General features: G+C 33.2%; 2 protein-coding genes across 4 annotated transcripts; one reads left to right on the top strand and one right to left on the bottom strand.

Annotated features, from left to right (window-relative positions):
* The first annotated feature begins 20,785 nt into the window (after window positions 1-20,785).
* Window positions 20,786-47,215, top strand: LOC145255749 (CDK-activating kinase assembly factor MAT1-like). 2 transcript variants are annotated; one of them, XM_080114394.1, is made up of 8 exons: window positions 20,793-20,977; window positions 26,943-27,095; window positions 36,151-36,224; window positions 37,986-38,089; window positions 39,282-39,422; window positions 40,586-40,714; window positions 42,331-42,455; window positions 46,971-47,215. In XM_080114394.1, the coding sequence occupies exons 1-8, from the start codon at window positions 20,889-20,891 to the stop codon at window positions 47,080-47,082; spliced, it is 927 nt and encodes a 308-aa protein (XP_079970520.1). In that variant the 5' UTR covers window positions 20,793-20,888; the 3' UTR covers window positions 47,083-47,215. The 2 variants fall into 2 exon arrangements, with proteins under 2 accessions (XP_079970521.1, XP_079970520.1); XM_080114395.1 differs by lacking the exon at window positions 26,943-27,095 and having other exon boundaries at window positions 20,786-20,977.
* Window positions 47,163-97,775, bottom strand: LOC145255748 (uncharacterized). 2 transcript variants are annotated; one of them, XR_013863899.1, is made up of 10 exons: window positions 96,615-97,775; window positions 90,998-91,114; window positions 86,870-86,914; window positions 79,554-79,683; window positions 76,964-77,064; window positions 76,455-76,504; window positions 73,207-73,378; window positions 70,968-71,106; window positions 47,861-47,958; window positions 47,163-47,389 (listed from the first exon to the last, which is right to left on the bottom strand). XR_013863899.1 is itself a non-coding variant. In XM_080114393.1 (9 exons), the coding sequence occupies exons 1-9, from the start codon at window positions 97,600-97,602 to the stop codon at window positions 47,183-47,185; spliced, it is 1,875 nt and encodes a 624-aa protein (XP_079970519.1). In that variant the 5' UTR covers window positions 97,603-97,775; the 3' UTR covers window positions 47,163-47,182. The 2 variants fall into 2 exon arrangements, 1 of the variants encoding a protein (XP_079970519.1); XM_080114393.1 differs by lacking the exon at window positions 73,207-73,378.
* Between the last annotated feature and the right edge of the window lie 9,307 nt (window positions 97,776-107,082).

The following is a 107,082-nucleotide window of genomic DNA, read 5'->3' as shown; positions in this document are numbered from 1 at the left end:
ATGAACACATTTGCACTCTGTTGTCTCTATTCTTGCAGTTTCTTCATACAGACATCTGCAGCACTTGTGAATGTGTTAACATAAGAGTGTTCAGTTCTTGATTGCCCATTACAGGAAGCACTTTATGCTTTTGCTTTATAGTATGGCAATTAACGGTATCACTCCTTTGAGTGTGCTAAACTCCTCCTCTGTATATAGCAGCAACCAACCATTATTCATCTTGGTCTGAAACTAATCCTTATATTCTCCCCCACCTCTTAACTCTTTTGATACTGCATATTTAGAGGTTCTATTCTCTAGCTTTGCCAACACATAAACCACTTCCAGCTACAATCTACATTCCCTGTGGCTCAGCAAATTGCAATATAAAATCAACTTCATTGATATTGAAAGCTACACACATGGGCCTTCTCCAAACTTCATGTTTCTTGTATGCATAATATAAACCCTGCTGAGTACCTTAATAGTATCAATGTCAAGCAACAGGTCAGAATCCATGGTTTTTCCTTGTTTTACAAGTACATCAATTATGGTTGTGTTATCAGTTATGCAAACTTTGATAGTGCTGCTTCACTTGTACCTCCAATTATCATCATATTTTGCTTTGACCAAATCTGATCCAAATTTTGCACTCAAAATAAAATGTAATCAACCCAAATCGAAAAGAGCTTAGCATGACATGCCTCAATGTAAACAATGAAAGTGCACTGAATTATTCTGTTTGGAAAACAAACTGATGCTGATGTCTTGTCCTCAACCTTGTTTACCAAGCAATTTCTGGTTGGGTGACCTGTTTTGTCACATTGATAGCAACACCTGCAAGTGGTCTACCCCTTTCACCTGCGGTCTCTGCCAAACTGGTTGTGACCTTTGCATGTGTAGCATGTGATGAGTAATGGACCCACATCTGGCAATGGTTGAGTGATCTGGGCAGGCTGCACAGCACCAACAACATGCTCCTCTAATACATCTTCATCCTATATTAGAACCCGAGCTCAGGCCAACAGACAGATCAGCCACCTTGGAGGAGAACTATAGAAGCTTTTTAATAGGGTTGGGAAGCCTTTATCACACTCCTGGCAATCTTCCAAAAAGGACCAATAGTCCATGTAAATCCTCTAAATATATATCAATGCTCTTTCCTGGACACAACACGCGTGCTTCAGCTTTTTAATATGCAGTGAATCTATCCACAGCATAAGCTGTGATTAGCACTTCCTTACTTTTTTTTTACAAACCACTTATCAAGGCACAGAGACTATCCGAGGATAAGGGTTAAAGCGTGTCGCGTGGTCAAAAGGGCAATATCATAGTAATCATTAGAAGTGTAAATTTGGTAAATTGGATTACTTAAGCGGAACGGCTCATCAAGAATTTGTTTACATTGGTCTTGAAGATGACCATATTGTAGTCAGCTAGAAAGCAGGTAAACGGAAGAGAGTTCCACAGGTGTGCAATTCTTAGAAAGAAGCTTTGTTTATGGAATCTACATTTAGGTTTAGGCACAGATGAAGAATGGGGGAAATTATTGATAGTATTTTCAGCCAAATGAGTGTTTATCATGAATGTTTGGCGAGAGGGGACCATAGATTGGAGCTCAGATGAGCACTTGCCATGAAAATAATGATAAAACAGACAAGTTTGCAACGACTCTTCTGAGAAAGAAGTTGCAGGGAAGAGAAAAGGGCATCCCCCACTAGGCTATGAAGTCTATTCTGCCAAGGCAGGATAAGGTCTTCATAGCAGTTCCTGCCCAGATGTGACAGCAATACTCCATCCTTGGACGTACCTGGCTCTTATATAAGTAGAGAATTGCATCAGCAGGTAAATATCTACTGGATCGATAGAAGGAGCCCATCATTTTTCCAACGACCTTGGCAATGGATTTGATGTACATATTCCATTTTAGATCAGGAATAAAGGTTAAGCCCAGAAACTTGTCAAAACATGGAGCCCCCCCCCCCAAGACGAGAGCCATTCATTTCAATTGATGCCAGATGGGGATCAAAACGTTGATGATGCAAAGATAGAAGCTTGGTTTTAGATGCATTAAAAGTAACCAGCCACTTTTTTTCCCCATTATACCACATGCTTAAGATCAGAGGAGAGAGAATCAGAGAGAACTTGGTTGTTTATGGCCATTGGTGTGCTGCCATAGATGGTAGTATCATCAGCAAAAATGTCTATGAATGATCTAAGGATGTGATTTGGAAGATCATTAATAGAGATCAGGAAGAGGACCCAGGATGAACCCCTGAGGGACTCCAACATTAATACTGTGAGCTTCTGATTTCTGCCCATCAACCACTACTCTTATGAACCTATCAGAGAGAAATGATTTAATAATTGAGAAGACATTTCCAGCTATACCACTTCTGGCCATATTCTATTTCTCAGCCTTCATCAGTGGTTGGTAAACTACAAATGGTTCCTCAGTTACAAGAGGGATGGCATGATTAAACCATTTCACCCCTAATAGATTACTCCAATTCCAGCTTTTTCATCTATTTGTTCAAATCTCCAGTCTCATCAAATCCAAGAATAATTTTTAGGTGAATCTGGCTGTCCATTTCAGCCAAAATAGCTTCTGATTAGTCAACAAATTTTTACTGGATTTTTCATCACATTCTCCTAATAATTCCACTTATAATTGTTGACTAGTTGTCTATTGGCACATACGTTTACCCTTAACTGCAATTGTTTCTCATCCCACTGTTTTCATATTCTGTCTTTTAAGCAAATGTATCTCCTTGCATGCACATTATGAATAAACATATAATTCTGATTCTTACAAATGTCTGCCAGACACCACGGACGTTTTAAACTGGATAAGTGCAAGACCAGTGACCTAGTCAGAGATTCTATGGAAAAGGAAGTTAAGGATGCAACATTAGTGCAGGGCTATTCCCTAAGCAGAATATGAACTCAACACTAGTTATTATTACCATTTACATTACTGATACATCATGCTTAGCTCTTTTCAACATTAAATGCTCATATTCTATTTTGAATGCAAAGTTATGTTCGCCTTATTCAAAACAAGACTTGATGATAACCATATTAACTATAGCAATGCAGTACAACATTTTTAGTTGATGTAGGAATAAGAAGATCTGACCAGAATGAACCAGAGTTCCTCAAAGATGGCTCAAGAACATGAAGAAAAAGACACAATCCATGCAGCTGGTGTGTGCCTTTATTATGGTGAATCTGATCCCTGAAATTCATTGACATAGTAAGCACCCTAAGGTCAGGTGGATATTTGTGTAGGATCGAAAGTGTCAGTAAAGCTGGTTATTCAGAATTGTGAAGAGCATCAATCTGTAGACGCAGCTCCGGTTCATTGACTGAAGTATGGAAGCATCTTAGCATTGACATCATGCATTATGACACTTTTTACGACTGACCAGTTGCAGCTCCATGCAGTGGGTAGCCATTATTATGACAAGACACTGCACATGTGATCTGGCAGTTAGAGTCGGTGCTTTTTGAACACCCCCACTTCTCACTAGACAAGTTCCTAATTGACAATAACACTGCCTTCTGCAATCAGCAATTCAGATTATTTATGAACGAATAGGGTAACTGATTTTGACGGATTTGTGTGTTCTGGCCATGTGAAAGATATTGTAGAGATGTGTCATCAAACAGTAAAATAGATTGCTATGCTAAAGAGTTGTTCTGTGATGGAAACTGTATATTGGTATGACACCACCAAGAATGACATGTACACTTTGTCCACACCTACCAATCTGTTACATTCATACCAGGTTTGCATGAAAGTGATTGCTGTTATCCTCACACCAGACAATTAAAAGATTTCAATTTGGTACAAAAATGGAAATGCAGTCTTGGTGAAGAATCCACATGAATTATGCACATTGAAATTTAGAACAGGTTGCATTATTGAGATAAACAGTTTACAGATGCTGGTCATTGATGGTATGCCTCAGTACATGGGAGAGACGTTTGGTCACAACTCAGGCAATGATGATTGCACCTAGTCAAGAGCAATGAATGGCAAGAATCCGATTCCAGTGTAAATAGTAGTGGCACACTATCTGGGAACGAGGGAGAAGTGGAACCAATCTTTATTGAGTTCTCTCATTCTACGACATCTGATTCAGACCCTAGTCAGTCTAATGATTTGGGAGGAGGAAATGACTGTGCCATCATGGAGAAGCATTACGATAAAGCAATTAATCTTTCACTGCCATCTGTGTGATCCTGTTTAAAGGAAGTGTGATGAGAGATTCACACTTACCGAGTCTAAAGTGCTTGTGATGTGTGGCCAAAGGTAAAAAGTGTATCTTCAGTGTTGTGTGTTTTTGTAAATTTCAGAAATTTGCATGCATGAACACTTACCTCATTTTAAAAGGCGAGATACAATGACAGTGAGATCAGTGGTTGATCTGTATAGGTGAAAAGGAGATATGTGCTGTTTGGAGACTGTTTTGGCAGTTTTGTTGTGGTATTTCATGAATGAGAGTTCCTCCCTAGTTTTAGATCATCGTTGAGACTTTACTGTGCTACAAAAGACTTTAGTTCCTTTCATATATACATAAATATGTTGTGCTTAGTTATCTTGTTTTCTATTCTTTTTCTTCAAAGAACCATTTTATACTTTATATTTTCTGTTGCATAATGATTTTTACTTTTTTGCTTGAACTTCAAATGAAAGGCGCCATGTCTATTTCTCTATTTTTTCATGAAGATTCTGTTTCAGTTACATTTTATTAGCAAACCGATCACCTCTAAATTACTATTGTTTGGATTATTGAACTACTGCTCTAATCTTTCATGTTATTCTCACAATGTTTCAACCGATGTAATCTCCGACCTTACACATGTAATAGTAAGTAATAATAAGTAATATAACATGACAAAAATAAGTTTAAGGCTTTGTGGTTTAAATGCACAAATGCATTAATTTGCAAACGAATGATTTAGCTATATTAAGAAGAACGAATTGAGGAGAAAAGCAAGTCGAGTGTTTGGCAGTGCAGAGAATACGTCGGAATTAAAAAGTTGTGCTAATAACGTAAATGCCATGGGAGTGCTTGTCAAGTTCTATTTAAATTACAAGCTATTTTGGCAAGAAAAGTAAAGTTGATGCAACTATGTCAAGAATCAAAATCGTTATGTTGTGAAGAAGTTTTAGTTATGAGATAAGAATCGGATTTTTTATAGTTGGCATCAACATGTTTTGGAAAACTGTTTTTATAATTAAAGAAGTTGTCATATTAGTGAGAATTTTAAATAAGGATTCGAAAGCCAAATTTGTAAATTGTCGTCATCATGTTACGGAAAATTTAAAATAATGTTTCGAGAGTTAGACTTTTTGAGAAATGGTATTGTCATGTAATGGAGAAGATTAAATTATGATTTGAGAGTTGGTCTTTTTGATAAATGCCGTCATCATTTTATGGAGAAGATAATTATGATTCGAATGGGACTTTTTTAACTTTCTCTTTTGGTATTTGAAAGTCAGCAATAATTTGGAAGACTAGTTATGTTTAGCCATATATGGAGAGTTAGTTGTGTCTGGCTATGTCTGGAGGGTTGGCTGTGTCTGGCCATGTATTGATGGCTAATTTAGTCTGGCTGTGTATCGAGAGCTAGTTTAGTCTGACCGTGTTTAAAAGGCTAATTTAGTCTTGCCGTGTTTGAAGGGCTAGTTTAGGCTGTCTGTGTAGTAAGAGCTAGTTTAGTCTGCCCATGTAGTGAGGGTTAGTTTAGTCTGGCTGTGTAGTGAGAGTTAGTGAAGTCTGGCCATATATTAAGCACTAGAGGTGTAAGTGCCGATCTGGGCAGAGGTCTATATGATGTGGAATGATCTTTAAAGATCATAAAGGCGTGTGCTTTAAAAATACAAATGCATTAATTTGCATATGATTGAATTATCTGTGTTAATGAAAACGAATTGGGGAGAAGAGCAATTGAGTGTTCGGCAGCAAAGACAACACATTGGAGTTAAGATGATGTGCTAATAACGTAAATATCGTGGGAGTGCTTGTCGAGTTATATTTAAATTGCAGGCTCCTAAAAATGTATGCCGGAATTGTCCACAACGCATGTAAGTGCTAAGTAATAAATTCTAAGTGACAGTCTTCTGGAAATTGAAGGTTCAATCGTCAGTACAGGTAATACTAATAATATGATAAACATTTTACTTTAAAATTCTACCTGGTCATGTCCGATGGAATGAGAGCAAGCTATCTCCATGGATTAAATAAAGTGTTTATTCCAAAATTTTGTATAGATTCCAGAGTTGTATGAGGTGCACCTAAAAAAGGCCAGAGGTTATATCAGCTGAATTATTGTGACTATAACATCCAAAATGATATCACTATTCAAATAATCCAAACTGGCAGAACCTGTAGAAATTCCACAGGGGTCTCATTCATCTTTATATATACATTCGTATTCCTGTCAGTTTGTTTGTTTGTTCACAATTTGATTAATATATACAGAAGAACAGTTACTTTACTCTTTCATTTATTTCTATATATAGTATGATTTTTCAAAATATACAATTAAGAGGCCACCTGATTTGCATATTGCATTAAGGAAAATCGATTTTACTAAATAGCGGTATGTTAGTTAATGTTTCTAGCGAGAGAATTGTTTTAAGTGTTCTATTTAAAATTGTCATTTAATAAAGTTTAAATAACAATTTAATTGATAATATATCTAATTTAATTTATTTGGAATTATTTCCGACATCAACATTTTTAAAGACGTAGAGTTATCTCCACCTAGAAACTTCCAAACATAATAAACTCTTCATCAAGTAAAATAATTTGGTAATCTCAATAAGTTTCTAGCTTGAAAAAATAATTCCGTGTAGACAAAAAAATGTTTTTTTTTTTTTTGTTTTTTTTTAAATATTCACTCCCCCCCCCCCCCAAAAAAAAACATTTACTAATAAACTGAAAAAATTTAATTTGTTTTTAATATTCTTGAAACGGCTATACAGAAACTTTGACCGCTTCAAATTCAAACTTTAACCACACTTTTAGAAACAAAAAAAAGAAGCCCCCCCCCCTCAACTCCAAAAAAGCAAATCAGAAAAGCCCCTCTCCCTAAAAAAAAGCAAATCGAAAATTTCTGAAAAAAATAAAAAACCAGTGAAAAAAGTACCTTTACAAAAAATTTTAAAAAATAAAGAAGCATATTACGCATGCGTTTGGCTATATTTTTTTTTTTCGGTCGTTCGGGCACTCGCTGATATTTTTATTGAAACAAAAGTTGTTTTGATTTATTTTGGGGGGGGGGCGGGGGGGGTCTTTTTAACGCACGGACAATAAAAAGTGCCCAATATCCGGAGAATAGTTTCTTCTCTTTGTATCCCTTCTGCCGAAATAGGGTGTTACATTCTTTTTATTTTGGACGATTACATTTACATGTTTTTATTTGGGAAATTGTTGCCCATGATGAAAATGATTAATATCCTTAGGTGTGGTCAAACGGAACTTCATGTCAACCCAGGCAATGTAGGGTACCTATGCTAGTATGTAGTATATTGATGTTAGCATTTTGTAGATGTTCAGTGTAAATGAAGACGCTCTGATATTATTGTAGCTTTTTTTAAAACTGCAAAAGTATTTATCTAAACTAGCACGAACGCCCAGCAAAGCCCGGTTGCAAAGTATGCTTAAATTTGATATTTATTTGATATTTTAATTCTTGTAAATTTCATATATATTATTATAGAGTTAATGTTCTATCAATTTTTATATATTATAAAGTTGCGATTTCAAAAATAAAAAAATACATTCATATGACTTGGGTACATTAGATTGAATAAAAACCGAAATAAAAACTTACGATATATATATATATATATATATATATATATATATATATATATATATATATATATATATATATATATATATATATATATATATATATATTCAAGCAAATATTATTAAATACAACGGAGACTTTTTTTCTTTTAATTCTTTTTTTTAATTTTTCAATTTTTCGTATTGTCTTTTTTGTTTCAAAATCAAAAATATTAATAAAGGATCCATACATGTTGCTGTTACGAGCGCTTTCGATTCGTCCATGAATCATCATCAGGTGTTATATATATATATATAACTTGAGTTCCTTCAGCCATAATCGAAACCGAAACCAAAACTAATAAAGAATTCTTGATAAAATTATTTAAAAAAAATTAAATGACTTAAGTGCCATCAGCTATAATTGAAACCGAAACCAAAACTTATGAAGAATTCTTGGTAAAATTATTTATGACAAGAAATGGAAGTACATAACAAATAAACGACCTCGATGTAAGCGTGACACAGAAAATAATGCACACTATCATATTAATATATAAATTATCCAAATTATAAATCCTGATCTAAATAATTCTGAAACATCTCTAAATCAAGCATATCCTCCCACAAATAAAAAATAATTTTTGATGTTTGAAAGCCAGATTAGTTCAAATAATAAATCTAGAAAAATCATAAAATTTTATCTTTTTTCCATTTTGAAAAAAAAAACAAACAAAACAGCTTATTATTTTTTAAATAGTTCCATCTTTACAGTTACTATACTTTTAGAAATAAAAATTTGATAATAAAAGGTAGCATCATTTGATTTTAATTTAAAATTAAAACTTTTACTTATTACAGAAATATAATGAACGTTTTATACTGCCATAGTTTTAATACAAACACAAGCATGATGATATCAGTAATGGTTAAGTAAAATTTCAAATAAAATTTTAAAAAAATACTCATTCTTTTTTTAAATGCATACAGATTTTAAGAGCCTATAAATCTTGGAGTACCCACGCCAAACAGACAATTTAGAAAATAAAAAAAAGATGCACTCTTTTTAGATTATTAGCCCTACGTGTGTAATAGAGTGCGGCTGCACATGTGGCAGTTATATGCAAATACCAAGCTGTGTGCGAAATGACATCATAGTAAAGAAAAAGAAAAAGACTGTAAAAAGGAGAGAGAGAGCACATTAGAGAAGACGATCACATTAGAGATCTGAGTGACATCACAGTAACAAGAAGTCACGTGTGGTGGGAGAATGAGGAATAGAGGTCTTTTCTTAAAACCTGAAACAGGAGTCAAAGTTCTTTTCTATGTTTTGTCTACTTTGCGACTGAGTCTACAATGTGTTGGTTCTCGGAAACGTCACACATATACCAAGTTATAAAGAACATTTTTTTCTCTTTTGAGCAAAAGAACATTCTTTGCACTTTGCAACAAATCATAAACATTTATGATTTGCATTAAAGAGTTATTTACTCCATTGTTGCAATTGCCATTTGATTAAAATGTATTCTCATATCCTGCAATGAAGTATCTCTTGTTTTAAAGTCTAAGCAGAAGGTAATGTAGTAGTTGCATGGCAGATCTATTTTGTTTATATGTATGTGCAATATCTTGTGTTATATAGAGTTGTGATTTGGCCTGGCACATATGCAATGATGAGTGAACTGATAGATACAACTTGGTCAGCATGAGGACATTTCTGTGCAGATGCAAGAATTCAATTCCTATGCAGAAAGTTGGTTAAAAAGATGATTCATTTCCTGAATGGACTTCTATCATGACAAAACACACTAACTTATTTTCTAGAAGTGGTCAGGCAAGATGGAAGTCCAGGATACAACATTCTGTTAGCAACAAAAGTCAGCCTATGATGAGACGCCCAAAATGAAAATGTGTAAACTCGTTTCTGTACATGTAGCTTGACGCATACACTCGCCTGAATTAATAAAAACAAATAGAATCATTCTAAGCCAATCAGAAGCCAACAAGACATACAACTTAGTAACTGTTCCATTATCGTCTACTCATTTAAAACCAATTGATTCATCAAAATATTAACTTTTCTCATTGAAGTTTCTTTCTAATATGAAGACAAATGAACATTGCATTTTATTAATAACTTTTAATTAAATATAATTTGCATGCTTAAGCAGAAAGTTTTGATTATGATTTTCAGACCTGTGTAACACACCTCTTAATTATCGACTCTGACTTCTTCAATATCTCAGTTTGTTTTACAAGGATTCTAAAAATATTGAAAAACATTTTATGTTTTTCCTGTTGTTGTAAACTTCCATTTTAAACATATATAAAATATCACTTGTTAATTTATGTCTCTGAATACGTTATTTTGCTTGTGTTTATCATATGACATGTCTCTCGCTTTCTCACATTTAATTATAAACCATAAAACCGTTTTCATTGAAAATATTTCTATGAGAGTAACTCATTCCAAAAATATTTTGCTCAAATCAAAACCCCTAAAAGTAACTCTCCAAAACTGGTGATCCCTTAAATTGCTACCAAACAATTCTCTTTATCTTCCAGGTTTCCCTTTGAATAAAATTGATTTATACTTTAGTGAAGATGCTGGTGTTTTCTTTAGAAGATGATCATCCTTAAATTATTCAATATTCAATTCTAGTCAGATATTTCCAGACATGGCTAATTTTTCCAAGTGACTTTCTTCATCCTGACATTCTTCCAACCAATCATTACTAAAGTATAATCAGCATTTCTTAGTTTTGCATGTTTTTTGTCATTTTAATAATTTCTGTAAAGAAAATTGTTTTCTGATTGCTCATAATATAAAAAACAAAATCTTGTAGCATGATCCCTGGCTTTGGTAAAGGCCATTTTGGATGACAATGGTGTCTTTGTGTATTGCCAGAACTATAACGACATTAAATATAAATTGAGACATGAAAGCTATTTTATAGCAAAGGGAGAAAATGATATATATATATATATATATATATATATATATATATATATATATATATATATATATATATATATATATATATATAAATATATATATATATATATATATATACAATATATATATATATATACAATATATATATATATATATATATATATATATATATGCATAATATAAAATAGAAATAAACAAAACATTGAGAGAAGAGAAGGGTCACCAATTAGCAAGTGCTAACTAAAACATAAACAAAGTTTTATAAATGCAAAAATCGATAAGACGAAATTTTATAACCAACATTTTTATACTTATAATATATATATATATATATATATATATATATATATATATATATATACTTCCAAGGATGGAATACTGCTGCCATATCTGGGCAGGAGCTGCTAAAAACAGCCTATCTTGCCTTGACAGAGTACAAAATAGACTTCGTGGCTTAGTGGAGGATGCCCTTTTCTCTACCCTGCAACCTCTCTCCCACAGAAGAGACGTTGCGAGCCTATCCTTGTTTTATAGTTATTTCCATGGCAGGTGCTCGTCTGAACTCCAATCTTTCACGAAAAACACCCGTCTAGCTGAATCCACTGTGAAAAATTTCTCCCACTCTTTGTCTGTGCCTAAATCAAAACGTGGATTCCATGAACAAAGCTTCTTTCTTAGAACTGCACGCCTGTGGAACTCTGTTCCGTCTGCCTGCTTCCCACCTGACTACAACCTGGATGTCTTCAAGTCCAACGTTAACAAATTTCTAATGAACCACCCCCTTAACTAAACACTTCATCAAATCTCCACACTAACGTACTGTACTTGCAATAACCCTTATCCCTGAGTGGCTTCCGGGCCTTGATAAGTGGTGATCACCATGTAAAATATATATATATATATATATATATATATATATATATATGATTGTTGAGATGGATTAAATCCGACGATATGAAATAAAATGGAGGTGAAAGGACCTGGATACTCAACGTTTCGCCATCCCTCTTGAAGAAGCCCGCATAAATCGGGCGAAACGTTGAGTATCCAGGTCCTTTCACCTCCATTTTATTTCATATATATATATATATAAATGGAAATGTATAAAAAAGAATACGAAAAGTATAAAAGCTTATAACTTTTCTTTATTCGTTTTCAATTGGTGACGTGCAGGAATACAAAATAATATTATGAAAAAAAATTAAAAAACTTTTTGGACAGGTACATATTTTCGACCGATCCTTCAGTCTTCATCGGGGTAGTGAAAGTATGAGCATACACGGGGAAAAGGGGAATGGAAAAGGAAGGAAGGAGGAGGAGAAGGAGGAGAAGGAGAAGGAGGTATAGCCAATGAGGAGATGCCTCCTCAGTTTTAAATATATGATGATTGCAACGTCTTGTCAGACGAGTGCCACTCCCTCAGGCACTGAAAGTTCATGAGCCCGAAAATGACATAGTCTTGCCAGTGAATTCACATGCTCAAGCAGACATGACACTAAAGACGGTCATTGTTATACATACATATATATACACGCACGCACACATACATATGTACACATATCACACACATATATACATGCGTACATACACAATACACAATACTCACACCTACATATACATACACACACATGCAAACATAAACAAGACGGTTATTGGTATACATACATATAAATATATACATGCATACATACATACATACATACATACATACATGTCTATAAGCATACGCTCATATATACCCAATACACAAACATACATATACATACCCACATTCATACATACACATATACATACATATACATCCACATATACAAATACATACACTTACACATACATATACGTACATATATGCACATATGTATACATACACTTACCTACAAATATATACACATATAAGTACGCACATACACACATGCACACAGTACATATGTACGAGCCTTTTTCAAGTCTCACACAAAACACACATTCATATTTCAAGCTGTCATATACATACGCGCACACAAACATACGCGCCCACGTCCACACATGTACACATATTCATGTTCGCGTACATACACTCACATTCACGTATATATACACACACGCTTACGTATACACATGACTCACACACGCGAACACGAACACACACATGGACGACGTCACTTCCGCTTTCTAGGGAAATACACATGCGCAAAAGACACTCCAGAAGCGAGTATAAAACATGGAGACAAGTTGTTTCTAATCCTCTTTTTAGGACCAACTCTCAACTAGAGAGGTTGGGCGAACAAGCCGCCGCCGTTTCGGCGCGCGCGCACCTCACGCCCACTTCCTACTATGTATGGGGCACGAGCTAATGACTGTATGTATACATTCTCCCTCTTTCTCTCTCCATCTACTACTGGCCACTAAGAACACCTTCGCGTAGCTGACTACTAACTGATGACAACTCTAATATCCTCTTCCTTGCCTACACGCTGGATTCTCATTTCCACTACAACACTCACTTCAATTCCCACGCGCGAACAAACAATAATGACCCAAACTTGAGATGAAAACACATTTCCTGTTCTTGCTACAACACCAGTCCTGCAACGGACATTGGTTACATAGGCGCGGACATTTTATTACTAAAATGTTCATTTCTTTCAACAGCAAATAAACGACGTTTATCTTATCCATTACTTGAGTCTTTCTTTCCTTCAATTCTCATTCGTTTCATTATTCTTTTGTAACGGGATTGGGGTATTTATATATCCTAGTCCCCTACAAATTTGGTGACCCCTTTATTTAAATGAAATGGATGAGGTTGAACGAAGCACTCATACACACACAGACTCTTTCTCTACAAAGATAAACTTTCCCTCTTCACCACTTAACGAGAGACGCACGCCAAGGTATAAACTTTCTTTCTCACCAGCTAACAGCGAAAGACGCACGCAAAACTAACCACGTGTGGTACCCTTTTCTTTTACTTGTTTCTTTCACCAAAGACATTCCTGTTCGTTTAATTCAATTTAACACGTCGTTCGTTTCTTCCTCGAGACAATTCATTTTCCCTCGGAACGCGAGAGGAGCACGCATTTCCTCCTATGCCACAAGTCCACAACAAACTGGCGCCTGACTGACGTGGAACGAGCAGGCATGGCGACCCTACCGTTTTGAGATTAATTGTTTTGAGCGAGACGCGCGTTTTATTTGATAAAGAAAAAAACGAACTTCTCAACAAAGAAAACCAAGCAAACCACTACCCACAGGAATAACTACTACCAACTACAATGACGAACCCTCGTCAGACTCGGCAAAAAAAAAAAAAAAAAAAAAAAAACGAACACGAAGCTGTCGACTTTCATATCGAATTTAAAAACAAATTCGAGCTTTACAAACATTTTCACGGTTTCCTGACATTACCCTGCAACAAACGCGAGGAGCAAAATCACATAGGCCTATGCAATTCCCTCCCGCACAAGCAGACGCAACAACAAAGAAACAGCCCATCCCTATCAACACATAGGAAGAAGTTGAATCAACAATACGAGTTGAGATGCACGACGCACGCGGATAAACTCAAAACTTGGAAGTTTCGTTGACAGCCGGCAACCACGAACGACTACACAACAAACGCCCATACAGACAATGTACACACACTACCGCAGACGCACTTGCGAAGACAACAGTAACCAGACCCCGTTCAACAAGAACGAACGCGCGACTAGCGCCCGTCCAAACGATGCACACATTACCGCAGAATCACATGCAAAGATACCGTCAACTGGGCACACACACGACACCGTCAACACAAAACAAAAATTTTCCTTCCAAACGGAACAATTCACTTCTCTGTCCAAGCAACTCTTTGCACATGTCAACACACAACAGAAACCAAACCAACAAATGTCAGCCAAAAAAAGAGTAAATGCATTTTCCACGCGTAAGTAAATACTTTTTTTTTACGAACTCACTCCGTTTTTGACATTCCGTTCCTTTTTGACGTTTTTTTCAAACAACCACACCAACAGCAAAAAAAAAAACAGGACAAAAAAAATCAACTGCCGAAAACATTACTCACAAAAAATATATATATATATATATATATACATAAATATATATACATTGCATGTATTTTTTTTTCCTAGGAAGGGGAGTATTTGTACGAGCCTTTTTCAAGTCTCACACAAAACACACATTCATATTTCAAGCTGTCATATACATACGCGCACACAAACATACGTGCCCACGTCCACACATGTACACATATTCACGTTCGCGTACATACACTCACATTCACGTATATATACACACACGCTTACGTATACACATGACTCACACACGCGAACACGAACACACACATGGACGACGTCACTTCCGCTTTCTAGGGAAATACACATGCGCAAAAGACACTCCAGAAGCGAGTATAAAACATGGAGACAAGTTGTTTCTAATCCTCTTTTTAGGACCAACTCTCAACTAGAGAGGTTGGGCGAACAAGCCGCTGCCGTTTCGGCGCGCGCGCACGTGCACCTCACGCCCACTTCCTACTATGTATGGGGCACGAGCTAATGACTGTATGTATACATTCTCCCTCTTTCTCTCTCCATCTACTACTGGCCACTAAGAACACCTTCGCGTAGCTGACTACTAACTGATGACAACTCTAATATCCTCTTCCTTGCCTACACGCTGGATTCTCATTTCCACTACAACACTCACTTCAATTCCTACGCGCGAACAAACAATAATGACCCAAACTTGAGATGAAAACACATTTCCTGTTCTTGCTACAACACCAGTCCTGCAACGGACATTGGTTACATAGGCGCGGACATTTTATTACTAAAATGTTCATTTCTTTCAACAGCAAATAAACGACGTTTATCTTATCCATTACTTGAGTCTTTCTTTCCTTCAATTCTCATTCGTTTCATTATTCTTTTGTAACGGGATTGGGGTATTTATATATCCTAGTCCCCTACACATATACACATATAAACGAAAAATTAAAAATTAAACAGTAAATAAAAATGAAGAAACGCACCTTTAACTGTCCAATCTTTTGAATTCTAACGATATTATTTATTCCAAGAGAGAATAAGAATTCAAATGATATAAGACGTTATGAGGAGAAACTCATGTTTGCCCTATGAACCTTTACTGATTAAAAATAACTTTATATATATATCTATAATATAAAGCTGAATGTCTGTGTGTGCATGTGTGTGTCTGGTCACGAATAGGCTCCTATGGTTGACTATTTTAAAAAACTGATTACATATAATGATAGAAGATGTATCGAGACACAGGAATGGGTATGTTTGATCTGGCAGAACAGTGGTTCATTATAATTGTGGGGTCTGCGTTCGCGCCTGGTCCACAAAGTATGGAAATAAAAAATTAAAAAAAAACGTTTACAAGTGTTTTTGATATAGATGTACATAAGAATACTTTGATAAGTATCTTTTAACTTAAATAGGGATGGTATAATAAAATTGTGGGGTCTGTGTTCGCGCCTGGCCTTCATAGAATGGAAATAGGCACAAACTTTAATAAAGACTTTTTATATCTATCTGCGTAAGTATACTTTGATAATTATGTTTCAGTTTGAAGAAATATGGTATAATAAAATTATGGGGTGTTCGTTCGCGCCTGACCTCCATAGAATGGAAATATGTCACAAAGTTTAACAAGGTTTTTTTTAATATAGATCCACAGAATATTGTGATAAGTGTTTCAGTGTGAACAGGTATGGTATAATAAATTATGGGGTTTATCTATTTTATTTTTACTTTCATCATATTGTGCTTTGGTTTTGATACCCCCAAATTCGAAGCTATCTCATTACAACCCTTCCTTTTCATAACCTATCATACTTTCATAAATCAAAGTCCATTTTCTGTAAGCTGTTTTTGAACCCAGTCAACGACGGGTACTTTTGCTAGTATATATATATATATATATATATATATATATATATATATATATATATAAAGAAAGCTGAGTAAGTAGTTACAAATCAAAATGTTCATAGTATGAATATGCATGTGTAATATATATATATATATATATATATATATATATATATATATATATATATATATATATATATATATATAAGTATTTGGTAGCGTGGAATTGTGTATGTATGTTGGTTTATTTGGATTCTTCAGTACACGGCTGGCTGGTAGTGTCTTGAAAAAACTGATTTTGTTGATCAGGTCTTATATGAGTTCTTAAATTCATACTGGCTTATTATTTTCACATAGATGTGTTACTTTTGGGATTTTAAACGATTTTCATTGGTTGAAAATATTTTTGTGAAACTTACTTTAGGATGTGAGGATAAAATAAAATCCAAATGAAGTGGAGACAGAAAGATGGTAAAAAATTAGAGCCACTTGCTTTTTAGCATTCGTTTGAATCACTTTTTAATTTAATGACCATAATCTTTAGAATCCATGAAATAGTGTGATATTTATATAGCACTAACGCACAACTGTTCTTCTTGAATTCATTCATGTTTTTTAAAATTAATATTGAATGATGTTGACGCCACTTTGGTTTGTTATCTACATGATGAATCTGCTTTGACATGATATCTACACTTTGTATTGCCATCAATACGATACGAGAGCAAGAGAAAACATTTCTCCAAATTTGTTTTGAAAGAATGGTCAGCTATCGTGCCAGGAACCCCAACCCTAATCTTTAATCCCGACCCAGCCCCTAACGTTCAAAGAAGATAACATGACATTTCAGTCATTATTCAACGAGAAGTCGCTGAAGTCTCAGTAATCTATTCTGACAAACGGAGAGCTTATGCTAATTTAAACCAACTCAATTTTCATTATTTTTTCCATGAATCATCATCAAAATGTTGTCGACCCTGACATCATGGCTTGATGTGAAGTTCATATAAAAAAGAGAGAGAGAGAGAGAGAGGCATATGGTGTAAATGTTATTTTCCTTGTAGATGTCAAATCAAATAAAAATAAAATTCAGTTTCAATATAAATCATATTAATGCATTTTTTCTTTTCTTTTTAAATGCAACTTCAATTCTTTCTTTTTTTTAAAAATATCTTTTTAAATAAATATGATTCATTATCGACATATTTTTATAAATAAATATAATTCATTATCGACATATTTTTTTTAAATAACTGTAGAAGACTAGGATATATAAATCCTAATCCCGTTACAAAAGAAAATAATAAAACGAAAGGAATGAAGGAAACAAAAACTCAATTGATGGATAAAATAAATGTGTCGTTTATTTACTGTTGAAAAGTGAATGTTTTAGGGTTAACACGCGTTCATGTCCGTGTTCAGGTGTAACCATTGTTTGTTGCGGGACTGGTGGTGTAGAAAGAAAAGGTAATGTGTGTTCATCTCACGTTCAGGTCACTATTGTTTGTTTGCGCATGGAAAGAGAAGTGAGCAATGTAGTGAAAATGTGAATGACAGTCCAGCGTGTAGACAAAGAAAAGGATAGAGGGTTGACATTAGTAAAGCTGTGTGCCATGTTAGCAGTCAGCTACGCAAAGGTATTCTTAGGCACAAGTTGTATATATATAGAGAGAAAGATGAGAATGTCAATCCAGTTCATTATCAACATATTTTTTTTAAATAACTATAATTCATTATCGACATATTTTTTTAAATAACTATAATTCATTATCAACATATTTTTTTAAATAACTATAATTCATTATCAACATGTTTTTTTAAATAACTATAATTCATTATCAACATATTTTTTTAAATAACTATAATTCATTATCAACATATTTTTTTAAATAACTATAATTCATTATCAACATGTTTTTTTAAATAACTATAATTCATTGTTGACATATTTTTTAAATAACTATAACTCATTATCGGCATTTTTTTAAATAACTATAATTCATTATCGACATATTTTTTTAAATAACTATAATTCATTATTGACATATTTTTTTTAAATAATCAGAGAATATGTGCCCCCTACAACATCAGGATGGTATTCAAGAGCGAGTCACACTCAGACGACACCTGGTACGAGTGAAGTCCTGCATGGAGGAGAACATGACCAAGAACTGCATATACTCTTCCCATGCAGTTGCAGAAAGGTTTACAAGGGTGAAACATGCCGCCCCCTTAAAGTAAGAACACCGAAAAGCGGTAAGTAAAGGGGAGACGGAAAAATCGGGTATAGCCAACCATGTCTGGATGGAGAGGGGGGACCATAGCCCCCTATGGGATGAAGTAAAAATAATAAACAGAGAGACCCACTGGAAAGTGAGAAAACTTAAACAGCTCACATGCTCGGACATAACAACCTACAAATGCAATTTGGACACCTCTAATAGAGAGAGAAAACCTTGAATAACAACATAGGTTTAGCATTAACAAAAACTAACTAAGAATTGTCTTAGTCACATATGGCCGAGTGGTCCCCGACGTTGTATCAAAGTTTACAGTTACCCAAAGCTGCTGAGTTCAATCTTAACGAAGGCAGTGAAAAGAAACATTCAAAACAGAGAATCAGCAACTATGTCCCAGAGCCTAGCTAGAGTTGGAACATGGTACCCCCGTAATAATAATAAAGGGTTGTGTTAGAGACTCCTAACAAACAGTTCCCCAGCTCGATACAAAACAACTGATGAAGGCTGGAGGGCAAAACGGCCGAAACATTGTGATTATAACAACCAAGATGAGGAAGTCAGTCCGACAATCTCAATAAAATATTTTTTTAAATAACTAAAATTCATTATCGACATATTTTTTTAAATAACTATAATTCATTATTGACATATTTTTTTTTAAATAACTAGAATTCATCGACATATTTTTTAAAATAACTATAATTCATTATCGACAGCCTGACGAGTATGACACCCAATTCTATGTTACTTCATGAAAATCACGACCATGTTCTAGTTCGTTCAAAAAAGAAAAGTGAGATTTTACTTTTTTTTTTTAATTACGTGTAAACACCGTAGAAAGCTTAGTAGAAAATTTTGGATATAGTTAACATAAAATGATAACCCCCTTCCCAAACAGATAGTGCTTAAACGACATGTAAACATTTTCTGGTATGAGTTAAAATGAAAACTGAGGTGTCTGTTGAAACCCGAACTTAGGGTTGGTAGTAGGGTTAAAGGATGGCATTTTTTTCTTGCCGCTAAGTTTTATAAACCATTTCTTAAAAATTGTGGACTTTTAACATTTGTCATGCGCATGCGTTAGAGATTTTGATTTCATTGTGCATGCCTTTTGTGGTTATAGTTAAGAAGATAATCCGACGGTGATAAGTAAGATATGGTATCTTCTGATTAATGATTACCTTCCTGTCATGAAGTCCCCCTTTCCTCATGCTAGAATGGCTTTCTTGCCCGATTGAATATGTCTAATTATTCAGCAAGGACAGTAGAAACAGGAAATTAAAAAGAGCAGACAATTTTGACTATCACCGCCTTTGTTTTTGTCCTTAAAACGCTAGCCCGTTAGAAACGTCTGGCTCGGAAATCGGTGATAATTTTACATCAAATTGGTTATCTTTACGATTGCTGTTTCCATTAGCTTCTTCCGGTTACTCCTTCGTTTATAATTGATTTTTTTTACGGTCTTTTTGTGATTAAATTCTTAGGTGAAAGTACAGAATAAGTAAAGGAACCCCCTCCATCTGTTAAGAAGGACTTTTCTAAATAAAAACGTTATTATTTAGAGAAAAAAACAAAAACAAAAAAAAAAAACAAACAAACTTAATATAGAGAAGGCAACCGGAAATGAAGTGGGAACAGTAATCGTAAAGATAACTTAAATTTCTTTGCGAAACAGATCTCCAATATTTGACTTTTACGTCCAAGGAAAGAACATAAAATCTCATTTTTCGAGGATAGGGGCGAATAAATTAGTATAGGGACTTCATATACACATTAACCAATTCTTTTCCCAGCTAAACTGTAAAATTCAAATAAATTCGCCCTTTATTTCGTTAAACACGATTAATTTAACACATTTTCAGATAAACAAACATTGAAATTGTGCGGGGGTGGAAATGCGATGCGGATATCCATGGATACGAACATTTCACCACCACATCGTTGCTAGCTTTGTTAGCTTGAAATTGATAACAAGATAATCACGTTTTTCATTTTTGTTTCGAAAGAAAAAACATTAAATAAAATGGATGAACAAGGTTGTCCACGATGTAAGACCACTAAATACCGAAATCCATCATTAAAACTGATGGTCAATGTTTGTGGGCATTCATTGTAAGTATCGGGCATCTTATTAAACGTGATTTTATAAGTCAGAAATCAAATGTACTTATCTTTAAAAAAACTTTTTTTTTTTTCGAAAAATAAACTTTTATGTTTCGGATTTTTATATTTTTAATAATGAGGATTAATGTGTTATGTGGACTATTATTATAATCTTGGGTGTTTTATTCATGTTTCAACCGATGTAACCTCCGACCTTCTTCAAGTGTCTGGGAACCTTCTGTATAAAATTGAAACTAAAGCATTTATTTCATCTACGATTGTAGATTGTTTTCGTCCTGTCAGTCATGATTGAATAGAATTGTTGATTATTTCAGGAATATCTTATTCTTAATAATTTTTTTCTTGAACCTTCAACCTCCATATAAGACTGTTACGCTCCTCCTAGCCACGTGTCATTGGTTGAAGAAATGAAAACAATCTATCGGGATTTAATTAAACGGTTCACTTGAAATCTCATACAGGTAGGTACGTGAAAGAAAAATTCAAAGTTAACATATCTCAAAATGAAACAGCTCAGCAGAAAGAGTATGCAGAGAGCATTCTAATGATACTTGAACCACCTCTGTAGGACAAATAATAAGAAAGTTACAACAATTCTAAAGCTGAAATTTGAGGCTAATTTTTGACAATAGAATCAATGGATTTCCTTAACAAAGTTGTGACCGATATCAAGATTTTTCACAGTTATTTTGTCATAACTTTCTTATTTCTTGTCCGATTTCAAAAAGACAAATATCACTGGAGAGCTTATTGAATGGAGAACAAGAAAAATATATTTTGAAAGTTTATTAATGAATTATTTACAAGATTAAGAGGTGAAGGGGGATGCTGGGGCGGAAGATGTAGTCAATTACTTAAGGCAATATTATCCCCGCATATGAAGTCTGCTGCTAATGCTGATTTTTTATGTCAAAATAAACTGCAGAAACACCAATAAATATAATTTTTTTTTTTACATTTCTCATAAACTTTTAGCATATAAATTAAAATTTCGGGTTTGTATTACTACTGTACACATATATTCGAAAAAGTTGTCAAAAAAACAAATATATAACAAATAAATGTTATCAAAGGCAAGATAAGTTACTTTTCTACCTAACTGGATATATTTTTCGTGTTTTTATTCAGCTCGAATACAGTGTTTATCGATGTATTGGAAAATTCAAAATGGCGCCCGACACTCTCTTTAACACGGTAAGTTCAAGAAAAGATGTTATAAATAATAAACTAGACAAAATACTGTTAGAAATTCGCTCATTATATGTTACCGTGATATAAGTTGGCATATATTCGGTGTTTTTTTAATAGTATTTTGTCTAGTTTATTATTTATAACACCTTTTCCCAAACTTACCGTGTTTAAGAGAGAGTGGCCGCCATTTTAAATTTTCCAATACAACGGTAAACACTGCATGTTTTTCGAGCTGAATAAACATGTTACATTGAATAAAAGCAAAAAATGTATCCAGTTTTGTAGAAAAGTAACTTATCTTGCCTTTGATAATATTTATTTGTTATATATTTGTTTTTGACAACTTTTTCGAATGTGTACAGTAATACAAACCCAAAATTTCTTTTAAATTATTAAAACTTTTAGAATTTAAAGTTTGCAAAATGTGCATAATAAAAAATATATTCATAAAAGTTTTATTTTTTAATTTTAAAAATAACTCTTGTATTTGTTTTAATTGTAAATTTGTTTATTAGTTTATTATAGAAAAAAAAGCAAAGTAACAAAATGGAAGAAAAAAAAAAGCAGCTCGATAAAATGATAAAATAGAAAAAAATACATTTTGCCGGGGAGAAATGTTTTGGTTAAAAGAAAAATAATTTAAATCCTAAAAGTTCATTATGCTGAAATAAATTTTAATAATTTAAAAGAATTTTTTTAGCCAGCCGTAGTTTGGCGTCATTGCCGTTGTTGGAAAATATTTGTAAACAAAGTGCGTAGGTTAACGATATGGCGTTAGTGAAATTTTGAAAATTTTCGTAACGGCTTCACATTTTAGGTAAACTCAAAACCAATGAAGGTAAAGTCATATAGGCTTCATATTTCGCACAAATAAGGTTTAATATCTATATTAACGAATATATATAGTTTCAAAACTATTATAACTTACCTTCAGGTCTAATAATAATGATTTAAATGACACAAAACTTCACTTCAAAATTTTTTACACTTCTACTGAACGTATGGAAATAATTCAAATACCAGCATGTAGCGAAACATGTGTGCTACCTCATAAGTATCCCTGCGGTGTAGTTAAACCCCCGGATATAGGTGGTAGGGGCAAATTTATGACACATACCTCAGTGCACAGAATTACGGCTTACTCAAGTTACCAATGCCACTTAACCCTCGCAAAAGCCTTGGCATTTTCACATACCTAATACAGGTTCTCCAGTTTGGAAAACATATACACGAAGAAGGTCGGATATCATCTCGGTCGGAATGTTGTATAACAATCAAAATTAGGATAGTAGCCCAATACTCCAAACTTTGTTTGATGTTTTTAACAGTGTAAAATAAAAATACAAATTTATCTGCTTCAGTATTTAATATTATCATCATATTCGGTTTATAGTTTGTTTTACATCCTGGCATCTGTTAAGACGGCTTTTAGAAATGGACCTCCAAACTAACCTATCTCTCACCAGGTCTATCCCTCTTTATTAACTCCATTCTTATCACTTTCTCTAATTTTTTTCCTTGGCTTTCCTGAACCTGTTACCTCAAATGTTCTATTCTTTCAATGTGACCATACTAACAAAGTCTCCTGTTCTGCGCACATCATCCTGTACAGTCTGAGTTTAATCTTCTCTTGCGGACATAAGATCTAAGCCATTCTTTAAGACTCACATTACACATCGATTATATGATTTATACGATTCATATATCATTTTTGGTTCTAGTGCACTTATTGATCCGCACGCTATTTTTAAATAGTATTTTCAAGTTTAATTAAAGTTTTATGATATCTGTTTTTTATTAAATTGTAAGGTTTAAGTACAGAATAGGTACAAAATACCCTCCCTCCCCATGTTAAGAATGGCTTTCTAAATAATATTATTTAAGCACGGATCAATAAGTGCACTCATTTTCTCTCCATGCAACACATATTCTCAACCCTCATTGATCAGGTTTCACTTCCATACATTATTATACATGCCTGATAGATTATTCCATTGCTTAACAGAGATAATGCTCTCCTGGCAGTAGTTCTCTGAACTTCATCCAATTATGTTAGCAGCAGCTCTATCATGTGCTCCAATGGTATCACCAAGGCAACAAAAATTCTCAGCAACTTCAATAGTGTCACCATCCAAATATACTTTCTCCACATCTGTTCTCATCTGTCACCATTGTCTTACACTTTTTGTATACAAACTGATTATCATGCAACTTACCGATAATTTGACTGCATTTAGTTGCACAAGACCTCTTTCCTGGATTTCTTTTTAGTAAAAAAAAAAAACCCAAAATAAACAAACAAACAAACAAAAAAATAACGCGTAAAAAACGACAACAAAAATAAAACAAACAAACAAAACAAAACAACAGTTATATCAAGTTTCATCATATATGTAAAACACTGAAATAAAAACTCTACCAGAAATGTAGTTGCCATCTTTATAAACAAATTGGGGAAAAAGCCAAAGGGCACATGACTTAAATTCATAATTTTTTTTTTTTAGATAAAGGACAAAGAACCATTATTATTATTATTCTTGGTGCTTATGCATCTATGTTACCGCACTATTTTTTAACTAGGATTTTCGAGTTAAATTCAATTTTTACGATATTTTTGATTATGCAGAAAATGAAAGTACAGAATAGTTACAAAACACTCCCCTCTCCATGTTTAGAATTAAATAATAACGTTATTATTTCAGTGTGGGAACATTGATGCATTATTTTTTGTTAAGAGTAAGAAAAACAATATTATATAACACCATTTTTATTGGTTGAAATGAACTCCAAGTTGTAAAACAATTTTTGATATTATTTTTCTATTATATTATCTTATTAATATTAACTTGGAAAATGATGTAAATAATATATTATACATTTATTAATTTCAATTTACTTGACAATAGCTCTGTTTGACCTGAAAGTTCTTTCATTAAGTTGATTTAATTCCTGAAATACTTTCGGTATAAAATTTTGACATAACCAGCATTATCTTCAAAGTTCTGTTATTACCTGTCCATTTATACTCTACTTTAGCATTTTCATTTGATTTTCTAAATCTTTTATGTATATATATGAGGGCATTCCAAAAATAATGCCTCCTATTTTTTTTCTGCCCAAATGGATCAGTAGGGAATGCAAATTGCATTGTTATCATCACTGAACTCATGCATTAATAACCTGAAATTTTAATCTCTTTGTTGACTGTGTTAGACTCTAAGGAAGCAATTCCTGAAATGAACGTATGTCAGAAGAGTCACTGAATTTCTGGAAAAAATGCATTGAGAATGGTGATGACTATGTAAAAAAAAAAATAGATTCTGGAGCATATAAGGCCGCTCTTTTAATGTTACTTTTGAGTTAAAAAAAAAAAAAAGGCTTTACTTTTGGAACTACTCTTGTATATATATAACTAGCATTTCAGCCCAGCGTTGCCCGGGTGTTTGGAGGTGTGTGTTGAGCAAAAAAAAAAAAAAAGGTGGTAGTAGGAAGGCAGGCTTGAACCCGAACCGTGAAGGAGGAAAAGAACGGGAAAAACATGACGTCTTTGCTGTTACGACCACCGCCAAACCGGAAGTGACGTAGGTTTAAATTAAGACTAGACAATTGAAAAGAGGGGATGACTTTCGAAAATATCGGCGAAAAAAGCAACCCCTTCCTGTTGAAAAGTGCCCAATTGAGGGTGAAGAAATTAATGTTTTTAGGCAATTTTTCGGTATTTGTCATCTGAAGGGTCGAGCTTCAAAATGATGCTGATCTTGTGAAAATCCACTGCCTCTGTCAAAAGTTTTAAGCAGACATGCAAACATACATACATACATTTATATATAGGTAGCTCAAATTTTCGACCCAAACCGATTAAAAAGCTTGTCCTATCTAAAATTTCAAATGTTTAGACCGGAAATTGTCTGAGTAATTTGGTAGAGACTGCAGAGGTCAAATTTTTTAAAACTTTGACCCCTATTATGATCCCTTAACATTTATTGTTTTAGGCTCAAATCAAGTTATTAAGTTAGATCCATGTCCAAGGAACCTATATCTAAAATTTCAAGTGTTTATACCCAAAATTGGCGGAGGAGTTTGGTAGAGTTCTCAAAGGTGAAATCATTGAACTTTGACCCCTTAACAGCCAAATTTCTGGCCGAAAACAGATTACAAAGATTTTCCCAAATCTCAGTACTCTGTATATCAAATTTCGAGTCTGTAGACTGAAAATTGAGTTATTGCATAAGGAAATGTACACAGACACGCAGACAGACAAACACGTTCACTTTTATAGATATATAGATTATATGGTGTTCAATTAAATATACGTGTATATATATATGTATATATATATATATATATATATATATATATATAATTTAATGGTGTTCTAATTTACTAATTATAATTATTGGTTCTGATATTGTATTTTATTCTATACTAGGTCTACTCAATAGGCCATTGTTGCCCAACATCTTGCTTATCAGTGTTTTTCTCTGTCTATAATTTTTACTTTGTTGCACAAGGTTAGATGGTCTCCAATAGTATTCTGAATAATCCAAATAATCAATTTTTATTAAAAAGTTTTGAAACCTAAAATTCTTTCTCGTTAATACAATTCATGATTTTATGAAATTATCCCCGTTTAATTTTTTTTTTTTTTTTTTTCTTATTTGAACATGTTACAATTCTAACGATGAAAGTTATTTGAAGAAAGATACATTTCCAACAAATGCTTATTTTGTTTAGTTTTAACATAAATATTTTTTAATGGCAGATGTGAGAGCTGCGTGGATTTGTTATTCATTCGTGGCTCAAATGCTTGTCCAGAATGTGGCACAGCATTGCGAAGAAACAATTTCCGACTTCAGTTATTTGAAGATGCCTCTGTCGAGAAAGAAGTTGATATCAGAAAGAAAATTTTGAAAGAGTAAGTTGCATTGCTTTCAGTAATTATTGCATTTTTATATTCACAAATTGTATGCAGCTACTATTCGCTTAAAAACAGTTGCATGTTGGAGATTATAAGAGTTGCATAACTAATGATTTATCGTTTCCTCTTTTTTTGCATAAAATTTTATTATTATTATAACATTTTATTTACTTAAATGTTATTTTTACATGGATATTTGCTTTTCTCTTTTGTGTGTCTTTTGTAGTTCATTAATTCCTTAATTCTTTTTTGTTTACTCAAAAGTAACAATTATTCATTTTTCGCCCTTCTCGTCCACATGATGATCCATCGTCAGTTGGGCTAGACAATGACAACACTTTTTAACATGCATATAAAAGAAAAAACGTTCATTGAATGTTTAATATTAAGTTCCTTATTATTATTATAGAGTTAATTATTTGAAAACCTAGATATGTCAGGGATAGGAAAGAGAAGAAAGACAAGACAAAGGAGAGGTTTTAACAGAAAATAAAGTTAAAAATCTTGTAAAAAGAAGGCAAAACAAAAATTAATAAATTAAAGCAGTTATAACAAAGAATAAATTAATTTTAAAAATGTTTAAGTAAAAAAATCACTCATGGCATCAAGTACAGGAATTGTAATTTAAATTTATGACTTGAATTGTGATTCAAATTTATGACTTGAATTGTGATTCAAATTTATGACTTGGTAAAAATATATTTTCTTAAAATAAATCAATATTTTTATTAAATTAAATCTTTATCAGTGTTTTGACTTTGTTATTACATCCTAAATTGTAAGGTAAATTAAAAACTACACATCTAACAATCATATAGAATGATGTCATTTGAAAAGCGAATTTGGGAAACTAAAAATGTACATAAGTTCAACTTGTATGAATTTTGCCCCTATATATATATATATATATACATATATACAAATATTATGTAGCCAATAATGTTTGTATTCTATTCATTCATCGAGCACTTTTTGATAAACACAGGAGTTTCAGTGGACTTACATTACATCTAGGAAACTAAAACTATGCAACAATTATATATATATATATATATATATATATATATATATATATATATACTAGCATGGGTGCCCGGCATTGCCTGAGTGTTTGGAGGTGTGTGTTGAACAAAAAAAAAAAAAGTGGTAGTAGGAAGGCAGGCTCGAACCCATACCATGAAAAAGGAAAAGAACGGGAAAAAAATGTGACATCTTTGCTGTTACAACCACCGCCAAACCGGAAGTGACATAGGTTTTAATTAAGGCTAGACAATCGAAAAGAGGAGATAACTTTTGAAAATATCAGTGAAAAAAGTGACCCCTCCCTGTAGAAAAGTGCCCAGTTGAGTGTAAAGAAATTAATGCTTTTAGCCAATTTTTCGTTATTTGTTGTCTGAAGGGTCGAGCTTCAAAACGATACTGATCTTGTAAAAATCCGTCGCCTCTGTCAAAATGAAAGGGCCAAAAAATAGCAGGAGAAGGGAAAATATTACGGAGTTAGAAAGAGAAACTGAAAGGGATAAATAATGAACAGGAGTGTGTCAAACAAGTGTCAATAGAGGGCAGCAGTAAAATAAATTGCACGTGCTAAAGCAGCCATACATCGCCTAGAAGTTCCGTTGTGTCCAGCTACTGTGGTAGTGGTAGATAGAGCAAAGATACGTCCAGTTTAAAAGAAGGTGGATACATATGTCCAATAAATTTAAGATAAGATCTTTTATATAAATGAAATGAATAATGACTATTATTCATAATTAGTAGGATAGATAATTATTATATTTACTATTATTACTAATAGGATAAAAGATAAATAACTATTATTATTATTATTACTAACTAGCCTGACTGCCTGGCGTTGCGCAGGTGTTTGGAGGTGTATTGAGCAAAAAAAATAAATAAATAAAGAAGTGGTAGTAGGAAGGCAGGCTCGAACCTGTACCGCAAAGGAGGAAAAGAATGTGAAAAAAAAAAAGTGACGTCTTTGCCGTTGCATGCATTGCCAAACTGGAAGTGGCAAAGGTTTAAATTAAGGCTAGTCAATCGAAAAGAGGGTATGACTTTTGAAAATATCGGTGAAAAAAGCGACCCCTCCCTGTAGAAAAGTGACCAGTTGAGGGTGAAGGAATTAATGTTTTTAGCCAATTTTTTTATATTTGTCATCTGAAGGGTCAAGCTTCAAAACATACCAATCTTGTGAAAATCCGTTGCCTCTGTTAAAAGTTTTAGGCAGACATACAAGCAAACATACATATATACATACATTTAAACAGACGTGAGATTTATATTATAGACTAGCGTGGGTGCCCGGTGTTGCTCGGGTGTTTGTAGGTGTAAAAAAAAAAAAAGTGGTAGTAAGCTGGAAGGCTCAAACCCGTGACACGAAGGCGTAAAAGAAAGTGAAAGAAGACCTGACATCTTACTGCTATGCCATCATGACATGATTGGTAGTGTAAAGTGTTCAAATTAATCGTAGTCAATCAAAAAGATGACTTGCAGAAATGGCATTGCTTTTAAACCTCTCACGAAGTACGTTTTTAATGTGGGGGGGGGGGGGAAGCAGCTAGGCCAAAAATGGGAGCACTCTGGCAGTGTCAAAATAAATAGTAATTGTCTCATTATGAAGAGTTTCATCTATATTGACTAAGGCCCAATAGCAGAACAGATACTACCCGGACGAAGGCCAGGAGCTGGCAGTTGCGTTCGATGAGTTTCACTTTATTAATACGGAAAAGACAAACAGTTGACACAACAAGACAGCGGGAATTTTTTAAAACTCGATTAAAAAAAAAAAGATAGAGACAATATCCATTTGCGAATCTGAGATATTACGATCTAGGAAGTATAAGAAAACTTCTCCCGGAAGCAAACTGACGTGAGAACCCCAACACAAAGTTCCTTTCATGGACATACACAAACATGCACGCCCATTTTGCGTTTTATATATTAGACTAGCCTGGGTGCCTAGTGTTGCCCAGGTGTTTGTAGGTGTGTATTGAGCAAAAAAAGAAAAAACCCATGACGTGAAAGCGAAAAAGAAAGTGGAGGTGTGTGTAAGGGTGTTGGTTGAGCAAAAAAAGAAAAGAAGGAAAATTGAGAGTGTAAAAAAAAAAAAAACAGGAGTATTAAGCAGGCCAGAGAAAAAGCGTGAAAAAAAAAAAACTGTCTTACCAATGTGCCTACCGTGATTGTGACGTCACAAGGGGTCAAAATAACGCCTTTTCTGTGACGTCGTGGGCGCAAGGGTTGCACAAAATCTCAGCAAAAAAAAAACGACCTTCCCTGTAGAAAACTGCCTGGTTGAGGGTGAAGGAATGAATGTTTTTGGCTAATTTTTCGATATTTGCTGTTCGAATGTAGGAAGGACTACTAATCGTTGAGAATGCCAACAGCCCCAAATGTGAAAAAATGAAGAAAGCTCTAATTAAAGAAATGAAGGGAATTAATTTAAACATTGAAATTAAATCTAACTTAAAAATTGTAAATTTCCTAGATGTTACTTTAAACCTAGCAAAAAATTCATACAAACCATATGCGAAAAACGGTTCAAATTAATCATATATTCAACCATCCATAGCACATCATTAACCACATCCTCAAATCCATAAAAAACAGAATCAGTATCAACTCTTCCACACGGGAAATCTTTAATAAGCACAAAACCTTCTACCAAGCAGCCTTAAAAAACAGTGTATATACCAATACCACTATCAACTACATTGAACCAAACCCCCTAAATAATAATAATAATAATAATAGAGACAGAACTAGGAAAATAAATATTTTAAAACTAATCAATAAAATCGTGTAATTAATTTTTTAACATTTTGAGAATGTGTTCAATTTCACTTTTACATAACATTCTGATGTGCTAAGAATATATTTACAAAATGAAACCAAATTTTTATGATTTTTTGTATCTTTTTTTGATGATATGGACAAACTTATGTCAGATTATATTCACCTTATGAATTGATTAATTCAATTTTTGTGAGTGAGGCATAAAAAATGAAAATTTAGGCCATAGTTGAAATTATGCACATATAATGCTATTAAATAATCTATTTCTAAACATTTCGTTTTAACATCTAATTTCTTTATTATTATCTCTTAAACATCTTCAAAAACTTTTTTACAATTTTGTATTTAAAACTGTTTTCATTGAAACCTACGTCCATTTTTTTCATTGAAACCTGTTTAAACGTCTTTTTATTTAATTGAAAAGTTGCAAAATGCAAAGTTTCATCCTGATTAGATAAACAGTTTTTTTGTTGCATAACTTTAGGAATCGTTCATATAATATGGAGTATTAAAACCAAGATAAAACTTTGGCCCATCCTCACATATTGAGATAGATAGATGCAATTTCACAACTGTTCTTGTGTATTTTAAGAATTGTGTGTTTTTTTAAATAAATTTAATTTATTAGAAAAAGAGGCAATATTTTTTTTCACATGTAAACTTAGATTTTGTTGCTGTTCCACTCTTTATTGAATTTTTTAAAAAATTTCATTGTTTTTTGTCTTCAGAACAAATGTAGAAAAATGTTAAATATTCTTTTGAAAACATTGGCCAGTGTTTACAAGTTCTATGAATATAACTGAACACAAATTTGAAAAAAAACAAAACGAAGAGACTTTATTCTTGAACATACAAACACAACAAAAAGAAAAAATATGGTTGACCTATCGAGTCACAAGCAGACGAGAAGCGCAAATAACTTAAACATATTTTGGGTTATTGTTCCTGTCCATTAACTATATCAATAATGGATGCTTCTTCGTTATAATAGCAAAATTCTAAAATCGAAATATTGAGTTTCAAGTAAAACCAATTGTATTTACTTAATTGTCATGTTGTAGTAATGAACATATCCAAAAATTATTAAAAAAACAATAAGATAGAAAATTAATTATTAATGAAAACAGTTTTCAAAAACAATTAGCGAAAATTGAATTTTGCTAAATTAGCTTAAGATTTTCAAAGTTTTCAGAAAATAATTACCTCCCTTGTCACAATTCACATTCTCCAGTTGGTTATAGTCAGCTAACATACTTTCTAACTTCCAGTGTTGTGCTACTGGAAATGGCAACAAGGCAAATCAGTTCCTTCACTTTTTTTCTCTAATGCCTAAATCTCCCTTGTGAATGCACTCTTTTTTTATTACGTTTTTCCGATCTTTCTTTTTTTATTTAATAATCATTAAAAGGTTTTTCAGTCTTATTGTAATTAAGAATTATTGAAATTATTTTTATTTTTTTGATTATTGAAAACACTTTTGTGCTCTTTTTTTTGAAGACTTATTGAAGACAGTTTTTAAAATATTTTTTTTTTAACTATTTTGGGTATTTCATATGTATTGGATACAATTTTTATGATGTTTGAAATTTTGTCATTTTGATTTCAGTTATTTCATTTTTATACTTACATAAACATATTTATTATATAGATTCAAATAAAAAACCTCTTTTAAAAATAAAAAAAACTTAATTTTTATAATTTCATAAATATATTTTTTATAAAATGTCAAAGAAAATAAAAATTTATTTTTTTAATTTTGTTATTAAAAATGCAAGTAAAGACTAATTGGGTTATTTTTATCTTTTTATAATTTTGTTAATTTTTATTTTTTTTATAATTTTGTTAATTTTTATTTTTTTTATAATTTTGTTAATTTTTATTTTTTTATGATTTTGTTAATTTTTATCTTTTTATAATTTTGTTAATTTTTATTCTTTTTATAATTTTGTTAATTTTTATTTTTTTATAATTTTGTTAATTTTTATTTTTTATAATTTTGTTAATTTTTATTTTTTTATAATTTTGTTAATTTTTATCTTTTTATAATTTTGTTAATTTTTATTTTTTTATAATTTTGTTAATTTTTATTGTATACTTTTCAATAATGTCTTTTCTTATATTTTATTTCAATAAATCGCTTCACAATAGAAATACTGATGAATAATAAAAGTGAAGGAACTGATTTGCCTTGTTATCGCTCTTGGTAGCGCTGCGCTGGAAGTTAGAAGTATGTTAGCTGACAATTACCCTCCAGTTTCTTTTTTTAGCAAAACTCAATTTTTGTTAATTTTCTTCAAAAACTATTTCATTAATAATTGATTTTCTATGTTATTGTTTCTCATAAGTTTTGGATATGTTCATTATTGCGACAGGGCAATTAGTTTTATTTGAAATTCAAAATATTGAATTTTGCAATTATAACGAAGAAGCGTTGACTAATGTAATACTGATGCAAATTAATTTCTTCTGCAAAAACTTGTAAAATGCGTAAATTGAATGACAAAAAATTTGTTGTCTTTAGAAGTTTGGAGATGAAGATTGATAATTCATTTGGATTATTTGGACTACTATAATCTCCTACTGTTTTCTGGTGAAACAAGAGCAGTCTACTCTTGGAGATTAAATAAAGAATACATAAGTTCGGTACAGATTCTCAAGACGCACTTGGTGATGGTCAGGATTTATATCAGCTGAAACATTGTGAGAATATAAAAAGAGTAGCATGAATAATCCAAAACTTTATTTACTCTGAGAACCATTTTAGCACAATATGACGAGTTAAGATTTATTTATTCTGAACAGCTTTTTGAATATGTGGCACTAAAAAGCCATTTGTAACATTTAAATAAGGAATTGTTTCAATTCCGCTAGATGGCCCATAATTTTTCTATTGACAGAAGCAACAGTCTATGAGAGACTTGCTTCTGTCAATAGACACAGTATAAGTAATTGACTCAATAGGTAGTGATATCTCTCTCTCTGCAGTAGTGACAGTGACAAGGATGTTGATCATTTCTTTTTTTCTCATTGCTGTTGAAAGTAAAGAAAGCAATTAAAAGGAACAACAAATAATTCTAGTATTTACTGTTTACAATAATTTACAGTGAGCACGTCTAGATGAACTGCATCCTCAGATGAAGTACTGTTGTCATGCCTGGATAGGTACTGCTCAGAGTTCTCTTTCCTGTTTTGACATAGTACAAAAATCCATTTCACAATTTAATGGGGATGATCTTGTCTCTACAGCCTTTTCTACACAAAAGAATGTTTGCTAGTCTTTCTATTGTATCCTTGTATTTATAGTAGATGCTCAGATGCACTTCAATCACTGATACCCTCCTATAAAACATTTACAAGAACTAGTCTAGCTATAATCACAACAAAGAACTTTCTCTTTCTCTCTCCTTACCAAAAAATCAACAAAACTTCCATGAAAAAAGTTTCTTTCTCCTCTGTGAAACAAGTACCATGAGTCTATTTCTCAAGTAACTACAACATGATTATCTTGAAGTGTAATATGAAATGAAGAAACTTTTACATAATAATGATGAGCCATCGTCTTGGATAATCAAATCCTCTTACGTAATCTTCAGCTCATTCACCCATTGTTTTTGATCGTCTTGTGGAGGCGAGTAAAAGCGATTAATACAACTAACAATCTCTTTAACTCTTATACTTGAGTGGCCCACATATCTTAATAAGTGATGATGCATCAGTAAAAAAAAATCTTTAAACCAAAACCGTGTGTGTGTGTGTGCATGTGTGTGTGTGTGTGCGTGAGGGAGGGGGGGGGGTGAGATTGGCATCTCCAAAAAAACGCCTGTTTGCTTGAATGTCATACACCAAAGAGAAGAAATAGATTTCATTTCTTTGCCGTGACATAGCTTCCGGTACATATTTACTTTTTAATGCTTTAAACACTTTTCTACAACCACCATTAATGAAAATGTTTAGAGAATCCAACAAGTATAGATTTATAATTACAGCAATTTCTTCCCTTCTACCATTAAATATACTACACTAATAAATTTTTCGGGCATTTGTTATTGTTAAGTTATTAACTTTTTCTCAAATAAAGATAGTAAATCAAATGTTTATATCATACTAGTATACATTTTACATAAAAAATAGCATAAAAAATTATGCTTCGTCTCTGTTTGCACTAATGTTCATATAAAATAATATTTCAGTAAGTGAAATTAAAAAATAAGAGACAATATATCTCAAACTAAAAAAATTTAAAGAAAGAAAAAATATTTGTGTGAACACTAGCTGTGCATAATTTTCTTTCCGTGGGTTTTGTATATTATGTGCATATATTTTCAGTACTTACTTTCAACAAGCTGTTTAAAGCTGATTTCAGAGTTAAATGTATTTGATGTCGATTTCACAATTTCTAGGGATTTAAAAAAAAAATATTTTTTCACTTTTTTGTTTCGTTTTACTTCAATTGAATTTCTAAAAATCTAGAGGCCTCTTTTCTGAACTAACACTTGATCTCTATTTGAGATACAAAGATTTTTTAATATTTCATTAATGCTCTCCCTTACATCTCAAACAGTGAGTTAGTAAAAAAATTAGGAACATAATTTTTCTCTCTCCAAGGACCATTTAAGTATGTTATAATATGTCTTTCTTTTGGTCTCTTGGTCTTACTGGATTCCAGGTTAATAATTCATCTAGTCTTGTGGAATAACCAGCTTCATGCTGTTACATGAGATAACATCATTTGGAGAAAGTGCACCATTCCTCATAAAAGCCAATGTGGGTAAGCTATACCAAGGAGATACCACAAATACTATTCTGAATTTTAGTCAGCATTTACTCAATACCTAATCCAATCAGCATCCAAGGATAGTTTCTAGTAGACATTCGTTCTCTCATCTCTCAAATAGGCATTCAAGTTCTCTTCGATATATATGTAATTGTATATATGCTAATAAAATATATTTTGTTTAGTAATCATGTTTTTACTGAATTCCGTAAACAATTTTTATGGTATTCATTGTGAAGTGATTTGTGAAATGCAAAAATAAAATGGTTAAAAACGATTCTATAGGGATCAACAATATTGAATTGTTACAAGGGAGATAATTTTTGAATACGAAAGAGTTCTCTCCCTTCAAATATAAAGATATTGAAAAGTGTTAGGCGACTTATATATATCCACCTAACAGTATTAAAATAGCAGAGGACTTTTTTTTTTTTGCTTAAAATATTTGATTGTAAACTAATAAAATTATTTTCTTTCAAGTTTCAACCGAAGAGAAACAGATTTCGATACATTAACAGATTACAACGACTATTTGGAAATGGTTGAAACAATTGGTAAGTTTATGCCATCTTGATTGTCTTCTCAAATTATATAAAATAACTCGTAGAATACTCGTCTCAGTTTTAAAGTTTAATGTTTTTTCTTTATATTTATATTATGGGTATGGTATGGTTTCAGTGGCATCCACCTAAATGATAATAAATAACATGTCCATGTTGTTGCCCAAAATTCATATTTCAAAATTCATAATGATCCATTCATTAGTTTAGAGGATTGTCTTGTACATTATATATATATATATATATATATATATATATATATATATATATATATATATATGAATGAAGAATAGTTTAATGTGACCCGTTATACAATAAGAAAATGAAAAAGCTAATAACAAGTTAGTTTTTTTTTTTTTTAACATATACAAACTTTTTGAAGTTCCTCACATATCCACAATTGAGTATAGTACAAAATTATTTTTACTTTTCCAAATAGAAAAGTGTTTTTTAATGTCAGTGTGACAAATAAATTCAATTTTATTTGTATAGAAGATTTGTACATAAGTTATCACTTATCATCAAAAAAATGAAATCGTCCAATTAACAAAGATGATGACTGGTGATTAATCTGATGGTGCTAAGACAAAAAATTCTGACTTATTTTAAAATGAATTATTCCAAAATTAAATTATGTTACCTGTTGACTAAAGCTATACAATTTGAAAAAGTACATTCATTTTCTTGACTTGAAGAATATTTAGATGACGATTATCTTTGCGATAGAAGACGATATTGTTTTAAAAAGAATTAAATTTCTACAATTTTAAATAAATAAAAAAAAATAAACTTCTTTATTTGATTTTTTTTATTCAAGAATATATAGCTGTTAATGACAATTATTTTTATCAAAGATGGTTACCTTTTTCTTAATACTATTGACTCTGGCAGACATTTATTATTTCCAAAAGTAGAAAACACCATGGAATTTTCATGAGATCTTACTGGTATATATTTATTGTTAAAGTACCTGGCTTTACTGAGTTGCAAGTTTGTAAAAATAAATATAGGATTTAAATACCATTAAAATCTTGCAGGTTTTTATGGTGGTAGGTGGGATGAAGAGTACACACATAAGTCATTTATTTGAGTGAGAATACTTCTATGATAATTATTTAAATCATTTGTCTCTTATCATTCACTCTTTATTTACATTAATCGCCTTTTATGACACAATCTAGTGTGCACAGTGACAAACAAACAAGATTCACAGAGGTTTATTAGTATATAAATTGATTTTTGTTTGGAAAGGTTTTTCATGATGTTATGGGTACTTCTGAATTTACTGACTGGTGGTTTCCATAAAGTTTCTTGATTGTGCTTGGCCACTGATGGGAATAACCGAAAGTGATTGATCACGAAACGTTAAACCGCTACGAGAAAATTATAATGATAAACAGGAAAAACATGGAAATACAATAAATAAAATTACAAACATGTATCTAGTCCTAACCCCTAACTCGGAACCTAAACCTGAAGCTACACAATTAAAATTAATTTTATATTTCTTCTAATTTATAAAAAGTAGCTTTCATAGATTCATATCAGCTAAAAACAGAGCACATTTATTAAAAATTGAGGAATGCTTGACTGACATTTTCTGGTTATTTCCATCAGCTGCCGAGCGATCCCGTAAACTTTGTAGAAACCGTGCGTCAGTAAATACAGAAGCACCATGTTATGTAATCGAATGCATTGTAATAATGTTAAATCACAATTAAAGAAACTTGTTTCTTTTTTATGTTTTTCTTCCAGTGTATAATCTTAGTAATGATATAGATGTTGAATCAACAAAGAAAAAAATTGAAAACTACCGCAAAGATAATAAGGATCTAATTATGAAAAATAGATCTAAAGTGGTGAGTTTTTTTTGTTCGTTTTATCTTATTAATTGAGGTAACTTTTGTTATCATCATTATTAACATTTTTTGATCATTCCTGGAGAAGGTGTAAGATACTATGTCACCCCCTTGACCACTGCCGACCACAACGCTTGTGTGCCGTGGTTTTCTTTTCCATTATCTTCTTGCTCTCATCCTGGTCATATTGTTTTAGCACAAGTACTGGTTTACAAAAACATACAAAAAAGCAACAAAAACTGATAAGAGAAAGCAAAAACTTTGATACATTGCGTATAAATCAGTTGTACTCTGAGTGCATGTGATCTCATCAGCATAGAAAAATGATGCTCAAATGTTGATACCTATCGAGGCATCTTTGTTATTTGGTTGATCAGTTCATCTCCTCTACTAAAGATCTGTCTAATCTAGTCTGAGATACAAACTGTCGCAAACTGCCATAAACTAACTCTGACTTTTAAATATATAAACTTACAAATCCTAAACATTTCGTTTTTGTCCAAATGCAAAATAACTCACCCTCTTTACTACTCCCAGATGACTTCCACTCCTGTTTCTGATCGCCTTTGTGTGTGTTGGTAAATCATTTTATCCTATTGCCTGTGATCCTGGCTAGGAAGAAGATACAGTCTATAATATCATACTGCCCCCCTCCCCTTTAATTCCCCCTTTCTTTTGTCCCTGGCTAGGAATGATCACTTATGATCCAGTTAGTGGAGAAACCGTCACAACAGCTAAGCTTTTGGCCTTCTTCAGGGCCTATTCTGTCACTCTAAATGTCCATCTGTTGTCTGTAGATCTTGAAAGTTGACCTGCTCCTCTATGTTTAGCTATTCGCCTGGTAATGATGATGTTGATATTTATATCTGATTTTAATAAATGTATATGTATAAGAGATTAATTCATTGAGTTTTTCTAAATTTCAGTTTCTTCCAGCTATATTAGAAGCGAAACTTGAATGACGATTGAATAGACAACAACAACAACAACAAAAAAACAAAAAAACAAGTAATATAGCGTCATGAGTATAGTAAAAAAAAAAAACAGAAATATTTTTCATTCACTCCCGAGCAACGTCGGATGTTCCTGCTAGTTATTAAATAAACTTCTGAGCAGTTTCTATTGTAAAAACTAGATTTTTTAAAAATTTCTTTATGTATTCAAATTTTGATTGCAGTATTTCTACTTTTAGAGTCATGATGAAGAATATCTAAGTCGTCTTCTTGAAGAGGAAACTCACAATGCCGAACAACGTCTGCAAGAAACTTTAGAGGAAGAACGGAAAGTGAAGAATTTAAAAAAGAAAAACAAAGAATTACTTTTAGATGAACTTGTGAGTGAAATTTGTCCCATTTTGAATTTTTATTTCAAATTTCAAACGATTTGCAGAAAAAAAAACAAAAAAAAATACTGATTTCTCAATAAATTTTTTTTTTTACTAATTGTTAGGATAATAGAACTAGCGATCGAAGGGAGCTAATTCCTTTTCTGTTTAATGCAGAGTTACCTCCCTCCGTTTATCATTGTTAATGCTAGTTCTTGTGTGGAGCAATACAGACACTGGCAAGCGCCATAATAGAGAAGACTTTGAATCCAAGTAAATGTAAATAAATATTACTTCTGTCTGTGAAAGTCCTGACACATAAACTGAGATAATATTGGACTAAATCTGATGTAATCTGTTTCATTCTATGTGTTGCATCCTTGTAAATAAATGTCAAATGTTAGTCGCATGCATATTTGTCTTCGGGCTTAATCTTATGCAAAGCATTAATAGATATGATATGCTGACACCCCCATTCATAACAACTACTGAATTATCACATTTTCTTTTCAGTAAAACAATTTTATAGCCTTGGTGGGCAATCACCTAGGCATGGTATATTGATAAAAGCACTGATCCTCATCACCTCATTAAGTTGACGTCAAGAAAGAAAATTTTGCCCAGTTAACAAAATGACTTCTAAATAAACCTGACCAGAGATAAGTTTAGAAGTTGATTTATAAAACCTATCCAAAACATGCAAGCATGTAAAACTGATGTTAAACCAAATATGGCTATGGCATACCAAGACTTAAAGCTGCTTGAGGATAAGAGTTAATGAAATGGATTGATTCTCAGTTAAATGATGAAGAATTTTACGGGAGGATAAAAAAATAAATGAATAGAAAGAACAAAACTTTACATATGATGACTGTTTATGACAAGTATTTATTGACATTGCATTTTAAGATGACTATGTTGTAATCTGTAGGGAAGCAGTATTATGATAATTAAATTTGATCCAGAGTCCAATATTAATCAAGCAAGGTTTCCAAAATTTCAATTTCTTAAGATCACTTAAGCATAAGTCTTCTAGAATTAAAATCTTAGGATTATTAAAAATAAGGATTCTAGAGCCACACATGAGAGTGTGTGCGTTTAAGTGTTTGTATAAAATGCTTTCATAATGTGTGTATATGTGCGTGTTTATAAAATGATTTTCTTTCTTTCAGATGTGTTCAGATCTTCCTGCTCACATGATTCTTGCGACCCATAAAGAATTGACACAATCCATTTCCAAAGATTCACAAACCTCTACTACAAAAGCACCAGCAACTAAGTTTTCGACAGGAATCAAAATTGTAAGCCACTTTCTCCTGATTTTTAATTTTCTACAATTGTTGGTGTCGACAAGTTTTGTTTAGAGGAACTATTTCATTCGTATTGATTTCTTGTGTTTATTATAGTTTGATTATTTATTTTCCATCTTTTCTCTTTTAACTTAATACATACAGTATTGTGACACACTTCTCTCATTTGTAATTATTTCATACACATCATTATGATTTGACTGACGATTATCTAAAACCCATACCTTGGCTGAGCAACTGACACTATGCAAATTGATTCATTGATATCTGGTTCAAATTTGTTGTTGCAGTGTAGAGTTCAAATCAAAGGTTCGCAAACTACTTTTCTTATAAAAAGAAAGGCAATCAATTCAGACAAACATCAAAATCACAAAACATTAAGCTTATTGAGTCGCACTTGCTAATCATTTTACAGGTGATTGATTACTTGATAAATGGAAAGAGAGACAGAGAAAGAGGGAATCTATTGAAAGTTAGCTTTTCAGATTATGATTTTAAAAGTTCACATTTGTTTCTTGAACGCTTTAACAAATACTGGACAAAGTCTTTTTCCTAGAATTCTGTCTGTGATTTCTCTTATAGATTTCCATTTTCACTTTATTTAATTTCCAGTCCTACTAACTATTTTAAACTCCTATCTGATAAACTTCCTATCTCCTGAATTAACTGCCAACATTTTCATCAGCCAGTTAACTTACTCGCTTTGAATATGTAACATTAAATGTTCATTAAAATATAAATATATGACAAGTTTTTATATTGGTACAGCTTTTGAACCAGCTTCTTCTGGCCATTTATGTAAACAGCCAGAAGATGCTGAAAGCCAGTTAAAACATTCGAGAAACAGATGACAAATGGACTTGTAAATTAATTCTCAACATTCTTGGCAGGCAATAATTAAAGAAGGAAAATGATTAAACTGAAAATAAATTTTGTAGCTGTACTTCTAACCCTAACCTAATCCAGTTGGTTTTTGCTTCAAAAGCTGCTCACTTCTAAAAATCAGTAAAAGTCATTGTTGCATTGATTATGTTAAAAATCAACACAATTTATTGTGAAAAAAAGTTACATTTTTTTCTTACTTTCATGGAAAATACTAAAGAAAATTCATTTATTTTCTTTGTCAGAAAATAAATCAATTGTCATAACAAAACAAATGTATAGTCTTTTTCTTTATTTTTTCAGCCTTGATTTGATTTTACCAGCAGTTAGTTTTGATTTGGCCTTTTCTGATTGTCTATTTCAAAGTCAGAAAAGCTTGTTTTGTCTAATTCAAAAGCAATTTTTGTTCATTTAAAGTCATAAAACCACAAAAATGCAAATTATACATGTACAAAAACACCTGGATAGGATTTCTTTACGTATTATTTAGTTTGCTTTTTGAATTCTGCAAATACTTTATTATATAACTGTTCTTTAATGTCTTATTTACTGGTATCTGTCCTTCCATAATATCATAGGGGGTTGGATTGAGTACATTTTAGTATAGAATTTGTAGGTTGCATCAAAATCGTTATTTTTCTTAACAAGAATTGAGCATTTGTTTGATCTTGTATGACTAAATATAATAAATGGTTTTATTTTAAAGATTTTTTTTATCGTTACAGGGTCACCAACAAGAATTTTTACCGTTCCCTAAAGAAGAAACGGCTCCTCTTTATGTATTTGAACCAATTATAATAGATATGTGTGGTCCTGCCATGATTTCTGAGGAAACACTTACAAAAGAAGGGTAAGTTCAAATTAAGTTTCTTCTTCTTCATTGCTATTTGATCGACTTGTGTCTTTCATCGTTCTGGAACTCCATACTTTCATTTCTCTTCTTGCCTAATTCTTGATTTTGGCATCCATTGTTTGTCTAGTGGTGACATGGCTGAAACTGTCAGGAAGCTGAAACCAAATTATTAAGAGACTCTTTTTCTTTATTAGAAAAGAAAAAAACATGAACACCAAAATTTTGGGGTAAAACAGATATTTGTTTATTGGGGTCTTGCAACATAGGCTACTTTCTCTCTCTGCAGATCTACTATCAGACCATGTATGGAGTACTGTTGTCATATTTGGTTGAAGAATCTGTGTCGCATTTGAAGGTTCTTGATGAATTGCAGAAACACATCTGTAATTTGATTGACCCCCCCCCCACTTTCTTCTTCACTGCAACCTCTCTCTCACAGACATCATATTGCAGTCTTTTCTACAGATACTATTATGACATGTATTCCTCGGAATTGTCTGATCTATTCCCTGCTTTCTTTGTTCCAACACATTTGACTTGTTGGCCTAGTGGTCTTCATCAATACCTCATTGTAATACAGCTTCCTATTCCAGTAGCTTTTTTTCAAGGACTGCAAGGTTGTGGAACTCTTTTCCTGCTCACTGTTTTCCTTCTGCCTACAACCTTGGTCTTTTTAAAACTAAGATCAATAGGCATCTTCTGTAATCAGCTTTTGTTCTTGTTATCTCCTTACATCAAGTGGCTTCATCGCTTGTCTCAAGCGATTTTGGAACAGTTTATTTTAATGATCTCTGAACACATATACTCTGAATAATGGAGGTGAAGCTTAGGTAGCGTTTGATATATCCAATGTCTTTGACAAGGTTTGGCATAAAGGTTTTCTAATGAAAATTAATTCAAATGGCATAATCAGATCTTTCTTAGCTCAAAGATCCAGATTATTTTAGATGGCCAGACATTTAAACAGCATCACGTTAATATGAGTGTGCCCCAGGTGGTTGATCATTAGATCTTTATCATTCCTGATTTTCATAAACAACCTCCCTGATACAATTGCATCCGAGATTAGTATATTTGCTGCTGATGCTATACTGTTCTCAACATGTATACAAATTGAACACATATCAAAAGCAATTTCTGAATCCTTAGAAAATGACCCACAGTCTATAGTGGAATCGAGCCAAAAATGTATTTAATGCTACCATTCCTTTAACAATTATTAGAAATCTTACCAATCACCAACTGCCATGACTGACAGCACTGTTCCCGAGAATCCAACATTCAAACTTCTCGGCCTAACATTCACAGGTAACATGAATTGGAATAAATACAGAGCAGATGCTGCAAAGAAGGTAGGTTCCCTCTACCTAGCTAGAAAACTTCTTACATCTGCAAGTATCCTACCTATCTGCAAAACCACCATTTGTCTGTCTGGGCTGGTGGATAGTCCCCAAAAGAAGTTTTTAATCTAATAAGTTCCACACTGTCTATCAAGCTTCAGCCCCTCTCCCATGACCACAATATTTTTACCCTGTGCTTGTTTTACAAATTCTTCAATGTGTTCCAACGAATTTGCTATACTTGTCCCTCTCAACATAAATATCCCTGATCAACCAACAAGCAGCAAAATCCCACCTCTTCACGGTAGAGGTCCTCAGATACAAGAAGACTTTATACTTTAATAGCTTCTTTTCTTGAACCATTTGCCTCCAAAATTCCTTCTTATTTATGCCAACTGTACCAACATGCAGAAATTTAAATGTAACATGAACAAGTATTTTGCTGTACAATTGTCCATTTAGGGTCCAGATTTATAGGAACATCCAATTTCACAGAAGTGTCTTATGTCTATTCAAGTGTCAGTGTGTAATGTTTTAGGGTGAATTGAAGTAAAAAAAAAAAAAAAGTAAAGTTGGAAGTATTTACCTTATTAACATACCATTGTAGAGATTTATTATTTACTAGCAGTTTAGTCCAGCTCATGCTTGGGTTCATAACTTTATGTGCATATATGTATATATATATGATGATTGCAACGTCTTGTCAGACGAGTGCCACTCCCTCAGACATTTAAAATCCATGAGCCCAAATGCCTGAGGGAGTATCTATACAAAGATGATGTTACAGAGTCTTAGCTTTGTACGACAGCTACGTCTCTCTCTCGGTTCAAAATGTTGAGATCCAGCAACAAGCAAGAGCAAGATAGCCAGCAACAAATTAAACTGCAGACCAGCTTAATGCGGGTACTGGTCTCCCGCTTTATGGTTTTTTAAATCAGAGATTTGCTTCTCCTAGAAAGGTTGCCTTCACCACGGCTTACGGGAGCCCTCTCCACCCCAATACACATATACACACACACAAATATATATACACACACACACACACACATATATACACACACACACACACACTCATGAAAGAGTGAAAGAAGGAAGAAATCGATTTTTCATGAATTTTTGTTAATTTTAACTGAAAATGTCTATTTTGCAGATCATCATTATAATTATAATGAAAATGTCTATTTTGCAGATCATTATTTTTATAGCATATAATATAATAAGTGGAAAAATTAATCCTAAAAATGGTAAGACCGCATCTTGGCGAAGATATAAAAAAAAAAACGAATTGCAGGATTGAGGCAGTCCAAAATGACTTACAAGCTATTTTTTGATATTTTAAGAAAAGAAAATGTGAAAACATCTTTTTCTGCAATGAAGCGAATTGGTCAAAAGTTTGAAGTCGAACGCTTGATAAAAGGGAAATCTGGATCTGGTCACTCTAGAGCATCCACTTTGAAGGATGACCACAAGCTTAAATTAACTGTTTGGAAGATGGAAAGAAAACTTATGTTGACCATAGCAAAGAATTCAAAACGGGCTGGAAATTCTCTTTCTAGATATACAATATCTAGACGAATGAAAGAAATGTGATTTTCCTCTAAAAGGTGTGCAAAGAAGCCATTTTTATCTAAAAAGAACATCAATGATAGACAGAGATTTTCCTTATGTTATGGCAAGAAAGATACAGACTGGTTCAGGAATGTTTTCTGGTTAGATGAATCAAGATTTTGACTTGTTAGTAATGCTCCCGAATGGTGCAATCGAAGAACTGGAGAAAGATTTTCCCGAAGTTGCATGAAATCGACAGTTAAACACGGGAATGGAGGGATAATGGTATGGGGAACTTTTACTGCAGCAGGAGCTGGGGAACTTATTAGATTTGAGAAGTCAATCAATGCAAATGAATACATTCGAATATTAGAAACAGAACTGCTACTAAGTTTTCAGAAGCTGAGAATATCTCAGAACATTATTTTTCAACATGATAATGCCACTGCACACACTGCTAAAGTTACAGAAAAATGGTTTTCTGATAATTCAATTAATGTGATATTTTGGCCAGATCAAAGCCCTGATTTAAACCTAATCGAGAATATTTGGTTCATAATATCTCGTGCATTGGCCGGAAGAACTTTTTTGAACAATGACAAACTGTGGGAAGCTGTGCAAAGTGAATGGAATAGCATCTCCTCTTCAGTGTTCCACTTTGGTTGAGAGCATGTCTAAAAGGATTGATCTTTTAAAGAAATCAAAAGGGAATGCTATTCCATCCTAAGCATTTATTAAAGTAAATGTCTTGTTCTGTGTTATTAGTCTTGTTTAAGTTTCCTCATTTAATTGTTCTTTGTTCAATATAGCTTTTAGTGCAATAAAATGTATAATATTAGTTTGGCCCATTTTTTTTTTTTTGCTCACAAGTGTATATTAAAAAGTTTGACTCGTGTCCAGGTAACCTATATATAAAATTTCAAGTGTTTAGACCCAAAATTGGCGGAGGAGTTTGGAAGAGTCTACAAATGTCAACTCTTTCAACTTTAAACTCTTGTCAACCAAATTTTTGCCCCAAAACTGATTAAAATACTTGCTGCATGTCTGAATACCCTTTATGTAAAATTTCAAATGTTTAGACCCAAGATTAACGGAATAGTTTGCTAGAGATCGCAAAAGGTCAAATCTTTTGAACTTTGGCAGCAAAATTTTTGGCCATAAACCGATTAAAAGCTTGCTCTATGTCTAAATACACTTTATATAAAATTTCAAATGTTCAGACCAAAAATTGGCTGAGTAATTTGGTAGAGGTCAATTTTTTTTTAACTTTAACCCCATAACATTTATTGTTTTGGGCTCAAATCCAATTAAAAAGTTTGATCCATGTCCAAGTAACCTACATCTAAAAGTTCAAGTGTTTAGACCCAAAATTGGCAGAGGAGTTTGGTAGAGTTTTCAAAGATCAAATCATTGAACTTTGACCTCTTGATAGCCAAATTTTTGTCCAAAAACTGATTAAAAAGATTTTCCCAAATCTCAAGACCCTTATGTGAAATCTCGAGTCTGTAGACTGAAAATTGACAGAGTAGTTTGGTAGGGAAATGTACACACACACACAGACATTTTCACGTTTTATAGATATAGTTCCCACAATTTAAAATTTATTTTTCATTTTATTTTTCAGTTATTTAAAGTACATTCGATCGGCAACAGCTATGGAACTTGGTGGCGGTTATCGCAACATTGTTGGTTGCCAACGAGCATTACAAGATGCTTTCTGTGGACTTTATCATTAATTTTTTTTTTTTCAAATGTTTGCAATGGGAAAATAACTGTAACAAAAAAATCTTTAAAACAAACAACAAAACAAAATGTCTAAGGCAACAGATTTTTTTATTATTTGGAATAAAATTTATCAGATTTTCTGAATTTTAGACTTTTCATATTTTTAGAAAAACTGAATGGAAGGGGAGCTTTAAAGCTCAAGTTTTTCCCATTTATTATTTCTGGCAAAATGATGGACAAAGCATGGAGATGCATCGGCACGTGTCTTACTTTACTCTGACGAATATGAAGACGTTCGAGAATTTCAGGAAAAAGACGCTGAAAAAAAAAAAAAAAAGATAAAAAGTCAAATAAATCCATATTCTGTAAAAGAAATATAAATTCTTTTCTTTTTTTTTTTTTCAGAATTGTAAAATTTACAAATTAAAATTTTTGCACAGATAATAAATTTAATTAACATCGATATCTGGTTTGATATATAGGATAAGAAGCTTAGAAAATTATTTGATTATAGGATAAGAAGCTTAGAAAATTATTTGATTATAGGATAAGAAGCTGAGAAAATTATTTGATTATAGGATAAGAAGCTGAGAAAATTATTTGATTATCGGATAAGAAGCTGAGAAAATTATTTGATTATCGGATAAGAAGCTGAGAAAATTATTTGATTATCGGATAAGAAGCTGAGAAAATTATTTGATTATCGGATAAGAAGCTGAGAAAATTATTTGATTATAGGATAAGAAGCTTAGAAAATTATTTTTCATTTAAACACTTCATCTTTCTTACCTGTGGTGCCATTTTATTCAAATGAGAATATTTGTGGTCTCCAAGAATAGGGGTGTTAAGACCAAAAGCCAAATGAACTCTGACCTGATGTTTTACTCCTGTGTTGGAAATCAAAAAAAGTTTTTCTTTAAAATTTCATAATTTCTATTTTGTTTCAAACAGCAAGATATCAAATTTGAGCATTTCACATTTTCTTTTTGTCTTGATCATACATGCAAACGTTTAAACAAGAAAAGATAACATTTCAAATAAAAGCATATTTCATTTCATTTACTTAAAAAGTTAGTGAATAAGAACTTTATATAAAAGTTCCTATTCACTAACTTTTTAAGTAAATGAAATTTGTTGTAGACTACGTAATATTTTTCCTAATTTAAAATGCATTTTTAAATATTATTTTACAAACAAGTCACCATTTATCAAGCTCAAGAGTATGTGTTAATGAGATGGAAAGAGTGTCAACTGTATGAAGAATGTTATGAACAGATTAGAAAATTATGAAGGAATGAACAAAATTTGATTGAGAAGTTTTTGGAAAGAAAGTTTTGGTAAAAAGACAAGTTTTCAGGTAATTATTTTAATCTTGTTATATTTACGTTTTGGACAATTTGGGAACCTTAGAAAATTTAGAACTAGTATATAATTTCAAACTGGATCCTTTATTTAATCCATTATGGTATATTGTTCTTATTCTGTCAACCATGATTAAGTAGTAAAGACTCAACCTTCAACTTTCAGAACACTGATTATTCACAAACACTTTTTGGCATTCACTACACAGACCGTGATTATCCAATTATTTTCTACATTTTAATTTAGTGCTCAAATTCAACACTAGTCACAGTGTCAATCATATGGTCTCTGCCACTGCTGTAAAAGGATTTTACCTCCAAACAAAACTAGTAACAATTATATTTTTGCACAAAATGACAAACTTGTAATCCAAATTCTGAACACAAACAGCCCATTAGCTCAAGAGCTTAAAGGGATATCTCTTACTGACAACCACAAAAAAACGAAATGCCTCCCTCTGCTGAAATATATATAGATATAACTTAAACCATACAACATTATCAGCTGTTAATCTATGGACATACAAAACTTATTTACCACCATGACCATCAAGTATGAACATTACTTCTAGGAAATATCAAGTAGGTCATAATCACAACATGAAATATTTTATCCAAGAGAACATTACTCTTTCAAAGAAAATTAGTAATTTCTTGGATGATCTCTTTTCCCTTTAGCTAAATATATTTCTCATTGCAGGTATAATGTTGGATGTTTATTGCAATTATGCACTCATTAAACATGCACATATTTACATTTTAACAATTAGACCATGGGTTCATGTGAGTGATGATATTTATGAATTTTGGGAGCTATAAATCTGATCGTGTCTAAACATGTAGACTTGCTTTACTTTTTTTTACTAGTGTTGTAATCTATAATTAATGGTTCCTATATTCAATTCTATACCAAGTTGACTTTGTTTAACATCATTTCAACCTCTGGACACCATTTTATGCCAAGAAAAGCTCTAGTTGTTTTTATTGCCAATTTCTTGAAAAGCTTGTTTTCAAAAGTAAAATGTTTGAATAGTTGAAGAGTTTGAATAATTTTGTTCTTTTTAAGTATTTTACAATTTGCTGCGGCTCCATTTCTTGGAACACCTCTCTGATGCTTTCTGTTTCAAAATATTTCTCCTGGATATGTTTGTGCCTTCTATACTTTACCGGTAAATGTTTAATTGTTATTTATTGGTTGCAGAGTGTACATTTTGGTGCTTCCTCTGCTTTGATCAGGTAGGAATGGGTCAGTTTTGTGTGGCCGAGTTGTATTTGGTTCATTACAATCTCCTATCTTTGTCCCTTCAAAGCTTTTTGGTTGACTTTCATGTAATTTGTTCATGTATTCCATTGTTCTTGCCACTTGTTTTCAGGTATTCCTTAATTTTTATTTTCGGGTCTGTAGGTTTTGATTTTTTTTTTTTTTTGATTTGGTGGTTTATGCCTTCTCTAGCTAGTTCGTCTGCTTTTTAATTTCCTAAGATACCAACATAGCTTGATATCCGGACTATTACAATTATTTTACATTTTTCAGTTATTTCATCATATACTTGTGATATTTTTGTGATGGAAAGGGTTTTCGGTTTTTCCCTCTTCAAGTGCCATGATACAGGATAAGGAGTCTGTATGTATAATGAAGTTTTGTTTGTTGCTGTCTTTGATGAATTTTGATGGCTTGTAGTTCAGTGAGCAGTCGTATTTGGCATAGGCTTTGCTCATCTATATAGGCTGCATCTGTTTCATTCTTTGTTTTGGATCTGTCTATATATATATATATATATATATATATATATATATATATATATATCTTTGTATTCTGAATATTTTTCTCTGAGTTCTGTATAGCTTCTGTTCAATTGTTTTTCTTGAATTTGGTAAATGTTAAATCAATATTTAGTTTATTTAATGTCCATGTTGGCCTGTTATTTGCTTTTTCTGTGACTATGTTGTTTGGTTTTTCATTAATTTGGGATATTGTGTCCAAAGGAGGGTATGCTTTTTGGTTTCTTTGAATAGAAATTTATGAATTATTGGTTGAAGGTGGTCTCATGTTTTAGTTATATCATTGATTTTGATTAGAAACATAATAATACTACACTACCCTGTGGTACCCCTGCTTCTTGTATGTATTGGTCTGATATTGTATTTCCCAAGAATACTTCATATGTTCTGTAAGAAAGGAATTCTTGGATAAACATTGCTAGATTTTTTCTGATTCCCATATTGCGATTGTCCTTCAGAATCCTGTATCTCCATGTAGTATCATATGCTTTTTTTTTCCAACTCCAAAAGGATTGAGATTACATGTTTTCTTATGAAACCATTACGGATGAATGTTTCTAGTCAAATTGCTTGTTAGTACTTTGGTTTTGTCTGGATACAGGTGTTTGGATAGGATGTTATGATTTTTAGATGCCATATCAACCTTGTATTGACCATCTTTTCCATTGTTTTACAGGTAAAACTTGTTAGGGTAATGGGCAATAATTGATAGAGCTGCAGTGGTCCCTTCCTGGCTTAGGAGTTAGGATGATATTAGTTTTGAGCCAGTGTTTGGGGAAGGGCTTACCATATATTAATGATTTGTTGAAAAATGTTGAGGGAAGTTGTCTGGCAGGGGTTTCAAGAATTGATAATGGATATCTTCTGGTCCAGTAGCTGTGTCTTTGCTTTTATGCAGTGAGTTTTTAAATTCTGTTATAGTAAATTAGCCTGGGTGCCCGGGTGTTTGGAGGTGTGTGTTGAGCAAAAAAGAAAAAAAAGTGGTAGTAGGAAGGGAGGCGAGGTCGAACTCGAGGGCAAAGGAGGAAAAGAATGTGAAAAAAAAAAGGAAGCATCTTTGCTGTTGTGTTCATCGCCAAACCGGAAATGACAAAGGTTTAAATTAAGGCTAGTCAATCAAAAAGAGGGGATTTTTGAAAATATCGGCGAAAAAAGTGATCCATCTCTGTAGAAAAGTGTCCAGTTGAGGGTGAAGGAATTAATGTTTTTGGCCAATTTTTTGATATTTGTTGTCTGAAGGGCCAACCTTCAAAACGATACCGATCTCATGAAAATCCGTCGCCTCTGTCAAATGTTTTAGGCAGATATACATACCTACATTTAAACAGACAGGTGAGATTTATATTATAGATGAGGAATTGTAGTATTCGTTGTTGTTAGATGTAAAATTGAGTCTTTCTCTTTCTGTATTATTTTTTATATTTTTGGAATTTAAAAGATAGGTAGCTTTGGCTGAATTCAGTTGCGATTATGTTTGCAATTTCTTTCTTAGCTATGGTTTGTCTTCCATTTGATGTGCTTATATAGCTTATTAGTGTTCTGAATTTTTTCCCTAGTTATCTTTGTTATTATTTTCCCATGTTCTTTTTGGTAGAGTATTATTGTTTAGTTTGGAGATATAAATTTGCCAGGTTTCTTTTTTTTATATAATACTGCAAGCTTTTAGCATTTGGGCCAGGAAATCAATATCTTCAGACAGCCTGATCTGGTAGCACCAGCCTACTTCGGAAGTCATTGTTACACAACATATGCTTCTTTTAAATATCTTGCATATAAGAAGCAAGATGAGAATTGTATTCACAATGATCCAAATAATTAATCTTCATCATAAAATGCACTTGTGATGTTATGCTGTATCAGTGTTAACTTTAGTCAAACTTGGACTTGATTTGGATTTTTTCTATTGTCAAATTTTTTTTTACTTATTTATTGGGGCATTCTGATACAAAACCTATCTAAGAACGCTCACAGACAAAAATTACAATTGTGTGTTATTTAAAAAATATCAACCCAATAGTTTTGGGGTCTATAAGGAATGGACTCACACACACACACACACACAAAGTGCCTAAAGATAGAGATAATGACTTGAATTAAAGTTTAAATGCAAAAGTCAAGTATCATGATTGAATCGTTCTCTAAACAGAAACATTCATTTTAAATGCACCTGTCTTATCAAAGAACCTACTGTAGATTTTATACTCCGGGCCTAAGTATTGGTGTAGTGATAAACCTCTTAAAATGCACTTGTGATGTTAGACTGTATCAGTGTTGACTTTGGTCAAAAATTGGACTGTTCCTTCTTTCAACAGATTTTTTTTGATAATTGATTTCTGATACTTGTCTGAGCTATTCCAATACAAAACCTATATAGAAGCAGACACATAAACTATATTCTTGTAAAATTTCATATAAATAGGCTCAGCTGGTTCGGAGTCATTAGGGAACAAATTCATATACACACACAAACTAAGTGCCTTTTAGTTATATATATATATATATAGAGAGAGAGAGATAATGGCTTGTATTAAAGTTTAAAATGTGAATTTATATATTATGGTTCAATTGTGTTCTAAACAGAAACCTTCATTTTGAATACTGATTTTATATACCAGGACCAACTGCTTATGCGATGATAAAACCGCTTAAAATACACTTGTGATGTCAGGGGTGTTAATTTTGGTCAAAATCAGATTGTTCCTTCTTTCATTGGATTTTTTGATAATCAACTTTGATACTAATGGGAAATATTCGTGATTAGTTAAAGTTCAGAATAAAATCACGCTTTCTCTTAACGGTTAATTTAAAAAAAAAAAAAAAATCTTCTGAACGCTATTAAAAGTTAAATTCTTCACTAGTTTGGAGACGGAATGCGTTGTTGTGATAAGTGATTTTCTCTACTAATTCGCACTTTTTATTTTAAGATTCAAATAGTAATAACTACATTTTATTTCAGTATTTAATTTATGTATTTCTGTTGTATTAAATGCTAGCTTTAATTTTTTTTTTTTTTTTTTTTCTCGTCCATAAATGTTTATCTACCAAGTTGATCTTAAATATTGTATAATCAATCCATTATATTATCATTTTCAGTCCCCCACCCCTAATTTCTGGCTCCCATCTTATCTCGCAATTACTTATAACGTCACCAACTAACTTCGGAAGACCCCCCCCCCCATCCGATTTTGTTTTATATCATAAGTTGCTTAAAACGTGATTAGTTAAAGTTCAGAATAAAATCACGCTTTCTCTTAACGGTTAATTTAAAAAAAAAAAAAATCTTCTGAACGCTATTAAAAGTTAAATTCTTCACTAGTTTGGAGACGGAATGCGTTGTTGTGATAAGTGATTTTCTCTACTAATTCGCACTTTTTATTTTAAGATTCAAATAGTAATAACTACATTTTATTTCAGTATTTAATTTATGTATTTCTGTTGTATTAAATGCTAGCTTTAATTTTTTTTTTTTTTTTTTTCTCGTCCATAAATGTTTATCTACCAAGTTGATCTTAAATATTGTATAATCAATCCATTATATTATCATTTTCAGTCCCCCACCCCTAATTTCTGGCTCCCATCTTATCTCGCAATTACTTATAACGTCACCAACTAACTTCGGAAGAACCCCCCCCCCCATCCGATTTTGTTTTATATCATAAGTTGCTTAAAACGTGATTAGTTAAAGTTCAGAATAAAATCACGCTTTCTCTTAACGGTTAATTTAAAAAAAAAAAAAATCTTCTGAACGCTATTAAAAGTTAAATTCTTCACTAGTTTGGAGACGGAATGCGTTGTTGTGATAAGTGATTTTCTCTACTAATTCGCACTTTTTATTTTAAGATTCAAATAGTAATAACTACATTTTATTTCAGTATTTAATTTATGTATTTCTGTTGTATTAAATGCTAGCTTTAATTTTTTTTTTTTTTTTTTTTTTTTTCTCGTCCATAAATGTTTATCTACCAAGTTGATCTTAAATATTGTATAATCAATCCATTATATTATCATTTTCAGTCCCCCACCCCTAATTTCTGGCTCCCATCTTATCTCGCAATTACTTATAACGTCACCAACTAACTTCGGAAGAAACCCCCCCCCCCATCCGATTTTGTTTTATATCATAAGTTGCTTAAAACGTGATTAGTTAAAGTTCAGAATAAAATCACGTTTTCTCTTAACGGTTAATTTAAAAAAAAAAAAAAATCTTCTGAACGCTATTAAAAGTTAAATTCTTCACTAGTTTGGAGACGGAATGCGTTGTTGTGATAAGTGATTTTCTCTACTAATTCGCACTTTTTATTTTAAGATTCAAATAGTAATAACTACATTTTATTTCAGTATTTAATTTATGTATTTCTGTTGTATTAAATGCTAGCTTTAATTTTTTTTTTTTTTTTTTTTTCTCGTCCATAAATGTTTATCTACCAAGTTGATCTTAAATATTGTATAATCAATCCATTATATTATCATTTTCAGTCCCCCACCCCTAATTTCTGGCTCCCATCTTATCTCGCAATTACTTATAACGTCACCAACTAACTTCGGAAGAACCCCCCCCCCCCCCCATCCGATTTTGTTTTATATCATAAGTTGCTTAAAACGTGATTAGTTAAAGTTCAGAATAAAATCACGCTTTCTCTTAACGGTTAATTTAAAAAAAAAAAAAATCTTCTGAACGCTATTAAAAGTTAAATTCTTCACTAGTTTGGAGACGGAATGCGTTGTTGTGATAAGTGATTTTCTCTACTAATTCGCACTTTTTATTTTAAGATTCAAATAGTAATAACTACATTTTATTTCAGTATTTAATTTATGTATTTCTGTTGTATTAAATGCTAGCTTTAATTTTTTTTTTTTTTTTTTTTTTTCTCGTCCATAAATGTTTATCTACCAAGTTGATCTTAAATATTGTATAATCAATCCATTATATTATCATTTTCAGTCCCCCACCCCTAATTTCTGGCTCCCATCTTATCTCGCAATTACTTATAACGTCACCAACTAACTTCGGAAGAACCCCCCCCCATCCGATTTTGTTTTATATCATAAGTTGCTTAAAACGTGATTAGTTAAAGTTCAGAATAAAATCACGCTTTCTCTTAACGGTTAATTTTAAAAAAAAAAAAATCTTCTGAACGCTATTAAAAGTTAAATTCTTCACTAGTTTGGAGACGGAATGCGTTGTTGTGATAAGTGATTTTCTCTACTAATTCGCACGTTTTATTTTAAGATTCAAATAGTAATAACTACATTTTATTTCAGTATTTAATTTATGTATTTCTGTTGTATTAAATGCTAGCTTTAATTTTTTTTTTTTTTTTTTTTCTCGTCCATAAATGTTTATCTACCAAGTTGATCTTAAATATTGTATAATCAATCCATTATATTATCATTTTCAGTCCCCCACCCCTAATTTCTGGCTCCCATCTTATCTCGCAATTACTTATAACGTCACCAACTAACTTCGGAAGAACCCCCCCCCCCATCCGATTTTGTTTTATATCATAAGTTGCTTAAAACGTGATTAGTTAAAGTTCAGAATAAAATCACGCTTTCTCTTAACGGTTAATTTAAAAAAAAAAAAAATCTTCTGAACGCTATTAAAAGTTAAATTCTTCACTAGTTTGGAGACGGAATGCGTTGTTGTGATAAGTGATTTTCTCTACTAATTCGCACTTTTTATTTTAAGATTCAAATAGTAATAACTACATTTTATTTCAGTATTTAATTTATGTATTTCTGTTGTATTAAATGCTAGCTTTAATTTTTTTTTTTTTTTTTTTTTTCTCGTCCATAAATGTTTATCTACCAAGTTGATCTTAAATATTGTATAATCAATCCATTATATTATCATTTTCAGTCCCCCACCCCTAATTTCTGGCTCCCATCTTATCTCGCAATTACTTATAACGTCACCAACTAACTTCGGAAGAACCCCCCCCCCCCCCTCCGATTTTGTTTTATATCATAAGTTGCTTAAAACGTGATTAGTTAAAGTTCAGAATAAAATCATGCTTTCTCTTAACGGTTAATTTAAAAAAAAAAAAAATCTTCTGAACGCTATTAAAAGTTAAATACTTCACTAGTTTGGAGACGGAATGCGTTGTTGTGATAAGTGATTTTCTCTACTAATTCGCACTTTTTATTTTAAGATTCAAATAGTAATAACTACATTTTATTTCAGTATTTAATTTATGTATTTCTGTTGTATTAAATGCTAGCTTTAATTTTTTTTTTTTTTTTTCTCGTCCATAAATGTTTATCTACCAAGTTGATCTTAAATATTGTATAATCAATCCATTATATTATCATTTTCAGTCCCCCACCCCTAATTTCTGGCTCCCATCTTATCTCGCAATTACTTATAACGTCACCAACTAACTTCGGAAGAACCCCCCCCCCCCCCATCCGATTTTGTTTTATATCATAAGTTGCTTAAAACGTGATTAGTTAAAGTTCAGAATAAAATCACGCTTTCTCTTAACGGTTAATTTAAAAAAAAAAAAAATCTTCTGAACGCTATTAAAAGTTAAATTCTTCACTAGTTTGGAGACGGAATGCGTTGTTGTGATAAGTGATTTTCTCTACTAATTCGCACGTTTTATTTTAAGATTCAAATAGTAATAACTACATTTTATTTCAGTATTTAATTTATGTATTTCTGTTGTATTAAATGCTAGCTTTAATTTTTTTTTTTTTTTTTTTTTTCTCGTCCATAAATGTTTATCTACCAAGTTGATCTTAAATATTGTATAATCAATCCATTATATTATCATTTTCAGTCCCCCACCCCTAATTTCTGGCTCCCATCTTATCTCGCAATTACTTATAACGTCACCAACTAACTTCGGAAGAACCCCCCCCCCCCATCCGATTTTGTTTTATATCATAAGTTGCTTAAAACGTGATTAGTTAAAGTTCAGAATAAAATCATGCTTTCTCTTAACGGTTAATTTAAAAAAAAAAAAAAATCTTCTGAACGCTATTAAAAGTTAAATTCTTCACTAGTTTGGAGACGGAATGCGTTGTTGTGATAAGTGATTTTCTCTACTAATTCGCACTTTTTATTTTAAGATTCAAATAGTAATAACTACATTTTATTTCAGTATTTAATTTATGTATTTCTGTTGTATTAAATGCTAGCTTTAATTTTTTTTTTTTTTTTTTTTTTTTTCTCGTCCATAAATGTTTATCTACCAAGTTGATCTTAAATATTGTATAATCAATCCATTATATTATCATTTTCAGTCCCGCACCCCTAATTTCTGGCTCCCATCTTATCTCGCAATTACTTATAACGTCACCAACTAACTTCGGAAGAACCCCCCCCCCCCCATCCGATTTTGTTTTATATCATAAGTTGCTTAAAACGTGATTAGTTAAAGTTCAGAATAAAATCACGCTTTCTCTTAACGGTTAATTTAAAAAAAAAAAAAATCTTCTGAACGCTATTAAAAGTTAAATTCTTCACTAGTTTGGAGACGGAATGCGTTGTTGTGATAAGTGATTTTCTCTACTAATTCGCACTTTTTATTTTAAGATTCAAATAGTAATAACTACATTTTATTTCAGTATTTAATTTATGTATTTCTGTTGTATTAAATGCTAGCTTTAATTTTTTTTTTTTTTTTTTTTTTTTTGTCCATAAATGTTTATCTACCAAGTTGATCTTAAATATTGTATAATCAATCCATTATATTATCATTTTCAGTCCCCCACCCCTAATTTCTGGCTCCCATCTTATCTCGCAATTACTTATAACGTCACCAACTAACTTCGGAAGAACCCCCCCCCCCCCATCCGATTTTGTTTTATATCATAAGTTGCTTAAAACGTGATTAGTTAAAGTTCAGAATAAAATCATGCTTTCTCTTAACGGTTAATTTAAAAAAAAAAAAATCTTCTGAACGCTATTAAAAGTTAAATACTTCACTAGTTTGGAGACGGAATGCGTTGTTGTGATAAGTGATTTTCTCTACTAATTCGCACTTTTTATTTTAAGATTCAAATAGTAATAACTACATTTTATTTCAGTATTTAATTTATGTATTTCTGTTGTATTAAATGCTAGCTTTAATTTTTTTTTTTTTTTTTTTCTCGTCCATAAATGTTTATCTACCAAGTTGATCTTAAATATTGTATAATCAATCCATTATATTATCATTTTCAGTCCCCCACCCCTAATTTCTGGCTCCCATCTTATCTCGCAATTACTTATAACGTCACCAACTAACTTCGGAAGAACCCCCCCCCCATCCGATTTTGTTTTATATCATAAGTTGCTTAAAACGTGATTAGTTAAAGTTCAGAATAAAATCACGCTTCTCTTAACGGTTAATTTTAAAAAAAAAAAAATCTTCTGAACGCTATTAAAAGTTAAATTCTTCACTAGTTTGGAGACGGAATGCGTTGTTGTGATAAGTGATTTTCTCTACTAATTCGCACGTTTTATTTTAAGATTCAAATAGTAATAACTACATTTTATTTCAGTATTTAATTTATGTATTTCTGTTGTATTAAATGCTAGCTTTAATTTTTTTTTTTTTTTTTTTCTCGTCCATAAATGTTTATCTACCAAGTTGATCTTAAATATTGTATAATCAATCCATTATATTATCATTTTCAGTCCCCCACTCCTAATTTCTGGCTCCCATCTTATCTCGCAATTACTTATAACGTCACCAACTAACTTCGGAAGAACCCCCCCCCCCCCCATCCGATTTTGTTTTATATCATAAGTTGCTTAAAACGTGATTAGTTAAAGTTCAGAATAAAATCACGCTTCTCTTAACGGTTAATTTAAAAAAAAAAAAAATCTTCTGAACGCTATTAAAAGTTAAATTCTTCACTAGTTTGGAGACGGAATGCGTTGTTGTGATAAGTGATTTTCTCTACTAATTCGCACGTTTTATTTTAAGATTCAAATAGTAATAACTACATTTTATTTAAGTATTTAATTTATGTATTTCTGTTGTATTAAATGCTAGCTTTAATTTTTTTTTTTTTTTTTTCTCGTCCATAAATGTTTATCTACCAAGTTGATCTTAAATATTGTATAATCAATCCATTATATTATCATTTTCAGTCCCCCACCCCTAATTTCTGGCTCCCATCTTATCTCGCAATTACTTATAACGTCACCAACTAACTTCGGAAGAACCCCCCCCCCCCCCCATCCGATTTTGTTTTATATCATAAGTTGCTTAAAACGTGATTAGTTAAAGTTCAGAATAAAATCATGCTTTCTCTTAACGGTTAATTTAAAAAAAAAAAAAAATCTTCTGAACGCTATTAAAAGTTAAATACTTCACTAGTTTGGAGACGGAATGCGTTGTTGTGATAAGTGATTTTCTCTACTAATTCGCACTTTTTATTTTAAGATTCAAATAGTAATAACTACATTTTATTTCAGTATTTAATTTATGTATTTCTGTTGTATTAAATGCTAGCTTTAATTTTTTTTTTTTTTTTTTTTTTTTTTTTCCTAGTCCATAAATGTTTATTTATCTACCGAGTTGATTGCAAAAATAGATTACCTAATTGTACTCATTTTTAGTTCGTGGGATTCCCCATCTATCACCATACTTTCCCTTAAACATGTCCATTGGACTTTTATTAAGTACAATACTTAATAGTTTTTTTTTTTTTTTTTTTTTTTTAATGGAGAGTAGAAAACGCATTGTGGATGCGTTATCGGCAGCTCCTGTTACTCTCGCTTCTTCTTATTTGTCCCTCAGTCCTCATTTTTTAAATGAGTGATTTTTCTGACAAAGGGAGAAGAAAAAGCTGTTTTCTAGGTTGGCAGTATTTTTGCGCGAACAGTTGGCAGAGTTGGTGGAAATTTTCTGTTTCTATGTCTATCCTTGTAGCCATGTCACTAGTAAGGGTGCTGGAGGTAAACGTTTTGTCTGGGCTGACGTTATCCGCCTGATAGTCAGGGACCCGAACCTTGGATTAACCACTAAGGAGGCTGTCCTATCAGCAGGTGCAAAGTACTGGGGCTGCTGTATTGCCATTTGGTGAATGGAATCTGGACCATGCAGTAGCTTCTGGTGGGGCCTCTCGATGCCATACTAGTGGGTAATTGTTACGGCTTTACCTTATCATGTGGTACAAAAAAAAAAAAAATTCTTCGTTTCTTTTTCTCTCTTAGTTTCCCCTCTCTGTCCTGCTCTAAGTAAATCTGTCGACCTAGTCCACAAATTCCAAAATTTCATCATGACAAGTTTCAAGAAAAAATACACAATTAAACCCGGTTCTCCAACTTCCAACGTAGACCCCTACTACCATGTCTCCTTTTCCAACATCAGGGGTCTACGTTCTAACCTTCCAGAGGTTGAAACCCAATTACAGGAGACTAAACCAGACCTTTTATTTTTAAGTGAAACTGGCATTGGACAGGCTATTTCCCTTGATGAGTTTGCAATTACAGGATACTCTAACTTAACTTCTAAATCTGACCCCCAAGATCGCCATGGGCATGGAATATGTGCCTATATTAAAGATAGCTTTCCATGTGGGAGGGACATCTCCAGGGAAGATCCTAACTTACCCTATATGTGCTTCCGGGTTGCTTTAGCTCACACTACTGCATTTATATTTACTCTCTATCGCCCCCACAACAGCGGAGTTACTATCTTTCAAAGCATATCTGAGAAAATTGACCAAGTCCTTTCTACTTATCCTTCAGCTAACATTCACGTATGTGGAGACTTCAATGTTCACAACGTCGAATGGTTGACCCACTCAAACAAGACCGATGATGAGGGGAGGTTCTGTCATGATTTCTCCATTGCCTATGACCTCACTCAGATTGTTCAGGAACCTACCCGTGTGCCCGATAATGACGGCCAGTATGCGAGCCTACTAGACCTTTTTCTCACAACTTGCCCTGAACTATGTTCAGTTTCTGTTCTGTCGCCTCTTGGATCTTCCGACCACTCTGTTGTATCAATTAAGATAAAAATGAAATGTAATAAGTCCCCAGACGTACCTCTTCATCGTACAGTATATCGATACACTAAGGCTGACTGGGATAGCTTCCGTACATTTATATCTGATCTACCTCTGCATTCCATGTTTAAAAAGGATGTGTCCTCTATAGTATTAGACCTAACTGAATAATTAATTGTAGGTATTGACCATTTCATACCCTCTAAAAAGTTTCAGCAAAAACCTAACAGCCAGCCATGGTTCTCTCCAGAATGTGCTGCTGCCATTGCGCACAGAAATCACTTTTTCCACTGCTTCAAACGTAATAGATGTATGGAAACTAAAGCCGTTTTCAGGACTGCCAGCAACCATTGTAAGAAAGTAATAAGGAACGCAAGAGAGTTGTATGCTCAATCTGTTAAGTCCAAAGTAGCTGAGCAGCGGCTTGGTTCCCACCAGTTTTGGCAAATAGCAAACAGAATCCTGAACAGAAGCGTGTGCTCCATCCCAACTATTATCAATGGACCTGAGGTAATCTCGTCAGCATCAGACAAAGCCAAACTCTTTGTCAAGAACTTTGCAGCTAATTCTACCCTTTGCGACCAAGACCGCCAACCCCCAATATTTCCTCTTGTATCAGAAAACACGCTATGTGATATACGTATATCTGTACGTGATGTTGCCAAGCTAATCAAAAACCTTGATTCCAGTAAAGCAACTGGCCCTGATGGTATTCCAATTATAGTACTCAAAAAACTTCAACCTGAACTAGCGCCCATACTTACAAAACTGTTTAAACGTTGTCTTAAGGAGAATAGTTTCCCATCTCCCTGGAAAATCTCATCAGTATGCCCTGTATTTAAGAATTCAGGTGATCGCTCATCCCCCTCTCAGTACAGGCCAATAAGTCTCCTGTGCGTCATGAGTAAGTTGCTAGAATCTGTATTAAATACAGAAGTAATCAAACATCTCAACAAAAATAACCTTCTTAGTGACACTCAATATGGTTTCCGTTCTGCTAGATCTACAGCAGATGTCCTTACAGTTATATCGCATAGGATTAGCAAATCTCTCGACGGTGGCAATCTTTCTAGGGCAATTGCTCTTGACATATCTAAAGCCTTTGATAGGGTATGGCATAAAGGTTTACTTCATAAGATCGCTAGCTATGGTATAGCTGGAAAAGTCTTCTCAATTATTAAATCATTTCTTTCTGATAGGTTCATAAGAGTAGTAGTTGAGGGGCAAAAATCAGAAGCTCACAGTATTAATGCCGGTGTCCCTCAGGGATCCATCCTGGGCCCAACTCTTTTCCTGATCTACATTAATGATCTTCCAAATCATATCCTTACATCATTTGTAGACATTTATGCTGACGACACTACCATTTATGGTACCACATCTAAGACAGTAAACGACCAAGTTCTCTCCAATTCTCTCTCCTCTGATCTTGAGCACGTAGTACAATGGGGAAAGGAGTGGCTGGTTATTTTTAATGCATCTAAAACCAAGCTTCTCTCTTTACATCATCAACATTCTAATCCACATTTGTCATCAATTGAAATGAATGGCTCTCGTCTTCAGGAGGCCTCAAGTTTTGACAAGCTTCTGGGCTTGACCATTACTCCTGATCTTAAATGGAACACGTATATCAAATCTGTTGCCAAGGCCGCTGGAAAAATGGTGGGATCTTTCTATCGATCCAGTAGATATCTCACTGCTGATGCTATTCTCTATCTATATAAGAGCCAGGTACGTCCAAGGATGGAATACTGTTGCCACATCTGGGCAGGAGCTGCTAGAAAGGACTTGTCCTTCCTTGATAGAGTTCAAAATAGACTTCGTAGCCTCGTAGGAGATGTCCTTTTCTCCTCCTTGCAACCTCTATCTCACAGAAGAGATGTTGCGAGTTTGTCTCTGATGTATCGTTATTTTCATGGAAAGTGTTCAACTGAGCTTCAATCTATGGTCCCCCCTCGCCAAACTTTCACAAGAAACACTCGTCTAGCTGTAAACACTATCAATAATTTCCCCCACTCATTATCTGTGCCTAAACCTAAACGTAGATTCCATGAACAAAGCTTCTTTCTTAGAACTGCACGCCTGTGGAATTGTCTTCCGTTTTCCTGCTTTCCGGCTGACTACAATATGGTTTTGTTCAAGTCTAAAGTAAATAAGTTCTTGATGAGCCGTTCCATATAAGTTATTAAATTTACCAAATTTTCATTACTAATGATTACTATATTGACCAACTTCTACTGTACACTCTTTAACCCTTATCCTTGAGTGGCCTCTGGGCCTTGATAATGTGGTGATGCCTTTGTAAAAAAAAAAAAAAAAAAAAAAAAAAAAAGATACAAAACCTAACTTAGAACAATCTCAGATACACTGAATATATCTGTGTGAAATTTAAAAAAAATTGGCCAGACTGTTTCAGAGTTTTCAGGGAATGAACACATACACACAAAGTGTCTTTTATATATAAGTAGAAATAGAGAAGAGATAATGGCTTGACTTAATGTTTAAAATACAAAAGTTAAATATCATAGTTCAATTGTGCTCTAAACAGAAACAATCATTTCAAATACGCCGCTGTCTTACCAAAGAACCTACTGCTTATTTTATAAGCCAAACCCAACTGCTTCTTTGATGATAAAACTTCTAAAATGCACTTGTGATATTAGGATGTATCAGAGTGTTAACTTTAGTCTAAATCAGACTGTTCCTTCTTTAATTGTTTTTTTTTTTTGATTATCAATTTTTGATACTTATCGAGGCCATTTTGATACAGAACCTATCAAAGAACACTCCCAAACACCTAAACTACATTTCTGTTCAATTAAAAAAAATAGGTCCAGTTGTTTTTGAGTCCATACATACAGAGTGCCTTTTTCATACATATATATATTGTAATGATTTTGGTAGAGATGGGATTAAAAAAAAACAAAAAACGGCCAAATGAATAGTGTTAATGTGAAAGAAAACAGATTTAGAAAAGAAAAATTAAAAGAGAAAAAAATATCAATGTGCCCCCCCCCCTCATATCAAACGTAAAGCCACTCTCACTTCAATCACACATGCATACACTTAACCCTACCCCTTCCTTCACTGCCTTTTCCCTCTCTTTCTCCCACTATAAACCATGACACCCGAGAAGAGAAGCAGCCACATGCATAAGAAGAGTATTGATTGGCTAAACCCAAAGAAAAAGAGGAAGAAAATATCTAAGCAGGAAAAATTAAAAACAAACTTGTTCTTTTTCGATTGAGACAGCCATGATATGAGAGGCAAAATTATCGCTTTCTCATCCCCATGTTAGGGTGGAGATTTATTGCCATCCCGATGTGAGCTAGATGCCTCCACTTGTCCACATGGGGACAATTAAAAGAAATGGACAATTACCACATATTTTGAATTGAATGAGAAAATTAAATCTCAAATCGCCTAAAATCCACAAGGAAATCCTCGTATAAAATGCTGCCCATGTGAAACAATATGAAGATGATACCTGGCTCGCAAAATTCTCACGTCAACGGGAATAGCACCAACGAAACTGAAGAAAGACTGACATATGGCGATATGTTCGCATTCACAAACTTTTAGTAAAACCAACACTTTTTGTTTATCTGCAGATACGTGCCCCTTTATAATACCCAATCTTCTGAATCAATCCCATCTCCATCCATGTCTTTTTTGGAACTGTCATCACGTTTTTTTATTTTATTTTTTTTATTGTTTATTTTTTCTCTCTGCTTGTTCGACCTCGCCTTGACCCGTTGAGGTGTTGCATTAAATGTTAGAATATATGTTTAATAAAACCCATTCTGTGTTTGAATTGTTTAAAGTCAAATGAGGATTATCCACAAATCTCAGACAACGTGTCATTTCAGGTCGTGTCGCAGCATCTGACATCATTCCTTTTTTTTTGTTTCTTTATTTTGTTTTATGAGCAGTGTAGAGTGAAGGCGCTTATTATAGTCAAAGATTCTAACAAGGGGATGATCACCTCCCAAATTGCAACATTATATATACACTGCTGATCAAAAATTTAAGTCCACTTAAATTTTTTTAAAAAATAACCTTTTTTTAAGGATAGATTTTAAACTCTTCCGGCTTAAGGTTACCAATACTATTATCTAAAAGGTTATGGAAACAAAAAGCTACATTCCAAAGATTTATTTTTTAAATTTACATTTTTATTAAATTAGGCTTTTTACACATGATCACAATTATAAGACCAGAGACAAAAATTCTATTAAATTGTATGAAAACATTTAACAATTAAACTTGATAATGAGTTCTACCTCCACTACTTTTGATGACTTCAAAAATTCTTTGGGGCATGCTAGAAATAAGAGTTTCCATTAAGGTAAGGAGGATCCTGCTCCAGTTTCTGAAGATGGCTTCACAAAGTTCATTTTTTGTTGAATATTGTTTGCAATTTCGATAAACCTCTCTTGTCATCCATCCCCAAACATTTTCAATTGGGTTCAAGTCTGGTGAGCATGCAGGATGTCCCAAGAGATGGACTCCATTTTCTTGTAGAAAGCTCAAGGTCTGTCTTGCAGTGTGGATTGCAGTATTATCTTGTTGGAATAACCATCCATCCCACACAAACTATGACCCTCCATCATCAAAGATGCTTTTTGTAGCATGCTAACATAACCACCTGCTGTCTGATGACTCTGCACCACCTGGATCTCCATCGTCCCTCTGTAAGGAAAGGCACCCTATACCATTAAGGACCCTCCACCACTATGACGTGTAGAAAAAATTTCAAGGGGCATGTTTTTGTCATGCCAATATTGCTGGAAGCCATCAGGACCATCTAAATTGAATTTTTTCTCATCAGAAAACAGGACTTTCTTCCACTTCTCAACGTCCCAGGTTTGGGATTCACGACCAAACCCTAAGTGATCCACTTTGTGACGTGGAAGCAATCGAGGAATTTGTTTACGCTTTTTATTTACTATGCCTTTTTGTTGTGTCGTCTGATGGTTATTGGACTGCAATCAGCATCCGTAACCGCTTTAATTTGACTAGAAGAAAGTCCTCTGTCATTCATAATAACCTGTCTGATTCTCCTACTCAATGCAGGAGAAATTAGGGGGAGGGAAGGCTATCAAAGGATTTTGCTTTTCTATAATTCTCAGTGTTTTCTAGAAAGCTGCAAATAACAGTTTTACTGTGATTTATCTTAGCTACTATTGCTCGCTGTGACAAACCTTGCTTATGGAATCCTAGAATTCGAGAGCGCTCAACTTTGGTTAGTTTTCTTGCTTTAGGCATGGTAACACCTTTATATAGTGATTGCTAATCTCTAACTGAACTAAAAGCATTAGAATTACCATAAATCTAACAATTTATACCCTTGGTCTTATAATTTTGATCATGTGTAAAAAGCCTGATTTAATAAAAATGTAAATTTTTAAATAAAATTTTTGGAATGTACCTTTTTGTCTTCATAACCTTTTAGATTGTAGTATTAGTAACCTTAAGTCGAAAGAGTTTAAAATCTATCCTTAAAAAAAAGGTTTCTTTTTAAGTGGTCTTAAATTTTTGATCAGCAGTGTATATGAGGTGCCTTCAGTAAGTTTCCAGACTTTTTTGTACAGGCATTTAAAATTGTTGTAGATTCTTCAAAATTCAGTATGTTATTGCTATACATCTTATGAGATGACTTAAAAATTTTTATGATTTCACGTTCAAATGAACAGCTACAACAGGAATTGGAATACACTCTACCGAAGCCTGATTATCACAGTCGGTAAATTTCAAAAATACAGTCTGTACGTAAGGATACTTTAGAAGAACGATATGCAATGAAATTCTGTTTTAAACTTGGAAAAAATGCTACAGAAACGTATGGAATGCTTCAGACTTAGACCATCTTACATGAATCAAGCATCAGTTTTTGAGTGGCATAAGAAGGAGTAAGGAATTCAGAACACTAGAGTTGATTGGTTAGATAAAGAATTTCATGGATAAGGACCGTTGTGTCTACAGAAACAATAAGTGTACAGTTTGATGTCAGTGTGGGAACTGTACACACTCATTCACGAGGAACTGAAGATTTGCGCAAAGTTGTCCAAAGAGTGCTCCATCTTTGTCACAGACTATTTGACCAAGACGGGCATCAGGACAGTTACTCATTCTCCCTATAGTCCATACCTTGTTCCCTGTGACTTTTGGTTATTCCTTAAGCTCAAGGAAAACCTCAGAAGCTGTCGTTATGAGTAAGGCTAGGACAACAGCATATTCTTTTCATTGTTTTGACTCGAGTGTCTATCCGTTGCTATCTTATGTTTTTATATAGAGTGATGTGGTTCTCGGTTGATTAACTGTGTCGGATATATACTCGATACTCAAAACAATGAAAAGAATATGCTGTTGTCATAGCCCTACTCAGAGCCCTAGTTATGAGACAATTAAGGAGATGAAAGAGGCTGTGATGAGGGACATTGACATGCTTACACAAGAGGATTTTCATGGGGTCTTCTAGAAGTTGTTGGAATGGTACAACAAGTGTATTACAGCCGGAGGAGATTACTTTGAAGGGGACTAGAGTTTCAGGTGTGTACTATCAATAAAAGTGCTCATATGAAAAAAAAGTCTGGAAACTTATTTAAGGCACCTTGTATATGCAATAGTTTTGTCAATATTAACAGTAATTAATTAAAAGTACTTAATAAAAAAAAGGATAAATTACTAAAATTTTTCTTAAAGTATTAGGTTCATTGAATTAAATGGATTCTCTTAGTTTATTAAAATTACAATAGATTTATACTTAAAATATGTGCTGTACGTAATACATTTAAAAAGAATACTTAGGGTTCTATTAATAGTCATTAAATAGCAGTAATATTTTGCTTGTATACCATTAGAACTTTGTGGATCTTGTTATGTTGTTTGTTTCTCTCCACCATGCACATGGATGACATATCCATCAGATTAAAGAGAGGGTCATGGATCATCTTACTAGACAAACCATCTAGATCCTCCCGGGTTTTAGTGTAGTACTAAAACTATGAAAATGTTATTTCAGCAACTGACAAGGCTAATATGCTTGCCAGCCGGTTTGCCTCAAACTCCACACTGGACCCTTCCAACCACACCCTGCCTGACTTTCCTTTGCGGACAGACGCCACGCTAGACGATCTAAAAATTACCCCTGCTCAGGTACATGCTATCATAAAAAACCTTGACACTTCAAAAGCATGTGGACCTGATCTCATCCCAGCTATGCTATTAAAAAAGTGCTCAGCTGAAGTAGCTCCAGTTCTCTCCAAACTCTACAACAAATGCCTTTATGAATCATGCTCCGGGCTGTTGGAAAACTGCTTTTGCGGTACCAGTATTCAAGAATTCTGGCGAAAGAACTGACCCATCAAATTATCGCCCCATTAGCCTCCTCCCACTTTTTGCCAAAATATTTGAGACCATAATTAACCATGCTCTAGTCCGGCACCTTACAGATACTAAACTTCTGACTGACAAATGATATGGATTTAGACAAGCCCATTCCACAGCAAACATCCTCACTGTAATATCTGAACGTATATACCATTCACTGGACAAAGCGGGGGAGGGCAGAGCAGTAGCTCTAGATATATCTAAGGCTTTTGACAGGGTATGGCATGAGGGTCTCCTCAGGAAAATTAAATCATACGGTATCACTGGTAGAATACTTAACATAATTAAATCCTTCTCAGATAAGAGAAAAATCCAGGTTGTCCTCGACGGTCGTACATCTAAATAGTGTGATATAAATGCGGGAGTGCCTCAGGGGTCTATCCTTGGACCTCTATTGTTCCTAATATTTATTAATGACCTCCCCGACAAAATTGCCTCCGAGATGGGTATATATGCTGATGACACCACACTCTATAACAGGCATGACAGGAAAACAAATGAACACATAATTAAGGAAATGGCAAAAACACTAGAGGATGACCTCCAATCTGTAGTGGAATGGGGACATAAATGGATGGTCACATTCAATGCTGCCAAGACTAAACTGGTTTCCTTAATTACAAGAAACCTTTTCTGCCACCAATAGCAATGGCCAGTGACTCCCTGTCTGAGAGTACATTTTTCAAACTGCTTGGCCTAATGTTCACAGGAAACATGAGTTGGAACAATTATATTGAAAACATTGCCAGGGCCGCTGCGAAAAAGGTAGGCTCTCTCTACCGTGCTAGAAAACTACTGACACCTGAAAGTATCCTGTACCTCTATAAAGCCACCATTCGCCCATGTATGAAGTATTGTTGTCATATTTGGGCTGGTGCATCTGCTGCTAGTCTCTTGCTCCTAGACAAGGTTCAAAAAGAGAATCGCCAATCTGATAGGCCCTGGACTGGCATCTAATCTTCAGCCTCTGTCCCATCAACGAAATGTTGCATCCCTCTGCTTGTTCTACAAGTATTTTAATGGTGAATGCTCTAACGAACTGCAGACACTTGTGCCCCCATGATGTAGACACCCTCGACAAACCCGACAGGCAGCTAAATCCCACCCCCCACACAATAGAGATCCCTAGATGTAAAAGATCTTTCTACTCCAGTAGTTTCTTCTCCAGAACCGCTAGACTCTGGAATTCCATTCCAGGTCCCTGCTCCCCTAACTGTACTGACATGCAGAAGTTCAAGTGTAATGTGAACCGACATCTTGCTGCCCAAATCCCAAAATAGTGCCCCAGTAGTTGCTGCCCCTGATAGTAGCCCCCTTCACCAAAGTGGCAATGTGCCTTGTTTGGGGTGAAAATGTAATAAAAAAATTAAAAAAAAAAAAAAAATTTTTGTCACTGTGCACGTGTCATCTATATATGTTTTCGATAATGAGAAGAATGGTGAAATTATGTTTTAAAAACAATTTTACAAATTCATCAAATTTAATAAATGTTTCCTAAATAAATGTCAGTTTTAAACAGGATAAGATTGATTGTCAGTGATGAAGAACGAGTTGATTGAAAATGGAAACGGATTATAGTTGAACAATTATGGAGATGGTTTGTAACAAGTGCTTGTTGCTATTGCGTTTAATAAGAACGTTTTGTATTATTTTATTTACTTGAACTACTGTGCTCATCTTAGATATTAATTTGTTTCCATTTCTGTATTAAATTGGTTATGTACCGATTTAATTAAGATGAGAAAAAGAAAAAAATTGTATTATTCTAACTATTGTTCTCCAAGAGTTGTTGGAATAATCCACATTAATCAATCCTTATTGTAAAACATCCAAAACAAGAATATTTTTGTAAATAGTTACAAAATTTTTTTAAACTAATACAAGTTCTATAATAAACTACCAATAAATAAATGCACAAATAAAATATCTAATTTGCCTTCACAATCAGTTTAAGTAGTAAATATATTTAATGTACCCAACAGGTTATGGGTTGCCTAGTACTTTATAAATAGTGAAGGGAGAGAATAAAGAATAGAGTTAGGAAAGAGAATAGAGAGGGTATATTATGACATCACAGTGTATTCTGAAATCCTTTAACTTTGTGAACATTGAGCGTGTTAAAAAGTATGTTTTGTCTGTTAATTATGTTGCAATTGTAAAGTTTTTATTAATATTATAAAATGTAAAATATTTTATGAATACAAATTCTTCAAATTTAACACGTTTCATAAAGTACCAATAAATAAATGAATTTTTTATATATATAATATCTAGTTTATTTTCACAATCACTTAAAAGTACTAAAAATACACACTAATATATGATATATCAAAATTCACCCAATGGGTTACAGGTCATCTTGTATAAATTAAAATACTTAGATTTTTTTAACAACAAAAAATACTCACCAGTTTCCGTCTTGCATTCGACTAAAGCACAATTGCATGATGCATTAATAACTTCGTAGTGCGTGATGGCATCTTGACTTTTTACCCTACTCTTCTTCATGGAAGGCATGTGTTTGTTGTATTCAGGTTTTAAAACCATCTAAAATTAATAAAAGAGCATTGTCAAGAATCATTAAAATTAACCTCCACTCATCAACAAAAAGGGAAATGGATAAACTTTTGTTTTTATCTTAATTGAATTCTCAAACTTTACTCATTATATATGCATTTTAATCTTCTCGCTGTTGTCTTCAATGACAACTTGTGACTGGTTTTCATTATTATCTGCCAACTTAGATCATAAAGGTTTTAATAATCCTGGCCTTTACCTTGATCTCTGTGTGTCGCAACTTAATCTGTTGGGGTCTTGTTCCACTGTGCCTCAAAGGAGTCAAGACTGTTGCACTCAGTTGAGCTCGAAGGACCCATATCAGATCTAGGTCTTCCAATTGATATGACAGGGTGCTGAGTTTTGCTGTCACATGTACAGCAGCTACGTAGTCGATTCAGGGTTTAACTACCGCACTGAGATGTGGTTGAGCCATCGTGTTCAGCCAGAGGCCGCCTGGGAAGAAGTGAGGTGGCATGACATCAGTTTCACTGACGACATCTTCTGGCAGTTTCACATGATCATGCGATTTTTTTTTTCTGATTTCACCTTGTACTCAAATCTTAAATCTTTCGAATCTTTTCTATCATCTTGCTGACACTGAGAAAGTTTGAAGTCTCCATTTCTGTTCTGTGAGATTCTAACAAGAACAAATATTAAGGTTCAAAATTGTCCATAATACAATTATTCTGCTGAAAAAAATTGGAAATCTAGTCACTGTTTTGATGAAGGCAAGACTCAGGTTCTTTAACATTGGCTGATTAGCAAATATAATTTAAACTTAAATTTTGGAGGAAGAGAAGGAGATGCCCCTCCCCCATATGCTTGTCAAGCATTTTTTCAAAATCGCCATGAGTCTTTTACTTTTTCTCTAGTCAGCCAAAATTCACCTGTTGCAGCTGGTTGTTTTGCTTTGAGAAAATGATTTGCAATAAGAAAAAAAGAAAAACAAATGCATCTTTTTTGCCTCCTGTTCCTTTCCTTCACTCTTGATGCCTATATATACATTTCATTCCATAACATCATGCCACGGCTTAAATGCTGACATTAACTCAGTATGTGAGTTGTCAATATTTGTATGTGTCCTGGCTTGGTCATTTAAATGATGGAGCCATTGATTAGATTACACAAACCTTATCAATCATAGCTACTGTTATTCAGGAGTTATCTCTCTTGAACCAGATCAAAGTTATCTCCCATGAATCATTACTAGCCAACATAGCATTGCAATCTTTAACGTTTGACAATAAAAAAATATGTCTAAATTCCATCACATACCAATTTACAAATAAGGTATTTTCCTCTATATTGGCTGGGCTTCACAGCCAGTGAGACATCGTTCAACTTGTTCTCCCTTTTTTTTTTTTTTTTTTGATTTGGAATGCCTTGGAATTGGACACAGTTTGGGGACCTTTCATTAATCAGCCACTCCTTCACTTCTGGTTGCAGTTAAATGTTCAGATATCACCAACAAGTTGTATTTACTTATGCACTCACCCATGTGTATCTCTCTATTTGTTTACCCTGGTAATACATGTATCTTGATTTTGTTTGGGAAAATTAACATTGTTAATAGCTTTCATGTAATTGCCATCTTTTATGTATTCTTTCTTTGGTATGTCTAATATCTGTTCTCCCTTTATATTACCTACCATGTTTTGAATATTTCTCTTACATTTCTTGCTGGCAAATTATCTATGAGAATAAATATATATATATATATATACACACATGTTAATTCAACCTTTGTTTCATCAACATGCAAAATGGTGATCACCTGTGTAGAAAGAAAACCAAACACGTGGTCGCTGCAAAGACATACAAATAGAATGACAAAAATTTAAATTCTTCAACCCCATAGTATCTAAAACATTAAAAACAACTGGATTGACTGCAGTTAAGAGTGACTCAAAAATTCCTTGAGCAAGATGTAGAAGACACCAAATGGCCAGATTGTGATAATATGGAATACCCCCCTCCCACAACAGGACCACTGGAAGAGATCTGTAGAGTTGAATGTAATAATCAAAGAGGAAAACGCCCCCGTGTGTGTGTGTGTGTGTGTGTGTGTCGTGCGGTCATACAACTTACCTTCGAATGGGATCTGGGAGAAAGAGAAATTAAAGATGGCAGCCATGGATTTATAAGGTGTAGTCTCGTGGAATCTTAAGAGATCTCATCTTCCACTGCACACGTATGCAAATGGAATGGGGTCAGCTTTCTGATAAAATGTCTGTTGGCAGACGCAGTGGAGAGAGACGTGCTGGAAGTTGAGAGAGAAAGTTGTCAGCGACGAATTCTAGCTGGACTTTTGCGTATTGTATTTGGTTTCTTTTGTATTGCTGTTTACCAGCCCATTTAAAATAAACCAAATACAATAATTTGAAAATGAAGCTCAGGATAAAATAAATTTTTGTAAAATTGGTTTCAAAATTTTATTGAATTTCGTTTTCAAATAATGGCGATCTTTTTGTTCGTGTTAGAATGATTGCCTTTGTGTCATCATTTCATTGGTTGATCTGACTCACTTGACAGTTTCAAATTGACAGACGACAATGTTGAAGATTTGGGCAGTCTTCTTCAAATGGGATTTTGGCATTGAATTCTAAGCAACTTAATTTTCATCTCCATGGATGCAGTTTTTTTCTATTATGAGAATTGTGTCTTCGTTAAATTATTATTCTCTTTAGATTAAATTCTGGGGTTGAACACTCAACTGTAGCGACTGCTACGTCCGGCCGGAATAAATGACAGGCAAGAACATTTCACATCGATCATCGCTTTGAAACGCTTATGCGTTATTAAAAACACGTAGGAACATGACTTAATGTGACCACCTGCATACATAAAAGAAAAGGAACTATGTTATGCTACCTCACACTTGAATACGGTGATCAGTCCTGAAGCAGCAGACGGCCATTATAAAAACATTTACCCGCCAAAATCAAAGTGGTTTCTTTCTGAATCTTCAAGTGTAGCATGGGTTCGAGAAAGCTCTGTCTTCGTGAAACGCTAAAACACCCATCATGGTTTTTACATGGGATGCAAATGAACCAATACCCATCGTGGAAATTTACCACATCCAGCAAGAACTTAAACCTCCTTTTAAACATTCCAAAGCACTGTTTAATTTAACGTCTGCAACCCAGAAACGCTTATTTCTTTACTGAAGTAAAAGAGAAAGTAAATATATATTAATAGGATAGCGTGTGTGATATTTATTTTGCATGCCACATTTACATCCGAGTGATTGTCATTAAATGGGCTGGTAAACAGCAAAACAAAATAAACCAAATACAATACGCAAAAGTCCAGCTAGAATTCGTCACTGACAACTTTCTCTCTCAACTTCCAGCACGTCTCTCCCCACTGCCTCTGCCAACAGACATTTTATCAGAAAGCTGACCCCATTCCATTTGCATACGTGTGCAGTGGAAAATGAGATCTCATGAGATTTTACGAGACTACAACTTATAACTCCATGGCTGCCATCTTTAATTTCTCTTTCTCTCAGATCCCATCCGAAGTTGTATGACCGCACGACACACACACACACACACACACACACACACACACGCGGCCGCTTTCCTCTTTGATTATTACATTCAACTCTACAAGATCAGCTAAAAAATAAACGACAATAAAAAGATAAAAAAGAAAAACATTAAAACATCCATTAAACTCCACAGACCTATGACACCATGACAATTAGCTGTTAACAGTCAGATGAAATTAAGATAGAGAATTTGGAAAAATGTAGAAAAAAGGACAGCTCTAGTTTCCAATGAAAGTAAATGAAAAAAAAAAAAGAGATCTGTGATTTCAGCGGAAAAATATATGTTTTGAAGACACTAATTATTAGAGCAGAACTAGAATGACTATTGCAATGAGTGATGGAGAATGATGACAGCTCGTTGAAGAATAATTATGGCAAAGGATGAAGAATGGTAACTGCAAGATTTAGCCCAGATATAGAGATGCTAGCAATAAGTCCTTAAGGACACACACACACACATAAAACCAATCACTTATATACAATGTGTGCAACTGTGTGTTGTTTTTCTTATATATGTAAACTAGACTATGATTTTGCACCCTGGCACCGGATTACACTAGAATACCAACATGGCTCATAAGAAGATAAAGAAGACTAAGAAAAACCATGGCACATGCATTTCAGTCAGAGACATAGGCATAGTTGCACACCATTACTGCTCACTTCTCCGGCAATGCCATTTTTATATAAATGTTTTCATTGAAGGACCAATGCATTTTATGTAAGATTTCAAATGTTTAGACCCAAAATTATCTGAGTAATTTCATAGAGACCACAGAGGTAAATTTTTTATAACTTAGACTCCAATTTTGACCCCTTAACATTATTTTGATCTCAAATAAGAATAAAAAAGTTTTACCCATGTCCAAGTTACCTAAAATTTCAAGTGTTTACATCCAAAATTGGTGGAGGAATTTGGTAGAATCCGTAAAAGTTAAATCTTTCACCTTTGACCTTTTGGCAGCCTAATTTTGCCCCAAAACTGATTAAAATGCTTACCGCATGTCTGAATACCCGTTATGTATAAATTTTAAATGTTTAGACCCAAAATTGGCTGAGTAGTTTGCTAGACACCACAAAGGTCAAATCTTTTGAATTTTGACCCCTTGGCAGCTGAAATTTTCGAACCAAACTGATTAAAATTTTTTTTTTAATCGGTTTTCGGACAGAAATTTGACTATCAAGGAGTCAATGATTTGACCTTTGAAAACTCTACCAAAGTCTCCACCAATTTTGGGCCTACACACTTGAAATTTTAGATGTAGGTTACTTCAACATGGATGAAACTTTTTAATTTAATTTGAGCCCAAAACAATAAATGTTAAGGTGTCAAAATTGATGTCAAAGTTTAAAAAATTGATTTTGCAGTCTCTACCAAATTACTCAGCCAATTTTTGGTCTAAACATTTGAAATTTTATATAGTGTATTCAGACATAGGGCAAGCTTTTTAATCGGGTTTTGGCTGAAAATTTTGCTGCCAAAGGGTCAAAGTTCAAAAGATTTGACCATTTGACCTTTGCAATGTCTAGCAAACTATTCAACCAATTTTGAGTCTAAACATTTGAAATTTTACATAAAGGGTATTCAGACATGCAACTAGCTTTTTAATCAGTTTTTGGACGAAAATTTGACTGCCAAGAGGTCAAAGTTGAAAGAGTTCCCTGTTAGTATATATATATATATATATATATATATATATATATATATTGCTTTTTAAAAACTGCAATTCTGCTAAAAAGTGGGACCTCAATATCCTTCCACAAAACCAACACAACAACGTACCCGGTGTTTGCCATCAACAGTTCCTTCTGCAATAGGGATGTCAATAATACCTACAAAATAAAATTGGTTTTGAAACATTAATTGGAAATTTTCTAACGTGTAGTTTGGATCTGTAAATGAAAAATCTCAAAGGTAAAATGATTCATTAACTTAAAATTTGAATGAGAGGAAGAATTTTTAGGAGTAGTAGTTTTCTGAGATGGCCTACTTGTTGCATCCTCAATCGGTCTCTATGAATCCTAGCACTATAGGATGCACAAAATACAGCCTCTCCATAACGAATGACCATTTGTGTGTTATAGTGAAGAGTCATGTCCTTCACATGTTTATCCAGTTGTCAACTTTTTTTTTCTACATTAAATGTATTTATTTCATATATACAAATCAAAAAATTAGAAAACCTTTTCGAGATATACAATGACCCCCACCCTTTAATTGTATAAAGCTTGTGTTAGCATCATAATAAATCAATATATTTGTAAATTTTGACACTGGTAATTTTTACTTACCTTTTGGTGGATTTGGAATTCCTTTAGTCAACGCCCAGTAGGTTTTTATTACTTGACGCTCTTTGAACATATTTTTCAGTAGAGAAGCCATTTTATCAGTTCTGTAAAAGGGATTTTTTATGAATAAAAACTATAAATTGAGTATGTAATGTTTTAACTGAATTCTTAAAATAGTGAGACAAATCTTTGAAAAGTTTAATCTGTTGAATGTCCATTGTTTCATCAGAATTTGTATAAACAGTATTCATTTGAAAAAAGTTTACATTTCTAAATTGTTAACCAAATTTTTATTTATAACTTCAGAATTTCTGTTCACTACTTGAAATCAAAAAAACAAAACTGATTGATAAGAAAATATAAAACTATGGCTATTGCATTGTAAAACAAAATTTTTTTATTAATATTAAATATGTGAAGTAGAAGCAGTAGCATATGTTAAAAGCTTAAAAACTGAATACTGAATTGACTGGTATCAAGCTCTGAAAGCAGCAGCAGCCACTGCTACTTTTTCTACCAACTTTTTTCATCTTATTCATTCTTCGCATCACACCTCTTCCTATGATGAAATGGATACATTCACTTTTATTATATAGATTTTTTGTAGATTAAAAAATATGACAGATTACTGGATAAACTTTTCCAAATGATTTGTTTAAATTCAAATAATGAAATATACATAGCCTAGCACGAAACAGGTAAGATAAGTCATTGGATCATTCATAAAAAAAATTAAAATTCATCTGCAAAATATTACAAACTTAAAAATTGAAATCGTATGAATTTTCATAGAAATTTTTATCACAATTTTCATATTTTTATGGTTCACAGTTTTTGTAACACACGTAAAAGATAAAAATAAAACACATTAGTGTCTTTCCAAAAAGTACTGGTACAATTTTTGAACCAGACAAAAACAACTTTTTCTGACTGTTTATGTAAACAGCTGAAAGATACCAGAAAAGCAGATGACAAGTTGAATTGTAAATTGGCAATAGTCAAGAATTTTTTACAGAGAAATAAAAAAGTTAGGACCCCCCCCCCCCCACACACTCCAAAAAAAAAAAAATAATTCATAAGTAACGGTTACAAAAATAATAAAAGTAAATTAGAGTAAAAGGAAAAAATGTTTGTTTCTTTTTCTGGTTGAAAAAGTGGACCAATACTGAAAGAAAAAGTTGTTTCATTAATTTTTTTGTCAAAATTAAATTTTTATAAAAATAAACATACAGTGAGTATTTTTCTTTCTTTAAATGTCTCATTATTTCTTCTGACGTAGGAATACTGACTAGTTTTTTTTCTAGGTCAGAATCTATCCATGTCATAGTTATTGTTGATTTTTGACCTCGAAATAGTGGTTTTTATTTTGTTATTTTTTTTAGTTCCTTAGATCAAGTAGCTTCATACCTTGTCTGGAGCAATTTTCATTAAAAAAAAAATTCTGTGTCTGCAAAAGTTGGCTTTGGGGGGTTCAAAAGCTATACCAATACCGAAAATACAGAAATTGATGAAAATCTTAAAGGCATAATTACGTTTCTACAACTTAAAAAGTGTTAACTTTCAAAAACCAAATACAGCAATGTTTCAAAATAGGGATCGATAATTTGTATAACTCATATTATTTGGACTACTGTTCTCATCTTGGTTGCTATTTTCACAATGTTTGACCGATGTAAACGTTGACCTTTTTCTGATGCATTTTTTAAAACTTGAAAACCTTCTAGTTAAACTCATGGAATCTATGGACAATTGACAAAAAGGAGATGTATTGATTAACAATAAGTTCTAAATGATAGCATTCTGGAGATTGAAGGTTCAATCCTTACCAAAAGCAAGAATAACTAATAATATAATTAATGAACTCTTCTATTGAGTAATGGCTGATGAAATGAAAATTATCTACCATTATATTCAGTTTAATATCCGTTTATATGCTGGCATGTATTGCATAGCCTTAAGAAATTAACTCATCGTTGGTCGGGTTTTAATTTAATCAAGTCCATCTTTATCACTTCCTCACATATTTTTATTAGCCTGCCAGCTGCCCTTGCTACATCAAGTGTTCTACATCTACATAGATTACTTCCTATCGTTAACAGTGGTAATGCTCTGCTAGTTAATAATAGCAGAAGTTTCCTGAACTTATTTCATTCACTACTAATTCCTACAATCATACTAGCACCTGCTTCTGTGTTCTAATAGTATCACCAAGATAACAAAACTTGTGAACTTCATCCAAATATATTTTCTCCACAGTAGAGTTTATTCTGTCTCCATTGTCTTACACTCTTGCACATTATCATCTCTCAATCTACCAGGAATTCCACTGTACTTCTTGTATATCATTGTAGATTAAATAAAATATTCAGTTCATAATTCTGTATTGGTTCTTGAGTTGTATATATAAAGATTTCAGTGTTTGAAAAGATGTACCTGAAAAAGGTTGAAAAGGTACATTGGTTGAAATGTAATGAGGATAATTCTTCAAATTATCAAAACTGCAATAATTATTGAGAATTGTTGGATTCAAAACATTTGTCTTTTCATTGTTATGGCCACAGTAAGTTTAGTAATGAAATGGAAAACGACTTACTTTGCAAGCAGCATAACACCAGTTGTTTCTTTGTCTAAACGATGAACAAGATGAATTTCTCCAGAATGGTGAATCTTTTTAGCAAGTTCAGAAAGTGAGTTTGCAATATTCACGTGAATACCTGGACCACCTATAAAAATGAAGAAAACAAAACTGATGATTTTTTACTGGAAATAAAAACATGGGATGCTAAACAAGATTTGAGCAGCACAAAAAACATTCGTCTTTTATAAGTTGTGTTCGAAATAAATTGACAGCACCTATTTTTGCTGACACTGTAATTTGCATCATCTCTTAACATCATTTTGTTCTCTGAGCTCCAAATAATACATCATGCTTTAATGTAGCACATGCATACATCATCCTTTAATGTAGCACATGCATACATCATCCTTTAATGTAGCACATGCATACATCATGCTTTAATGTAGCACATGCATACATCATCCTTTAATGTATCACATGCATACACCATGCTTTAATGTATCACATGTATACATCATGCTTTAATGTATCACATGCATACATCATCCTTTAATGTAGCACATGCATACACCATCCTTTAATGTATCACATGCATACATCATCCTTTAATGTATCACATGCATACACCATCCTTTAATGTATCACATGCATACACCATGCTTTAATGTAGCACATGCATACATCATCCTTTAATGTATCACATGCATACACCATCCTTTAATGTATCACATGCATACACCATGCTTTAATGTATCACATGTATACATCATCCTTTAATGTATCACATGCATACATCATCCTTTAATGTATCACATGCATACATCATCCTTTAATGTATCACATGCATACACCATCCTTTAATGTATCACATGCATACACCATGCTTTAATGTAGCACATGCATACATCATGCTTTAATGTAGCACATGCATACATCATCCTTTAATGTATCACATGCATACATCATCCTTTAATGTATCACATGCATACATCATCCTTTAATGTATCACATGCATACACCATCCTTTAATGTATCACATGCATACATCATCCTTTAATGTAGCACATGCATACACCATCCTTTAATGTAGCACATGTATACATCATGCTTTAATGTATCACATGCATACATCATCCTTTAATGTATCACATGCATACACCATCCTTTAATGTATCACATGCATACATCATCCTTTAATGTATCACATGCATACACCATGCTTTAATGTAGCACATGCATACATCATGCTTTAATGTAGCACATGCATACATCATCCTTTAATGTATCACATGCATACATCATCCTTTAATGTATCACATGCATACATCATCCTTTAATGTATCACATGCATACACCATCCTTTAATGTATCACATGCATACATCATCCTTTAATGTAGCACATGCATACACCATCCTTTAATGTATCACATGCATACACCATGCTTTAATGTAGCACATGCATACATCATGCTTTAATGTAGCACATGCATACATCATCCTTTAATGTATCACATGCATACACCATCCTTTAATGTATCACATGCATACATCATCCTTTAATGTATCACATGCATACATCATGCTTTAATGTAGCACATGCATACATCATGCTTTAATGTAGCACATGCATACATCATCCTTTAATGTAGCACATGCATACACCATGCTTTAATGTATCACATGCATACACCATGCTTTAATGTATCACATGCATACATCATCCTTTAATGTAGCACATGCATACATCATGCTTTAATGTAGCACATGCATACATCATGCTTTAATGTAGCACATGCATACATCATCCTTTAATGTATCACATGCATACACCATCCTTTAATGTATCACATGCATACATCATCCTTTAATGTATCACATGCATACACCATCCTTTAATGTATCACATGCATACACCATGCTTTAATGTAGCACATGCATACATCATGCTTTAATGTAGCACATGCATACATCATCCTTTAATGTATCACATGCATACATCATCCTTTAATGTATCACATGCATACATCATCCTTTAATGTATCACATGCATACACCATCCTTTAATGTATCACATGCATACATCATCCTTTAATGTAGCACATGCATACACCATCCTTTAATGTAGCACATGTATACATCATGCTTTAATGTATCACATGCATACATCATCCTTTAATGTATCACATGCATACACCATCCTTTAATGTATCACATGCATACATCATCCTTTAATGTATCACATGCATACACCATGCTTTAATGTAGCACATGCATACATCATGCTTTAATGTAGCACATGCATACATCATCCTTTAATGTATCACATGCATACATCATCCTTTAATGTATCACATGCATACACCATCCTTTAATGTATCACATGCATACATCATCCTTTAATGTAGCACATGCATACACCATCCTTTAATGTATCACATGCATACACCATGCTTTAATGTAGCACATGCATACATCATGCTTTAATGTAGCACATGCATACATCATCCTTTAATGTATCACATGCATACACCATCCTTTAATGTATCACATGCATACATCATCCTTTAATGTATCACATGCATACATCATGCTTTAATGTAGCACATGCATACATCATGCTTTAATGTAGCACATGCATACATCATGCTTTAATGTAGCACATGCATACATCATCCTTTAATGTAGCACATGCATACACCATGCTTTAATGTATCACATGCATACACCATGCTTTAATGTATCACATGCATACATCATCCTTTAATGTAGCACATGCATACACCATCCTTTAATGTATCACATGCATACATCATCCTTTAATGTATCACATGCATACACCATCCTTTAATGTATCACATGCATACACCATGCTTTAATGTAGCACATGCATACATCATCCTTTAATGTATCACATGCATACACCATCCTTTAATGTATCACATGCATACACCATGCTTTAATGTATCACATGTATACATCATCCTTTAATGTATCACATGCATACATCATCCTTTAATGTATCACATGCATACACCATCCTTTAATGTATCACATGCATACATCATCCTTTAATGTATCACATGCATACACCATCCTTTAATGTATCACATGCATACACCATGCTTTAATGTAGCACATGCATACATCATGCTTTAATGTAGCACATGCATACATCATCCTTTAATGTATCACATGCATACATCATCCTTTAATGTATCACATGCATACATCATCCTTTAATGTATCACATGCATACACCATCCTTTAATGTATCACATGCATACATCATCCTTTAATGTAGCACATGCATACACCATCCTTTAATGTAGCACATGTATACATCATGCTTTAATGTATCACATGCATACATCATCCTTTAATGTATCACATGCATACACCATCCTTTAATGTATCACATGCATACATCATCCTTTAATGTATCACATGCATACACCATGCTTTAATGTAGCACATGCATACATCATGCTTTAATGTAGCACATGCATACATCATCCTTTAATGTATCACATGCATACATCATCCTTTAATGTATCACATGCATACATCATCCTTTAATGTATCACATGCATACACCATCCTTTAATGTATCACATGCATACATCATCCTTTAATGTAGCACATGCATACACCATCCTTTAATGTATCACATGCATACACCATGCTTTAATGTAGCACATGCATACATCATGCTTTAATGTAGCACATGCATACATCATCCTTTAATGTATCACATGCATACACCATCCTTTAATGTATCACATGCATACATCATCCTTTAATGTATCACATGCATACATCATGCTTTAATGTAGCACATGCATACATCATGCTTTAATGTAGCACATGCATACATCATGCTTTAATGTAGCACATGCATACATCATCCTTTAATGTAGCACATGCATACACCATGCTTTAATGTATCACATGCATACACCATGCTTTAATGTATCACATGCATACATCATCCTTTAATGTAGCACATGCATACATCATGCTTTAATGTAGCACATGCATACATCATGCTTTAATGTAGCACATGCATACATCATCCTTTAATGTATCACATGCATACACCATCCTTTAATGTATCACATGCATACATCATCCTTTAATGTATCACATGCATACACCATGCTTTAATGTATCACATGTATACATCATGCTTTAATGTATCACATGCATACATCATCCTTTAATGTATCACATGCATACACCATCCTTTAATGTATCACATGCATACATCATGCTTTAATGTAGCACATGCATACATCATGCTTTAATGTAGCAATGCATACATCATCCTTTAATGTAGCACATGCATACACCATCCTTTAATGTATCACATGCATACACCATGCTTTAATGTATCACATGCATACATCATCCTTTAATGTATCACATGCATACATCATCCTTTAATGTAGCACATGCATACATCATGCTTTAATGTAGCACATGCATACATCATCCTTTAATGTATCACATGCATACACCATGCTTTAATGTATCACATGCATACACCATCCTTTAATGTATCACATGCATACACCATGCTTTAATGTAGCACATGCATACATCATGCTTTAATGTAGCACATGCATACATCATGCTTTAATGTAGCACATGCATACATCATGCTTTAATGTAGCACATGCATACATCATGCTTTAATGTAGCACATGTATGTATCATGCTTTAATGTATCACATGTATACATCATGCTTTAATGTATCACATGTATACATCATGCTTTAATGTATCACATGTATACATCATGCTTTAATGTAGCACATGTATACATCATGCTTTAATGTATCACATGTATACATCATGCTTTAATGTATCACATGTATACATCATGCTTTAATGTATCACATGTATACATCATGCTTTAATGTATCACATGTATACATCATGCTTTAATGTAGCACATGTATACATCATGCTTTAATGTAGCACATGTATACATCATGCTTTAATGTATCACATGTATACATCATGCTTTAATGTATCACATGTATACATCATGCTTTAATGTATCACATGTATACATCATGCTTTAATGTAGCACATGTATACATCATGTTTTAATGTATCACATGTATACATCATGCTTTAATGTAGCACATGTATACATCATGCTTTAATGTAGCACATGTATACACCATGCTTTAATGTAGCACATGTATACATCATGCTTTAATGTAGCACATGTATACATCATGCTTTAATGTAGCACATGTATACATCATGCTTTAATGTAGCACATGTATACATCATGCTTTAATGTATCACATGTATACATCATGCTTTAATGTAGCACATGTATACAGCTTGCCTTCCTTAAAATGAACTCTCTTATATGTAGCCCAAGATCATCTAATTTACATAAGATTGGGGAAAATTTGGATCAGTTCTTGAGTACAATTAACTGGGCATTATCATTTTAGTTCTATTTTTCAGCAGCTAAACTGTACAAGATGTGCTGACGTGAGCATTTTTGAAGCAAGTAACTCTCGCACTCGTTACAATTTTCTCTACACAAGTAAATTAAAAATACACATCGTGAGATCATGTCAAACAAAGGCTGATAAGATAATCAAGTTTGGTTTCTGAATCATTAATTACTATTTGTATGGGATTATAATGTATTATATTATAATGAGGCATAATCACATTGACACACCGGTTCCCACCAGATCACCAAAGTTAAGCAACGTTGAGCCTGGTCATTACTAAAATGGGTGACCAATTTGGGAAGTCCAGGGGCTGTATGTAGGTGGACGTTGACCCCTCCCTGCAAAAAATTGCAAAAAATGAACGTCGTCATCTCCCCTATCGAGGATATACATGCGACTGGGGACCGCTTGTGAATTTTATACTCCCATGAAACTTCCTCCTTCGGAGGAAGCTGGTTAAATCCTGAATAAGGTTGGTGCCGACTGCACACAAATTTTTATGGGATATCATTCGAGTATCTTTTTTGTTCTTTACAACCCCTTTCTTAAACAAGAAATACTTGCATCAGCTATCATTCAAGATGGGGTTGAGATGCCTTTTCCTTAATCTAATGAATACCAACATGTCGCTTTTTAATATTTGATTTATGATCTCCAACTACACACACATAATAAACACCACATACATAAAAACTTTACAAAAATAATTTTAAAGTTTCTGTTTCTTTCATTGACAACCAGCATTCAGAACTATAAAAGTTTATTTGATTTTGTTTTATGTCATATCAACCCTTTTTGGTTTATTCAATGTCCAATCTATTAATTTTCAAAAGTTTTTATGCTTAAAGTTTTTTATATCTTCAAAATTTTTATTCCTGATGTTTGGTTTGGTTGTTTTAAATAGGAAACTTGTTGTTTTTTTTTTTTGTTGAAGATTATTAAGTTTTGCAAAAGAAAAAAAAAACATCAATTTTTGAAAACATTATTTCATAAAATTAATTTGAAAATTTGAGAAAACAATAATATAATGAAATATTTTACTGAATAATTAAAATAGTTTTTTTCTTTCTGAGACTTTGGTGTAAGACACTGTTTTTTAAGACTTTTTGTCTAAAAAACAATTTTCTTTGAAAAAGGTGTCTTACGCTAAAAGTTTCAGAAAAAAAAAAGATTTTAATTATTTAACAAAAGTATTCATTATATGGTTTTCAAAAATTCCCAAATTAAATTTCCGAATTAACATCAATGTTTGGTGCATTTTAAGTCAAAAAGCTTCAAACAGTCTGATCTAGAAGCACTAGAACTGTACAGGCATTTAAAGCATCAATATTTTTATACAAATTGATATTCTTTGTATTTCAAATATCATCATCAAATGTCACCTTTTAAGTATGACATAAACCAAAGAAGCAATAGAATTTTCAGAGGAGAAATATTTTAAGTTATTATAAGTTAATCTGAAAGTGGACTTATTGTCAAATTGCAACAAACCTTGAGATTCCACTTTTCACTAATAATTGAATGATTGTCCAAGGGAAAATAATCATAATCTCATCTAGGTTGACCAGGACACTGTCTTTTGTCTTTTGTTTTTATTACAAATAATATTTACTTCTATTATGTCTATGTACTTATATAGTTCCACTGTTAAAGATCGTAGATCTTAGTGTCTTCAGATCTGATTTCAGTGTTATAAACCTTCCTCAATGAATAAGTTTTAGCGTTTAATTCTAAATTATCTTGATTCCTCAATTTTCAAAGAATACAAAATTAATTTTAAACCAGTTTCATTATCAATTTTGTGCTAATTTTTGAAATATGAATGCCATGAAATCTGAAGAACTTACCATGAGAAGATAATCCATAGGGCTTATTAATTACAATCAGATCATCTGCAAAAATTAAAAGAATTTATAATGAAACCATCATATACAATGCTCAGGTGTAACTCGTCAAAAGTGCATGTGTATGGAAGGAGACATTTAGTTTTGATGAATTTTGGGAAGTACAATGGTTTTAAATGGTGCAGAGGCTTCGCAGCAACAATTGATACAGGCATCAGCCATTTTGTAGTGTGAAAAAATTTGTAGCATGTTATGGGAGCTGTGCTGTTTATTGACTCGTTCACATGTCATATGTTAGATACATAGAAATCAAAACGGTTCTAAAGTTTGTTGCTGATGGTTAATAATTTTATGGATTTTAACTAATTCAGTTGGTAGACATCAGAGTTTCAATGAATCCAATCCCAGGAAAACAAGACATTCAGAGTATCTGATGGAGTATTTGCTTGATTAAATGTTTTTGAATAATTTTCAGGTTGTCAATGTTCTGAGCAAAATCAGGGTTCTAGACTGATGATGTAAATTCTAAGCGTGATCGCACCATAGCTGTATACAATTTTAAATAAGTAGAGAGTGGCTAACAACAGTTTTGTTAAGTAATGTAATGGCATTCTCAGTCTTCTTGACCATGTTATGTACTTTGTTGAATGAGAATCACTGAAGACATTAATGCCCAGGTCAGATTCACAAGAAAACTTCTGGATATTGATGTTGTGGAAGGAGTATATAAATGTCGGATTTCTCCCCCAAAATGATACACTTGTCCACAGCTATGAAATAAATCTTTATACAATAGAACCATAGGATACGTTTTTCTCAGGTTACAATGTGGAATATGATATTTTTCTGGCTCCTGGTTACGGTATTTTCTCCACCTTATGGTGTTATTTATAATGTTATTTGATTATACACATGTGTATTATTGTTACTAATTTTTAATGCTGTATCCCGTCGGGTTCTACTGTATTTGCAACAAGCACAAGATTGCTGGCCTGAGAGTGGCTGTCATGCCTTACTAGCTCAGCAGTATCCCTTTAAAAACATTGAGAAAACTTTTTAAGCCAATGATATTAAAATTGCTGCCTCACAATGGCTGTGGCTTCATTTAAGCTATTCATATCCATGTTGCTGAGGCCAAATTGTAAACGAATATATCCTGCACCTTTACTCCTGCCAATTCAATGACAGTTGTCTGCCTCGTCACACCATACAATGATGCAGTCAAATGAGATTTCAATACTCAAGCTTGAAAGAGGGATGGCTGCACACTAGGGCTATACCAATTATAAAATTGGCCGATTAATAGGTTTTCTAATGCAAATTTTGTTGTCCAAAATGATATTAATATTAATTATTTTGTAAATGAAAACAAGTTAACTCCCTTTTTTGCTTGCCAGTGAAAATTTATCGAAGATACATGCATCATCTACACCATATTATCAAATAAGGCATGATGTGATGTTAACATGTAGACTTTTACAATTTCCTTCCTTTCTCTTCCTATCAAATATTATTTTTTTACTTTAAATCATTGTCAAAAAAAAATTAATTCATCTTTCAGTTTTCATGTTAAGGAATTGTACGGTAAATTGCGACGATGTGCAAACTGAAAATAAAGCATTCTTCATCAGTCATACTCTTGTTCCTCGTTTTTTAAGTCTTGCTATCATTGCATATATATTTTTATTTTTCTGGTTTACATAATGTATATTTTGTTGAGATAAATTACTAATTAGATATCAGACATAAGTAATTTAAATATGTAAAAATTAACTAAATATACACAACAACCTTCAACCAGTATGGCAACCAGTTTCTGCTTGAAGAATTTTAATGTCAATCCCAAGAACAAGAATACAGCTGCTCGCAAATTATGTCAATCTATCACATCAAAAGGGGGCAGATCAGCAAACTTTTTTACAATGACTAATATGTTAAACCATCTTAGAAATGTTCATTAAGAAGAAGAAGCAAAAGTTGGAGATAAAAAAGGAAGCACAATGAATATTCAGGGACAGACATTTCAGGAATAAGTAGGAATAACTAATAACTAAAGAATAACTACGAGCCTCCATAAAAACTACTATAGAATCAATATTGGCCAAAAAGAAAATTTGGAATATTAATGACCACAGGTCACAAGAGATCCATTATCTGATAAGAGAAATGATTGCTGTTGATATTCAACCATATTCTGTAACATCTGACATTGAATTTAATAGGCTTGTTGCAAAACTTTGTTCAAATTACAGCATTCCATTAAATAAGTACTTTACTGTAAAATAATTTTTGATATATTTATAAAAGTAAAATATAAATTCAACTGTCTCTTGCTGAAATTAGCAGCATTTTATGAATTACAAACACTTGGACAGCTACATCAGATAATGCTCATTGATTTACAAATGACTTTGAACACTGCAGAGCTGTTCTTAAGAGTTCTATTCCCTGGTGCACACACAGGTACAAGAATAAATGGAGAATTGCAAAATGTTCTTCAATAAAGTTTTCTTAGTCTTGCAGGATTCAGGAACAAATATGGTCACTAGTGTCAGAGAATGTGATTCAGAATAACTATCATTCATTGTAACTAAGGTTGTGAAGACAAATATTACATCATTTAACAGAAATACAGTTTCTCACTTTAATCGCTTTCTATTAGCAATTAACAAATTAAATGAAATACAGGATCAGCTTAGTTTGGAAAAACAAACTCATTCAAGATGTGACCACATTGTGGAATTCAACATATATGCTGAAAATAAATTAAGAACAATGAAAGGCTCTTGTAATGTGAGCTGCTGATAAGATTCCTACCTTGACAACTTACCAATTGTGATGTGTTTGAAAAAAAATATCCAGTTCCTGAGTCCATTTGAAGAAATCATCAAAGAAAAACATCATAGAATTCAACAATATCAATACCTACAAATTTAGCTGTGAGGTTATTTCTATCTATTTAGCATTCATTATTAGATAGTTTTTTTTATTTTAAAGTGATATTTTTTTAGCTCTTTACATGAAGTGGCTTCATGCTTTGTCTGGAGCAAATTCCATAAAAGAATTGTGCTTCCAAAAATAATATACACAAATATATGTATTTAATTTTGTGACAATGATAAATCTACTGACAATGACACACACCTATGGCAGAACTTTGAAGATCATTGATGATCAAGAGCTTTCTGATTTTCTCTCTTATGACCTGAAGCACATGATGCAATAGGGGAAAAAGTAGCTTGTTACTTTTAATACATTTAAAACTAAGGTTCTCTCCTTTCATCAGCAATGCTCGGATCCTCACTAGATGAAATCAATGCCTTTATTCTTAAAAGTTTTAATAAGCTGCTAAGATTGATCTCCACTCCAGTCCTGAAATAAAAAAATTACATCAAATCTGTTGTTAATATTGCTGCTCCAGGAAGTACTTCACTTCTAATGCAATCCCCTACCAGTATAAGAGTCACATACACCATAAGATGGAGCACTGTTGCCACATCTGGGGTGGGGAGGCACTCAGCGCATACTTAGCTGCACTTCACAATCCAGTGAGGAATGATCTTTTTTCTTCTCTACACAATCTTTCTCACAAAAGCGACATTGCTAGTTATTATTTTTTTCATGATGAGTGCTTCACTGAGCACAAATCTCTGGTCAGATTCCTGATAAAATATTCACAAAAAAACTTGTCTAGCTACAACCATTGTAAACAATTTTCCTTTCTCCGGCTCTCTATCTAAAACTAAATAGTACTTCCATAAACAAAGTTTCTTTCCAAGAACTTTCTATCTGTAGAACACAATACCACAAAATTGCTTTTAAGCTGACTATAACATGGTCGTTTTTAAGTCTAATGTTAACAGATTCTCATTGAGCTGTCCATTTAAATAATTAAGCTTTAATCATTTCACCCATCGTTTCCAATCCTCTCAAGTTGTTGTTCATCAATAGCTGACAATCTCATTAAGCCTTACCCTTTAGTGGTCTATAGGTCTTGATAAGGGATAACACATTAATAAAAAACAAATTCAAACAAAAAATATATTTGAACTATTGCTAAGAAATGAGTACATAAAAAAGAAATGAATGCTCAACATCATAAAATAACACATTAATAGAATTATTGCTTACTTTTGTTGTAAATTATTCGACTTTTCAGATGATTTGCTATTTCATATGTCGTCAATTGACTCAGGTCATTCACTTGATCCTTTAAAATTCGGAAACCTTTACTGTCAACTTGCGGTCCTAAAAAGATTGTAAAACAGAAATTTCAAAATCAAATTCCTTCAAATATTAAATTAAAAAGAATTTAAAAACAAAACCTAAAGTTAATGCTGATCAGGTAAAAAAAAACAAACAATAGAATTACAAAAAAAACAAAACAAAAAAACAATAGAATTACAAAAAAAAAAAAACAGAATTACAAAAAAAAACAATAGAATTACAAAAAAAACAAAAAACAATAGAATTACAAAAAAAAACAATAGAATTACAAAAAAAAACAAAAAAAAACAATAGAATTACAAAAAAAAAAAACAAAAAAAAAACAATAGAATTACAAAATAAAACAAAAAAACAATTACAAAAAAACAAAAAACAATAGAATTACAAAAAAACAAACAAAAAAACAATAGAATTACAAAAAAAACAAACAAAAAAACAATAGAATTACAAAAAACAACAACAAAAAAACAATAGAATTACAAAAAAAAAACAAAAAAAAAAACAATAGAATTACAAAAAAAAAAACCCCAAAAAACGAGAAATGGCTTCATCTAATAATTATTGTTTCCATTATTAATTTTCATTTAACAAAATGACTTTGCATTTGTAAGGATTTTTCACTTGCAGTTTGTAAAGATTTTTCACTGCAGTTTGAGTTCTACAATATAAAATTTGACTTCTGGATCAATAGCATATAAGGCAAATCATCTGTTTATTTCCAATAAATTTTAAAAGATTATAATTCGATAGCTAATTGTACTACCAAATTGTATATTATGGTTTATGTTTTACAAAAGTCTTATCTGGGTCTTATTTCTGTATAAAGTTTTCCCCAAAGTTATGCCATGAAAACATTACTAACCATGAAAACTATTTTATCCGGTTGAAATTTTGCGTGTTATCAAAGAACATCAGATCCATACATCCAATTTGGGAAATAAACACAAGTTGAAATTCTGTTAAAATTTCTAACCAAACTTTTCATGGCCAAGATCAAAGGGCATAAAAGATGCAGGACTTCATTAATTAAAATATGGGCCAAGTAGTGAGTCGATGATGAACAGAACCAAAGTTATCACCAAAAATGTAATTTCATCTTTTCAAAGACTTAGATATCCCAAAATTAAATCAATTCTAAGTTAGACCATGACTGATATTTGACCAAGTTTAGTGATGATTGGTTAAGCGATGTGAATGTAAAGTCATACACAAACAAATGTAATGAGAAACTCAACTGAAAAAATAACCTCTGCCTTGATGGAAGTAATAAAATTTTAGATATGGAGGAGTATAAGAAGGCTATAGCAATGCAGGGAACCAGGTGTTGTATTGGTGTGATGTATGAACAAAAATGGACATTCTTTGGCCCCTTTCCTTTTGAAAAAGAGATGATATTCTAGAAATATTAAGACCTCCACTTTCCTTTTGAAAAAGAGATTCTCGAAATATTAAGACCTCCACCATCCTGGTTACATTAAACAGTAAGTTCATGTTTACTGATTTGTATTGTGTTTATCTTGAAAAATAAATGGATATGCGAAGATAAAAAAATAACAAAAACAAATAAGACCTTCTTTCATTTGTCCATTTTTGTTCATACATCACATCAATACAACAGCCGGTTCCTTGCATTGCAATAGCCATTTTATACTCCTCCATATCTATTTACCAGCAATGCTTCAAATAAACTACCTTTCTGTTATAATAAAATTTTGTTTTGGGATATCTACTTCTAATTTATGCTTTAATCTTTAGGAATCAAAATGATCTTTTAAATCTGCATTTTATAGGGGTGGTGGTGACTATGTATACTTTAACATTCATTATTTATCGAAAATAATGTTTAATGATAATACCTCCCCCCCCCACTAACATTTGTTTCATCAGAAGTTTTGAATAAAAAAGAAAAGTTCATTCTTCCAATAGAAAAGAGTAAACAAACATTTTTTTCACACTCATTAATATGTACTATATATGTCTATAGTAATAACATCCTTTTGTTTCTTCTGACCTTTATGTGATCGTTGTCATTTATTATATTTGGTTTAACATCTGGTTTACACGTTGGCATGCATTAGGGATCTAGAAGTGTAAGCCATGTTTAGTTTCAGAACAATTTCCGATGGTTAGTTGTTCTACACAAGTCCTGGAGGTGACTGATTCTCAGTAGACAGTTCTCGAGTTGGAATTCAGTGCAAAAGATTCTTCCTATGTTGACACGAAGAAAACATATGCAAAGTTGCTACAGAAAAGTTTAATATTTATGGAGCAATTCTGGTTTCTGATTGGTTGGTAGCAGAACGTGAATTAATTTGATTCGTCAGTTCCTAGCAGCATCGTTTATAAATAGAATCTCCCGACTGTGCGGGATCATATCCCATTATAGAGCAAAAATATTGCAACAAGGGATGTGTTTTGTAATGCGTTGAGTTCCAGATCACAAGGATAGTCAATCATTGATTTATTTAACAATGTGGTCATAAATATTATAGTTGTGGCTTAGAGTATACCTTCTCTTCTCCTTATGGTGCTCTTTTGAGATAATCACTAAGGGAGTAACACGAAACTGGAACTAACATTAATGTGAGCACTAATGCTTGACCAGCCCAGAACATATTGCCTATGATCAAGATTACCATTAGAAGGGGAAGTTACTCGGTTTCACTGACCTGTCTCTTAGATTTCAGTAGCCAGAGGTCATATTTTTCTGGGGAAGTCTTAGACCATCTACATTGTGACCTGGACTCGTTGGAAGATGTGGCTCTAGATGTGGTCTCTTTTGTGGGAAAGAGGCACCACTGGTTTAAACAGTTAATGGCTGTGGTTGATTTGTTCTTGGGTGCTGCCCCTCAAGTTCCAATTCTTATCGACAATCAGCTAGATCTTACTGACAAGGTTCCTGTTTTGCTTCTAGTTTGAAAGAATCTCCAGGACTTGGGCTTGGATCTGGCAACAAAGATTACAAGTGGATCTGTTCGCCTTTGTGATCTGATGGGGGTGGATCTCCTGTAGCATATGTACCCTATTAAGATAGTGGAGTGTATACATGGAACTACTTGGGAAACCCCAGCTGGTATAGTCTCCTTTGCGGACACAAGACAACCAAATGAAGCCTTTCACCGAATTCTCCAAGAACCAAAGCTATGACCAAATTGTCAGGTTTCCTTGCAATGACTCACTTGTCAATAATGTGATGAATCCCTGTCCTTCTTATGTTGATCCTTTTTCAGATATTTTTGAGAATAACCGAATGGATAGGGGTTTGGAGTGGATGTTCAGCCTCGAGTCGCTTGGGCTTCCCAAATCCGGTGATTCTAACTATGATGAAATAATGTTGAAGGAGTTTTGTTCTTTTTTTACACAGGCATCACCACATTATCAAGGCCAAGATGCCACTGGAGGATAAGGGTTAAAGAGTGTACAGTAGAAATTGGACAATATAGTAATCATTAGTAATGAAAATTCGGTAAATTTGTTAACATATGGAACGGCTCATCAAAAACTTATTTACGTTAGACTTGAAGACAACCATATTGTCAGCCAGAAAGCAGGAAAACGGAAGACAATTCCACAGGCGTGCAGTTCTAAGAAAGAAGCTTTGTTCATGGAATCTACGTTTAGGTTTAGGGAGAGATAAAGAGTGGGAGGGAATTATTGATAGTGTTTTCAGCTAGACGAGTGTTTCTTGTGCAAGTTTGGTGAAGGGGGACCATAGACTGAAGCTCAGTTGAACACTTTCCATGAAAATAACGATACATTAGAGACAAACTTGCAACATCCCCTCTGCGAGACAGAGGCTGCAGAGAAGAGAAAAGGACATCTCCTATGAGGCTACGAAGTCTATTTTGAACTCTATCAAGGCAGGACAAGTCCTTTCTAGCAGCTCCTGCCCAAATGTGGCAACAGTATTCCATCCTTGGACGTACCTGGCTCTTATATAGATATATACATTTCAATGTAACATTTTTATTCAGCTCGAAAACCATACCGTGTTTACCGATGTATTAGAAAATTCAAGATGGCGTCTGACTCTCTCTTTAACACAGTAAGTTTGAGAAAAGGTGTTATAAATAAAAAACTGGATAAAATACTGCTTGCTAAAAAACTAGCTCAATATAAGTTACCATGACATAGGTTGACATATATTCGGCGGGTTTTTAATAGTATTTTGTCTAGTTCTTTATTTATAACATCTTTTCCCAAACTTACCGTGTTAAAGAGGGAATGAGGCGCCATTTTGAATTTTCCAATACATCGGTAAACACTGTATGTTGTTCGAGCTGAATAAACATGCTACATTGAATAAAAACCCGAAAAATATATCCAGTTAGGTAGAAAAGTAACTTATCTTGCCTTTGATAACATTTATTTGTTATATATTTGTTTTTTGACAACTTTTTCGAATCTGTGTGTACAGTAATACAAACCCATTTTTTGTGTTTTTATTCAATGTAACATGTTTATTCAGCTCGAAAAACATGCCGTGTTTACCGATGTATTGGAAAATTCAAGATGGCGTCTGATTCTCTCTTTAACACGGTAAGTTTGGGAAAAGATGTTATAAATAATAAACTAGAAAAAATACTATTAAAAACTCACCGAATATATGTCAACTTATGTCACGGTAACATATATTGAGCGAATTTCTAACAGTATTTTGTCTAGTTTATTATTTATAACACCTTTTCCCGAACTTACCGTGTTAAAGAGAGAGTTGGGTGCCATTTTGAATTTTCCAATACATCGGTAAACACTGTATGTTTTTCGAGCTGAATAACATGTTACAGTGAATAAAAACACGAAAATTATATCCAGTTTGGTAGAAAAGTAACTTATCTTGCCTTTGGTAACATCTATTTGCTATATATTTGTGGGTTTGTATTACTGTACACATAGATTCGAAAAAGTTGTCAAAAAACAAATATATAACAAATAAATGTTATCAAAGGCAAGATAAGTTACTTTTCTACCAAACTGGATACATTTTTCGTGTTTTTATTCAATGTAACATGTTTATTAAGCTCGAAAACCATACAGTGTTTACCGATGTATTGGATCATTCAAGATGACGTCTGATTCTCTCTTTAACACGGTAAGTTTGGGAAAAGGTGTTATAAATAAAAACCCGGTTAAAATACTGTTAAAAACTCGCTCAATTTTTAATAGTATTTTCTATAGTTTTATTTTTATTTATAACACCTTTTCCCAAACTTACGGTGTTAAAGAGGGTGTGAGACGCCATCTTGAATTTTCCAATACATCGGTAAACACTGTATGTTTTTCGAGCTGAATAAATATGTTACATTGAACAAAAACACAAAAGATATATCCAGTTAGGTAGAAAAGTAACTTATCTTGCCTTTGATAACATTTATTTGTTATATATTTGTTTTTTGACAACTTTTTCGAATCTATGTGTACAGTAATACAAACCCAAAAGAGTTGTCGAACTTTGCCGGGACTTGACTGCGAGACTGCCTTTATTTATTATTTTTTTTTACTAAAATCAAACCAAACTTACCTTCTTTTTTTCTTTTGATTTCACGGCGAATTTCCTGCGATGCTTCAAACGCATTTTGATACTTAGGAGCGTGTGTGAAACTGTGTTTTGTAGTAGAATCTTGGTGTTCGACCCTCTGGGGAGTTTCTGGAGTTGAAGCGCGTGCGCGTGGGTTCTCCTCAGAAAAATCCAAATTGTTTTCTGTGGCACCTGAAAGATTTGTTTCATAAGAATCACTTTTATCTGACGTGCGAGGAAAATAATGAGATTCAATAAAATTGGCATCATGCGTAAATTCTTCAGAAGTTGAAGGATTATTTTTTAAGCTAGATGATTGAAAGTGATCATACGTAGAGTTTTCTGCTTCCAAATAAACAGTGCCGAAAAGATTAGGATTTTCTACATTTTCTCCATAATTACCAAAATATTGAGAATTTATATATTCCATATCTTCTTCGAGAATAATCTTTGGATTGATATCTGCACTCTTTACTGAATTTGCATTATTATCAACAATGGTAGAAGTTTGCGATTTCTCATTTAAACTTTGTTGGAAATACATTTCACTGAAATAATCCATCTCGCCGCCACTTTGTTCCGGTCCTCTTGCAGTTTCTTGCGATTGTTTTATTTTAGGCGAAGAAATACTCTCGACTTTGGACGGGACAGTATTTTGCCAGTCAAATCGGATTTTCCCAAATTTAGTGTTAACATATTTTTCCACATTCAGCTGAAGATTTTTCGATAAGTGTTTGCTTAAAAGTTCTTCCTTGGATGAACCAGTTTCATTTAAAGAAGAATCGTTCGACAGAAAAGTTTGGTTTTTATTAAATAAATCGCTTTCTGTGATTCCAAAGAAATCACCTTCTCCGTCGTGGGGTGGGTTAATTGTATCGTCATGAATGTTGGACATCGCAAAACATTGCTGAGGAAGTTGACAACATTTGACCTTAAGAAAATGTACAGTATTTATGTAGCTATGGAAACCGAACACTCGTCTCGATAACATCGTAATTATTTTACAAACAAATGTTTTTTATGGTCGATAAGTATAACAGTGATTGTAACGCGATATTCTTTTACCATGTCATTGGAAACATTTAGATTGTGCGATATGAGATTTTCACGCCGGTCATGCTGTTTGGATAGATGGAGTTTTGTTAACCTCTTTCGCTGAAGAGCAAACACAGGGGACGTAATTCATATGCGTTAATCTTTCTTATTTCGATGTACCAGCGGGTAGAAATCTGGAGAGATTTACTAAATCTTAATCACATAATTAAAATAATAAAATTAATGTCCATTTTTAGAGGTAAATAAAAATACCGTCGAGAAACCCCCGTCAGCTCATTACAAAAGTTAAAAACCAACTCATCACAATTAAAAATTAAAAAAAAAAATCTTATAAAAAAATATATTTTACATCTTAATCATTTTTGTTCACTACAAAATTTCCCTATTTGTTTGCCTCGCCTCCCCACGAGGGAAAAGTTATACATAATGTGGGAAAATTCATCTTTCCAAAAAGAGGCACTCTGGATTGAGATAACAAAGAATATTGCCTCAGTCTAAAAGGATTTCTCTTTCACTGACCAAGCACAAAAAGATGAAGTGTAGTCACAGAACACATGCTAAATTTTGCTTGAAAAAAAAAAAAGAAGAAAAATAAAACCTAGAAAACTTGTTAATTTTTTATTTCTTCTACTACTACTACTACTACTACTACTACTACTACAGCATCATCTGCTTTTCCAACTATACTGACATGCGGAAGTTCAAGTGTAATGTGAACAGACATCTTACTGCCCAACTCCCTACATTGTACCCCTGTAGCTTATGTCCCTCATAATAGCCCCCTACATCAAAGTGGCAATGTGTCTTGTTAATAATAATAATATTCTGATACCGTTTAGATACTTTATCAGCTTCCATGCCTATTAAAAAAAAAAAAAAATGAGATTGTCAATCCCCAAAATTGATGTAGCTGACTACCAAAAATGAAAATTTTACAAATTTATTGTTCCAATATATAAATAAACTTAACATCATAAAGAGAATAAATAATATCACAGTTATCTTCAGGCTAGAATCAAAATGTAGTATCTGTCCACAGTTTGATTATACCAAGAGACAAGATATTCTTTACCGGTTTCTAGTGATCTAATAGAAAGTAAAAATTGTCAGCCCCCCCCCCCGGTCTCTATCTCTTGCCCCTCTCCCTCTCTCGTCTCGGTCATTCACTTCTAGTCTCTATTGAGCATCTTTTTTCTAGCCCACCTACCATTCAAAAACACTGTTATTTGCCCCTTTATTAATACAATTTGCTTACCTTTACAAGTGGCTAAAACGAGTCTTAGCTGGGAGATTTTTTTGCTTACCATCCTTTTGAGTCAAATTTGGATTCCATGTGAGAGGTCCAGTTAAGTAAAAAACTGGTTTGGTAGATTCTAGTTCTGGCTCAGAAAAACTTGTTGAGGTGTGGTGGATGTATTATATATATATCCCCCAGTCGTACAAAATAGGAAAAATGAATTGTTTTGAGGAAGAAACGAACAACGTGTTAAATTGAAATAAACGAACTAGAATTTATTTTGTGAAGAAACAAATGAAAGAAAAGGGTACAGCACGTGTTTAGTTTGGCGTGCGTCTCTCGCTGTTAACTGGTGAGAAGGAAAGTCTATTGTTGTAGAGAGAGAGAGTGAGAAAGTCAATCCAGTTTGGCGTGCATCTCTTGCTGTTAGCTGGTGAGAGGGAAAGTCTATTGTTGTAAAGAGAGAGAGAGAGAGAGAGAAAGTCAATCCAGGCCATGGAGATAAAAAGCGTGTAAGGTGTACGTACTGTCTGTTGATTCTTGTCCCCACACATAGTAGTAGGTGACGTGAGGCACGCGGGCGTGCGCGCCCCGAAAGGGACTGGTTGGTCTGTCGACCTCTTAGGTCGGGAGCCGAATTGAAAAGAAGGAAGCAGCTTATGTCTCTTGCTTTTATAGTTGTTTCCGGTGGTCTTTTGCGCATGTGTGGATTTCCTTCAAAGGGGAAGTGACGTTGCCCATGTGTGTGTACGTGTGTGTACATGTGTGCACGTTAGCGTGTGTGTGTATGCACGTGAGTGTGAGTGTATGTACGCGAACTTGAATATATCTAGGTGTGTGTATGTGCACGTGTATGTTTGTGTGCGCATACGTGTATGACAAGAAAAATGTGAACGCGTGTTTTTGTGTGAGACTAGAAAGGGCTCGCACAAACTCCTGCTGCATAAGAGACAAGATCTCATTCTAACATTTAAAACAAGTTTATTGAGATGCTTTTGTTAACATGTAAAGAAAAAAAAGGAATGAAAGAGAAGGGTGTTAGTTAAAGAATACATTCATGAGTATGAATAAAAACAAAAGGTTAAAAAGTCCACATGATGTTAAATAAATGTCCTATTAATAAGGAAGAGACGCATACTTTATTAAGCCTCCAACTCACCAATGGTATGATAATTCTCCCAAGTAAAGTAGTGTCTTTTATAAAGATTGACACTTACCTGTCTCAAAGGTATTTCTATGTAAACTTTAAAATAGTCTGCTATCATCTATTAATTCATCTATGGAGTTAGATAAACTTTCTATTACATCCAATTATAATTATAATGCTGAATGAATATCGCCCATTTTCTCGCCACGTATTATACATACATTTGGAAGGACAAGTCCATGGATGGATATATACTTATGTCGACAGATTTGAGAAGGGTTTTGGAAACACTTTCAGGGGTGCTTCACCCAACACCAGGAGTTTGGCAACTATTTAACTGTCTCACCATCTTAATGCAACTGGTTATGTAGACTTGGTTGCAGATTGTGAGGTTTTGGTTGCATCAAAGCAGGTTGTTTCCAGCAAGCTGCCAGAATTGATAATCAGCCTTAAAAATTAGAAAGTTTATTGTATATTTTTTATATGGATTCTGAAAATCATTAATTTGATCAGGAATCGATCTCTAGTCAAGTGATGAAGAATGGGATCCAAATGCTGAAGAAGATGGACAAGTATGTTGGGGACGAACTTGATGATTACAAACCCATGATTCTTCTAAACACAGAATTAATGATTTGGGCAAGGATCTTATAAAACCGTTTGCAGGTTGTCAGGAAGGATTTGATTGAGCCTGATCAGAACTATGGTGTAAAGAGATCAATCAAGAACAATTTGTATCAGGTTCAAACAATAATAGAGCGGAGTGCTGCTCAATTTGGATCAGTCTGAAACTTTCATCAGGGTCGGCTAAGTCATCTATTTTAGAAACCACCAAAGTTAGAATTGGACTTCTGCAAAAAACATGTCCATTCTGTACTGATGCAAGTAAATGGAATGCATTTGCTGTTTCTTGTCAGTCTATAAAAGCTTATCTTTGCATGAATCAACTTCTATAATATTTTGTGCAATAAAAAAATCGTTAAATGACAGAAAAACAGTCCTTCTATAAATAATATATTGATTTGAATGATTTACATTTTTGGATGTAGGATGCTGAAAGTTAAAACAGTATCACATTGAAGGAAGTAATAATAAGTAAAAAAGCTCAGCTGCCAAAAGCCTTTGAGCCATATATCTTCCAGTGCAGAATAGGCTTGCTTAAGGTCAAGTTGATCGGGCTTAGAGAGAAGACATCTTCTTCGTTGGTTCCTGAAAGGTCTCTGTGATTGCTGGATCTAGTAGTCCTTCAATATTTTGGTCAAAATTAATATGTTCTGGCATCTGATTGGTTATTGTGCGAACCAATCACCTCACAGAAGTTGCTCTCCGCAAAAGAAAAGAAATGTTAATGCTTATGACTGATATAGGTCGTCAAGGTTGTCTGCTGTCACCTCTACTTTATGTTCTTGCATTAGAGATGCTACTTTGCAGGTTATGGGACAGAGTGGCAACTCCTCTTTCAGCTTCTTCCTCAATGTGCTTCCAAATAATCCGTGTGAATTGCACTGAAGTAGAAATATGACCATCTTTATTTAAAACTTTAAAATTTTCAATACAGTGAAATAATCTGAATTTGGTGTATTGATAAAGCATTACTTTCTTAAGGGGAAAAAGTGTTTAGGGAAGGCCAGGCTTGATAGCTGTTATTAGGACAATGATTAAGAGGTGGTATATGCTGATTAAAAATGCAGTTGTACAGACACAAATGATAATGAATGCTTCGGTTCACCAAATTCAGAAGTTGTCCTATAAAAGATGACAAACTCATTTTGGCTGATCATAAATTGAAGTTGTGTGAAATAGCGGAGGAGTTTAAAAGACAGTGTATTCACTATTTTGTATAAACATTTTTCAATGAGAAAAATGTGTATGAATGGATGCCGCATTTTCTTAATGTGAATAAAAAACAATGAAGAACCAATGATTCAGAATGTTGGTTGCAGCTTTTTCAATGCAATAAAAAGGAGTTTTTACATCAATATGTGACACAATGGATGGAACATGGATTCATCACCATTCTTGAGTTAAATCAGTAATCACCTGAGGGGACAACAGCAGGTGAAAGCTGTCTAAAATGACAAAAGATGCAAACAAGTAATATTTTGACCTCCATATTTAGAAATGTGCAAGATATTTTCATAATTGATTACCTTAAAAATAGAAGAACAATTAATAGCGAATATTATATATAATATCATTATTGGTGCATTTGAAAGAATAAATTTCTCCAAAACGCCAAAACGACCACAAAAGGAGAAGAAACAATCTCATATTACTAAGAGTTAAGAGTTAACACTGTGTTAAAAGTCAGCGGCAACGATGGCCAAGCTACATGAACTGTATTTTAAATTTATTTTGCATCTATCCTGTACTCCAGATCTGGTTCCTAGTAACTGCTGACTGTTTGCAGACCCAAAAGAATGCTCCAGAGAAAGAGATTTAGTTCCACTGAAGCCATATTTTAAAACCAAGGAAGAGTGCAAAATCCACTTCACAATGTAGTAAGAAATTATCCTTTAGTAATTTTGATGATGGGGCTAGAAGAATGTCATGATTTAGTAGAGTTAGCCATGTTTGAACGTATTTGACAAGAATTGAATATTGAATAAGAAAAAGGTCATAATCTTCCACGGAAAACACCAACATCTCCACTAAAGTGTAAATCAACTTTAATCAAAGGGAACACTGAATAATAAAGAGAATTGTTCGGCAGGTTGGCTTTATCAAAAACAGAATGTGTTATCATGAAGTTTCATTTTTATCTGGCCACTTCTAGTGAAGAACAAGAACATGATAGGACATCTTATTATGAGAAAATCTAATCGGAAACTGATTTGTCTCTTTCCACTAACAAGATGAGTGAAAATCAGTAGGTTTTATGTGTGCATGTCAATGATGTGCTAATTACCTTTGTAGCAATATGCCTGTTTACACCGACCAAACTAAAAGATTGTGCATTAGGCACCACCAAAGCTATGCGTAAAACGTCAGCGTTTTACACAATAACAGCAACGTCATCATTTCGTGTGTTTACTATTTTCTGAGTCAGTTTCTATGGATGGGAATTGGCACTATAAGTGTTAATGGAAGTAACGTTTTTTATATCGGATTTTCATATTTACATTGTAAAACAAATAGATTTTTTTAAAAAACTACACAGACAAGAGTCTACATACTACAAAATCTTTTTAACAAACTACATAGACAAATAAAATTAATTTTAACGTCTTCTGTTGACACTTATGTATCTAAAGATAATGTTGCTTACAGGCCTCCATACATTTTGGAAAAAAAAAGTTAGGATGATAATATTAAATTAAATTACAGTTACATAGTGTTACATACAGTGGAGGTTAAAACTGTGGTGCGCGTTGGAGGTACCTATTGTGCATATATATAAAACATCAATCATGCATCCATTACAGTCACTTCTGTTCTCTATGGCTTTTTTCTCAAAGAAAAGGTATTGTTACTCTTTCTATATTTTTGTTGTAGGGACTCACCCATGCATGCACTTAAGATGAACTCTTCTGTACTGTAGAAATAGACCAGGAGATATGACTCTCGGCGTGGTCAGTGTATTTTTGTAGTCTGTTATCTTGACGGTACTTACTACAACGGTTGCTCTTGTATATGCTGTTTCTTGTTTCAAAATATTTTTCCTTATTTAACTCATTCATTCGTGTTTTTTTAGTGACCCTTCCAAGGCCACAACAATTCTCTAATTATTTCTGTAGGAGATGTTCGACTCTATTCCAATCTTTGGTTTTTCCTTTTAAGACATCTACAGCAAGAACTTGTTTTCCAATCACAACTACAAATAATTTTCCTTTCTTCTTAACATCAAAGTGAATTTTCATGAACACTGAACAGAATTTCTTTCCAAGAACTTTCCATCTTTTGAACAAATTACAATGGGATTGCTTCCCTGCAGACTACATAATGGTCGTCTTTAAACCAACAAATACTTTGCCATCCTCAAAAGTAATCTAGTTTTTTCTTTCAAATCATGATTTTCAATCCTCTTACAATATTCTTCATTATTTAACTGGCCATCCATCCTTCTCATTAACACTTACCTTTGAGTGGCTTTTGAAGTTGATAGGTGGTGAATAATTTGTAAAAATAAATAATAAATAAACGATCAGATAATCTTACAAATTTTTACGCTACCAAGTATATAGGGAAGAATGGCAGTTTCCTTTTTGGGGTGGGGGAGTGGGGGGCAATTTTTGCTACTTTGTAGAATAGGAAAGACAAAGTCCATTATAACATGTAATAACAACTTTATTATCTTCATTAGTAAGCTTGAAGAAAAAAGAGGTTAGTATTGGAAGGAGTTATGTGTATGGGCGTAGAAGATTAGAGACAGTCCTGTAGGAAGATAAAAGAGTTCAAGCATGTACTATATTGAAGTCCTGTTGCGTTGGTAGCTATGCTTGATTATTGGTATTCACATCTTAGTTGACCCCAAAAGTAAGTTCTCTTGAGTCCCAGGAGAGAAATTGGGGGCAGATCCGAGCTACGTGGAGATGTTTCAGTTCAAAAGCTAGGGAGAAAAAAAGAAGAAATTGCCATTAGTTTAATGACGTCTACTAGCCTGAGAGCTGGTCTCTGATTAGGCAAACCAGGAGGGAATCTGAAAGCTGCAACCAATCAGCAATGATCTTACAAATGAAACAAAATCTCAAACTGCAAAATGTTGCTGACGCTACTACTACTACAAATATCACCCTGCCTGAATTTAGTTTCGGTAGAAAACTGAAAGGTTTTTTCCAAATAAAAGAACGATTCTTTTGTGAAAGTGTAAGTGTGTATCTGTTATTGACGAAAGTTTATATGTCAGAATTACTATATTTTGGGTTGATAAAATGTGAAGTAAGGAGTTTGAATTTATCTGTTTGTGACAATTTTTATAAAATCCGTTCTCAACACGAAACTTGTTGCAACACCCACATTCAAATTTGTTTTCATAGGATTGTTCTATATAATTTCTTTAAATTTGAACTATTCCAGTGGAATCTGATGTCATTAAGCTACTGTTCCTTATTATTAAATGTTGGTGACAAATTTTCTTTTGACAGTATTACTTCAGAAATAAATCTGGTGAGTTTTTGACGAAAAATAAATGTTGTTTCAGTAAAAGTTACATTGGAGTGACAATGTTGACTTGAATGTTTGGTGAAATGTTATTTATTTTTTCTGTGTAAGAAAATAAAATTTGCTTTTCAGTGCTCGGTTCAGCCATCTTCATATTGATCCAGTTGGATTATGGCTTGTGACTCAGTCTTTCTTTTATTGCCCCTTATCTTTCCCTTTCTTTGGAGGGGACAGCTTGTGACCCTTCACCTCTAACACAGGGGCTTGCCTTTTTCCCTTTCCATAGGTTGATGGCCATGAGGGTTTAGCTGCTACTGCCTCCACCTTCCTCTCCTCGATGTCAGACCTTCACTGTAAGTTTTTCCTTTATTTCGTTTCCACATTGGGACTGTGATTAATTTCTTACTTTCTATTTCGTTAGTATTTTGGACTTATTCAATTTCGACATATTTTTAAGCATTTTCTGCTTTCCCCTTCCACACTAAACTTCCCGCTAATTCTATTTTATTCTTTCTTTCTGTATTCAGTTTTTACCTTCTTCATTTTCAATAAACCTGTTGATTTAATGACAAACTGTCTTCAGAGTTTTGATTTTGGAGAAGTGTTTATACTTTCCGTCGTAAGACTTAAAACACTCTAGACAATGGAGGATGTGGTCTTTACGGGACGGAACATGGCTGGTCAGTCAAGGATTTACTTATTTCCTGATCTGCATGGAGTTTCACATGGTGGCTTGAAGCTATTCCCCTAAATGACATTTGGGTTGAATCCATAACATGAAACGTTCTTTCAAGCTGGATATTGTGTTACAGAGTTCTCTGCAACCATTACTACTGATTATGGTGTACAGTTTGAATTCCATCTCTTTCAGGAACTTTCCAGGATTTTAGGAATCAAACCTATTTGCACAAACTATCACCCAGTTTCTAATGGGATGACAAAACGTTTCCATTTCCAATTGAAAGAAGCATTATGTGCTTATCCTGGTCAACAGCGATGGAATAAATATGTACCTGTTGTCCTTTTGGCTGTCATGCAGCTATCAAAGAAGACCTGCGACTTGTCTGTGGAGTATCTTGTGAAGTCAAATGCTAACCCCCGATAGATTTAACAAGCAATTCAGCTCTCTATGTAAACCGACTACGAGCTTATTTCAGTAAGCTCCCACCAATGCACTCTAAAGAACAGACCATTAAATCTTCGGTCCCAAAAGACATGAACACATGTTTTTCTTAGAAAGGATCCAGTGAAAGACTCTCTAACTTCATCCTATACTGGTCCTTATCCTGTGTTTTCATGAACTAACAAACTTTTCACCCTAGACATTAGTGGCAAAAAAGAGACAGTAACTATTGATAGGGTAAAAAGAGCCTTTCTTGAAACAAAAATACAAGAGCCACACATTCTCCTACATAAACATTGCATCAACATACACCTGAAGTGAATACTCTAGCTAGACAATTATGTCACCACTACACATAGTGGTTGATTAGTACATTTGTGATACAATAGAGTGTCATTAGTGCATACAGCAAGGTGCATGCTGCAGTGAGGGGGTGGTGGTGTTTGACCAAATAGGATGGGTTGGGGAATGTAGAGAAATGGGAAGATATAGCTAGCAACATGGAACCAACCGCCATACTGTAATTACTAGCTTGTCATAACAAGCCAGATGGCATATTATCTCAAAAATGGAGACAGAATTAAGATTATCTTCTTGAGATGTCAGAGACGTTTGATTTAGGAAAAGCATTACTGATAAAGACACACACGGCGTTGAGTGAGGAAATCCAGAAAAACTGCCATAGATATCAATGTGAGCAACCACCCTCCTCCCAGGAAGGAGAGGGAAAAGTGTTGAATGATTGAGACAAAGAGAGACCCTGAGAGGAAGAAAGAAAGGGTGTTTTTAACTACCCCCACTCTTCAAG

Source organism: Euprymna scolopes, chromosome 31 (assembly GCF_053919585.1).
Source record: "Euprymna scolopes isolate OS-2025 chromosome 31, ASM5391958v1, whole genome shotgun sequence".
Taxonomy (NCBI): Eukaryota; Metazoa; Mollusca; class Cephalopoda; order Sepiida; family Sepiolidae; genus Euprymna; species Euprymna scolopes.
Note: the sequence above shows the minus strand (reverse complement) of the source record. Positions and strands in the feature narration are given on the sequence as shown.

Bases quoted from the DNA above. Each gene is read 5' to 3' on its own strand.
- LOC145255749 (XM_080114394.1), top strand. From the start codon at position 20,889: ATGGATGAACAAGGTTGTCCACGATGTAAGACCACTAAATACCGAAAT. The intron at 27,096-36,150 runs GTAAGTTGCATT...TTTTCTTTCAAG, and splicing joins AGAAAGAAAATTTTGAAAGA to TTTCAACCGAAGAGAAACAG. The intron at 40,715-42,330 runs GTAAGCCACTTT...TTATCGTTACAG, and splicing joins TTTCGACAGGAATCAAAATT to GGTCACCAACAAGAATTTTT.
- LOC145255748 (XM_080114393.1), bottom strand. From the start codon at position 97,602: ATGTTATCGAGACGAGTGTTCGGTTTCCATAGCTACATAAATACTGTA. The intron at 47,959-70,967 runs GTGAGTATTTTT...TTTCCAACACAG, and splicing joins CGAATGCAAGACGGAAACTG to GAGTAAAACATCAGGTCAGA. The intron at 47,390-47,860 runs GTAAGAAAGATG...TTTTTTTTTCAG, and splicing joins TGAATAAAATGGCACCACAG to CGTCTTTTTCCTGAAATTCT.